This window comes from Camelus ferus, chromosome 19 (assembly GCF_009834535.1).
Source record: "Camelus ferus isolate YT-003-E chromosome 19, BCGSAC_Cfer_1.0, whole genome shotgun sequence".
Taxonomy (NCBI): Eukaryota; Metazoa; Chordata; class Mammalia; order Artiodactyla; family Camelidae; genus Camelus; species Camelus ferus.
In genome coordinates, this window is record NC_045714.1 from 34,026,728 (window position 1) to 34,157,538 (window position 130,811).

At 44.8% G+C, this 130,811-nt stretch overlaps 4 protein-coding genes, 2 long non-coding RNA genes, 1 other non-coding gene and 1 pseudogene across 14 annotated transcripts; 6 read left to right on the forward strand and 2 right to left on the reverse strand.

Annotated features, from left to right (window-relative positions):
* The first annotated feature begins 23,900 nt into the window (after positions 1 to 23,900).
* LOC102507315 lies at positions 23,901 to 29,034 on the forward strand. Of its 2 annotated transcripts, XM_032461173.1 has the most exons (3): positions 23,901 to 24,033; positions 25,058 to 25,378; positions 28,659 to 29,034. In XM_032461173.1, exons 2-3 carry the CDS (start codon positions 25,177 to 25,179, stop codon positions 28,997 to 28,999), a joined length of 543 nt encoding a protein of 180 aa, XP_032317064.1. In that variant the 5' UTR covers positions 23,901 to 24,033; positions 25,058 to 25,176; the 3' UTR covers positions 29,000 to 29,034. The 2 variants fall into 2 exon arrangements, with proteins under 2 accessions (XP_032317064.1, XP_032317065.1); XM_032461174.1 differs by lacking the exon at positions 23,901 to 24,033 and having other exon boundaries at positions 24,920 to 25,378.
* On the reverse strand, positions 24,856 to 24,927 carry TRNAT-AGU. Its single transcript has one exon. It is a non-coding gene; the product is annotated as a tRNA-Thr (tRNA).
* A 311-nt stretch (positions 29,035 to 29,345) lies between the features above and the next one.
* On the reverse strand, positions 29,346 to 58,388 carry LOC116657981. Its single transcript, XR_004313181.1, has 7 exons — positions 58,308 to 58,388; positions 52,143 to 52,305; positions 50,929 to 51,004; positions 44,718 to 44,776; positions 36,118 to 36,209; positions 32,621 to 33,058; positions 29,346 to 30,705 (listed from the first exon to the last, which is right to left on the reverse strand). It is a non-coding gene; the product is annotated as an uncharacterized LOC116657981 (long non-coding RNA).
* On the forward strand, positions 32,709 to 34,219 carry LOC116657985. The gene is made up of 3 exons (XR_004313187.1): positions 32,709 to 32,846; positions 32,958 to 33,067; positions 33,650 to 34,219. It is a non-coding gene; the product is annotated as an uncharacterized LOC116657985 (long non-coding RNA).
* On the forward strand, positions 35,649 to 76,440 carry LOC106730357 (signal-regulatory protein beta-1-like). Of its 6 annotated transcripts, none has more exons than XM_032461998.1 (6): positions 35,649 to 35,761; positions 38,466 to 38,819; positions 44,670 to 44,990; positions 45,568 to 45,894; positions 73,096 to 73,207; positions 73,865 to 76,397. In XM_032461998.1, exons 1-5 carry the CDS (start codon positions 35,692 to 35,694, stop codon positions 73,197 to 73,199), a joined length of 1,176 nt encoding a protein of 391 aa, XP_032317889.1. In that variant the 5' UTR covers positions 35,649 to 35,691; the 3' UTR covers positions 73,200 to 73,207; positions 73,865 to 76,397. The 6 variants fall into 6 exon arrangements, with proteins under 6 accessions (XP_032317889.1, XP_032317888.1, XP_032317886.1 ...); XM_032461997.1 differs by lacking the exons at positions 73,096 to 73,207; positions 73,865 to 76,397 and adding exons at positions 49,590 to 49,698; positions 50,343 to 50,481; XM_032461996.1 differs by lacking the exons at positions 35,649 to 35,761; positions 38,466 to 38,819; positions 44,670 to 44,990; positions 45,568 to 45,894 and adding exons at positions 57,796 to 57,951; positions 60,667 to 61,020; positions 66,865 to 67,185; positions 67,763 to 68,089 and having other exon boundaries at positions 73,865 to 76,440.
* Positions 76,441 to 78,573: 2,133 nt separating this feature from the next.
* Positions 78,574 to 87,669, forward strand: LOC102515393 (signal-regulatory protein beta-2). The gene is made up of 6 exons (XM_006192535.3): positions 78,574 to 78,647; positions 80,074 to 80,124; positions 80,831 to 80,967; positions 84,555 to 84,902; positions 86,809 to 87,159; positions 87,536 to 87,669. The coding sequence occupies exons 3-6, from the start codon at positions 80,895 to 80,897 to the stop codon at positions 87,619 to 87,621; spliced, it is 858 nt and encodes a 285-aa protein (XP_006192597.1). The 5' UTR covers positions 78,574 to 78,647; positions 80,074 to 80,124; positions 80,831 to 80,894; the 3' UTR covers positions 87,622 to 87,669.
* Positions 87,670 to 102,237: 14,568 nt separating this feature from the next.
* On the forward strand, positions 102,238 to 120,575 carry LOC102515639 (signal-regulatory protein beta-1). Of its 2 annotated transcripts, XM_014565887.2 has the most exons (7): positions 102,238 to 102,370; positions 105,369 to 105,722; positions 113,345 to 113,659; positions 116,372 to 116,683; positions 117,421 to 117,532; positions 117,953 to 118,082; positions 120,299 to 120,575. In XM_014565887.2, exons 1-6 carry the CDS (start codon positions 102,295 to 102,297, stop codon positions 118,029 to 118,031), a joined length of 1,248 nt encoding a protein of 415 aa, XP_014421373.2. In that variant the 5' UTR covers positions 102,238 to 102,294; the 3' UTR covers positions 118,032 to 118,082; positions 120,299 to 120,575. The 2 variants fall into 2 exon arrangements, with proteins under 2 accessions (XP_014421373.2, XP_032317892.1); XM_032462001.1 differs by lacking the exon at positions 117,953 to 118,082.
* Positions 120,576 to 121,099: 524 nt separating this feature from the next.
* On the forward strand, positions 121,100 to 121,969 carry LOC102515898 (annotated as a pseudogene).
* The last annotated feature ends 8,842 nt before the right edge of the window (positions 121,970 to 130,811 follow it).

A 130,811-nucleotide genomic window follows, 5' to 3' on the forward strand; every position in this document is an offset into this window, starting at 1 on the left:
TAGGGTGCATGCTTAACGTGCACAAGGTCCTGGGTTCAATCCCCAGTATGTCCTCCAAACATAAATAAATGAATAAACCTAATTACCTCCCCTACATAAAACAAAACAAAACAAAAGAATGTATAGGGAGTGGGAGTGGAGAGTGTAATGGAAAGGTTAGGGGCTGTTTAGCACAAAAGCAGTTGAGCAAGTGAAACAGAGATGGGGGTTTGTCACAGAAAAGAGAAAAACAAGTTGCAAGAATTTTAAGTCAGAATAAATCAGCAATCAGCTTTAGCACCAGGGAAGCCATGTTTTTAGTTTGCTATTCTTTCAGGATCAAAGAAGTGAGAGGACTAGCCTGGGGACACTCAGGGGATCGTCAGGGGAGTGGGAACTGGGCTAGGCTGTCTCCAGGAAGTCCTCTGCTGTGTGCTTCTTTGTTCATGTGACAACGCCTCACTGAGCACCTACTATGTGCCAGATGTTGTGTTCTAGATCATGGGGACACAGTGGTAAGCACGATGGACGAAGATGCCTCCCCACAGGCAGCGTACACTCTAGTGCAGGAGACAGACAATCACAAGAAGTAAAATACACAGCATGTCAGCTCTCATGCAGTGCTACAGAGAGAAATAAAGCGGGGGAGGAGATGGGGGTGGGTGGCAACCGTTAATATGGTGCCCAGGGACTGCCTCTCTGCCAGGTGACCCAAACAAGATGAGGGAGGGAGCTGTGGGGGAGGAGCACCCCAGGCAAAGGGGGCAGTGAATGCAAAGGCCCCGGGGAGGAGGGGGGAGGAGTATCTGGCAGCCATGGACCTTACCTCTGTGGAGCTCCTGAAACCTGCCTGGAGGCCACCAGGTAAAATGGTTTCAGATGCAAACATTTCATTTCTGCTTTGTCCCAACAGGACCGTAAGAAAAACAATCTTGGTCCCTGCTTTCTAGGAGTTTACAATCTAACCAGAGACAGGTTGCATGCTGAGAGTTCCTGCTACATCTGCTATAGACATGCCTCATGTCGTCCCCTGAACCCCAAGGGAAGCGCTATCACCCCATTTTAAAGAAGGAAAGAGGCTAGGGTAAATAACCCCTAAAAGTGGCATCTCTATATCTCCATCACTACAAGTGGAGAGTAATAATGTTAACTACATCTTTGGGTTGTGGTGAGAAGGAGTTTGTAAGCTGATCAATGAAACACATAGCACAGTATTTAATTAGTGCTCAAAAAGTGTTCATCACTGTTGCCACTACTTTAGGGGGGACAGTTTATCTGCACTAAGTTGGGGGCTTTAAAGACATACACATTCTCATTCGCTTCTTCACAAAATCCCCAGGACACAGGTTGTCTTTTCAGTCCCATTATACAGATGTGGAAATGGAGGCACAGAGAAGTTAGCTGACTTGTTGTAGGGTCCCTCAGCTAGTAGGGGATGGAGCCAAGATTCAGCACGGGTTTGTCTGGCTTCAGAACCATTGCTCTGAGTCACTGTGCCCCCTGGCAGGGCATCTAGGTATAAACGCCCACCCTTGGCCGCTTCTTCTGCAAAGCTGTGGGCAGGAGTCCCCCAGAAGGTACATTACTCTCCCAGACCCCAGCCCTCCAGCTGTCCCTGCCCTTCAAGGATGCTATCTGCTAAAGTGGGGACTGTATCCCTCACTGGCTCTGGTCCGCAAAGGAGGTTCCCATCCCTTATCCTATGTGGTCCTCAACACCTGGATGCGTTAGCAGATTAGGGATCATTTCTCCCATTTGACAGATGCAGAAACTGTGACTCAGTGAAAAGATGGAATCAGGATTTGAACCCTGGTCTGTTTGTCCCCTTCCCCTCCTCCATCCCCCTTGCAGGGCAAAACTGAATCCAAGGGGATGGGGAGCCACTGTAAGTTCTTGAACAGGGTAAAGTAAAGGCAAGAAGAACCTGGGGTCAGAACAGAGAACCTCAGAGCTGCAAGGTGCCTCATTTAATTGGGTCTGCAACCCTGATCATTGTGTAATAATTAGCCAATTCTGCAAAGTTTCCTAGGGGGTTCATTCTGGGTGTAAAGGAAATGGAATGACAAGAATTCCATTCACTCCATGAAGTTCTGTATGCCTGCCTGAACCTGGGGCTTGATGCAGGCTCCCCTCCCCATTGAAGGATTACAGGGAAGGAGTAACTGTCCCCTCTGGGCTCACATTTGCCTCTTCTAACACTCACACACCAAGAAGAGCCTTGCCCGTGCTTCAGGGTGATTACCAGTAAACAGTCCCTGGGCTTCACATGAGTGGGTTCCTCAGCACATCCCTGGAATCTGACAGACAAGGATCTGAATCTCTATCTTGCACCTACTCACTGTGTGACCTGCGGCAAGTCACTTAACCTCTCTGGGATTCCATTTCCTCATGTATGATCCTCTTTCTTTTCGTTACTGTGAGGATGGGGAAAGATCTGTTCATATCGTGCTTGGTACCATGCCTGGTATGTGGCAAATGCTGTCATTATTATTTTAGGCATGAAAATCCCATGGCCCCCACACAAAAATCTTCAGACACTTGCTATTGGCATAGGAACGATGAAAAGATTTAACTTTTAGAAACATAAAAATAAATTAAGAAGAAAACATTATTTTGGTGATAATGTGGAGGATGTATTAGGAGGAACAAGACTGAAAATGAAACATGCCCATTGGGAATGTGTTTGGTTGTCGGTAGCAAAAAATCCAATAGTGGAACAGATTTCTAGTGTTTCCTCAATATTCACTCTCCCTTTCTTCCTTAGTCAATAATATCCCTAATTTCAGCTGGGCACATGGCAGCCTGGAACGAAGACTACAGTTCCCAGCTTCCCTTTCATATTCTAGGTATGGCCACATGAGTTCCTGCCAATGAGAAATGTTTTATGTGACTTCTAGAGAATGTCTTAAAAGGGAGGGCATACACATTATTTCTCTCTTCCTCTTTGCTGGCTAGAATTTGAGATGCAATGACTGGATCTCAAGCAGCCATTTTGGACCATGTAGGAATTAAAGACAGTTACAGACTCTTTGACCCCCTTCCTTTGAGAAGAGTTTATTTCAAAGAGTCTGTTTCCTCTTCATTTGATTCTGGGCTGGCCTGTGACTTCTTGGACCAAAAGAGAATAGTGGAAATGATGAACTGACAGTTCTGGACCTTGCCCTTAAGAGGACTGCCAGCTTCTGCCATGGCCTCTTGGGTCCATGAGCTGCCATGAAGAAGGTCAAACCACTCTGCTGGAGAGACCACCTGAGGAGGCCCTGAGACTACACGGGAAGGGAGAGGGGCCCAGCTGAGGTAAGCATTGCCATCATCCCCACCAAAGCACCAGGAATCCCAGTAAAGCCATCTTGATCCTCCAGATGCACTCAACCATCAGCTGACTATGACCAAGTGACTAGCTGATGCCTATCGATCAGAAGGGTCACCCAGCTGAGCTCTGCCCAAATTTCTGACCCACAAAACTATAGAAGATAATAAAAGGTTTTTGTTTGGGGGTTTGTTTGTTATAGAGCCAGAAATAGCCAGAACAGACCAAGCTATTTGCTGAGAACGTGCACCAATTATACCATCTCTGGTCTGACCACCTCCAGATTTCTTGTTATACAAGAAAAGTAAATTCTATTTGTTTAAGCCTTGCTGATGCCTTGGATTATTGTTCAAGACCTCAGTTTCCCCACAATTGTTAAATGGAACATAAGCTCTGGCTCTGTTACCTCCCAAAGTGCCTGAGAGGAGATACAGTAAAAATTAACAGGAGACGGCCTTTTTCATGTAATATAAACAGTGCTTGTATGCAACAAGACCAACAGGTGATGTGCATAAGCTGCTATAATGTATCTAATGTGTTCATGATGGGTGTGAATTGGGAAATGAACCAATTACAAAGGATTCTGGAATCAGATGCATTAGGGTATGAGGTTCAGCTCTGCTACTTCTGAAGTATGCAAAGAGCTGGGGCCGTCACAGAGTCTCTCCACACCTAGTTTCCTCATCAGTAAAACACAGAGGATGCTACTTGCCTTGTAGAGTCTGTGTGAGGATTAAATGAGATTAATCCATCTATTTGATAAATACTGAATTTCTCCTATGTTCTAGGCCAGACCAATTTCTTCCAATATTGGCGGGGCCTGGGGCCTGCTCGCCCCCCCAAATCTAAATATTTAAATGTTATATGACAAGCTCATACATTGTTTTTAAAATGTTGTATCCTTCTTCTCAGTGAGCATAATTTCGTAACAACCTGGAAGGCCTCAATTTGGAAACCTCAGGCTCCTCAGACATCTGCACTGAGATGTAGAGTGGTGGTGGGCGGAGCCAGCCCCTCCCTTCTCATCCCCAGCTCCACGCCACACTCTGCACACCCACATGCACCCCAGGCTACCCATCCAAGCTCCCTCCACCCCACACTCCATGCTGCCCTTTGGCCACATCCTGGGCCTAGTGTTCTGCCTCCAAAAACAAAACTGGAACCAGCCTACACTGGCCCTGGAAGCAGGGAACTCGGGGATCCTGGGACCCCAGAGTATGTCTAGAAAGGGGGCAAAGTCTTGGTTGGCTATGTCTTCTTGGCCCTGTGGGGGCGTATGCAGCTGGAGGGGGCCAGAGAGAGGCCTTTTAAAGAATGAGAACCAGGTACCAAGGCAGAATTTTCCTTGCCTGAATCTAAGGCCGTGCTGGAGGGCATATATCAGTATATGAAACAAACACCATCCGTGCCCACACCTGCAGCCTGGGTGTCAGTCTCACCCCTACCCGTAAGATGAGGAGATAGCTGATCTGATACCTCCAGGTTTGTGTTGGAGACCAAGTGCCAGGGACTTGGTGACTGTCAACGTGAATCTCCTAGAGGCCAGGTGATCAGATGCCAGGGGGCGTGTTCAAGACCTGAGTGATCAACTTCCTTCTGCAACCCAAGCCTGGCAGAGCAGGAAGGGCCTCTACCAGCTGGTCCATTATCCGCACAAAACTTCAGCAGCTGTAACAGCAGTACCTGGACGTGGAATAAAATCCCAGCTCCTTGCCGAGAGCTGCAGACCCCTGCCCTCTGGCCGCCCATAGTCTCCTCACTTAGCATCACTCTTACCACTCTTGCTCACTGAGCTGCAGCCCCCTTGACCTTCCTTGTGTTTGGGAAATAGGAGTCCACTCCTCCCACTTCCAGGCCTCGGCCCTCACTGTCCTGTCTGCCTGGAGAGCCCAGCTACGACCCCATGACATAGAGACGCCCTGGGACACCCTTTTGGGAACAGCCCTCCTCTAGCCCAGCACTCTCTTTACAATGTTCCCATTTTCTACCCTTTTTAGCAGGGCCAGCAGAGGAAGATGGAGGCCTAAGAGGCCACACTTGGAGCAGGACTGAGTCCAAAGCTGGTCTCCAACTGGACCCCCTTGAGTAAATCGTTCAGCCCATTTCCCCATGAATATATTATTCAACTTCTCATTTTCCTTGAATAGTCAATTCAACTTCCACTTTGCTAACTGTGAAAGGGAGTGGTAATCAATCTATCTCAGAAGTCCGCTGTGAGATTAGAGAGGAAACGTACAGACTCACAGCATTTAGAACAGAAGCCTGCCACTGGCCGTATAGTTGTGTTTGTCCTTGTTTTAACACTTGTTAGTTGACATTATCTTGTCTATTTTATTTCTTTACTTCTTTATTGTCTCCCTTCTCTCTCTGAAAGGCAAACGGCCCCCACAGCAGCCTCCTTGTCGGTCCCCCAGTGTCTGGATAAACCGATGCCGGCACGGCGCGGGCCCCGGCGGGCCAAGCCCTTCCGCACATCTCCGCGCGCGCACGGGGAAGCCGAGGCAGGCATGCAGGGCGGGAGAGAGGGCCCGCAGGGACCAGCCCGCCGCGCTCCCGCAGGCCGGCCCAGACACGCTCCGAGCGCAGCGCCGGTTTCCGCGGCGCCGGCGTTTTGGTCCCCAGAGCGTTTGTCTTTCAAGCGACAGGAGCGATCGCGGAAAAGCGTTCCGTCCCCGCGTTCCGTCCCCTTGTTCCGGTGCACGAGCAAAGGCGTTTGCATGAGAACAGGAACTCTGCTGAGAAGGCCGGTTTGGGGGTGCATCGAGCCCTCCGGCGTCCCCGCAGACCCACCCCCACGCCGCGGGCCCGGGGACACGCTCCTGCCGGCCCTGCTGGGCTCTGTGCCGAGGCGCAGGAGCCGCGGGGCTGAGGTGCCGAAGGGGCGGCCCGGGTCTCGGTCCCCGCCGGCTCCTCCGCGGCCGCGCGGATCCTTTCCCTATCCGTCCGATGGGGCGCGAACAGATTCAAGGCTTGACTCCTGGGAGCCTCCCTGGTAGGTGCGCGCCTGGCACGCAGGAGGGGACCAAGTGCATGCGGGCTCCAGTGTCCCTTTCCAACTCTTCTTCTCAGTCACCTCTTTTGAAATCCCATCCCTCCCAGCCTCGGAGGCAGGATAAGTGGTAAGAGAAGGCGTTCAGGAGCCCTGGATACCTGGATTCAAATCCTATTCCGGCACTTGCCAGCTAGGTAGCCGAGAGCAAGTTACTCTGTCTCTTGTGGCCACAGCTTCCTCATCCGTAAAAGGGGATGAAACAGTCCATAGGGTGCTAAGTTCAGTCATTGTCACAAATTAAGTGCTTAATTCACTATTATGATCACCACTTCCAGTTGAAAGTTGCAGATGTGGAACAGGTTCAAGGTCACACAAGTGGATGGGGTCAATGGCAAACCCTTCAGATCTCCTGAGTATCAGAACTGTTAGTCTCCAGCAGCTTAACAAGCAAGTCCCCCACATAGTTTTATAGAGACGGGTAGAGGTGGGAGGCAAGGAGCTTCTGGTCATCTCTCTCCTCTTCCCCTAGCCACGCCCCGCCCCCCTACAAACCCCCAGAATATGCACAGAGTTCCACGGAAACGGGAAGGGCAATGGCTGGCTGATCCAGTGCCCGGAGAGAGGTTCTGGGATGTTTTTCTCCCAAGTTGAAACCGTTTATTTTTTTTCTATTCTATTTTTTAAAATTATTTTTATTTTTATTTAGTATGGAAAGAGAGAAAACTCGGTCTGTAGGAGCCAGCCTGGCTTTTCAGAGCAGTCCATAATCCCTCCAACAGCTCCCCGCCAGGCAGGAAGCCTAATGCTGCCCTCCAGTGGCCGGCAGAGTTGTGCGGACCCAATGAGGGTGACAAACAAGGGAACCAGAGAAACAAGCTTCACTTAGCGCATGGTGGAGGCAAGTCTGGAAGAGAGAGGGAGAAAATACAGCCTGGCTCCCCCATGGCTTATTTGTGGTTCTGGTGGATCTCTCTGGAATCTAGGGAAGAGAAAATAAAAGAATGAATTTGAAAGGCACAGGAGTTTTTTCATTTTGCTTTTACTTATTCCTGAATAGATGTCACATTTGCATGATTCAAAAGATAGGAAAGACAGTAGCGTGAAAAAGAAGTCTCCTTTCCACTCTTGTTCCCCTGCCACTCAGTTCCCCTTCTGAGAGGCAGCTGTTGTCATGTTTCTCGCATATACTCCAGCAGAAAGTCTATACAAATACAGATATTTTATAAGATCAGTAGCTTCTTCTATATACTCTTGCATCTCGCTGCTTCACTTAAAAATGTCTCCTGGGATTTGTTCCATATCGATTCAGAGGGCTGTCTCATTCCTTTGAACAGCTGCATAATATTCCATTGTATGAATCTTGTACTTATTCAATTAGTCTTCTATTGATGAAACTTTAACTTGCTCACAATCTTTTGTAATCGTAATGTTACAACAAATAATCTTGTACATATACGGTTGTGTGTCCAAACGAGTGCATCACTCGGCTAATGCTTATAACAAAGGACTTTCAACAAAAAGCTTTTGTTATTGCTCATATGGATGGCCCTGCTGATCTGGGTCAGGCGGGGCTCATTTTGTGTTGGTTCCTTGTGTCTGGGTCGGAGGGTGGGTCTTGCTGGGGGCTGGCTTGTCTAGGAAGAATGGGCTCAGTCACATATCTGGCAGTTGGCTGGTTAGCAGCTGGGGTGAGAAGGGTGCCTGGGCCATGTTGCTCATCCCAGCAACAAGCAAGGCCTCTGGAAACTCCACGATTGGCATCACATTTCATCACACTCTTTTGGTCAAAATAAGTCACAGGCTAGCCCAGATTCAAGAGGTGGGGAGATAGAAACCACCTCTCCAAGGGGGAGCAGCAAAGTCACATTGCAAAGGGCATGATGCAAACGATGTGAACTATTGTGGTCATTAAAAACCATGTTTAACTAATGTTTTTTTATTTTATAATGGTTAGATTTACAGGAAAGTTGCAAAGATAGTACAGAGAGTTTCTATATATCCCTGCACTTAACAATTGCACTTAACGATTGCATTTAACAATCGACCTTTAGTGATTCGTCAGAATTATTCCTTCACTGTGGTATATTTATACAATAGAATACCACTCAGCCATAAAAAAGAATAAAATAATGCCATTTGCAGCAACATGGATGGACCTGATCGTCATCGTAAGTGAGGTAAGCCAGAAAGAAAAAGAAAAATACCATATGATATCACTCATATGTGGAATTGAAAAAAAGAAAAAAAGAAGATGCAAATGAACTCATTTACAAAACAGAAACAGACTCACAGATATAGTAAACAATTTTATGGTTATCAGAGGGGAAAGGGGGTGGGAAGGGATAAATTGAGAGTTTGAGACTTGCAAATATTAATTACTATGTATAAAAATAGATACAACAGATTTCTTCAGTGTAGCACAGGGAACTATATTCAATATCTTGTAGTAACCTTTAATGACAAAGAATATGAAAATGAATATATGTATGTATACATGTGACTAAAACATGCTATACATCAGAAATTGACACATTGTAACTGACTATACTTCAATAAAAAAAAGTAAAAGGACAACAAAAAGGAATTATTCTTTCACTGTTCCCACTGATTTATGGTAAGCCTGTCTTGGGTGCCATGTCTCTTTAGACGCACCTGACTCCCCAGATTTGTGGGTGGCCATTTGCCCTTCAACCTCAGGTCTCTGACGGATTCAAGAAAAGGCATAGATTTCCAGCTTGCCTAATTCTTTCTTGTCATAAGGATAGGAGTAATGACTTTCAAGCTCTTTACGTGTTGAAGTTGAAACCACAAGTCCCTATTGTGGCCATTTTTTATATCAATCTACCACAGCAAGTAAGAAATATTAAGGGTCACAAAATCATAGGACTATAATCTTGGAATCATAACGACTTTGGCACACAGACTTAGGGTTTTGCAACTGGGGAAGCATAAATTGTAAGAATAAAAATTCCCCAGATTGAAAATCTCCATGGGCTCTCCACTGCTTAGAGGATGACATGAGATAAAACATTTTTCATTGCCTGGCCCATCCTACCTCTCCAGCCTCGTTTCTCATCACGCATCTCACCTCCCATCCAGATCCTGTTCCCGCTCCCGCTCCCCCCCAGAAAACAAACCTGGGATCATACTCAGGGTTCCAGGCGTGCGGAACATGAATTGAGATTCCCTGATGCACCTAGAAAATTGCCTGGAACATGGTAAACCCTCAATGATCATTTGTGAATCTAATTAAAATGAATAAAATTATACAGCTCTTAGTACAGCATGTAGCACACAGAAGTATGAACAGTAGCCAGTTTCTATCATGCACCTGATTTGTGCCTGATAGTCTTCTAAGCATTTCACATGTATTGATTTATTTTACATTTTCATAACCTTATATGGAAGGTTTTATTTCTATTTTAAAAATAAGGACACTGAGGTTCAGAGAGGTTAGCAACCTGCCCAGGGTTGCCCAGATGGTAAATGTCAGAGCTGGGATTCAAGCTCAGGGAAGCTTCATCAATAGGTTGTAACCAACATGAAGCTCCTACTGTTTGCCAGGTGCTGTGCTAATGTTAGATGCATCTCATACATGGTCTCTAATCTCACGACAACCTCCACTTAATCCATGAAGAAACAGAGGCCCAGAGAGTTTAAGTGACTTGCCCAGGGTCACACAGCTAGTAAAAGCTGCAATGAAATGTCAAATCAGATTTGCCTGCTCTAAATCCCTCACTCTTTCCTATTCTCAGCATGGCTTCTGGGCAGTCTCTTAAGAAAAGTGAGTGCCTTTGTCACCTTGTTCAACCATCAACTCCTATTCTTCCTTCAAGACATAACTCAAGGGTCCCTTGTGCTGTGACACTTTCCCCGACCTCTCCCTCACATCACCCCAGCTGCCCCAGTCAGTCCCTTCCTCCACGAGCCTTCTCACCCCACCCCCGCCCTTCACGCCATAGCCCAGTGGTTAAAGTACAGCTCTGCACACAGGTGGTCCTGGGTTCAAATTATGGCTCTGCTGGGGGCCTTGATAAACCTTTCATGTGACCGTTTGATCTTGATTTTTTCTTCTCATTTGCAAAACAGCGCTGAGAAAAGCGCCCCCCTCGTAGGAGTGGGTGAAATATGCACCAATTTTAGCCAAGTGCTTACTGAAACCCTTACCACGCTGTATTCTAAGTATCTGTTTAAATGTCTGTCTCCATCACTTGACTTGAGGGCAGAAACTTATTCTGATCTCTTTGTCCCTAGCACGAAGCATGGCTTTAGAAATGGCATTAAATAAATGTGAAGTAAATGGATAAAAAAGAAATATATGAATCTTAGACTCCTAGTCTCATAATTTCATACATAAAATCTAAGACCTGGCCTCACATAACTGCATAGTGGCAAGGATCTTAGAGATCAACTTTCCGAGGCTTTCAATCTTTTTGACGACCACCCACAGTAATACACTTTATACTGCCATGCAAGGTGTGCATGCTTGAACACACACACAAGCGCTCAAAGTTTCAAGAAAGAGTACTTTCCTTTACTATGTGGGATAAACCCAGGTATTTATTCCTTCTCCCCTCTCCTCCCTGCCTCTCCTCTCTTGTCGATTAAAAAAAAAAAATGCTGGATTAGGTCCACAACATTGATTTCATGACCCACAAAGGCATTGTGGTCTATGGTTTGAGAAACATGCCGCCAGTTGAGCTGCTCAGCCAGAATCTTCATCCCTGGCCTGAGTCCTATACTTGTGCATCCCTGGGAAGGGAAGTTCCCTCCTCAGAAGGAAAGAGGCTTCATTGTTGAACAGCATTATTGTTAGAAAGTCCTCCTTTCACTTAAGTGAAATGAGCCCCCGTCACTTCCTCTTTGGTTCCCTTTGGCTGGGCGGTCCCTGACTGCACGTTATCAAGCAGTCACCTCCCATCACTAGGTTTCACTTTCCTCCTGCTGGGCTCACATGGGTGCCCCACCTAAGTGCACAGAGCCTAAAAATCCATCACCAAAGCCACTTTGTGGGGAAAAGGCCTTGATCTTCACCCATCATCTCCCATTATTGTGTTTGTTTTCTTTCATGGGGCTGAAGGTCACTGAAGCCAATCCATCCATGGTGGCTGAAGTCTTCGGCTCCTGGAATAGAAAAGTTTGTTGGGACTTGTGGGATGTCAAAGAGTCTGGGTTAGAGGGGAGGATGATGCTAGTGATGCCAGGGGCCTGGATGCCACAGAGGGTCCTGCGATGGTCCTCTGTTGGTCCTGGCATGCTGCAACCCCAGGGGGCCTCCTCCCCCTGCATCATGCCTGCTACCTCTGCCTTAAGTTGGCCTCCCTTTACCCCGGAGGCCAAAGGCAGGTGGCAGCACAGGCCACATAATTAGCAGGAATGCAGGGCCCTGTGTACAAAAAGTATTAAGTGTTTCAAGATGGTGACAGCAGAGCAGTAAATCAAGTGTGAGCCCCGTGAGTGCAGGCCCTGTGCAGCTGCAGGGCTTGGACCCCCACGGTGCCAGCCCTGGCACTTTGCCTGGGAAGCAGGCTTAGCAGACATCGCGTGCATGAGGCCTGGGCTGGGACTCCGGAGTGCAGGAAATGAAACCAGGCCCATGAATATTCAAGGAACAAGATCCTTAGAGATCACCTGGCCCAGACCCCTCCATGTCCAGTTGTAGAACCTGAGCCCAGAGAGATGGTGCAAGGTCACCCTGCACATTGGTGGCAGAGCCAGGTCACAAGCTCAGCCCTGAGACCCTCCCCCTCTTTCCTCCCCACCTTTTCTGAAGTTGGTCTCATCCTATGCAGTGTCTTTACAGTTTTTCACATGCTTACAGCTTACATGTTTCTACCCGCTTTCCCCAGCATCCCTCCTCCTTCCCCAGGCTCCAGACTCCAGCGTCCAGCTATCCCCAGCTGTCGTAGCCTCTTGCTTCCTCTCCTCCCCTTGCCTCCCCCCTGACCCTCCTCCCACCCATCCCCACCACAGTCCCCAGAGTGAGTTTTGAATTTACAAAGTGGACCCCCACCACCTCTGCTCTCAGCCCACCGACGTGTTGCACACAGGCTGCAATCCCACCTCTTTACCCTGGTCTGCAAGGTCAGGCCTGTGGTTTCTCTCATGATTGTCCGCCCCTCCCTCTGCAAGTGACCTTGATGTTGATCAGAAGCCCCAGCTCACGCCTGCCCCACATGCTGCAGTCCTTCTCTTCCCCCAGATCCCCCCACGACCCTCTTCCCTTCGTCCAGGTTTCAGCTCACGCACCCCTCCCCCATCTCCCCACCCCCTCCCTCCGCTCCCACGGTCTGGTCTTCCTTTGCACCCATCTCAAACACAGGCCTCACTCTCTCCGCACTTTTTTACTTTCCTTCAGTGTTAACGCTCCTGAAATCACACTGCACATTCGCCCTTTAGTCTTCAGCCTCCCCTCTAGAAGGTAGCTTCCTTGATGGTGGAGACCTGTCTTGCTCACTGCTCAGTTGCTCAGCACATTGAATGGCACTTGGCACATAGGTGGCGCTCTACAGGAGCAGTAGGAATGAACATACTGCTAATGAGGTGAATTTATTCAGCAAACGTGTTCAGAGGCTACTGTGTGTCAGGTGCTGTGCTGAACACTAAGGACTCAGACGTGGAGCCAGTGGATGAGAAAGGGTCCCTGCCCTTAAAGAGTTAGGTGATCGTCCTGGGGAGAGATGGAACTTTGTTTGGAGGAGTGGCAGCGAAACACAAATGGTTGTCTAAGCTGAGACTGAGCCCCACTAAGAAGATGAGGTGAGGGTGAAAGATCGTGGGGCTTTGCAACAAGAGGTAGGATTTTAGGGACCCTGTGTGTCCCTTTCTGAAGAGCTAAGGCTCCTCTGTCCCTCTGGTCCCTCAGCCCATTAGGCCAAGGCTGGGGCTCACACTCATGATGTAGGCTCTTGGAGCCTCGGACCCCATCAGAGGCTGAGCTTCTGGACTGGGTGACACCCACGTCTGGTGGTGCTGGAATCAGGAAGAAGACTGGCTTGGCTCCACTCAGGAAACCGAGCCTCCTCCACTGGGCATGTGGCCCAGCCTGGGTGAGCCCTGTGGGTACTTTGGCACTTCTCCGTAAGCCTTCCAACCTCACAAGGCAGGCTGTCCGTGGCTTCCCCAGATCGTGCAGCCCAGCTCTGGTGTCACCTGCCTCCCTTTCCATGCAGATCGTGTGACTGAAGCGGAAAGGCAGATGCAGGGGCCTTTGAAGGCAGTTGCCTCCTCCAGGAAGCTGTCTGCTTTCTCTTTGGTAGTGCTTCCTCCTTTTCTTTACCCCTACAGCACATATTCCCTCTTTGTTTATTTATCCAAACCCCCATCCAACCAAGCAACATTCATCGAGCAGCTTCTATGCTCTCGGCACTTACTGTCATGAACAAGAACCTGGTCCCTGCCCTCGCTGTCTAATGAGGGAAATTATGCAACTGGTTGCCACTTAAAAATTAAATTACAAGGGTGTGGGAAGGGATAAACTTGGAAATTTGAGACTTGCAAATGTTAACCACTATATATAAAAATAAAAAAAACAACTTTCTTCTGTAGAGCAAAGGGAGTTATATTCAACACCTTGTAATAACCTTTAATGAAAAGAATATGAAAGTGAATAGATGCACATAAATGCATGACTGGGACAGTGTGCTGTACACCAGAAATTTTCACATTGTAACTGACTATACTTGAATGAAAAAAATCAAATTACAGCTATGATAGATGCTATGCAAGAGAAGTAACTGAACCCACAGGAGGTGTCAGGGAAGGCTTTCCTGAGGAAGGAACATGTCATCCAAGACCACAGTGTCCAATGTGGAAGCTGTGCGTGGACTGTGTCACAGAGAAACTGAGGTTTTAATTGTATTTGAATATTTTAAATTTAAAAACAGAAGCAGCATAATATAGATATTTTTTGTTAACCACAACTTTATTTTTTGGGTTGGACTACATTTCACTGTAACTGTTGAAAATTTCAAAGACTAAAGGAAAAAATAAGGTAAAAGACCATACTATTTTTTTTTCTGTTGTTTATATGTTGAAATGATACCCTTTCAGATGCTGGGTTAAATAAAATGTATTTGTTAAAATTCATTTTGCTTGTTTCTTTTTACTTTTTCAATGTGAATACTAGAACATCTAAAACGCAGTACGTGGCTCACACAGTGTTTCTGGGGACAGAGCTGAGCTGGGAGCGGGTAGACATGTGTCCAGGCGAACAACTGGGAAGCGAAAGAGAGTAGGAGGATGGTAGTGGCCATGGGGAGAAGCCAGAGCAATGCAATCTGCACTTAACATTCATCCTCCCTCTACTTGGAGCCTCGCAGACAATTCTGGGAGACAGGAGAAGCCCTGGCTGACATGGTGCAAGTCCAGTGAGGTGGTGGGCGGGGCTGGGTGTGCAAGTCTGTGCTCTGATTTATTTGGTTCTGTATGTCCAGCTCCTGGCACCAACCTTTCTTCCAGATGTGGTCCTTAGAGACGGACCACACAATCCACTCGGTGGTCCCAGAAGCCATCCCTGGGTCGGGGCTGTGCAGGTTCTCAATCATGTCTGCTCAGCAAGGAGGAAGCTCACCCCCTCGGAGAAAGGGTGGAGCCTGGCCCCTTCCTACTCTGGCTCAGGGGGCATCAGAGATGGTCAGTGCCCAGGCCAAAGGCAGCAGACGCCTTCCGTGCTAAAGAACCCCAGGTTTAGGGGTTGGAAGGAAACCTGGGCCATAGCAACCACTTCTCCTGCTGCAGCTCAAACCACTGCTCCAGGCCTGGGGGTGGGTAGGTGGCCAGGAATCGCGAGGCCTGCCCTCAGCTGTCAGGAGGTCAGGTGGTTGCTCCTGGGCTCCCATAGATCCTCATCCAGGGGTTGGAGCCAGCACATTCCAGGGAAACCGTGAGCCTCCGGCCATGACCACCACACCTGCGCAGCCGCTGGGCGCCCTCCTGCTCACCTGTCTGCTGGGACTCACAGGTGAGTCCTGAGTGCTGCCCACAGAGACCCTCAGAGTGGGCAGGGATTGCCAAACTGGGCTGCCTCATGCTATGACAGAGGAGACCTGAGAGCCTTGGGGCAGGGGTCCTGTTTGTCACATCTGTGTCCCCAGCACCCAACTTACATACTGGCTCAGGGGATGCAGTAAAAATTGGGAGAAGCCCCTGCTCTCAGATCTCTGCAGGCTGTCCTAACGGACAGGGAAGAGTCCAGCCCCTGCAGCTGTCAGGATGACTCTGGGAGACAGATCCTACGTTAGGAGCAGAGTACTGTCATAGTTTAAGCTTGTGAGGATGGATGAAGCTGCCTGTGGTGTAGAGAGCCCCCTGTCACTGGAGGTGAGAAAGCAGAGGTTGGAGGTTCACTGGGGTGTCGATGGGAAGGATCTGATGAGGAGGGCCAACCATGCCTGCCAGCAGAGGTTCTTGGCTTCTCACTTTTGTCCAAAATGGAAATCTTTGATTCCTCACCACATCTCCCCCATCCTAACTTGGTCCATTTAGCCCCACCTCAAAACCTAGAACCACCATCCATGCAGATGCTCAAGAGAAAAGCCTAGGAATCATTTACTCATAATTCATTCTGTCGCTCATCTTCCCTCCAGTCCATGACCAAGTCTTGATGGCTGTATCTTCCAAATGGGTCCCTCCCTTTCTCATTTCCCTGGTCCAGGCACCATGACCTCACACCTGGAGGTCTGAGCCAGCCTCCTCACTGGCCTCCCTCCTGCCCACCTCCTTTCCATCCTCCACAGAGCAGCCCCAATTATCTACTACAACATGCCAAGGAGACCAGCTTGCCCCTCTGTTCAAAAATCTCCAGTGGCTTCCCATCATAAAGTGGAATCAAAGGGTCCCCATGTCCTACAAGGCTCCTCTCCATCTGGACCTCTTTGGTCATGATGCTTAAGTCTTAAGACCTCTCAGTTTCTCAGGTCCACCAAGCCCTTCCTGCCTGAGGTGCTTCTCACTGGCTGTTCCCACTTTCTAGAATGTCCTTCTTCTGCCCCTTCCCATAGCTGGCTCCTATCCATTCCTCGTTTTTTTTTTTTTTCAACATTTTTTATTGATTTTTAATCATTTTACAATGTTGTGTCAAATTCCAGTGTTCAGAACAATTTTTCAGTTATACATGGACATATACACACTCATTGGCACATTTTTTTCTCTGTGAGTTATCATAACATTTTGTGTATATTTCCCTGTGCTATACACTGTAGTCTATTCTACAATTTTGAAATCCCAGTCTATCCCTTCCCACCCTCCACCCCCCTGGTAACCACAAGTCTGTATTCTCTGTCTGTGAGTCTATTTCTGTCCTTTATTTACGCTTTGTTTTTGTTTGTTTGTTTGTTTTTGTTTTTGTTTTTTAGATTCCACATATGAGTGATCTCATATGGCATTTTTCTTTCTCTTTCTGGCTTACTTCACTTAGAATGACATTCTCCAGGAGCATCCATGTTGCTGCAAATGGCATTATGTTGTCGGTTTTTATGGCTGAGTAGTATTCCATTGTATAAATATACCACTTCTTCTTTATCCAGTCACCTGTCGATGGACATTTAGGCTGTTTCCATGTTTTGGCTATTGTAAATAGTGCTGCTATGAACATTGGGGTGCAGGTGTCATCCTGAAGTAGATTTCCTTCTGGATACAAGCCCAGGAGTGGGATTCCTGGGTCATATGGTAAGTCTATTCCTAGTCTTTTGAGGAATCTCCACACTGTTTTCCATAGTGGCTGCACCAAACTGCATTCCCACCAGCAGTGTAGGAGGGTTCCCCTTTCCCCACAGCCTCTCCAGCATTTGTCATTTGTGGATTTTTGAATGACGGCCATTCTGACTGGTGTGAGGTGATACCTCATTGTAGTTTTGATTTGCATTTCTCTGATAATTAGTGATATTGAGCATTTTTTCATGTGCTTTTTGATCATTTGTATGTCTTCCTTGGAGAATTGCTTGTTTAGGTCTTCTGCCCATTTTTGGATTGGGTTGTTTATTTTTTTCTTATTGAGTCGTATGAGCTGCTTATATATTCTGGAGATCAAGCCTTTGTCGGTTTCACTTGCAAAAATTTTCTCCCATTCCGTAGGTTTTCTTCTTGTTTTATTTCTGGTTTCCTTTGCTGTGCAGAAGCTTGTAAGTTTCATTAGGTCCCATTTGTTTATTCTTGCTTTTATTTCTTCTAGGAGAAAATTTTTGAAAGTGAAAAGTGTATGTCAGATAATGTTTTGCCTCTGTTTTCCTCTAGGAGGTTTATTGTATCTTGTCTTATGTTTAAGTCTTTAATCCATTTTGAGTTGATTTTTGTATATGGTGTAAGGGAGTGTTCTAGCTTCATTGTTTTACATGCTGCTGTCCAGTTTTCCCAACACCATTTGCTGAAGAGACTGTCTTTATTCCAATGTATATTCTTGCCTCCTTTGTCAAAGGTGAGTTGACCAAAAGTTTGTGGGTTCATTTCTGGGCTCTCTATTCTGTTCCATTGGTCTATATGTCTGTTTTGGTACCAATACCATGCTGTCTTGATGACTGTAGCTCTATAGTATTGTCTGAAGTCTGGGAGAGTTATTCCTCCAGCCTCTTTCTTTCTCTTCAGTAATGCTTTGGCAATTCTAGGTCTTTGATGGTTCCATATGAATTTTATTATGATTTTTTCTAGTTCTGTGAAATATGTCCTGGGTAATTGGATAGGGATTGCATTAAATCTGTAGATTGCCTTGGGCAGTGTGACCATTTTAACAATATTGATTCTTCCAATCCAAGAGCATGGAATATCTTTCCATTTTTTAAAGTCTTCTTTAATTTCCTTCATCAATGGTTTATAGTTTTCTGTGAATAATTCTTTCACCTCCTTGGTTAGATTTATTCCCAGATATTTTATTACTTTGGGTGCTATTTTAAAGGGGATTGTTTCTTTACTTTCTTCTTCTGTTGATTTATTGTTAGTGTAAAGAAATACAACTGATTTTTGAACGTTAATTTTGTAACCTGCTACCTTGCTGAATTCTTCAATCAGCTCTAGTAGCTTTTGTGTGGACCTTTTAGGGTTTTCTATATATAGTAACATGTCATCAGCATATAATGACACTTTTACCTCTTCTTTTCCAATTTGGATCCCTTTTATTTCTTTCTCTTGCCTGACTGCTGTGGCTAGGACTTCCAGGACTATGTTGAATAGGAGTGGTGATAGTGGGCATCCTTGTCTTGTCCCAGATTTTAGTGGGAAGCTTTTGAGTTTTTCACCGTTGAGTACTATGCTGGCTGTAGGTTTGTCATATACAGCTTTTATTATGTTGAGATATGTTCCCTCTATACCCACTTTGGCAAGAGTTTTTATCATAAATGGGTGTTGAATTTTATCAAATGCTTTTTCTGCATCGATTGAGATGATCATGTAATTTTTGTCCTTTCTCTTGTTGATGTGATGTATTACACTGATTGATTTGCATATGTTGAACCAGCCTTGTGTCCCTGGGATGAACCCCACTTGGTCATGATGTATAATCTTTTTTATGTGTTGCTGGATTCTATTTGCTAAAATTTTGGTGAGGATTTTGGCGTCTATGTTCATCAGTGATACTGGCCTATAATTCTCTTTTTTTGTAGTGTCTTTGCCTGGTTTTGGTATCAGGGTGATGGTGGCTTCATAGAATGAGTTTGGGAGTATTCCCTCCTTTTCAATCGTCTGGAAGAGTTTGAGAAGGACTGGTATGAGTTCTTCTTTGTATGTTTGGTAGAATTCCCCGGTGAAGCCGTCCGGTCCTGGACTTTTATTTGTAGGGAGGTTTTTAATTGCTATTTCTATTTCCTTTCTAGTGATCGGATTGTTCAAGTGTTCAGATTCTTCTTGATTCAGTTTTGGTGGACAGTATGTTTCCAGAAACTTGTCCATCTCCTCTAGGTTATCCAGTTTGGTTCCATATAGTTTTTCATAATATTCTCGTATGATATTCTGTATTTCTATTTTGTTTGTTGTAATTTCTCCATTTTCCTTTCTTATTTTGCTAATTTGTGCTCTCTCTTTTTTCTTCTTTGTGAGTTTGGCCAGAGGTTTGTAGATTTTATTTACTTTTTCAAAAAACCAGCTTTTGGTTTGGTTGATTTTTTCTATGGTCTTGTTAATCTCTATCGTATTTAATTCCTGTCTGATCTTTATTATTTCCTTCCTTCTGCTGCTTTTTGGGGCTTTTTGTTCTTTTTCTAATTCATTCAGGTGGTGGGTTAAATTGTTTATTTGAGATTGTTCTTCTTTTTTGAGGAAGGCCTGTATCGCTATAAACTTCCCTCTTAGCACTGCCTTTGCTGTGTCCCATAGGTTTTGAGTGGTTGTGCTTTCATTCTCATTTGTCTCAAGGTATTTTTTAATTTCAGCTTTGATTTCCTCATTGATCCATTGTTTTTTCAATAACATATTGTTTAATCTCCATGCTTTCCTTTTTTTCTCCTTTGTTTCTCTGTTGTTGATTTCCAGTTTCACGGCATTGTGGTCAGTAAAGATGCTTGAGATAATTTCTATCTTCTTAAAATTGTTGAGGTTTCTTTTGTGTCCAAGTACATGATCGATCCTGGAAAATGTTCCATGTGCACTTGAAAAGAATGTATATCCTATTTTTGGGGGATGTAATGCTCTGAAAATATCCACCAAATCTAGTTTTTCTATTGTAGTATTTAATTTCTCTGTTGCCTTGTTTATTTTCTGTCTGGAAGATCTGTCTAGTGATGTTAATGCAGTGTTAAAATCTCCAACTATGATTGTATTCCCATCAATATCCCCCTTTATCTCTGTTAGTAATTCTTGTATGTACTTAGGTGCTCCTATATTGGGTGCATATATATTAACGAGTGTAATATCCTCATCTTGTATCACTCCTTTAATCATTATAAAATGTCCTTCTTTATCTTTCTTTATGGCCTTTGTTTTAAAGTCTATTTTGTCTGAAATCAGTACTGCAACACCTGCTTTTTTGGCTTTTCCATTTGCATGGAATATCCTTTTCCACCCTTTCACTCTCAATCTATATGTGTCCTTCTCCCTAAAGTGGGTCTCTTGTATGCAGCATATTGAAGGTTCTTGCTTTATTATCCAGTCTGCCACTCTGTGTCTTTTGACTGGAGCATTTAGTCCATTAACATTTACAGTAATTAATGATAGATGTGTGTTTATTGCCATTTTGAACTTATCTTTGCAGTTGAATTGGTATATCCTCTTTGTTCCTTTCTTCTTCCTTTTGTGGTTTGGTAATTTTCCTTTGTATTATCATGGATTTTATTTAATTTTTGTGACTCCTTTGTAAATTTTTGGCTTGTGGTTACCCTTTTTTGTAAATCTATCAACCCATTACTATAACTGTTCTTATTAAACTGATAGTAACATGATCTCAAACCCATCCTACTGTTAAAAAAAAATTTAAAAAAGAAAAAAATATTCTATATTTCCCTGCCTCCCTCTGCCACTCTCAGTGATTTGTATGTCTTCTTTTATAATTTCGTGTTTACTTTATTTGTAATTCATGAGTTATCACCTTTCCAGTTGTGTGTTTCTCATTTCTGTAGCATCCTGCTGCTTTTCTATTTAGAATAGCCCTTTCAATATTTCTTTTAGCATGGGTTTAGTGTTGCTAAACTCCTGCAGCTTATTTTTTGTCTGTGAAACTCTTTATTTCTCCTTCTATCCTCAAGGATAGCCTTGCTGGATAAAGGATCCTAGGCTGCATCTTTTTTTCATTCAGGGCTTTGAATATATCTTGCCACTCCCTTCTGGCCTGTAGTGTTTGTGTAGAGAAATCAGCTGAGAGCCTTATGGGGGTTCCCTTGTAACTTACTCTTTGCTTTTCTCTTGCTGCCTTTAGAATCATTTCTTTATCCTTGACTCTGGCCATCTTGATTATGATATGTCTTGGTGTGGGTCTATTTGGGTTCTTCCTGTTTGGGACCCTCTGAGCTTCCTGTACTTGGATATCTGATTCCTTCTTTAAGTTTGGGAAGTTTTCAGTCATGATTTCTTCAAAAACCTTTTCAATCCCCTTTGATCTTTCTTCTCCTTCTGGGACCCCTATTATGCGAAGATTGGGACGCTTTATATTATCCCATAGGTCCCTTATGCTATTTTCATTATTTTTTATTTGCTTCTCTTGTAGTTCTTCTGAATGGGTGCTTTCTATTGCCCTGTCTTCTAGATCACTAATTCGTTCCTCTGCATTATCTAGTCGGCTTTGCATAGCTATTAGATCATTCCTCATCTCTGTCAATGAGTTTACCCATTCTACTTGGCTCTTCTTTATAGCTTCAATTTCATTTTTGACATATTTTATATCTCTAAACACTATCTCTTTTAATTCCTTCAGCAATTCGATCACTCCTTTTTTGAAATCTTGATCTAGTAGGCTATCGATGTCTATTTTGTTGATCTTTCTTTCAGGGGATTTCTCTTGTTCTTTTAATTGGGAAAGGTTTTTCTGCTTCTTCATCTTGCTCATACCTCTTTGGCACTGTGGTTTATGGAGTATCAGTTGTTTATTTTGGTCCTTAAGGATTTTATCTATCTGATGTCTATTTAGGAATAGAACTTAGGAAAAAAAGAAAAAAAAAATAAGAGAGAGAGAGAAAGAATTTTAAAAGAAGGGAGAAAGAGGGTTTGAAAACAGTGTATAATGAATAATAGAAGAGTGAGTTGAAGCAGAGTATTAATCGAGTTGAGACGTCCTTTTGAAACCTTTACAAAAAAGGGGGGGAGGGAGATGAATAGATGTATTTGAAACCTGTGTCTAATCAATAGCAGGACATCAAAACCCAAGAGAAATAAAAATGAATTAAGAAGTAAAGATTAAGAGAGTAATAGAAAATAGAACAGGTAAAAACAGATTTAAAAAAAAGGGGGGGGGGTTTGTCGGTGTTCTCCTGAAGTCTGTGTGCTTTTAATGGGAAGTCTTTCTGTCTTCGTCCTGTTTTGGAAGCTCAGCTTGCTGTTTTCAGAGGCCCTCCGTTGGCGCCCTCTTCTGTGCTGCTCCCAGCACCTGTCGGCAAGCAGATCGCGCCTCCTCCTAACACTGGGTCAGGTGCAGCTCTCTGCTGTGGGCGGGCGGGTCGCTGCCCCTCCGGATGCCGCAGTCAGATGTTGCAGACTGGCCGGGTAGGAGGGCGGGTCGTGCCCCCTCCCAGCACCTCGGCCAGGGGCTGTGTTCCTGCCCGAAAGGCGGGGGGCCGCTCTGGCTCTACCTGCACCGCCGCCGGTAGCTCTGCTGCTCTGTGCAGCTGCGCACTCCGCCCTGGTCGGCGCTCCGCGGGTGGGCTCGGGGAAGACCGAGGGACAGCCCTGTCCCTGCTTCGAGCCAAAACCCAGCTCCTTGTTTGTCCTTGTGGAGCAAGTTCTCTGAGGGACCAGGATGGAAGGATCCTATCTGCCCCGGGCTGCAGGCCAGTCTCAGTCTGGCCTTTGAGGCTGCTAAGCCCTTCGGTGCGGATGCAGGTTTCGCCCCCGCCCCCGCCTGAGTGCTCAGCGCGGAGGATATGGCGGCTGTGCCTGAGCCCCGCCTCTCTTCCCCCGAAAACTTTCCGCGGGTTTTCAGAGATGGGGGTGTGCACCCTTCCCCCGAGAGCACATCAACCTTGCTGTTTTATGGAGGGCCCAGGTTGTTCTGCCCTGTGCACCCACAGCCACGGAGCGCAGACCCTTGCGTTCCCACGGGGCTGCCTCCATGCAGCCACTTCCGTCCTCCGCCCAGATTGTGCAGCCTGGCCCTGCCCGCCGCTGCCGGCCCGCGTCTCAGGCTGGGTGCTGGGGGGACGCTCTGTGCCCGTTTAACTTAGTTCTGTTAGTCAGAACAGATCTGTTCTGTTAGTTCTGTACAGATCCGAGCCTCGGAGGCTCCCCCTCCGTCCCGCTGGCCTCTCAGTTGGAGAGGGGAGACCCAGTGAGCGAGCGCCAGTCCTCCTTTGCCGCTCCCTCCCCGGGGGACCCGTCCCGCGCTGCTTTGCCTTTTGTTCTTTCTTTTTTCCTTTTCTCCTACCAGATTTTTGGCGTCTTTATCTTTTGAAGAGGGCGATGTTCTGTCGGAGTTCCACAGGTGCTCTGGTTGGCTGAGTGGGTCTGTAGTTGTGGGTCTTGGTGTATCTGTGGGAGAGGGTGACCTGTGAGCGTCCTTCTACTCCGCCATCTTCCGGAAATCCCCCATTCCTCGTTTAAGCTCAAGATATCACCTCCTCCAAGAACCCTTCTCCTACCACCTTTCTATAATTAAGTCCTCCAGGCATTTCCTACATCTGCGCTCTTTGGGTTTCCCTGAAGTCATGGAGGCCCAGTTGTAATTCTGTATTTGCCTGCTGACTTGTTAGCATCTGTCTTTAAGCTCCCCGAGGCTGGAACCAGACAGGGCGCATAGGAAGTCCGCAGGGCCTGCCGCGCCGCGGCGCTTCTTCCCGACTGCAGAGTGTGCAATGCGGCTCGCTCTCTTTCCCAGCTGCGCAGCCCTCCATCTCTCTGATGGGCCCCACTCAGAGGACAACCCCCGGGAATTTGGTGGCTTTCAACTGCACCGCTGGCCCCTTCGGCTCCTCCGATTTCTATGTCACCTGGATGAAAGACAGAGATGAGCATCCAGCCTCAGCTCAGCGCCTGGTGACTGAGGACAAAGCCAAGTACACAGTCACCAGTAAGGTGTGGGTGACCCTGGACCGCCAAGATGTCTCGTCGGAGATGACCTGTGAAGTCACCCACAGGCACCTGGCGGAGCCCCTGCGGAAGAGCATGAACCTCTCCCAAGTGCTCCGAGGTGCGTGAGCCAGGGAGGGTGGGGGCAGCGTTTTCTGATAGCATTGGCTTTTGGAGAATTTAGGGCTTTTGCGAAGTGGCATTTCACAGTTGGGAAATTGGAATCCCTCATGGCCGAGGCCATCCTGGTAGAGGCGTTAAAGGCACGGGCTCCTGAGGCCAACCACCTAGGCTTAGTCCCGACTGTGCCGCTTCACAAGCTGTGTGATCTTGGGTAAGTTACTTAACCTCTTTGTGCCTCCTTTTCCTCTGAGAATGAGAATAAAATTAAGACCTGCCTTGTAGGTTTCACGTGAGGATTAATGGAGCTATTTTTTACAAAGCACCTGGCACGGTGCTGGCCACACAGTAAGCTGTTTATGCAGGTTTTATTTTATCATTATGTAGATTTTATTTTATCATTATCTGACGAAGCTTCCATTCCAAACATCTTTGTTCTGTTAACCTCATTACTGTTTTTAATTTTAGATATTTAATATTTATTCAGCATAAATGAATTCATTCATCAATGAATATCTACTGTGTGGCAGGCACTGTTCTAGGTGCTAGGGTTACAGAGATGAATAAAATTTTGTCCCTGTTCTCATGGGAATCATATTTGATAATTCTTAAAATAATATTTCATGATATGAAACATTTCAAACAGGAACTAATACAGCAGACACCCATGTACCCTCTATGCACATTTAATGAATATTACTGCTTAGCTCTGTTTGCCTTACATTGAGCATACAAGAAAAATTCATTTCTGTTTTTTGTTTGTTTGGTGTTTTGGGGGGAGGTAATTAGCTTTATTTACTTGTGATTTTTTTTTTTAATTTAACGGAGGTACTGGGGATCGAACCCAGGACCCCATGCATACTAAGCATGCTCTCTACCACTAAGCTATACCCTCCCCCCTGATTTCCTTCTTTTTCATACAGGTAACTAATTTAAGAGTGAGAGATCTAGAGCTGGCTCCTGAGAGAGGAAGACAGAACAGGCAGGGGTAATTTCAACAGACATTCTTTTGTTTCCGTGCTTAGTTGTCCCCACCCTGAAGATCACCACCAAGCCCTCTGGGATGTAAATCCATGTGCATCAGAGAGTGAATCTCACGTGCCATGTGAGCCACTTCTATCCCTCCCACCAGCACCTCACCTGGATGGAGAACAGGCACAAGGTACAGACCGTGGAGTCCCCGCCAGTCACCAGAAACCCAGATGGGACCTACTCTCTGGAGCACACCTGGCAAGCAGAGGCCACGCTGAACAGGAGTGAGTTTGCCTGCTGGGTGGTCCAGGATGAGCAGCCCCCGGTCCAGGCCAACATCACCCTGCAGGCTCAGGCACCCAGCCTGGGGAAAGGTGGGTGCAGCCTCTCACCAGCCTCTCTGGGCAGCATAGCTGAGAAGGTCAGGGGTGAAAACACCTGCCCTCTGCCTGGAGTACGGACAGCAGTAGGTCAGGGACTCAGGGCAGCAAGGGATGAAGGTGAAGGAAGAGGGGATGCTGTGGGCTGATGATAATACTCTCAGGCACTCACCCCTAGATTCTATTCCTCCCTCTCCTACACCTTCCTCAAGAAGACGGAGTGGGACTTCCTTCCCCAATTCCATGTACTCGTTGAAAGTTCTCTGCGGGAAGATTACGGGCAGCTGGACACCAAAGTCCCTTCTAGGAAGACTTTAACTGTTTCAGCTGACAGTTTCTGGAAGAAAATTTAAACTTATTTATTTTTTTTATTCTTGAGTTATATTTGTGGGGGAGGAGGTAATATTTATTTAATCAACTTATTTCTTTCTTTGAGGGAGGTACTGGAGACCGAACCCATGACCTCATGCATGCTACACATGCGCTCTACCACTGACCTAATCCCCTGTCCCTCTGGAAGTCAATTTAAAGAGAGGCCAGTATTCTTGACTGTCTGAGCCAGGAAACAGGGAAGGTGCAGGTGCAAGATTCTCATTCTCTCTACTACTGGGTTTGCTCTCTCCCACTCCTTTCTCCTCCTCTTCTTTGTCTTTTCTTCCCTCTCAGGCCCCTCATTTTCCTTCTTTTTCTCCTTTCCCCTACCCTGATCAAATCTCTCTCCTATCTGCCTTTTGTGTCCTAGACGATGTTCTCCACTAGGGGGAGCTGCCCACCAGCAGTTCAGCCCCTGGAAACCGAGCTGCTTTCCTTGGTCCAACTGGAATCAGCTTTAGAGAATGAATGATTGGGCCAGAGGGGATGAGAGGTGGAGAGAAGGGAGGATTAGAATTGGCCGGGTCTAGCCCAGCCAAGGATGAGCCAGAGCGTGGACAGACAGCTCTCCAGAACCACAGGAAGCTGGTTAGGACAGCTCCCTACAGGCAGCGTGAGCGGCTGCGCTGGCAGCCGGTTATCACAGCCCAAGCCACCACCAGCGAAAGGGAAGACAGGATGCTGGGCTGCAGAACCACACGTCTTCATAGCAGGGGCACTGACCCTGCATTTCATCTCTCCCTGAAAGAACTGGCTTTTTCTGCCTGCTCTAAGAATTCTCGGGGGGAATGACCCCACTACCTTTTTTTTTTAAGCTGAAGTATAGTCAGTTTACAATGTGTCAGTTTCTAGTGTAGTAGCTTGTCCAGCAGAAATAAGAAAAACATCCACCCAGTGGGATATACAGATCTGAGTGAAAAACTCCAAACTAGTTTTTTCTGATCAGAAGCAGGTAACAGTATTTCTTTTTTGACTCACGCTGAGTTTTTTCTGCTCTAATTTTTCTCCTTCACCTGCATACATGTATCTGGCCCACAGCTGCAAGGTTAACCCCCGGGGAACATCACTTTAATTCTCCCACTTCCCTGTGCGGCTGTTTGACGTGCCCTGTGGTCTTCAGCAGGGAAGGGCAACTTCCTTTTTTTCACATCAGGTCCCCTTCTATTTGGTGTTAAATTGCCTTTGCAGCTACATCTCCCCTCTGGCCCCTAAAACCCTTCTTCAGCTCCCTGCCCCTTGCACACTCCCACCTCCGGGCCTCTGATCATGTTGGCTGCCCTCTGCACAGCATTTACTGTGTACCAGGCGTCCTCATATGTTATCTGACATAGGACAGCTGGGACAGGCAGCAGAGGGACCAGGTCTCAGGGGTCTCAAATAGCAGAGCTGGGGTTAGAAGGCAGGGCTGTCTGTTCACAGATTCAATGTGTTTTCTGTATTTTTTTCTTCCATCCTGCCTAAAAACAAAATCTTAGTGTTATCTTAAGTCTTTCTCACATCTCCCTCTTAATACTCTAATCCGAAATTTATTTCTTCCTGAATTATCATGTTTGCCCACATCATTCAGTTCCCACAATTGACACTGAAAATACTGGCCTCCTGCCAGTCCTGACCAGCGGCTTGATTGTTTACACCTCTGTCCTGAGACCTTCACAGCCTTGAAGCTGACACTGGCTCTTATGTTTGGAGGTGGCCACACTCTGGATTCAAGTGGATCAGTGTCACCTCTTAGGGCTGCCACAGGCCATCTGTGACCTTCGCAAAGCACTGCCCTCTTTGAGCTCAGTTTTCTCCTCTGTGCAGTGAGCACTGTTACTGCCAACTAGGTGCGGACGAAATGGGGACTCCTTTCCTTGACCCCCAGCTTGGCATCCAGACAATGGGGTGCACAGTGGTGCTCTCTGATGACTGTTGGCAGGCTCCATGGTGCCCAGCCCAGAGCTGGGTTGAAAGTAGGAAAATGCTGAAGTTCATGGATTATTATGGGGACGACTCTGGAGAAGTAGAGGCAGCTGTGATGTAACAGAAAGAGCCCCTGACTTGGAGTCTGAATCCTGGGATTGGAATGTGAGTTCTGTGTGCTGTGTGGCCCTTGGGCGAGTCACTAATCCTCTCTGAGCCTTTCATTCCCTAACATTAAGAAATACAATTAGTAACAGTTCTTTAGATGGTTGTTGTGAGTATGTGATGATGATAGTTACCATTTATAGAGAGATTACTATGTGCTTCGTAGTATTCTACACTAGTTGCTTTACTGGATTTATTAACTGAGAATTAAGAATCACCCCCATTTTACAGATGAGGAAACTGAGGCTTAGAGCATTGAGTAGCTCAGGCTCCCCCAGTGGAGGGGCTGGGAATGCAAATTTGGCCTGAGTGTGACCCCAAAGCCTATGCTCCTACCTCTTCTCTGTGTCACCTGCCTTCATATGACCTGTCCTGGGAGCAGTGAGACACCCTTTCCTGTGCAGGGACTGAGGACAGAGCTGAGCCTGGTCACTAGGTGCTGACCCTGGGCCCTGACTGCCTGGCTAACAGCCTGGGCTCTACTGACTAGCTGAGGAGCTTGGACAAGTTACCTAGGCTTTGGGCTTGGAGCTGACACTGGCTCCCACCTCCCAGGGTTCCAGCAAGAACTCAGTGGGTCAGTAAGCAGGGTCGTGAGATGCGGTATTGGCCGTGAGGTGTGGGTGGGAGTCTGGCCTCCTTATAAACCACTGTGGTCCCTGTAGTTTCATTGTCTGGTCTCTGGTATCAGCTTCAAAATCGAACTCCTATAAAATGTAATCTTCATACCCTATGGAAGAGGGGGCAATGGGGCTTCCAGATGGAGACACTGAGGATTTGCTCGCACTGGGCTTGGCTCCTCTGCGTCCTCTCACAGGCGGGGTCTCTCTTACAGGCAGGAGCGGCCACTCTTATGCTTTAAAAGGCCCCCTCCAGCGATCTGAGCAAGGCTCGAGCATCCAGCTGACGTTCACGCACCCCGGATTCCCCACAGGTCAGGTTACTGTGACCTGGCTTAAAAACAACCACAAACTGTTAAAGTCCCAGACCAGCATCCATTCTCTGGTGAACAGCTACAATGTGACCAGCAGTGTGCTCGTCCCGCTGCAAGCTGACGACATGCCCTCCCTCATCCTCTGCCACGTCAAGCACAGGTCTACACTGGTTTTCCAGAAAACCATCAGCCTGGACCAGTACCTCCGTGGTAAGGACTATCTCTCTGTTCAGACTGGTTAGTGCAGAATTGGGCTGTGATGTCTCTGGGCCTCAGTTTCCTCGACTGATAAATGGGACATCCCTTTTTTGGTTGTGGCAGGGACCCAGTGAAATGATACTGGGAAAGTAAGCAACACATCTCTTACTCATGTTAACACGGAGAAGCGGCATTTGTTATTCTTATTCATTTTTATCGCTATTCACATCACCTCTCAGAACTCAGTTTTTTCATTTGTAAAATTGAGACAAAACATCTCCTGGGAATTTAATTTATTATTATAATTATTTCTATATAAAGAGGATTTAAGGGCCTTTGTGAATCCTTAAATTTTAAATGCAATGATGCCTTTAGATCATTACTCTTATCTGGGTCAGGACCTAATTTTTCATCTGTTTTTTGGTGGTTTTGCTTTTCCTGGCCTGGATCAATGCTTGACAGGTCTATAAATCACATGGTAAAAATAATTCCTTTAGATCACACCTAGACGGAATCTTTGCGGCCATCTCATTGCCTACGACAACCCTAACGCCCAGAGGAGGGAAGTGAGTTGTCCCAGGTTGCACAGCAGTAAAATTAATTCCTGAAATATTTCTAGGCCTTTTAAAGTTTACAGTATATTTCCCTCATTTTTTTTTTTTTGCTATTATCGTGGGAGGAAGCACATCATTTTGCATGAATAAAATATTGATATTAATGACTGCAATGAGGACAGCACAGTCAGTATACACAATCATGTTCACTGGCTTATTTCTTGTGTACAACTGCCCTGTACTGTTTGTCCCATTCGTGGTTTATAGAAGGAAACTGAGGTTTTAAGAAGGGAAGGTTGCCCAAGGGTGTGAAGCTAGGGAGGGAGAGCCTTTGACGTGAATTCAGGATCTGGCTCTGCTGTTCACCAGCTGTGGGACCACCTGCTGATTACGCCAGGTCTCTCAGACTTGGCATCTTTGACTGTAAAATAGGAAAATGATAACGCAGGGAGTCCTCCCTATCTGAGAATTTTTATATAATTCCCTGGAGTTTGGACAATTGTGTAGAGATGCAAAAATCATAGATAATAAAAATATTCACAAATGAATTATTTACAAATTAGCCCCTACTCTAAACCCTCCCTGCTCAACACTGCCTGCATCTCAAGTTGGGTTTCCCATCATGGAAATATCTTTGTGGGGGTCTTTATTTAGGTTCCCCTGAAGGCAGAACCTGAAACTAGGTCCTGGGCGCAGGTGGTTGGGAGATGATCGAGAGAGGCTGGGGTAAGAGACGGGGAAAGTGAGACAGGGAATGGGGTGAATTATTGAACTGGGTGCCCCTGTGGACGACTGATGCTCAGTGTCCCTGGGGACCCTCAGAGGAACTGCGTAGACTCTGCCTCAGGATTGTCCCACGGAGGAGGTGTCTGCACCAGCTGGGTGCCGTTTCATGGTTACGGAGAAATCAAGGCAGAACATCGGGGAAGTGTTTCAGGAATCCCAGGTGAGATGTGGCATCGCCCCACATCACTGCCCTGAGATCAGGTGGCTGAGGGAGGAGCTGTGGAGCCTAGAATCCCTCTGCTCTAGCAGGTGGGTCTTGCCTTGATTGAAGTGTGGCAACATCAGACCGCACTGAGCGAACAGAATCCACATCCACTGCCAAGTGAAACCAGAGGTCTGGCAAAATGTACTTCAAGTAATTGATGTAAATGGTGCTGGGGAATTACTGGGATCCCAGGTGAATCTTCCAACTTTTAAAGACGAAAGAAAAAAAAAATCTGTGATCCTAATGGCTCTGTGGGCACTTCAAAAGAGGACACTTTAATTACACAAGGCCCCTTAAAATTCATAGAACAGTCAAATAATTTCACATCACTTTTCAAAATTTACCTTTTAATGATTGTGAAGTTTGAAATGAAGGATTTGATGGCACTTGGTATAAGTGTTTAGGAAAAAAATATGCCAACTTCCTTACGCTCCCAACACTCGTTCCTTCTAAGAATTAGTGCATAGTTGTCATTATATTCTATACTTAATTAAAATGTAAATTAAATAAAATTATTTTTATAATCGAAATAATTTTTAAGATGCAGTTTCAACCAATTCCTCTTTGACAATTTCATTGAACTGAGGCCTGCTTTTGTGTAGCATCCTTCTAAGTGGCTTTTTGTTGTTGTTCTTTTCTGATATCAAGTAGCTGTTTGCGTTTCCGTCGTTTGGTTTTGTGAGGATGAAATGATACACACACAGTAACTCAAACACAGCCAAGTGCATAGAAACTGCTATTATCAGTGGTGCCCAGGTCTCTGTTCTCCCGGCACTGCCCTGGACACCTTACAGTCCAGATAACTCACTGGTGGCTGGAATGGTCTATCTGAGACCCTCCATCCTTTTACTCATCCTTGTCACCCCCTGGAGCCCATGACACTTGCTTGGTGGTGCTTTGCCCTGGCCTGTTCTCCCCATCACCGCCTCATTTACCAGGACTTCACCAACACTTTCTCAGGGTCCTGCTCTTTGCTTGGTAAGGCTCCCTGGGAAAGACCAAACAGAGAGTGACCCCTGGGGATGGTGTCTTGCCTTGGCTGTCCCACCCATTACAGCATCATTGATAGAACTATATAGGCTGAGGTGGGCTGAATATAAAGAAACAACATTTAGGGGAACAAACATACCCTTAGTTCTTTCAAATTGTACTGCATAAGGAGTTACTCTCTCTACGAGACCAGGAGCTGAAGCCTTTCTTAACCAGGACCATGAGAGATGATCTCATCTTGGACAATTTTACAATAAGGGTCTTGGAAACTGAGGGAAGGTGACTTGCAAAAGGTCTCACATGTGGCTGTGGTGTCAGTGCAGGACCAGAACCCAGCTCTCCCATCCCTTGGTTTAGTGTGAGAACTGCACCATGCTGTGTGTTCATTTGAATTCTACTGAACCACTGAAAGTTTTTTAGTATTTTAAATCCCCTCAGTTTTCTTCAGTACGCATACGTTCTACGTCACAGCTGAAAATCTGAGTGAAAAAATTTTAGAATTGTTCAGATCATAATTCCAGAAGCCAGCAATCATGAATGCTTATAGCCTTATAATTTGAGTGTCAGAATAGCAAACGGGAAAACACACTGTCTCTGGTGAAACCCCAGCTTTGCTCCTTGTGACCTTGGGCAAAAACTTAACTTCTCCAAACCTAAGTTCCTTCCTATGTTAAATATTAGTATCTTGGAGTCATAAAGATTAGAGTCTGTGAATTTTCCTCAGTCATGGAGTCATGGAGTCAATGGGTTCATAGGTTCTCAAATAGAATTCAGGGTCACCTTCTCGTCTTTTATGACCATAACGAAAGAAAGAAAGTGAAGATAGGGTGGTTTCATGATTCCACGCTTCCATTCGGGCACGCATTCACTCATGCATTCCCACACTCATGCAATCATGTGATTACTCATTCACACACCTGTTAACCAATACCTAACTCCTCCTCTGGGCAGATGACCCATCTTCAAGGAGCCCCCCAGTGCCCAACATGAACTTCCTATAGTCATTGTCTGATTACCCTGGGCTGTGCCAGTTCCCCTGCAGTGACAGTGTGTCAGGCTTCACCCTCCTTGGACTTGGTGGCCGTTAACTGCCACGTGCAGAGATTCTACCCCCAGAGCGTGCGTCTCACCTGGATGGAGAACTGCCGTGTGTTCCAGGGAGCGAAGCAGCCCACGCCGAAGCAGAACAGTGATGGGACCTACACCCTGGAAAGCTTGCAGCTGGTGAACGCCTCGGTGCAGGGGTCCGAGCGTGTGCTCACCTGTAAGGTGCAGCACGAGGCACAGCCTCCCACCCAGGCCAGCCTCATACTGTCCGCAGCAGCCCACAGTACAGACAACCCCTTGGGAGGCCAGGTAAGCTCACCTCAAATCCTGTGAGCAACTGGGTCACTTCTGTCTCCAGGTGGAGTGAGGTATTAAATCCCAGAGCCCCATTTGATGTCATCTCTGCCTGTTGTCCCTTAGGTCCAGCGACGCCTGCCCTTATCTTTGTGGCTTTCCTCCTGGGTTTCAAAGTGCTGCTGGTGATCGGTTTCGTGGTCACTTACATCTGCAGGTGGCGGAACCTGTAACAGGTGAGTTGATGGCAGCCTTAGTCCTTAGGGAGGGAGATCAGGGCCCCTTTCCTGGGCTGGCAAGAGGAATCCAGAGTGAGCGCACAAAGTCACATCGATGATCCAGCCTCAAGGAAAGATTGTGAACAATCTTATTTTCTCCAAATGTGTCTTGGAATTCTCAGAGGGTTTCAACTCTCATGCATTATTTAGAGCCCTGAAATTTGAAGTTTTCCAATTCAGTTTTCTGGGACCCTGGAGGTTGGGTCCAAGGTGTGAAGGTGGGATAAAAATCAAAGTTTTGAGACCCAAACTCCAAAAAGCCTCTCCCTTATAAACTGTTGTATATTCAGTTATATCTTTGGAATGATTAAAGTCTTCCAAAAATCAACACATGGAGCCTCTCTGGGGGACTTGGATGGAGTGGCTAGTAACACAGATGAATGTGGGTATGGGGGAGGGTTCAGAACTCAGGAAGTGGGTGTAGTCGGTATGGGCTTCATTTCTGATGTGCGCCATGAACCCAGGCCAAGCAGAGTGCCTGCCACATTGAGTGTGTGCACAAACATTGTGGACTTAATGAATGAATGTTTTTCCCTACAGCTTCTGCATGCCCTGCGACACTGCCTCCTGCCCTGTCCAAGGGCCTCAAATGGAGAGAAGGTGTAAGGACCGGACCCAAGACCCCTCTCTCCTTCACTCTGCCACCCCCACCTCCACCACACACATGCTCTCTTCTACACAACCTCCTATATTCCTTCTCTCTGAGCTTTGGAGCTGAGTTAAGGATGGACTTTGGTCTTGGAGATCAGGGATGTCTGGACCCTGATGCACTGAACTTCAAACTGGCCCTGTCTCCACCCCAAAAAGAATCAAGTTGATCAAGAAAACAGGTTTCCATCCTGCTCCTGATCATGAACAACCCTTTATTTTCAGAGCACTTTTTACTTTGTATTAAAAATTCAGAGCTTTTGCAAGTGTGATTTCATCTGAATACATACAGATTTAAAATCACTAAGTTGAAAAAGCATTTTTCTATTCTGCAATTTATAAAGAATAATATAAAAATATCCATGGACCTACCTACCTACCACGCTATCTTTGCAAACTGTTAACATTTTGCAATAATGGTCTGTTGTTCCTTTTAAAATGACTGTCCTGTATTTGGTGTGTATTGTGATTTTATACTTCTGAAACATATGTATAAATCCTGAAGCAATGTATAATATTACTTGCATGTTTTAAATTTTATATAAATGCTACTATGCTGTATACAGCATTCTGGAACTTTTATTTTTTATACTTAACATAGTATGTGGGATTCATTCACGTTGATATATGTAGCTCCATTTCATTGATTTCCACTGCTCTATGGTTTCTACTGTAAAAACAAGCCAGTGTATTGATTTTTCTTGTGATGGATATTGGAGTTTTATCTAATGCCTTGGTAGGACAATTTTGCACAAATATTCATATCTTTGCTTCCTTGGCACATATAGGAGAGTCTCTCTTCCTCTGGTGTGTCCCACAAAGCAGACTGTTGGTATAATTTGGAGATTTTATTATTTAAAAAAAAGGTCTGCAATAATTGATCAAATTTTATTCTTCATTTATGCTTTGATCTCACTATAGTGTGTGTGTGTGTGTGAGAGAGAGAGAGAGAAAGGTGCCTGGGATCCTATTTCGAGAATATTATATCAGTGGAATTGGTATTTTGAGATTGGCTTTGTTCACTCAACATTATACCTTCAAGAAACTTAGAATTGTTGCACACATATATAACTCATTACTTTGTATTACTGAGTAGTATTTTCTGGAATGGATGCACCAAAGTTTGTTAAAGCATTCACTTATTATTAGACATTCTGACTTTTTCTAGTTATCTGCTTTATAAAGGAATCTGGCATAACATTCATGCACTGGGTTTGTGTGGACAAGTTTTCATTTCTCTGAGATAAACGCCTGTGAGAGTAATTTCAACTCACTTCCTCTCTTAAAACAAGAAAATGATCCCTTTGTTGGATGCAGGCCATACAAGTTCTGACGTCCACGTTGCACTTAAGTTTCACCAGTTACATCAATAAAGGGCTGGAATAGGGAGTAATTTCAGGAGCAGATCTGGTTCCATCCCAAAGCTGAGCAGCCCTGGTGAACGCTCTTCTTTCTTCAAGCTGAGTAGCTCTTGATTGACGCAGGGTGAGACTTCAAGCGAGACACATCCTCGGGTGGTGGGCTTGGGACTTTGGGCCACAGCTCACAACCACGGATCCTTCTTGGGATCTGTGAGTTTGTCTGGGGCTCCTAAGTTGGGGATCACCATGAATGCGGTGAGGGGCCCAGGGGAGACACCCGAGGTGGGGAGCAAGTTTACTTCTGCTAGGCCTGTCCAATCTCTCTGAAAACATAAGATGAATAACTCTTTTACTGTGGAGCCTCCTTCTCTGCCTGATTTCTATGTTACCATCTAGGATCAGGAACTGTTAGAATCTAGAAGCAGGTTATGGTCTCACAGTACATTTCACACCATCACAGGCACTTCCTCTTATATCGCGGGAGGTGGGGCTTCTCTGCTCTTCACAGAGCACTGAAGTCTGGGTTCTCCTCAGGGCACACATTGGACAGATCAGGCTCCTCAGACCTCCAAGATGCCCACCCCTGCCTCCTGGCCCCACCCTCCACCTTCCCTGCTGCTGGCACTACTACTGGGACTCACAGGTGAGCACTCCTTGGGGTAGAATCCCTTCACCCTGTCCCTAGACCTCCCCCTGCATGTTTAGCAACTCCAGCTAAACAGGGGTGTGCCACTTGGGGAAGCCACAGATGGCCAAGGGCTGGGCATTATCCGAGAGCATGAAATCAGGGATCTGAGCATTTCCTCTGTGGCTCCGCCACCTGCAGCTGGACACCAGGGGCTTCGAACGAGACGATGCTTCAAACACCAACAATGACAGCTTTTTGCATAATAACTCGTGTAACCCTCACAACATCCCTGTGTGAAGCTGTGACTATTACCCCAGATTTACAGAAAGGGAAACTGAGACAGAGAGAGTCAACTGCCCGATGTCACCTACCTAAGGCAGGAAACATTGGGTTCAAGTGCAGGCCAACCGGCTCCAGGTTCATTCCTTGAACCGTGTTGTGCTGCTCAGCTTCTTGGTGGAGCCTAATTGCAGAAAAATCAGACAATACACAGAAACAGTCAGAATCGTCATCACCCATCATCCCACTCAGAGATCACAGAGTTCAAACCCTGTCATGTGTCCTTCCCAAACTTTTGTCAGTGATGTGTTGGGTGGCTGCTACGTGCCAAAATTTTTACTGAGCTTTTAATATGTGTTATAATTTCACTTAATCCTCAAAAGAACCCATATAGTACAGCAGTAGGCTACACTTGTATATGCACTCATCAGCGTGTGCAGTCTGTGTGTGTTTGTGTGTGTGTACGAGGAGATGCGAGAAAGTAAAACAAACGCAGACACACGGGGTTTCAAAAAGGTTTCCCTCATGTTCTCGGCAAAGCGTTTTTCAGTCTACGTGAAATGACATCATCAGATGCTTAGTCTTTCCCGGTTTCTCAACACCCTCCGTCTTTCATACTTCCCCAAATTTATCCCGACCCTCTCCCAGTTTCTTAAGGCAAGCAAATGTATGTCTTAGTAAAATGAGTAGACTTTCACGTGGGGCTATCTCGGAGTCCCTTTCCCACGCTGGACAGGAGAGGATGAAAGGTAGAGACTCCTGCCTGTATGACCTATGTCTGAGGTTCTAGCCACACCCGTAGGCATATCCAAGGTCATGAAAGCCTCCATTAAAACCCCAGGAAATCTAATGAGTAAGAACTTCTCAATTTCTTGAACACTAACCTTGTTCCAGGTGCTGCAAATGCTCATGACTATTAACCTATGTGATCACTGTATCCAAGGTAGACACTGTCATACCAGGGCTTTACAGATGAGAGAATGTAAGCAGAGAGAGGTTCACCGTCCCTCAGCAGTGAAGGGAAGAGCTGTGACTGGAACTCGGGCTGTCTGGCTCTGGGGCTCACAGGTCTCACCACTGGTCTTCTCCCTACTGGGTGCTCGCTTTCACCTCATGAGTTTTCTGCAGCTTCAGCCAGTGAGTACAGGGAAGGGGGTGGTGTGGGGCAGAGGGCTTCTGCTCCTTGCACATGCACAGAGTACTTCTGTTTTTTGCCAAGTCATCTGCATGGGAAACGCAGTTTCTGATACAACTTCCACAGAGATTATGCCCTGAAAGTAGACTTCAGGGTCTCAGGGAGATGTCGCACTAGGCAATTCACACAGCATGCAAATACTTACTGCTTTCCTGCTGGGTACTAGGAACTGTTATAGGAACTTGGGGAGCACTGGTGAATAAAGAGACAAAATAGTTGTCCTTATGATCTTTAATGTCTGTAATCTGTTTCTGTTTTTTATATAGATTGATTTGTATTATATTTTTAGATTCCACACATAAGTGATACCATATAGTGTTTGTCCTTCTCTGTCTGACTTGTCACTAAGTACAATATTCTCTAGGTCCATCCACTTCACTGAAAATAGCAACTTTCATTCTTTTTTATGGCTCAGTAATACTCCATTGTGTTTCTGTGTGTGTGTGTGTATAGATATATGCCACACTTCTTTATCCAGTCATCTGTCGATGGACATTTAGGTTGCTCCCCTCTCTTGGCTATTGTAAATAGTGCTGCTATGAACACTGGGGTGCATGTATCTTTTTGCATTAGGGTCTTCTCTGATTTCCACTAAACTTTTGATAATTTATTACAACAACCTTAGCTAACTAATATAACCTGATTAAACATTGGGAAAAAATCCTATGGGGACTTGAAATGTTTTATTTCGCTTATAAACTATATGTCCATTGTGGGTCAGGAGCTCTCAACATCACTGTCACTGAAGTACCCAGGCTGATGGAGCCGACCCCATCATGAGTGTGCGCATGTCTGTGGAACAGGGAAGTTGATCCCTAAAGGTTCTTGCAGTTAAATGCATAACCACAAAATACATCCATCACTGCTGCTCACCAGTCCGTGGTCGAAAGAAGTCTCATAGCCCCTCCCAATGCAAAGGTCCAGAACTACAACCCACCACGAGGCCAGGAAGCAGACAGACGGAAACATCTGGTAAAGCAAGACATTTGCTGACAGGACTCAGGCACTCAGACCTGCTCTCTGCTGTGCCATTCACCCTCTCTGTGCCTCAGCTTTCTGGTTTGTGTTGGAGTCTCACATTACAGGCTCTTCATGAGAGTCACATATGATGGTAGCTGCACTAAGCAGAGTTCAGGGTGGGCTCACAGTGCTTTAGGTCAGTGAAAGCTGCTCTTGGTAAATACAGGAGAAAACCTACCTGATCACATGAGGAGGAATGAATAACTGCTCTGTGTTTCCCTCCAGGAGTGGCGGCTCAGGAGCTGCAGGTGATTCAGCCTGAGACGTCAGTGTCGGTCACAGCTGGAGAGACGGCCACTCTGCGCTGCACCGTGACCTCCCTGCTCCCCGTGGGGCCCATCAAGTGGTTCAGGGGCACAGGGCCAGGCCGGGAGTTCATCTATGATTTGAAGAAAAGCCCCTCCCCCCGAGTAACAAATGCTTCAGATGTCACAAGGAGAGACAACCTCGACTTTTCTATCCGCATCAGTAACATCACCCCGGCAGACGCCGGTGTCTACTACTGTGTGAAGTTCCAGAGAGGATTACCCGGTGACGTGGAGTATAAGTCTGGACCAGGCACTCGGCTCACTGTGAGTGGTGAGTACACGTGGGCCCCTCGTCCCCTGCTCTGTGACAACAAGTCAAGAAAATGCCCTCCTGTCTTTGAGCAAAAATAAGAATCAGGTGCAGCAGTGGGCGCTTTATGATGACTGGGTCACGATCTGATTTCCCACTTGTCTACAGATCAGGGAGGTTGAGGCCTGGAGAGGTCGTGCTATTTGCTCAAGGCCCCATGGCTGGTAATTGGTATGAAAAGTCTGGAAGCCCAGCCCTTTGGTTCCATGCTTGAAGGAGCTAAAGTCCGAGTGATTTGCCTGGTCACAGCCCAGACCTCACCTCCTGCCTCCAGAGAGTGCTACCCTCAGTGTGTCTCAGTCTTCACTTTATTAAGCACTTACTGAGCACCTACTGTGTGCCTGGCCCTGCTCCGGATGCCATGGAAGCAGCAGTGAAAAAGCAGACAAGGGCTCTTCTCCTATGAAGCTTGTGTTCTCTTCCCTTCCAATGTGGAAAGTCCATCACGGCCGGGGAATTGTCGAGAGTGGGGGGCAGGATGTAGAATGTGTTACATTATTTCTTAAGAAACATCACACTGAGAAGAAACTCCTAGAAGCAGATATTCAGTGTTAACTCTCACAGCTGGGTTTGGAAGAGATGCCCAGAGGTTGGGTGTTTCTTGGGAGGGTCTGTCATGAAACCCTCGTGTGATTCACGGATCAACTCACAGTCACTGAAGGCTCCAAGCAGAGCTGTTGCATCTCAGAATGTCCCCACCCAAGGAAGAGGTTCCACATGTCAGTGTCTTAGTTGCTGCCCCATAGAGGTAGCAAAGGTGCTCCTTTAGGGTTTTCTGCTTTAGTCCCAGGATCCTCATTCGAACTCCTGAATCCGGGACTGTCAGGGCAGGAAGGATTTTTACACACCAACTGCCCTGCCCCCACCTACACATGGGGAGCCTAAGGCCAAGAGGTGACAGGAACCTAGACCACACTCACAAGGCCAGTGAGTGATGGGATCCTTACAGAACCCAGCTGATTCAGTCCAGGCTCTTCCTGCACCACCATTGGACACTGGCTCCTTGGAAGAGCCTGGCTCATAGTAGGTGCTGAATAAAAAGCTCCTTGGGTCAAACCATTGAACAGGGAGACTTTTCTTCAGTTTCCCTAAGATTCAAATGCTCCTTGCATTCAGACCCTGGGTCCCCAGGTGACTGGCAACCTCTGTCTACTTTCAGCCACATGATACCAAGTCACTCATCCCATATCAGCACCCAGAGCTGCCCAGGGTCTCAGCAGCTGCAAAACAGCACACGGTATGGACAGAGCGTCTTTCCCTCTGCAGTCTTCTGCTGAAGGGTACCAACTTGTCCCCAACCTTGGGCTATTAAGACAGCACTTCAGTCGATACCGCTGTCCATGCCTCACTCTCGTCAGAGGAAATTCCCACTGGAAGTGTCATTGCTACATCAGAGAGTATGTGTATTTTAATTCGTGTGGATATAGCAAAATTTCACTCTCAGCCGTTGTAGCAAGCAAATATCCCCACAAGCCCTGGACGTAGGAGGGAAGGTTAATCCTGGCTTTGCGGGTATCACTAACGTTCCCAGGTGATGCCTCCCCTGCACAGCCAATCACAGGTGGGAACTGGCTCCAACCCCACTCAGTCCTGCTGCCTCCCAGGAGACCATCATCCTCTTCCCGAAGCATCTGCTCAGATGATTTCCTGGATGAGAAAGGAGGGAGGCAGGAGGGGGTGAGGGGGTAGCAGCCTGTCAGATGCTGAATCTTCCTCCTGGCATTTAGTGCCTATAGGCAGTGCTCTGAGGGAGGAGCCATCTGTGTCCCTGAGGCTCTGAGAGGGGACCTGGCGGGTGAGCAGGTAAGGGGGCCAAGGTAGAACCAAAAGCAGCCTGACTCACACCCAGCTCTCTGCACACCCCACTGTGCTTGTCAAAGTGGGGAGAAAGCTCCAACACTTTCCTTTTAAATTCGTGTGCTGTTCTGTTCTTCAGCAATAAGTATTAAAAAGAAAAATCCTGTGTGTCTGCAAGGCTAGCTTTATAACTTGGAACAGACAGATGCAGGGTCTCCTGTCGTCCTGAAGCTGCTCCTATGAGGCAGGACTCAGGGCACTCAGAAGCCCCAGGAGTCCTTTTCTCCCTGTTGCTGTGATGTCGCCCCTTCACTGAGCGGCCTGCGGGAGCAGCTCCGGGAAGGGGAGCGAGGACAGAGCAGAGGGGCCGCTGCATCCCAGCAGCACCGGGCACGCCCACTCCTGGCCCCGCAGACTGAGGAGGGGAAGGGGGAGGTAGTTCCTAGGGGATGCTGGGGGCCCCGCGTGGACAGAGTTCATGTTCTAGACTCAGGTGTCAGGAGCCCGTGTCTCCCCCTTGTTGCTACGGGGTCCCCAGGCCTGGGCCCCCGGAGGGCACTCCTCCCTGGTCTCGCTTGAAGTCAAGAATCTCAGAGGGAAAAGGGGAGGGTGGTGGTCAGTGTGGGGGCTCCTCAAAGTGGGCGCCTGCTCTGCTGTTGGACATGAAACCTCAGGGGTCAAGGGAATTCCTTCTGGGATATGGTTGTGGGGGTGAAGAGACTTTCATTTCTGTCAGCCTCAGTTTTATCATTTCTAAAATGGTGATAATCATGGACTCTTTCTAGCAGGATTAGAACGATTTCAGACTGTATGTCTAAATCACCAGCACAAAGTAGGCCCCCCCAAATTGAGGTGTTGTTTCAAGGCTGTGTCTCACTTCCCTTTGCAGGGCTTACTGGCCTGTAGAAGGACGACAATCACACCAATCTTTGCAGGATGTCCTCAGGGTACGATGAGCCTGCTGGCAGAGCAGCCTTTCAGTGAGCCATGGCGTTGTCCCCCCAGGCTGTGGTCTGCGCAAGTCTCAGTTCCCGCTAGTCCTCAGTTTCCCCACCTGTGATCTCGGCTGCCTTTCAGGGTCTGTGATGACAGGAGAGGTTCTAGAAAGCCCTAGATGGGGTAGGCTAGGGTGTCACTGAGCCTCAGCACACAGTGGGTTAGAGCCTGGGCCGAGCCCCGCTGCCTGGGCTCCCATCCCAGCTCAGCCAGATCCCGGCTCTGGGACCTCAGACGCGTCCCTCTCCACACTGGGGCTCAGGGGCCTGGTCCATCCCTGTCAGCACCGCCCTCCCAGAGCTGCTGCAGGGACTGAGTGAGGGATCCATGTACAGAGCTTAGAGCAGAGCCGGCACAGTGTACATGCTCCGCCACTGTTAGCTCTGATGTGCAGAAGCCGGAGGCCTCGGGCGGCTCACTCCCTCCAGGATTGAGTATAACTGGGGTTGGGGTGGAGCTGGGTGCTTTCCACCTTGGCTGCCCATCAGATTCACCTAGGTAACGCTGACACGATCCCCAGCCCCTGTCCCCACCCTAGAAACCCTGGTTTAATTGGAGACACGTGGGCCCGGGCACCTGACTGATTAACTCCTGCAGGGGATGCTACCCACAGCCTGGGCGGAGAAGCCCTGAGCTCCGTGTTCTCTGAGGTCACAGATGGAGCTGGGGTTTTGCCCAGACAGAGGTCACTCCTCCTTGGTGCTGGAGCTGCAAGAACAGTTTTTCAGGGACGTTGCAGAATACCCTATGACGGAGACAGTTCTTCAGAGGCCAAGAAAGGAAGCTTGAATCAAGGGGGAGGGACACCTCCTCCCATGGAGCTCACCTGGGGTGGAGAGCGGCCTCCTATGGACTCAGAGGACTCTGTTCAGCCCTGAGCTTTGTCGCTGGGGAAACCTTCCCATCTTTAAAGAGGGGCTGGAAGCCCCTCAAACACTCCCTGCTCAGCCCAGAGCCCTCCTGCCTCAACACACCAACATGACACTGATGGAATCTCTCCTCCCTCCTTTCAGAATGCTTCCAGCTTTCTGTAAAGAGCTGGTCTGCGGGGAAATGCCTGCGACATCACGTATTTTGAAAGCCAATTCCCCCAATTTGTTTCCTGAAGGGGTTATTATAAAAAAGAGGAAGAGAATCATACTGGGGTGGTTCTATTGCTGCTTTTTCATTAGGGTTTTTCATGCCAGCTGCACGGAGCAGGATTTGAGAGTTTTTGTTTGTTTGTTTTTTCCTGCTGTGCTTGTGTTCTGCCTTCTCACTGCCTGAAGAATAAACAGGCAGTTTCAGAACTAGGAACGACCAGACCTTGTGACAACAATCACAGGTCTTGCTGCTTAAGCACCCGCTGTGCACCAGGCTCTGTGTTTTAAGTACATCCCCCCTCATCTGACCAGGGTGGGGCTGTCACACACATTGCAGGGAAACAGAGACTGAGGCTCAGAGGTAAAGATCAGAGACACTAAATCAATCAGCCTTGTTGTGGTGGGATGAGCTCCAGCCTTTCCTTGCTGGGTGCCCTTGGCCAGTTGCGTCCACCCTGAGCCTCATCCCATAAATGTGACCCCATTCGGGCCCTCATTTCATGGCCTGTGAGGAGAAATGAAGAACTTAGGATCCTGGAGGGATCAGCCCATCGTTAGGCTCTGAAAAAACTCTCCATCAGTGGTAACCAATCACAGCTTCTCTTCCCTTTGGGGCATCCAGGATGCTGGTATTTTTATAAGTTGACATATTCAACTTACATCTCCTTATGATGTCCCCGAATATTTTATGAATTTTAGGAAGCAAGTTAAATATTTACAAGTGCAAATATTTGTAATGTCTACTGTCTGCCAACGTTTACAGGAGTTGAGTAATACTGAATAATTTGGAGAAACCCTATGACCTTCTACAGGGAGAAACCTCCTTGTCTTTTCATTTGCTGATTTGTGTATGTTTTCAGGACACAGGAGCTGCGTCTGCCTGCTTCATGGGCCTGTGTCTGTGTCTCTTCTGATTTAATAACAATTAAGAAATTAACCACCTCTGCTTTCTCAGCTCTCAGTGATCTTTGCTTTCAACTCAAAAGTGACCCAAGAGAAGAACCCAGATTCAGAAAAACATCCCTTCGCCCTTCTTCCTTTGAAATTCAGCGATTGGCACGTTAGTCCTACAGGAATATTTGTGGAGAGAATGACATCTATCTAGTAAATTATCGCATATATTTGAAGGGAGAGCTCTGGATATAAATACAGTCTGGGTTACAGAGAGATCTGTGTTTAGTTTTGTGAAGCATCTTGATTTTACTCAAAGCAAGGATGCTTCCAATGCCTGACTGAACCCTCACTGCAACCCTGGGAAGGATAAGGCCTGCAGTCCTGTTTCACAGATGAGGAGCTGGGAGGGGCCCCGGCCACATGTCTCATCTGCTGACCAGGCTGATTCAGCATCCATGGTGGACCCGCTCCACCCCTGCTTCCCCTGCACTTACTTCTGTAACTCTTTCCTTACTGTAGCTAAGTTCCCCAGGGGAGCCCAGCTAGGAAGAGTTAACAGGAGAGTGACAGCCATCAGTTTTTTTCGTTCCTGCACCCAGATCGGTGGGAATTCACCTGAGGGAAGAAAGAAAGTGGACTTTGAACTCAGGCCTGGAAACCATGCTGGTCCCACCCCGAGACTCAGAGCTCACCTCTGGGAACCTGTGTGTCTCCTCCTAAGATAAGGATAAAGACACTGCCCTCCGAGGCCTAATAGAAGGATTAAAAAATAATGGTAAATGATCTTCGGTGGGAGGGTATAGCTCAGTGGTAGAGCGCAATGCTTAACACACATGAGGTCCTGGGTTTAATCCTCAGTCCCTCCATTAGAAAAAAAAAACTTAAATAAGCCTAATTACCTCATCCTGCAACAAAACTGAGTTGAAGTAAAATTGAAAAAAATCTAAAACAAATATGTAAGCGTTGTTAACTGTGTCGCAAGCTTTTCATTAGTGATGATAAGGACAATCATATTCATTGTTTATAAAATGGTCTTTTGTAGCCAGACCCTCTCCTCCCGTGGTATCAGGCCCCGCCACAAGGGCCTCACCTGAGCAGACGGTGAGCTTCACCTGCAGATCCCACGGCTTCTCCCCCAGAACCATCTCCCTGAAATGGTTCAAAAATGGGAATGAGATCACAGCCTCCCAGACCAGCGTGGACCCAGAAGGAGACAGCGTTTCCTACAGCGTCTCCAGCACAGCCAAGGTGGTGCTGGCCCCGGGGGATGTTCGCTCCCAGGTCATCTGCGAGGTGGACCACGCCACCCTGCAGGGGGACCCTCCTCTCCGTGGGACTGCCTACTTGTCTGAGACCATCCGAGGTAGATGTCCCTCACACCAGCCCGAACCCACACCTGCCCCCAAGCCCCACCTGCTCCTCCCCCTGCTTTTGGCTTCAGGCCTTGAATTGCCTGGAACAGATTTCCTGACAGCCCTTCCCGACCACCAGGCACCTCCATGTGCTGGTCACTCACTACTGATTTAACGGCAGCTGCCAGGTGACACCTGCCACGTGCCAAGCACTGTGCTCAGCAGTTTCCTTTACTTACAACAGCACTTCCAACTACTGAGCACCTACTCTAAGCCAAGCCCTTAAGTGCCTAGGGATTTCATTTACTTGGCTGCAGTTATTATATTCCAACTGCATGCCAGTTGCTTACTGATTCCCCACATTATAACCCTAACAGGAGCAACCAGTCCTTGAGCACCTGCTGTGTGCCCTGCAGGGTGCTTAGGATCTCACTGATATGCAAATTGCACGCTGAGTTTTTGAGCACCTGCTGCATGCCTGGCTCTGTCCTCAGGCACCCCCTTGCTTGGCTGGAAGCTGCTCTCTAGCCCCTGCCCTGTGACCTCTCTGTTCCACAAGGTCAGAGCTCCTGCCCTGTGCTGTTTCAGTTCCGCCCACCTTGGAGGTCACCCAACAGCCCATGGCAGGGACCCAGGTGAACGTAACCTGCCAGGCGAAGCAGTTCTACCCCCTAGACCTCCAGCTGAGCTGGGTGGAGAATGGAAACGTGTCCCGGATAGAAACAGCATCGACCCTCACGAAGAACAAGGATGGGACCTTTAACAGGATTAGCTGGCTCCTGGTGAACTCGTCCGCCCACAGAGGGGAGGTGCTGTCCTGCCGGGTGGAGCACGACGGGCAGCCAATGGTCAGCGTCAACCTCACCCTGGAGGCCTCTGCTCCCCAGAAGGACCAGGACACACATGAACACCCTGGTGAGGCTTCCATTAACCTGACAGGGCTTTTAAATTTTTATCTTTTTAAATTGTTAAAGCAGTAATTCTTTCTTGTTATAGAATGATCTAGAAGTCTATAAATGTAAAGTAGAATTTTGAGGTGACTTCCCCCACTCAAATCCCATACTCCAAGAGTCACCACTGGTAAGAGTTTGGTACTTTTTTTTTACATCTTTTCACATCAATATACTTGAAAGAAAGAAAGGAAGAAGGGAGATGATTCTGTCCATAATGTTCTGTCTCTTCCTCTCTTCAAGAAGCAGTAACTCTGTTCATCCTTCCTTGTCCACTCGCCTCCCTCTTCCTTCTTTCTAACCTCTGCCTAGTCTCCCTTCCATCCTAGATGTTTCCATCCATCAGTAGCATCACCCCAAGAGATATCTCAACCACAACTTGTCTGAGATGATCCGGGGTAGATGCCCCTCACCCCCAGCCCAAGCCCACATCCATCCGCCTTCCTGGCCCCAGCCTGCTCCTCCTGGAAGAGGTCACAGTTGAACTGGGATTTGCAGTTAGTAAACATGCACTGAGTGACTGTGGTCATTGCTGGTCCACTGTCACAAATCAGGGGACAAAGAAAGCCCTATGAAATTCTGGAAAGGGAGCCCTGAGGTTGTGGAGTTTCAGTCTGGTCCAGGCACCCAGGTGACCGTGAGTAGTCACCGCATGGGCTTCCTTTATTCCCTGATCTGTGACAGTGGACCAGCAATGATCACCAGTGCTCAGTGCACATGTACTAAATGCAAATCTCGGTTCAGTCATGATCCCCTTTCCTGTTCTAGCCACCCGCTGGATTTCGAGTTTACCAAAGGGACTCAGATAGCACTGGTAGGATGCTGTTGAAGATGTCTTGCCAGGTAATTGGGCTAGACTGATGGGCGCAAACTGAGTCCCTGACGACAGAAACCACCAGCATGTACAACAGGTACGTGCTAAGTGGAGGCACGTTCCCCTCTAGCTGGACATTGTCCCGAGGACATACAGAGTCCCCCCTTTCTATGCACAATATGTGTCTTATTTCTCTCTCTTGTCACACCATGAGGTAGTCCATCAGATTTCCAGGAGATTTACTCCAGATGACCTTTCAAAAGCCCATGTTCCTTCCAATATGCCCTATGGTGTTGTCCTCATTAGCTAGCTCAATGCTCGGTCAACAAGAGTCCGTGTCCCTGCATGCTGGAAGAATAAAGATAAGAAGGAAAGGACAAACACCTTCCATCTAACAATAGATACAGAGAATTTGCATAGTTGTGTCCACTCATAGCTGAGTCTTGTGTGCACATCCAGGTGCCTATGGAGTCCACAGGTGTGTAGTCAGATGATTGAGAACATTGATTTTGCACAGAACCTATGCCATGACTCACAGAGAAACCAACCATAATTCCCCAATATCATCTAAACTGGAGTAGAAATTCAAATTTTCCAAAATTTCTTTTATGATTGGTTTTTGTGCACCACAGTTGTTTTTAACTCATCTGTAAATGCTTGCTAGAATTCTCCTGTGACACCATCTGGGCCACAACAATCTTTTTTTGTTTTTAATGAATTTGAATTGTCTAGGGCTATTCAGATTATTCATTTCCTATTGTGTGAACTGCAGTAGGTTGTCCTTTTTGAGGTATTTGGTCCATTGTCTCCAAGTTGTCAAATTTCTCTCTCTACCGCTGTTCACAGTTTTTCCTTCCTACCCTTCTGGTGTCTGTGGCGTCCGCAGTGATGTCCTGTTTCATTCCTGGTGTTGGAAAGGTGTCATTACTCCTTTTTTCTTTGTCATTGGTATTAGAAGTCTTTGTATTTTAATGATCTTTTAAAAGAAATTAATCCTTGTTTCAGTGATACTCTATTATTTTTCTGCTTCCAATTTCATTGATTTTTTTCTTTATTATTTCCTTCTTTGTGCTTCCTTTGGCTTTATTTTGCTCTTCCTATCTCATTTTTGAGGCAGGGATTTAGATTATTGATTTAGACTTTGTCTTTTTTTCTAGTATCAGGCCTGGGTCTCCTCCTGTGCCTGGCGACTTAGGAGAGGGACCTGGGAGCCTGGCCACGGTGTTCTTCCTCCTGTGCTCGGGTCTCTAGCCAGTTTGCTGCCTCTTCCACCCTAGATTCTGCCCATGTTTGTCCCTTGTGTCATTTCTAGGGTTCAACTTGTACTGAACAGGGAAAGCAGGAGAGATGAGTCCACACCATCTTGTCTGGAGGGTCTTGGATTTGCTTTTAAATCCTCCTTCCCCTGCTGGGGCTCCACCGGGGCTGTTACTCCTGCGTGCTGCAGTATTCCTGACCCAGCCTGCCTGCTAGCGTAGTAAGGCTGGAAGTGGCTTTCAGGTCAACCGTGTTAACAGGCTAAAGGGAAGTGTCAGATGCCTATGTGACACTGCTGCTCGGGACGCACAGCTTTCCCTGGGACATCTGAGGGCTCTGCCCACCACGGTCCTGAGTCCAGTGGGTCTGCTGTGAAAATGCCAGTCTTACTGTTTGTTTTTATGGTATTCGAGTGTCTTCACAATGTATCTAGCTTAAAGGACTTCTCTCTTAGGACACCAGAACCCAGTATGTTAATGGAATTTTTGGTTGGTTGCTTGGTTTTAATAGTAGGAGAAAGGTTCTGAATCCTCTAAGTGTTTGGTCCTTTTCTGCTTTTCAGGAACCTAAATCCCTTCCCCCCTACTTTTTTCTTTTTCCCTTCCCTACTCAATTGCCAAACATCACTTCTTTCTCTTTGCCTTTTCCCTACAGAAAGTAAGCATCTTAAATCACGCCTGTCTGCTCAGTCCCATCTGTCCTCCTTGAATTAGCTTCTTACTGCCACTGAGAAGTTACCACATTGACTGATTCAACACAAGAGAAATTTGTTGTCACACATTTGTAGAGGTCTGAAGCCTACTATGGGTGGCAGGGCGATGCTCCTTCTGAGGGCTCCTGAAGAAAACCCATTTCCTTGCCTTTTCCAGCTCCCAGAGATGCCCACACCCCTGAGCAAAGGGCCCCACATCACTCCGGCCCCAGCTTCTGACATCACATCTCCTGCTCTGACTCTCCTGCCTCCATCTTTCACTTACAAGAATCTTTATGATTAGATGAGCTCCTCTGGGAAATCCCGAATCATGTACTCATCTCAGGATTCTTAATCACTAGTGCGCATGCCTTTTGACCTATAAGGTAACCTTTACACAGACTCTGGGGATTCTCTGTCAACTCTTGAATCAGGCAGGCTTTGAAACCACTTCCTATGAGCTGTGCTCTGCTCTACAGGAGACTATTACCAATATCATCAAATTTAGGTTGGATTTAATATTGGTGGTGGGACTTTCAGGTTCCTTTCGTAGCTGCCCTTGTCTGTTTTGTCCTTTCCTGGCAGCTGGATGAGGGGGGGACGGCTGCCTAGTGAAGGCTTGTGCACTAGGATTTGACTTTTCCCTTGTCTTAGTTCTTTTCACTTCTGACATTTTCCCTTCAAGTATGAGGAGCTTTACAGCCTGAAGAGGGAGTGGGTGAGAACGAGGGACTCTATATACTGATTTCTTCCTCAAGATTAAGTGGAAGACAGAGGAGGCAGGTTAAACCTCACAGTGTTGATGGGCCCAGGTGGCCTTAGCTGGAGTAAGTAGGGGCCCCAGGGAATGGCTCCTGTGCGGCCCCTCTCATCAGACCTTCTGTCTCTGGATTTCCAGGCCCAGAGCTGACTTCTTCTATGCTGGTAGTTCTGCTCCTAGGCCACAAAGTGCTGCTGCTGCTCGGTGTCTCTGTCATCTTTGTCCACAGGAAGCATTGCGTCTGACGGTAAGTTGTGGGCAAGGGTGGGGAGGACACGTTCAGTCCCAGAAACAGCAAAGTCAGCAGTAGGCAAGTCCACAGGTCACACAGGGTCAGGGCCCACGTGGAGTTAATACAAGGAGACACACCTCCCTCAGTACCAGGAGATGGAGATGGGGTTTCCCTCTCAAAGATACCCAACTCCCAGGAGGTGTGTGGGGTCCTGTAGGAGGTGGGCTGGATCGGGGGTTTTCAAAGGGTGTCTCCTGGCAGTCATGTGGACAGAGGCTGCTGAATGAGGAGCAGCTGAGAGGGTGGTTCCCTTGGAGGCCATTTCTAGATCCTTGAACCCTGGGGCTCCGTGGGGGCAAAAGGAATCCCCGTTTTAGGGTAATGGGGAGAAACCCTGGATGTGCTGCTCTGAGGGCTGCTCCTGCTCTGACCCTCCATGTGACAGAGAAGGGCTGAGGAAGGGGGAAGGGGCATCAGGGCCTGGGGAGGAGGCTGAGGGGGCAGAGACCTCTCTCAGGGGCTGCTAGCCTCTCAGACAGGTATCCCACGAGGAGAACAGCCTGGGCACGTAAAAGGCATGCAGTCAACATTTCTTGAACGATGAGCAGATCATTAAATATGAACACAGTTGCCACAGTTCCTTCCTTCCTCCTTTGCAGGGTACCACCCTCAGTCTCTGCTGCCTGCTTCCCTCCCTGTGGGGCCCAGCCTAGGAGAAGACCCAGCTGGAAGCTTCCACGACTCTGCTCCAAATAGCTCTCCTCCACGGAGACCAGCCTGCCCCCACACTCCCAAGATCTTCTCACACTCCTCGAGGCTCCCAGAGCTGCATCTTCATACATCACTCTGAGCAGGAAGGACCTCCCCCAACCTGGACTCCCCACCATTTGAGATTCTCTTTCACCGCTTAAGTACAAATGATTCGCCATCATGGTTTTAAGAAGAACAGTTATTCTCTTTCCTCGTTGCCTAAATGTCCTACCCCTCTAACCCTGAAGGTACTGTTGCCTCCTGTCTCTGTGATGGAACCAGAACTTCCATCCTCCTGCGTCCTTCCCGACCCTTCTCTCACAGTAAATAGACTGTGTCCATAAGCCTCAGAGTCATCCTTGCTTTCTCCTTCTCTTATATCCCATATTGAGTTATTCCTTCAAAATGCTGATGTCCAGAGGTGAGATGAGAAATCTTTAACATTTGACTCTCCAGAAGGAAAAAGAAAATGAAAGCCTGATTTGTAGGACTTACCACTTTCTTGCTGTAAATACCCTCAATGTGGCCAATTTCAAGTTACCATCACTTCAACAAGCAGCTTGCAGGATTCCTGAAAAGGTAACAGTGGGTTCTCATGAGCCAGTCCAAGCCTTCTCCAGCACACCACTCAGTTGTATGCATAATCGGCATGTTCTCACCCTGACCACGACTCCCGGGTCCCAGCCACCATCTCCTCCTGCACTACTGCTGTGGTCTCTGACTGGCTTCCTTGTTTCAGGCTCAGTGATTCTTTGGGAAAGTCAGTCAAATCCTATCACTCCTCTGCTTCCTCTCCCAGCATACCTGCCTGCCTCACTCTCCTACTTCTTACCATTCATGTCACTTCATCAAAGGTACCTTCCATAGATGGCCCTGTATAAAATACCAATTCCTCTCTCACCCTGGCATTCCATGTCCTCTTAACCTGATTAATTTGCTTCTTGAGCACTTACTACCATCTGACATAACAGAACATAGGCAGTTCTCGCTTCGCACAGAAGAGGACTATAGAAATTACTGCATAAACTGCGTCATAAAAAGTGATCTCAGTCATCAGTGGTATAAATAATGATTCTGATGTGAGACACTTTTTCCAAAACTTTAGAATCTCCCCTCCTTTCACATTTAAATACATAGAGAAAAGGAAAAAACTAATCATATGTAGTTTGACACATTTGACACCTTGAGAATTAAAGCAATTTATTTCTTTATAGAAGCTTATCAGAAGTATTTTCAACTGTCTTCAATTTATTTTTATTTATCTCTATTCATAATTTTTAGATAATGAAAATATATCATATTAAAACCATTACTAAAAAAGAAAATTAGTAAACATACAAGCACAAAAAAAACTTATCCGAATGTTTGAACAGGGCTTGCCTTCTTCTTCTTGTCTAATCTACAGTATAAGAGCATCTTTTTTATGCCTTGGTGAATTATCAGATGCCTTGCTGTATTTGGATCAGTTTCCAACATTTTATGCTCTGTACGCTCAAAATTGTGGAATCTTTACAAAACTTCCTTTAATTTGAAGTATTTGCTGCTCTGACTTCCTCTGGGACATTTTCACCCGTTTCCTCACCACCATTTCCCTCATTTACGTGGTAGGTTTGCCTTCACTAAGTTCCCCTGGATGCGTATCTAGAGTCTTTCTAACAGTCTGCATGTACCATTCCCAGGGTCAGAGATTTCTTCTCTAATCCACTTACATTCAGTTGGAATGTCACTTCCAGCATCACCACTTTTTGCGTCTCCATTGCACTCTCGTCTTCGTCGTCAATTCCCTTTTACAATGAGTCATTTTTGTAAATTCATATGGATTCATCACTGGGAGACAGCGGGCAACATGCCCACATAGGTTGCCGTCTGGGCCTAAGCAGAGTAACAAGAGTCACAGTGATCAATTACTACAGGCTTTCAAAGTACGGACGTGATTGGTTACTGACCACGATGAGCATCTGTTAGTACACAGTGATCTGTGGGCTGACGCAGAGTCAGCAGCAAAGTTATACTTGATGCAATTGTGCAAAGTAACTTTCCTGTGGTAAGTGAATTCTGAACTGCGTGTTGGGGGATTCATGCTATTGATCTAAACTGAAATTCATGCACCACGCAAGACGAACCCTGATGTACGTGTTGCGTCTTCCTCAAATAGGCTGTCAGTTCCATGAGAAGGGACTCTGAATCCTCACTTGCCAGAACATGACCGCCACATACTAGGCCATTAATGGTTATTTTAAAAAATGAATGAATGAGTTTCCACTAGACGTTGGATTTCAAAAAAAATTATCTAATTCAATCACCTGGATCTTGTATTCTAAGGTTCTTTCATTAAAGGATAACTGCTTCTTTGTGTTTAGAAATCCTATCAAAAATTCAATAACCTGTAAAAAGTGAGAAAGGGAAACAGCAAAAGAAAATAAAACCAAAAACCAAAACCCAAAACCCAAAAACCAGTCATTGACTGGAGTTTATCAAAGGCGCTCAGGAACCAACAGTAAGAGGTCACAATGGACAAAGCTGGAACATTTGAAGCAACAAATATACAAAGTATTGGAGTATCTACATACTGAAAGGTTGTGCCCCCCACACTCACACCTTAGCCTGCTGATGGCCAGTGCACACTGCTGTCAGCGCAGCGGCCACAGGCCGGCTCTCCCACCCCTTGGCTGAGTGTAAGCACTGCACCAAGCTGTGCTTTCCTATGACTTATACTGAAATATTTAAGCTTTTATATTATTAACTTACATTATTTAATTATTTATATTATTTAATCCTCCTAATTTTCCTAGGAAGGAATACATTCTATCGCAGAATTGTGAAACTGGTTAGGGAAGAAATTCCAGAAGTTGTTAGATCATAATTTCAGAAGCCTTGAACATAAACGCTTACAGGCTTCCAGTTTGGGAGTCAGAATAGCACGGGGTAAACATACGATCCCTGATATAAGCCCAGTTTTGCCTCCTGTGTCCTTGTGCCAATACTTAACTTCTCCAAACCTACGTCCCTTCCTATGTCAAATATTAGTATCTTGGAATCATGAAGATTAGAGTCTAGGAATCTTCATCAAGTCATGGAGCTACTCAAGGGGTTCATAGGTTCTTACATGGAACTCAGGGTCACTTTCAGTCTTTAAGGACCATAGTAGAAAAGAAAGGGAAATTAGGATGACTTTCATGATTCCATGCTTCCATCCAGACACACATTCACTCATGCATTCCCACGTTCAATCACGCGATATTATTCACGCACCTGTTAACCAATACCTACCTCCTCCTCTGGGGCAGACCCTGGGCAGATGACCCATCCTCAAGGAGCAGCCCCCAACCATGGGGCCCACTGTAAACTTCCCACAGTCATTGTCTGATTACTCTGGGCTGTGCCAGTTCCCCTGCAGTGACAGTGTGTCAGGCTTCACCCTCCTTGGACTTGGTGGCCGTTAACTGCCACGTGCAGAGATTCTACCCCCAGAGCGTGCATCTCACCTGGATGGAGAACTACTGTGTGTTCCAGGGAGACAAGCAGCCCACGCCGAAGCAGAACAGTTATGAGACCTACACCCCGGAAAGCTTGCAGCTGGTGAACACCTCGGTGTAGGGCTCCGAGCATGTGGTCACCTGTAAGGTGCAGCACGAGGCACAGCCTCCCCCCCGGGCCAGCCTCATTCTGTCCACAGCAGCCCACAGCACAGACAACCCCCCCTTGGGAGCCCAGGTAAGCTCACATCTAATCCTGTGAGCAACTGGGTCACTTCTGTCTCCAGGTGGAGTGAGGAATTAACACCCAAGAGCCCCATTTGTTGTCTCCTCTGCCTGCTGTCCCTTAGGTCCAGCGACGCCTGCCCTTATCTTTGTGGCTTTCCTCCTGGGTTTCAAAGTGCTGTTGGTGATCGGTTTCATGCTCTTACATCTGCAGGTGGCGGAACCTATAACAGGTGAGTTGATGGCAGCCTTAGTCCTTAGCGAGGGAGATCAGGGCCCTTTTCCTGGGCTGGCAAGAGGAGTCCAGAGTGAGCACACAAAGTCACATCGATGATCCAGCCTCAAGGGAAGATTGTGAACAATCTCATTTTCTTCAAATGTGTCTTGGAATTCTCAGAGGCTTCCAACTGTCATGCATTGAGTAGCGTTCTGGAGTTTCAGAGCTTTCCTATTAAGTTTTCTGGGACCCTGAAGGTGAGCGTCCAAGGTGTAGAGGTGGGAGAAAGGTCAAAGTATTGAGATCAAGACCCAAAACACCACCCTCATAAACTACTATGGATTTCATTATCACGTGATCTATCCTTGGAATGAATGAGGAAAGTATTGCTATAATCAACTAATAGAACTTTCCTAAGGGACTTGGAGGTGCTGACAGGTGGCAAAGATGAATGTGGGTATGAGAGGAGTTCAGAACTCAGCAAGAGGTGCTGGGGTGTGATGAGTAGGGGCTTCATTTCTGATCTGCGCCATGAACCCAGGCCAAGCAGAGTGCCTGCCACACAGTAGGTGGTAGTAAATATTCGCGGAATTAATACATGAATGAATGAATGAATGAATGAATGATTCTTCCTACAGATCTGTCATGTTCTGCCATACACTGCCTCCTGCCCTGTCCAAAGGGCTCAAGTGGGGTGAAGAAGCTGTAAGGACCTCAGGTGACCCGAGACCCCTGCCCTTCCCTCTGCTGCACTCTCCTCCACCACGCACATGCCCCCTTCCGCACAACCTCCTGGTGTTCCTTCTCTCTGAGCTTTGGAGCTGAGTCAAGGACAAGACTTTGGTCATGGGAACTTGGGGATGGCTGGACCCTGATGAGCTTCAAACGGGCCCTGCCTCCACCCCATAGAGAATCAGGCAGATCATGAACAACCCTTCATTTTTAAAGCTGTTGCAAGTCTGATTTCATTTTGATGCAAATGTATTTTGAAATGACTAAGCTCACTAAGCATTTTCCTATTCTCAAATTTGTTAAGAGTAACATTAAAAACATCCAAAAACCTACCATCCTATATTCGTACAATGTTATAACATTTTGCTGCTATAGTCTGTTCTTCCTGCTTAAAATACTATCCTGAGTTTGGTGTTTATAATCTCAAGCATGATTTTATACCTTTCGAAAGTATGTATAAAACTTTAAGCAGAATGTAATATTATCTTGCATGTTTTAAATTTTATATAAATTCTACTGATAGTGTACATAGCACTTGGGAAGTTTTCATTTTTATGCTTTACATGGTAGGATAAATTCACTTTGGTATATGTAGCTCCATTTTATTAATTTCTGCTCTATAGTTTTATATTATAAGAATATGCCACAGTGTATCAAATCTTGTGACTAATATTTAAGCTTTATGCAATGTTTTGCTCATACAGCTTTGCAACAAACATTCTTATCTTTGTTTCCTTGGCATATATGGGAGAGTCCCTCTTCTTCCTCCACTTAGTCCACAAAGCAGCTGTGTAGGTATCATTGGGAGATTTTGTTATTTAAAAAACAAAAAGATTTGAAATTTTTGACCAAATTTAACTCTTTCCATTTATGCCTTTTTCTTGCTACAATATGTGCACATATATGTATACGTATAGTGTGTGTGTGTGTGCGCACGCACGCGCGCACATTATATAGATGGTAGGGATCTTATTTTTTTCTTTCACAATAAATTATCCAGCACCCACTGATCTGTATTGTCACCTGTGCCTTTATCAAGTTTCCATAAATTTGCGGTTCTCTTAAGAGGTCTTTGTTTCATTAAGGCTCTTGTCGACCTCTCCGTTAAAACAATACTGTCTTAGTTAGACTAGCTTTATAAGTTTTGACAGCTCTGTTGGGCATATCTTCTCACCCTTTCTGTTGTTTAAAACTATCATGGTTATTTGGCCCCAAAGCATTTTAGAATCACTGTCAATTCATGAAAAATACTTTCAGAATTATTATTATGTGATTGCATTGAATTTATATATTAACTTGGGCAAAGTGACATCTTTTCAAATATTGAATTTTCCTTATTATGGACATGCTATACCTCTATTTATTTAGGGTTCCTTTTATTACTTTTGTGTACAATTTTACAATATTCTCCACCTTGGTGTTATGTATCTCCGGTTATAGATATCTTTAATACTTCATCGTTTGTGGAATCTCTAAAAGTTGTTATTACTGTTTTCAGTGGGGTTTGATTACAGTATAAGGTTGTAGTTGAATCTGAACATCAATCTTATATCTAGAAAATTTACAAAACTCTTACTAGTGCAATTAGCACTAATAATTCTGATACCATTAATCTATCGATCTAAAATTAGTTTTTAGCTTTCATGGTTGAAGAGTCAAACAGCTCGACAAGTTGTATAGATTAAAACTGGAGTCTCCCTAACCTTCCAGCACTTTCCAACTCCCAGATGCAACCATTTTCCACTCTTTTAACTGATCATTTTAGCTTTTACTGCCAGATCTCATGCCCATATTGCGACTTCTTGACTTCTAACTCTTAGGGACTTTTTAATTGACTTCCTACTGTGGAAGTTGGTGATATCATGTTCTGTTCCTCGTGAACTCATTCCATGTGTTCTCACTTTCTTTTCCCCATCACTCTAACATAATTATAATTTTGGATAACTTAACAGTCAGTGTCTATGTTACAATGACTGTGAGATTGCTACTTACAGCTGAGGGTTGTAACATCCCCAGCTTTGACTTATGTTCATCGTCCTGTGTGTGTCTGTGTAACCACCACCATGATCAGGATGGACGACAAAGGTCTTCCTTGCACTACCCCTTTGCAGTGAAGTCCATCCCCACCAAACCAAACCTCTGGCAAATGCCAATCAGTTCTCTATATATAATTTCAAGAATGCTATAAGTGGAGTCTCAAACAAGTCGTTAGTCATCAACATAACGCCTTCAAGAAACTAATCACTGTTGCACACATAAATAACTCATCCTTTGTACTACATAGTAGTATTTCGTCATAAAGACATATCACAGTTTGTTACACCATTCACTTATTCAGGGGCATGTGGTTTTGCGCTATTACACAGAAATCAGCTGTAACATTATTGAACAGGTCTTGTGTAGACATGAATTTTCATTTCCTGGAGATAAATGCCCAGGACTGTAACTGTAGGTCATATAATACATTTCCTCTCCTGAAAGAAGAGGAAATGATTGTTTTGTTGGTGGTGAGGAAGCATTGTTTCTGCTAGGCCTGTCCAATCTCTCTGAAAACTAAGATGAGTAACTCCTCACAGTGGAGCCGCGTCCTCTGCCTGATTTCTGTTTCACAACCTGAAGCAGGAACTGCCTAGAATCTAGAAGCAGCTTACTATCTCACAGTACATTTCACCCCATCACAGGCACTTCCTCTTCTATTGGGTGAGATGGGGCTTCTCTTCTCTCCGCAAAAGAAGGAACTCTAGGTTCTCTGCGGGACACACACTTGGACAGAGCAGTCCCATCAGGCCTCCATGATGCCGAACCCTGCATCCTGGCCCCACCCTCCGCCTCCTTGCCTGCTGCTGGCGCTACTGTTGGGACTCACAGGTGAGCACTCCTTGGGGTAGAATCCCTTCACACTGTCCCTAGACCTCCCCCTGCATGTTTAGCAACTCCAGCTAAACAGGGGTGTGCCACTTGGGGAAGCCACAGATGGCCAAGGGCTGGGCATTATCCGAGAGCATGAAATCAGGGATCTGAGCATTTCCTCTGTGGCTCCGCCACCTGCAGCTGGACACCAGGGGCTTCGAAGGAGACGATGCTTCAAACACCAACAAAGACAGCTTTTTGCGTAATAACTCGTGTAATCCTCACAACATACCTGTGTGAAGCTGTGACTATTATCCCAGATTTACAGAAGGGGAAACTGAGACAGAGAGAGTACACTGCCCGATGTCACCTACCTAAGGCAGGAAACGTTGGGTTCAAGTGCAGGCCAACCAGTTCCAGGTTCATTCTTTGACCCATGTTGTACTGCTCAGCTTCTTGGTGGAGCCTAATTGCAGAAAAATCAGATAATACACAGAAACATTCAGAATCGTCATCACCCATCATCCCACTCAGAGATCACAGAGTTCAAACCCTGTCGTGTGTCCTCTCAAACTTTTGTCAGTGACGTGTTGGGTGGCTCCTACATGCCAAAATTTTTACTGAGCTTTTAATATGTGTTATAATTTCATTTAATACTCAAAAGAACCCGTATAGTACAGCAGTAGGCTACACTTGTATATGTACTCATCAACGTGTGCAGTCTGTGTGTTTGTGTGTGTGTACGAGGAGGTGCGAGGAAGTAAAATAAATGCAACACACGGGATTTCGAAAAGGTTTCCCTCATGTTCTCGGCAAAGCGTTTTTCAGTCTACGTGAAATGACATCATCAGATGCTTAGTCTTTCCCGGTTTCTCAATACCCTCTGCCTTTTATACTTCCCCAAATTTATCCTGACCCTCTCCCGGTTTCTTATGGTAAGCAAATTTATTTCTTAGTAAAATGAGTAGACTTTCAAGTAGGGCTATCTCGGAGACCCTTTCCCACGCTGGACAGGAGAGGATGAAAGATACAGACTCCTGCCTATGTGACCTATGTCTGAGGTTCTAGCCACACTCATATTTATATCCAAGGTCATGAAAGCCTCCGTTAAAATCCCAGGAAATCTAACGTGTAATAACTTCTCAATTTCTTGAACACTAACCTTGTTCCAGGTACTGCAAATGCCCATGACTATTAACTCATGCGTGCATGTATCCAAGGTAGACACTGTCGTACCAGGGCTTTACAGATGAGAGAATGTAAGCAGAGAGAGGTTCACCGTCCCTCAGCAGTGAAGGGAAGAGCTGTGACTGGAACTCGGGCTGTCTGGCTCTGGGGCTCACAGGTCTCACCACTGGTCTTCTCCCTACTGGGTCCTCGCTTTCACCTCATGAGTTTTCTGCAGCTTCTGCCAGTGAGTACAGGGAAGGGGGTGGTGTGGGGCAGAGGCTTGCGGTTTTCTTCTCCTCTGCTCTTCTGCTCCTTGCACATGCACAGAGTACTTCTGTTTTTTGCCAAGTCATCTGCATGGGAAACGCAGTTTCTGATACAACTTCCACAGAGATTACGCCCTGAAAGTAGATTTCAGGGTCTCAGGGAGATGTCGCACTAGGCAATTCACACAGCATGCAAATACTTACTGCTTTCCTGCTGGGTACTAGGAACTGTTATAGGAACTTGGGGAGCACTGGTGAATAAAGAGACAAAGTAGTTGCCCTCATGATCTTTTCTATGTCTGTAATCTGTTTCTGTTTTGTATATAGCTTCATTTGTATTTTTTTCAGATTCCAAACATAAGTAATATCATATAATATTTGTCCTTCTCTGTCTGACTTGTCACTAAGTACAATATTTTCTAAGTCCAACCCCTCAACTGAAAATAACATCATTTTATTCTTTTTTATGGATGAGTAGTACTCCATTGTGTGTGTGTGTGTGTGTGTGTGTGTGACACAACTTCTTTAACCAGTCATCTGTCGATGGACATTTAGGTTGCTTCCCTGTCTTCGCTATTGTAAATTGTGCTGCTATGAACACTGGGGTGCATGTATCTTTTTGCATTAGGTTCTTATTTGATTGCCACTAAATGGTGATAATTTATTACAGCAACCTTAGGTAATTAATATAACCTAATTGCACCATGGGAAAAAATCCCAGGGACTTGAAACAATGTTTTATTTCCCTTATAAACTACATGTCCATTGTGGGTCGGGAGCTCTCAACATCACTGTAACTCAAGTACCCAGGCTGATGGAGCTGACCCCATCATGAGTGTGTGGATCTCTGTGGAACAGGGAAGTTGATCCTTAAAGGTTCTTGCAGTTAAATGCACAACCACAAAATACATCCATCACTGCTGCTCACCTCGCCATGGTCGAAAGAAGTCTCATAGCCCCTCCCAATGCAAAGGTCCAGAAGTACAACACATGAGGCCAGAAAGTGGACAGATGGAAATATGTGGTAAAGCAAGACATTTGCAGACAGGACTCAGGCACTCAAACCCACTCTCTGCTGTGCCATTCACCCTCTCTGTGCCTCAGATTCCTCATTTGTATTGGGGTCTAAAATTACAAGCTCCTTGTGTGAGTTACATGTGATGATAGTTGCACTCGGCTGAGCTCAAGGCCAGCTCATGGTGCTCTCAGTCAGTGAAAGCTGCTGTTGGTAAACATGCGAGAAAACCTACCTGATCACATGAGGAGGAATGAATAACTGCTCTGTGTTTCCCTCCAGGAGTGGCGGCTCAGGAGCTGCAGGTGATTCAGCCTGAGACGTCAGGGTCGGTCACAGCTGGAGAGACGGCCACTCTGCGCTGCACCACGACCTTCCTACTCCCCGTGGGGCCCATCAAGTGGTTCAGGGGCACAGGGCCAGGCCGGGAGTTAATCTATGATTTCAAAGGAGGCCACTTCCCCAGAGTAACAAACGTTTCAGATGTCACAAGGAGAGACAACCAGGACTTTTCCATCCGCATCAGTAACATCACCCCGGCAGACGCCGGTGTCTACTACTGTGTGAAGTTCCAGAGAGGATTACCCGGTGACGTGGAGTATAAGTCTGGACTAGGCACTCGGCTCACTGTGAGTGGTGAGTACACGTGGGCCCCTCGTCCCCTGCTCTGTGACAACAAGTCAAGAAAATGCCCTCCTGTCTTTGAGCAAAAATAAGAATCAGGTGCGGCAGTGTGTGCTTTATGATGACTGGGTCACGATACGATTTCTCACTTGTCTACAGATCAGGGAAGTTGAGGCCTGGAGAGGTCATGCTGTTTGCTCAAGGCCCGATGTCTGGTAATTAGTATGGAAAGTCTGGAAGCCCAGGCTGCCTGGCTCCACAGCCCTTGTCTTTTAAATCACATCCAGCCATTTGATTATAAGCTCAAGGGAGGTAAAGCCTGAGTGACTCGCCCGTCACAGGCCAGACCTCACCTCTTGCCTCCAGAGAGTGCTCCCCTCAGTGTGGCCGAGTCTTCACTTTATTCAGCACTTACTGAGCACCTGCTGTGTGCCTGGCCCTGCTCCGGATGCCGTGGAAGCAGCAGTGAACACAGCAGACAAGGGCTCTTCTCCCATGAAGCTTGTGTTCTCTTCCCTTCCAATGTGGAGAGTCCATCCCGGCCAGGGAATTGTCGAGGGTTGGGGGCAGAATGTAGAATGTGTTACTTTACTTCTTCTTCAGACACATGACAGTGGGAAGAAACTCCTAGAGGCAGAGATTCAGTGTTAACTCTCACAGCCGGGTTTGGAGGAGATGCCCAGAGGTTGGGTGTTTCCTGGGAGGAACTGTCACAAAACCCTCTTGTGATTCAGGGATCAACGCACAGTCACTGAAGGCTCCAAGCAGAGCTTTCACATCTCAGAATGTCCCCACCCAGGGAAGAGGTTCCCCATATTGGTGTCTTAGTTTCTGCCCCGTCGAGGTAGCAAAGGTGCTCCTTTAGGGTTTTCTGCCAAAGGCCCAGGATCCTCATTCTAACTCCTGAATCCTGGACTGTCAGGGCAGGAAGGATTTTTAGACACCAAGTGCCCAGCCCCCCACCTACACATGGGGAGCCTGAGGCCAAGAGTTGACAGGGACCTAGACCACACTCACAAGGCCAGTGAGTGATGGGATCCTTACAGAACCCAGCTGATTCAGACCAGGCTCCTCCTGCAACACCATTGGACACTGGCTCCTTGGAAGAGCCTGGCTCATAGTAGGTGCTGAATAAAAAGCTCCTTGGGTCAAACCATTGAACAGGGAGCCTTTCCTTCAGTTTCCCTAAGATTCAAACACTCCTTGCATTCAGACCCTGAGTTCCCAGGTGACTGGCAACCTCTGCCTACTTTCAGCCACATGATCCCAAGTCACTCATCCCATATCGGCACCTAGAGCTGCCCAGGATCTCAGCAGCTGCAAAACAGCACACAGTATAGACAGAGCATCTTTCCTTCTGCAGTCTTTTGCTGAAGGGTACCAAGTTGTCCCCAACCTTGGGCTATTAAGACAGCACTTCAGTGGATACCCCTGTCCATGCTCACTCTACTGAAAGGGGAAATACCCTCTGGAAATGGCACTGCTACGTCACAGAGTATGTGTATTTTAATTTGTGTGGATGTTGCCAAATTTCCCTCCCCGCTGAGTCTGCAAGCAAATATCCCCACAAGCCCTGGACAGAGGAGGGAAGGTGTATCCTGGCTTTGCAGATATGACAAATGTTCCCAGGTGGTGCCTCCCCTGCACAGTCAATCACAGGTGGGAACTGGCTCCAACCCTACCCAGATTTGCTGCCTCGCAGCACACTGTCATCTACTTCCTGAAGCACCTGCTCAGATGATTCCCTGGATGAGAAAGGAGGGAAGCAGGACGTGGTGAGGGGCAGCAGCCAGTCAGAAGCTTAATCTTCCTCCTGGCATTTACTGCCTATAACCAGCGCTCTGAGGGAGGGGCCACCTGTGCCCTTTTACAGATGAGGACGCTGAATCTCTGAGAGGGGACCTGGCGGGTGAGCAGGTAAGGGGGCCAAGGTAGAACCACAAGCAGCCTGACTCACACCCAGCTCTCTGCACACCCCACTGTGCTTGTCAAAGTGGGGAGAAAGCTCTAACACTCTCCTTGTAAAATCGTGTGCTTTTCTGTTCCTCAGCAATAAGTATTAAAAACAAAAATCCTGTGTGGCTGCCAGGCTAGCTTTATAACTGGGAACAGACAGATGCAGTGTCTCCTGACGTCCTGAAGCTGCTCCTAGGAGGCAGGGCTCAGCGCATGCAGAAGCCCCAGGAGTCCTTTCTTCCCTGTTGCTGTGATGTCGCCCCTTCACTGAGCGGCCTGTGGGAGCAGCTCCGGGAAGGGGAGCGAGGACAGAGCAGAGGGGCCGCTGCATCCCAGCAGCACCGGGCACGCCCACTCCTGGCCCCGCAGACTGAGGAGGGGAAGGGGGAGGTAGTTCCTAGGGGATGCTGGGGGCCCCGCGTGGACAGAGTTCATGTTCTAGACTCAGGTGTCAGGAGCCCGTGTCTCCCCCTTGTTGCTACAGGGTCCCCAGGCCTGGGACCCCGGAGGACACCCCTCCCTGGTCTCGCTTGAAGTCAAGAATCTCAGAGGGAAAAGGGGAGGGTGGTGGTCAGCGTGGGGGCTCCTGAAGGTGGGCGCCTGCTCTGTTGTTGGACATGAAACTTTAGGGGTCAAGGGAATTCCTTCTGGGATATGGTTGTGGGGGTGAAGAGACTTTCATTTCTCTCAGCCTGTTTTATTATTTGTAAAATGGTGATAATCATGGACTCTTTCTAGCAGGGTTAGAAGGATTTCAGAGTGTATGTCTAAATCACCAGCACGGAGTAGGCATCACCCAATTTGAGGTGTTGTTTCAAGGCTGTGACCCAGTTCCCTTTGCAGGGCTTACTGGCCTGTAGAAGGATGACAATCACACCAACTTTGCAGGATGTCCTGAGGGTGCAATGAGCCTGGTGACAGAGCAGTCCCTGAGTGAACCATGGCGTTGTCCCCCCAGGCTGTGCTCTGGGCAAGTCTCAGTTCCCACTAGTTCTTAGTTTCCCCACCTGTGTGATGGTGGTAATCTTGGCTGCCTTTCAGGGTCTGTGATGACTGGGGAGGTTCTAGAAAGCCCTAGATGGGGTGGGCTAGGGTGTCACTGATCCTCAGCGCACAGTGGTTTAGAGCCTGGGCCGAGCCCCACTGCCTGGACTCCCATACCAGCTCTGCCAGATCTCGGCTCTGGGACCTCGGATGCGTCCCTCCCCACATTAGGGCTCGGGGCCTGGTCCGTCTGTGCCAGCACCGCCCTCCCAGAGCCGCTGCAGGGACTGAATGGGGGATCCATGTACAGAGCTTAGAGCAGAGCCCAGCACAGTGTACGTGTTCTGCCAGCGTTAGCTCCGATGTGTCGAAGCCGGAGGCCTCGGGCGGCTCACTCCCTCCAGGACTAAGCGTAACTGGGGTTGGGGTGGAGCTGGATGCTTTCCACCTTGGCTGCCCATCGGATTCACCTAGGCAAGGTTGACTAGATCCCCAGTCCCTGTTCCCACCCTAGAAACCCTGGTTTAATTGGAGACACATGGGCCCGGGCAGCTGACTGATTAACTCCTGCAGGGGATGCTGCCTACATCCGGGGCAGAGAAGCCCTGAGCTCCGTGTTCTCTGAGGTCACAGACGGAGCTGGGGTTTTGCCCAGACAGAGGTCACTCCTCCTTGGTGCTGGAGCTGCGAGAACAGCTCTTCGGTACTTTGCAGAATAGTCTATGATGGTGACAGTTCTTCAGAGAGCAAGAACAGAAGCTTGAACCAACAGGGAGGGACACCTCCTACCACGGAGCTCACGTGGGGTGAAGAGGGGCTTCCTATGGACTCAGGACTCTGTTCAGCCCTGAGCTTTGTCACTGAGGAAACCTTCCCATCTTTAAAGAGGGGCTGGAATCCCCTCAGACACTCCCTGCTCAGCCCAGAGCCCTCCTGCCTCAACACACCAACATGACAATGATGGAAATCTCTCCTCCCTCCTTTCAAAATGCTTCCAGCTTTCTGTAAAGAGCTGGTCTGTGGGGGGAATGCCTGCAACATCACGTATTTTGAAAGCCAATTCCCCCAATTTGTTTCCTGAAGGGATTATTATAAAAAGAGGAAGAGAATCATACTGGGGTGGTTCTATCGCTGCTTTTTCATTAGGGTTTTTCATGCCAGCTGCACGGAGCAGGATTTGAGACTTTTTGTTTGTTTGTTTTTTCCTGCTGTGCTTGTGTTCTGCCTTCTCACTGCCTGAAGAATAAACAAGTAGTTTCGGAACTAGGAACGACCAGACCTTGTGACAGCAGTCACAGGTCTTGTTGATGAAGCACCTGCTGTACACCAGGCTCTGTGTTTTATGTACATCCCCCCTCATCTGACCAGGGTGGGGCTGTCACACACATTGCATGGAAACAGACACTGAGGCTTAGAGGTTAAGATAGAGGCACTAAAAGCAGTAAATGTGTGCAGTGAGATGAGCTCCGACCTTTCCTCGCTGGGTGCCCTTGGCCAGCTCTGTCCTCCCTGAGCCTCATCCCATAAATGGGACCACACCCGGGCCCCCCTCACTGGGCTGGGGAGGAGATTAAAGAGCCGAAGATCATGCAGGGATAAGCCCAGTGTCAGGCTCCCAGGAAACTCTCTCTAAATGATGACTGATTACAGTATCTCATCCCTTTAGGGGCGTTCAGGATGCTGTGTTTTTATGACTTGACTTGTTCAAGTAACGCTTTCTTACTATGTCCTCAAAATGTTTGAAGACTTTTAGAAAGCAAGTTAAATATTTACAGATGCAAATGTTTGTAATATTCGCTGTCTGCCAACCTTTACAGGAGGTGCTGGGTAATAATGAACAATCTAGAGACACCCTATAACCTTCCAGAGGGAGAAACCGCCCTCCCTTTTGATTAGCTGATTTGTGTTTGTTTTCAAGACACAGGCGGTACATCTGCCTGCTTGAAAAGCCTGTGTCTGTGTCTCTTCTGATTTAATAACGATTAAGAAATTAACAGCCTCTGGTTTCTCAGCTCTCAGTGATCTTTGCTTTCAACTCAAAACTGACCCAAGAGAAGAACCCAGATTCAGAAAAACATCCCTTTGCCCCCTGCCTTTGAAATTCAGGAGCTGGTATACTAGTCCTACCGGAATATTTGTGGAAAGAATGAAAACTACGGAGTAAATTCATACAAACCTGAAGAGACAGCTCTGGATATAAATACAGTGTTTAGCATTGGGAGGCATCTTGTATTTTACTTAAAGCAAAGACGCTTCCCCTGCCTGATCGAACCCTCACTGCAGCCCCTGGAAGGACAAGGCCTGCTGTCCCTTTAGCAGATGAGGAGCTGGGAGGGGTGCCGGCCACACCCCTCATCTGCTGCCCAGCCTGGTTCAGCATCCGAGGTGCTCCTGCTCCACCACTGCTTCCCCCGCACTTACTTCTGTGAATGCTTCTCTGAAGGTAGTTAAGTTTTCCAGGGAAGCCCAGCAAGGAAGAGTTAATAGGAGAGTGGCAGCCATCAGGTCTTTTGTTCCTGCTCCCAGATTGGTGAGAAATCACCTGGTGGAGGAAAGAAAGTGGACTTTTGAACTCAAGCCAGGAAACCATGTCCGCCCCACCCCTGACTCAGAGCTCACCTCTCAGAAACAGTGTGTCTCCTTTTACGGTGAGGATGAAGACACAGCCCTCTGAGAACTAATCGCAGGATTAAAACATAATATATGGAAACATTCCTTAGTGGGGAGCTTATAGCGCAGTGGTAGAGCGCGTGCTTAGCATGCACGAGGTCCTGGGTTCAATCCTCACAACCTCCATTAAAACAAAAAGAAATTAATTAATCCTAATTATCTCCCCTGTTGTTAACTGTGTCGCAAGCTTATCATTAGTGATGATAATGACAATTATGTTCATTTTTGTAAATGCTCCTTTTGTAGCCAAACCCTCTCCTCCCGTGGTATCAGGCCCCGCCACGAGGGCCCCACCTGAGCAGACAGTGAGCTTCACCTGCAGATCCCATGGCTTCTCCCCTAAAAACATCTCCCTGAAATGGTTCAAAAACGGGAATGAGATTGCAGCCTCCCAGACCAGTGTGGACCCGGAGGGAGACAGCGTTTCCTACAGCGTCTCCAGCACAGCCAAGGTGGTGCTGGCCCGGGGGGATGTTCACTCCCAGGTCATCTGCGAGGTGGACCACGCCACCCTGCAGGGGGGCCCTCCTCTCCGTGGGACTGCCTACTTGTCTGAGACCATCCGAGGTAGATGCCCCTCACACCAGCCCGAGCCCACACCTGCCCCCAAGCCCCACCTGCTCCTCCCCCTGCTTTTGGCTCCAGGCCTTGAATTGCCTGGAATTGAATTCCTGACAGTCCTTCCTGACCACCAGGCACCTCCATGTGCTGGTCACTCACTACTGATTTAATGGCAGCTGCCAGGTGACACCTGCCACGTGCCAAGCACTGTGCTCAGCAGTTTCCTTTACTTACAACAGCATCTCCAACTACTGAGCACCTACTCTAAGCCAAGCCCCTAAGTGCCTAGGGATTTCATTAACTTGGCTGCAGTTATTATATTCCAACTGCATGCCAGTTGCTTACTGATTCCCCACATTATAACCCTAACAGGAGCAACCACTCCTTGAGCACCTACTGTGTGTCCTGCAGGGTGCTTAGGATCTCATTGATATGCAAAATGCACACTCAGTGTTTGAGCAACTGCTACATGCCTGGCTCTGTCCTCAGGCACCCCCTTGCTGGGCTGGGAGCTGGTCTCCAGCCCCTGCCCTGTGACCTCTCTGTTCCACAAGGTCAGAGCTCCTGCCCTGTGCTATTTCAGTTCCGCCCACCTTGGAGGTCACCCAACAGCCCATGGCACGGACCCAGGTGAACGTCACCTGCCAGGCGAAGCAGTTCTACCCCCGAGACCTCCAGCTAAGCTGGGTGGAGAATGGAAACGTGTCCCGGATAGAAAGGGCGTCGACCTTCACAGAGAACAAAGATGGGACCTTTAACAAGATGAGCTGGCTCCTGGTGAACTCCTCTGCCCACAGAGGGGAGGTGCTGTCCTGCCGGATGGAGCTCGACACGCAGCCGGCGGTCAGCGCCAACCTCACCCTGGAGGCCTCTGCTCCCCAGAAGGACCAGGACAAACATGAACACCCTGGTGAGGCTTCTATTAACCTGACAGGGTTTTTAAAATTTTATCTTTTTAAATTGTTAAAGTAGTAATTCTTCCTTGTTATAGAATAATCTAGAAGTCTATAAATATAAAGTAGAATTTTGAAGTGAGCTCCCCTCCCCAAATCCCATACTCCAAAAATCACCACTGGTAAAAGTTTGATATATTCTTACCAATCTTTGTCATAAATATAATTAAAGAAAGACAAGAAGGAGATCATTGTGTTCATAGCGTTCTGCCTCTTGCTTTCTTCAACTACCAGTAATTATGTTCATCCTTCCCTGTCCGCCCACCTCCCTCCTCCTTGCTTTTTCTAACCTCTACCTAGTGTCTCTCCATTCTGCAATTTCCACTCGCATTAGTAACATAAAGTAACCCAAGCAGTCTCCTACACATACTACTCTGTGAAATCCCGGAAAGGGAGCCCTGAAGTTGTGGAGTTTGAGTTTGGACCAGGCACCCAGGTGACCGTGAGTTGTCACTGCATGGGCTTCCTCTGTCCCCTGATCTGTGACAGTGGACCAGCAATGATCACAGTCACTCAGTGCACATTTACTAAATGCAAATCAGTGCGTGATCTCAGCTCTACGATCCCCTTTTCTGCTTCTACCACCCAGTGGATCTGGAGTTTACCAAAGGGACTCAGGAAACGACAGTGGGTGTTGTTGCAGATGTCTTGCCTTTAGTCCAGGTGATCTGGCTAATCAAGGTGAATCTGAGTTCCTGACCAGGGACCACATATAACAAATATGTGCTCATTAGAAACACGTTCTCCTTTAGCTGAGCATTGTCCCAAGGACATACAGAGTCCCCCTTCCTATGCATAATACATGTCTTATTTCTTTCTCATGTAACATCAGGAGGCAGTTGATCAGTTTCCCAGGCGTCTTTACTCCAGAAGACCTCTCAAAGGCCAACATTCCCTCCAACGTAGCCTACGGTGTTGTCCTTGTCTGCTGGGCTGGGGGTCAATGCTGGGTCAGCGAGTGTCCATGTCCCTCCTACTGGAAGAATAAAGATAGGAAGGAGAGGACAAACACCTTCCCTTAAACAACAGCTATACAGAATTTGCATGGTTGTGTCCACTAGTAACAGAGTCCTGTGTGCCCATCCAGTTGCCAGTGGAGTCCACAGGTGTGTGGTTACATGGTTAAGGACATTGATTTTCTGCCAAACCAATACCATTACACATTTAATAAAATCAACAGTAATTCCCTAATGTCATCTAAAATGGAGTATATATTTCAAATTCTCTAAAATTTCTTTTATACTGGTTTCCTGTGCACCAGAGTTGTTTTTTTATTCACCTGTAAATCCTGATAGAATTTTCCTGTGAAACCACCTGGGCCTCAAGAAATCTTTTTCGAATTTTAAAAACAACTTGCCTAGTTTAGGGCTATTCAATGTATTCACTTCATATTGCGTGAATTGCAGTAGGCTGTGCTTTTCGCGGAACACGTCCCAGTGTCTCTAAGTTGTCAATTTTCTGTCTGGACAGTTGTTCATAATATTCCCTTATTATCCTTCTGATGTCTGCAGTGTCTGCAGTGATGTCCTCTGTTTCGTTCCTGGTATTGCAAAGGTGTCATTTCTGCTTTTTTCTTAACAGTCGTACTAGAAGCTGTTCATTTCTATTGATCTTTTAAATGAACTCACCTTTGTTTTAGTGATTTTCTCTATTGTTTTCAGTTTTATTTCTTTTTTTTTTCCACTGTTTTTATTATTTCCTCCCTTTGGTTGCTTTGGGCTCATTTTGCTCCCCATCTCCCCATTTCTTGAGGCTGGAACTTAGGTTATTCATTTAGACTTTTTCTTTTTTCTAATGCCACACCAGGGTCTCCTCCTGTGCCTGGGGACTTAGGAGAGGGACCTGGGTGCCTGGACACTGTGTTCTTCCTCCAGTGCTCAGGTCTCTAACCAGTCTCCTACCTCTTCCACCTCAGAATCCTCCCATGTTTGTCCCTTGTGTCATTTCTAGGGTTCAGGGTGTACTGAACGGGGAGAGCAGGAGAGATGAGTCCACACCATCTTGTCTGGAGGGACTTGGACTTGCTTTTGAATCTTCTATCTACTGCTGGGGCTCCACCAGGACTGTTACTTCTGGGTGCGGCAGGCTGCCTGATCCAGCCTGCCTGCTAATGTAATAAGGCTGGAAATGTTTTCTGGGGCATCTAGGTTGTGGGGCTGGAGCAAAGCGTGAGATGTCCACGTGACCCTGCTGCCCGGTGCATCTGAGGGCTCTGGCCGCTGCTCCTGGGCCCAGCTGGTCCGGTGTGACGATGCACGTCTTATCGCCTGTTTTTTGTGATGGTATTGGGGTGTTTTACACTATTTGTAGCTTCATGGACCTTTCTTCTCATAGCACAGCATAATCCAATATGTCACTGGAGTTTTTAGTTTGTTGGCTGCTTTTGACACAGTGGGAAAAAAGCTCTGAATCCTCTAAGTCTTTGGTTGTCTTTTGTCTTTCAGGACCGTAAATTTCCCTACTTCTCTATTTCTTTCTTTTTCCCTTCATCACTCAACTGGCAAACAGCCCTTCTTTCATCTTTATTGTCTTTTCCCCACCAAGAAATTATGCACTTTAAATCGTACCTGTCCTTCTAGTCTCATCTGTCCTTTTTAAATGTTCCATCCTCCTTGGATTAGGTTCCTCTTGCCACTGTAACAAGTTAACACATGGTTAGTGACTTAAAACAAGACAAGTGTGTTACTTTACCATTCTAGAGGTCAGGAGTCTACGACGGATGGCAGGGCTGTGTTCCTTCTGGAGGCTCCAGAGGAGAATGCGATTTCTCGCCTTTTCCAGCTCCCAGAAGTGTCCACACTCCTGGGCAAAAGGCCCCACCTCTTTCTGACCTCTGTTTCCTGTCTCATATCTCCTCTGACTCTCCTACCCCCACCTTCACTCACATGAATCTTTGTGATGACATGGGCTCCACTCAGATAATCCAAGAGAATGTCCCATCTCAAGACCCTTAACTTCATCATGACCGCTCATCCCTTTTGACATGAAACGCAATATATGTTAGGATTCTGGGGATTCTGTGCCAACTCTTTCAACCAGGCCGACTTTGAAACCCCTTCCCAGATCTCTGCTCTGCAGGACGCTTTTCCAATATTTTCATAGTTAGGGTGAATTTAATCTTGGTTGTGATATTTTCAAACACTTCTTAGGCTCGTGTGCTGGCTGCCTTGTCTGTGATTCTTGCACTTCTCCTGGTGGCTGAGGGTCGGATGGCAGCCCAGAGAGGGAAAGTGCTCTAGGATTTGGTGATTTTGCGTTTTTGACTCACAGGTATTTTGCAGTTCTGGTATTTTCTCTTCAGGTAATAATGAGAGCCAAATTGGTATAGAATTCACATTCTCCTTTTTGATCGCTCTGGATTGGAAAGGCCATTTTTGGAGATAAGTTGTTGTTGTTCTCTATATTCCTAAAGTCCAGTGAAGGTTTTTTAGTGCTTTAACCCATATGTCCCCACCCCACAGCTCAAGATTCTCTTCTGGTAGAGTTGACCCTTTAAACTTCAGACTTCAACCCCCTCTGTAGCCCTGGTTACACCATCCCAGTTCACCACCACTAAAAGTTTTAACAATTGCATCACTAGGGTATCCAGGGCTGACTCCTGCTCCACCTCCTGCCACTGCTGGGATCCGCTTGGACAGTCGATGAGTGATCCAGCTCCGAGTTTGCAACTTAGAGTTTGCCTTTCAGCTCACACCCAGACAAACTCCCACAGATCAGTTTCTCTGGGAATCAGAGTCTGGACTGGAGAGAAGACTGAGGGCTGATGATTGTGAAGTGTTGCCGGGATCAACACGCATGAGCACGTGAAGGGAGCAGGACCGGCAAAGGGAGATGTCGGACTACAAAGCAGGGACAAGAGACTCAGACACTGCAACACAGAGCTGAGGCGCCAGGATGGTCTATCAGAGTCAGTTTAAAGTGAAAGGGTGGACCTGAGCCTCCATACTCCCGGTTCAGCCGGCTCTTTGTGAGGGCTGCCCTCTAGAAGGATGTGCAGACTTAAGGAACGCAGGTCCCTCCAGCTGAGAAAAAACCCCAAGGGCCACTCAGCTGAGAGTTGTCATCCTCTAGCACCTTCAAAAGCAAAAACTGGTGAGGTCTTCACTCCTGCTTTAAGGATTATTTTATTTACAAAAAATATTTTAACAGCTTTCTTTCTATGACTTTGAGAGCAAAAACAGCTCATTGTAAAAATGCAAAACATCCAAAAGTATGCTTACTCAGACCTGACTTTCGGCGTCAGCATAAAGACTTCAGGTTTCATGGGTACGAAGGTCAAGGTGGGCTGAATGGTATGAAGCCACTCCCACCATGAGACCCTATTTCTTTGAAGCACCAGGTTGTTATCCAGCCAGCAGTTCTCATGAGTTCAGGCCACCCTGGGGGTTCCCACAACTCCTGAAACATGGGGTCTCCAGCCCCACCCCTTGGCCAAGCAGGGCCGCTCTCACCATGAAACTCTTCCTCCTCAGTTGCATGCTGTGCTGACATTCCTTCCTGTGACCCCGAGAGGCTGGACCTGGTCCAAAAGACAAGATCTCGGGATCATCTTCTGGGACAAGAGGGATGGATTTCCCTAGGTTTGAATCCCACTAATCTTGCGATGCTCCCTAAACTCTCAGAGCCTCACTTTCCTCATCAGAAGGAGAATAATACCTACCTCGTAGAGGTGTGAGAACCAAATAAGCAAACCAGGTGCCACACCTAACACGTTACTGACTGCAAACACTCTCCGCCCCTTTCCTCAAGGAGGATATAACCCTAGGGGCCTGAGAGAGGACACAGAGAGAATGTGGAAACACTATCCTGATTTCTGCCTCCAGTTTGACCCAGGACAGGATGCAGGTTCAAAAGCTTCAGAGCATGGCTGGGCCCAGGTGGCTCCAGAATGAGTAAGTGGAGGTCCTTGGGAATGGCTTCTGTGGAGCCCCTCTAATCAGATCTCCTGTCTCTTGATTTCCAGACCAGCCTTCGTTGTCTCCTTCTCTCCTGGTAGTTTTCATCCTAGGCCCCAAAGTGCTGCTGGTGATCGGTGTCACTGTCATCTTTGTCCACAGGAAGCGTTAGGTCTGACTGTAAGTTGTGGTGGAGGGTACGGAGGACAAGGTCTGTCCCAGGAACAGCAAGGTCAGGGGTGGGGGAGGTCGGGAAGGTGGGGGTCAGCCCACAGGTCACACAGGGCCACGGGCCCCCGTGGAGTAAGAGGTGACACACCGCCTTCAATATCCTCAGGAGATGAGGTTTCCCTCAGTTGTGCCCAGCTCCCGGGAGGGGTGTGGGGTCCTGTAGGAGGTGGGCTGGATCGTGGGTTTTCAAAGGGTGTCTCCTGGCAGTCATGTGGACAGAGGCTGCTTAATGAGGAGCAGCTGAGAGGGTGGTTCCCTTGGAGACCATTTCTAGATCCTTGAACCCTGTGGCTCCGTGGGGGCAAAAGGAATCCCCGTTTTAGGGTAATGGGGAGAAACCCTGGATCTGCTGCACTGAGCGCTGCTCCTGCTCTGACCCTCCATGTGACAGAGAAGGGCTGAGGAAGCGGGAAGGGGCATCAGGGCCTGGGGAGGAGGCTAAGGGGGCAGAGACCTCTCTCAGAGGCTGCCCACCCTCTCAGACAGGCATCCCATGAGGAGAACAGCCTGGGCACACAGGAGGCATGCAGTCAACGTTTCTTGAATGATGATCAGATCATTAAATATGAACACGGTTCCCACAGTTCCTTCCTTCCTCCTTTTCAGGGTAACACCCTCAGTCTCTGCTGCCTGCTTCCCTCTCTGAGGGGCCCAGCCTAGGAGAAGACCCAGCTGGAAGCTTCCACGACTCTGCTCCAAATGCCTCCCTCCATGGAGACCTGCTTGCCCCCACACTCCTGAGACCCTCTCACAGTTGCCCTGAGGCCGTCAAAGCTGGGTCCTCAGCAGGGATTATGAGAAGTAGCTCTGGAGAGGGACTCACAACATCTCCCTGGAACGTGAGAAACAAGTCACATCAACACGTATCGGGATATCTCTCATCCATCACCTTGGACTTGGCTGTGAACTCCACACTCATGTCCTTGCTCAGAGGAGTTATTCTGTCTTTCGGATTCCTGCCTATCCTGGAAGCTCCACACTTTGAAGTTCTCTTTTACCTCTTGAGTACAGATGACCCCCTCTTCCTGGTTTTAAGAAGAAAATGTATATCCTTCCTCTGTGCCCAAATGTCCTACCCCTCAAACCCTGAAGGTAGTGTTCCGTCCTGTCTCTGTGATGGAACCAGGAGAACTTCCATCTTCCTGCATCCTTCCCAACTGTGCTGCTAATGGTAAACACTGTGTCTAGACGCCTCAGAGTCATCCTTGATTTCTCCTTCTTTTATATCCCATATTCAATTTTGCCTTCAAAATGCTGATGTCCAGAGGTGAGATGGTAAATATTTAATAATCCACTCTCCAAAAGAAAAAAAAAAAGCCTATTAGGTAGTACTGGCCAATTTCTAGCTGTCAATACTTCCAATGTGGCCAGCTTCAAGCTACCAACCATTTAATAACCAGCTTGCAGGAATTCTTGAAAAAGTAACAGCTGGGCTCTCTTGAAGCAGTTCGAGCTCTCCAGCACACCACTCAGTTGCATCCATAATGTGCACATTCTCACCCGCACCACCACTCCCGGGTCCCAGCCACCATCATCTCCTCCTGCACCATTGCTGTCGTCTCTGACTGGTTTCCCTGTCTCAGGCTCAGTGATTCTTTGGGAAAGTAAGTCAAATCCTATCACTTCTCTGCTCCCTCCCCTAGCATAACTGCCTGCCTCACTCTCAAATGCCACTTCATCAAAGGCACCTTCTATAGATGGCCCTGTATAAGATATCAATTCCTCTTTCACCCTGGCATTCCATGTCCTCTTAACCTGATTAATTTGTTTCCTGAGCATTTATAACCATCTATATACTGAATGTAAGTTATTCTCACTTTGCATGGTAGAGCAGGACCTTAAAATAACTTGGAAACTGAAAACTTGAAAAGTGACCTTAATAATCAACGGGAGAATAACTGTTTTGTGATCTTCAAAAAAAAAAATGGTTTTAAACATCAGAGACTCTTTTACTGTCAGTTTAAAATGTAGAAGGAAATGGAAAAATAGTAAAGTTAATATTTAGAGTATACTGTCATTTGACTCATTAGAAACATTGAGAATTAAAGAGTTTTTTTTATTTGCAAACCTATCGAGTTTAGTTTGAACAGTGTTTGCCTTCTTCTTCCTGCATAATTTACAATATAAAAGCCAGCACCTTTTGTATACTTTGGTGAATTATAGTACTCCTTTCTCAGTTTGGGTAAGACTCTAACATTTTATTCCCTGATACTCTCAACGTTGCGAAATCTTTACAAAACTTCCTTTAATTTGAGGTATTTGCTGTTGTCGCTTCCTCTGGGGCATTTTCACCCTTTCCCTCACAACCACCTTCCTCATTATATGATAAGTTTGTCCTCACAAAGTTCTTGTGGCTGCCTATCTTTCTAACAGTATCAGTGTACCATTCCCACGGTCAACTATTTCTTCTTTAATCTACTCACGTTCAATTTGAATGTCGCTTCCAACATTATCACCTTTTGTTTCTTCATTGCACTTTCTTCTTTGTATTCAATTCCCTTTTGCAGTTATTTATTTTTGTAAATGTCATGTGGATTCATCACTGGGAGTCACATGACAGCACAGCTACATGCTTTTCTGTCTGTGCTGAAATGAGTAACAGAGTCACAGTGATCAAATACTGCAGACTTTGAAATAAGGGACATGACTGGTTCCTGATCAGGATGGGCATCTATTACACAGTTATTTGTGGACTGAAGTAGAGATAGTGGCAAAGTTTGTACTTTATGCAATTGTTCACCATAAATTTACTGTGGTAACTGAAATCTCAACCATGTGTTGGGGGGACTGAGGTTTTTTAACTAAACTGTCTACCTGAAATTCATGCATATCAGGACCATGCAAAGTGAGGACTTCCTGTATGTGTCTCTTCCTCAGATAGGATGTCAGTTCTAACAGTGAAGGGACTATCTGAGTATTCGTTTCTATAGATACTGAATATCAAAATAAAATTTTTCTTCATCAACCACCTAGCTCTTGTATTCTAAAGCCCTTTCACTAAAGACTACTTTTTCTTCTTTGTATTTAAACAATCATTTCAAAAATTAAACATTTTTCATATCACAAGGAAATGGAAAAAAAAAACAAAAAAAAACTAGAAAACAGACGCTGACTGGAGTATGTCAAAGGGTGTGGGAACCAACTGAAAGAGCTCCAAGCCGACAAACCTGGAACAATTTGAGCAATAAATTAAAGTACTGGACTGTGCTATAATCTAAATGTTTGTGTCTTCCCAAAATTCACATGTTAGAATCCTAACACCCAAAGTGATGGTGTTAGGTGTGGCGTCTGAAAGGTGGTTAGGTCATGAGAGCTGCACCCTCATGAATGGATGGGATTAGCGCTCTTACAAAAGTGAACCCACACAGCTCCTGTCTCAACTGCACCTTGCATCTCTTACTTTCTGCCCTAAAGTTTCTCTGCTGCCTCTAGATTGCACATTTGTAAGAATGCACTCATTCTGATATATGCACAAAATCCAAATGTACAAGTGCGGAAATGCCAGCCAGGGCCACACTCAACCAATGAAGACAGGAGCCAGTAGGTAATTATCCTTCTCTGTGTCTCATGTGCACAATTCCAAAAGGAAAAAAAGAGAGATCCCCTCCTCCAACAGAGTTCCAAAAGCCCTTTCAGCTCTGTGAGAGTGCAAGGAGAAATCTGTGACCCAAAGAGGGCCCTTACAGAACCATGCTGCCTCCCCGATCTCCCAACTGCCAGCCTCCAGAACTGTGAGCGATAAATCTCCATTGTTTGTAAGCCACCCAGTCTGTGAGAATTTGTTATAGCAGCCCAAATAGACTAAGACAGACTATAACCAAAGATACAAAATAAATATCTACAAGTCCTTACTGATGTAAATAAATAATTGAATAAATTAATAAATGGAGGAGAAGGGAAAATCTCCTGTGCAGAAAAGTCCCAAATAATTTTTGTAGATATCTGCACCTTAAAGAAGCGGAAGCCTAACTCTCCAGTCCTGAGGTGTGGACTGCACATGGTGACTCCTTTCCAAAGAGGACAGAATGAAGGAAAGAAAAAGAGTAACTTCACAGTGGGGCAACCTGACCAGCACAATTCAGCCAGGTTATGAAGAGTTCATCAGTGGTCATAAATCACGTCGATTACATATACCCTTGATATAATGTGAAGAAAATTACACTTTTCTCCTGTGACTTCCTCCCCCAAACCCATAACTCCAGTCTAATTATGAGAAAAGCATCAGGCAGATTGTAATAGAGGGCCATTCTCCAGTGCATCTGACCAGTACTCCTCAAAACTGTCAAGGTCACCAACATCAAGGAAATCTGAGAGCTGTCACTACTGAGAGGAGCCTAAGGAGACATGAGAAGTAAATGTATGTGGTATCCCTGGGTGGGATCCTAGAACATTTGTTTAAAAACTAAGGAAGTCCATTATAGACTGAATGCTCACGTCACTCTAAAATTCATATGTTGAATTTTAATTCTGATGTGATAGCATTTGGAGGTACAGTCTTTAAGAGGGAATAAGGTGATGAGGCCCTCATAAGTAAGATTAGTGCCCTTATAAAAAGAGACCAGAGAGTCACCCCTTCCACCATGAAGGATTCAAGAAGTTGGCAGTCTTCACCCTGGATGAAGGCTCTCCCCAGAGTCTGACCAGGCTGGCAACCTGATCTCTATCTTCCAGACTCTGGAACAAATAAATATTTGTTGTTTATAAGCTATCCAATCCATAATCTTTTGTTATAGCTGCCTGAGCTAAGACAAAAACTATAGACTTCAGTTAACAATAATGCACCAATATCATAATTGTAACAAATGTATCACTCTAATGTAAGATGTTAATAACAGGAAACTGTGTGCAGAGGTATATGGGAACTCTGCATTATCATCTCAATTTTTCCATAAATCTAAAACGGTTTTTTAAAAGTCTGTTAAATAAAATTTAACATCTTGTCCTCTTGCATCCCCTTGGAGAACAATGTAAGGAAATGTGTGGTGGGGAGACGTCTGTGTTAATATACTCATGTTTTATCTCACCTTACAGGTTTGAGGTTTCCTCCTCTTCCGTCTTCTGTCCTAACCCAGGCACTCAGAGATTTCAGAAAAGCTGCTTCTCAGTCCTCCATGACATTCACCCTAAACTCTTCCAATTAGTAAAGCACAGATCAGACCAAATCGGGTTGGAGAACTTAGGGTTACCTGGGTGAGGTGAGGTAGCTTTGAAGACCTAATTGTGGGGAAGTTAATACATGTCCTGAGTCCAAGGATTCCCAGGTAGAAGATGTACCAAAGAGTGTGGAGGATGCTCTTCTGTACCAGGCTCCAGAAGATCACCCCTAGCCATCATCCCTCCTTGGAATTGCCTCAGCTAAGAAGACTCACCTCGCCCAAGGTCACATTTGGTAATAAGCCACATCTATTGGCTCAACAACATGGTTATATAAAAGCCCAGCACTTTCACCAGTTCAGGTCAACCCTGAAGGAACATCTTGGCACCAGAGCTCCATGGGAGGCCACCTGAGGTCCTCACTGGGACTTCACTGCCGCTCAACTTCTTCGATACAATCCTGTTCCTTTTCCTCCCTCTACAGATATTGATTCTAAAAGTACCCCTTGAAAAATAACATGCTGATCTTCACTTCCCAAGGAAACCAACCAGAGACAAAGAGGCTGTGCTGGATACCAGAAAAAAGTGGGGATCCCTTTGTCTCTAGGGGCCACAAGAGTCATGGAAGGATGAATTGTTTATATATTCTGCCATATACCAAACTGTCTTACTATATTGAGAGCAATGAGAATCCACAGAAATGTTTAGGTCACAGAAAGGTGTAATCAGATCTGTGTTCTAAAAGACCTGGCTGAAATAAGAGGAAGAGATTACAGGGCAGGGTGGAAAAAACTGGGGTAGCCTAATTAGGAGGTAATCATTTTTATTCAGGCAAGAGATGATGGTGGAGATGGAGAACTAGATTTAAGAGTCATTTAGGCGGTAAAACTAAGAGGGCCGAATAGGGAATAGACATGAGTGGATGAGTGGGAGGATGTAGAAGGTGGGTCTCTTCTTGGTTTAAGCAAAGAGACAGATGATATGCCACATACTGAACAGGGTGGGGTGGGCGAAAAGAATGTCTCAGTGTAGATCATGAACTCAGTTTTGAACGTTTGAGGTATAGAAATGAAGATTACAAGGTCAAAGGATATATAGGTCTGAATGATGGGTTCAGAATTACTCAGCTACTGGGAAGTGGAATTTGAACCTAGAGTGTATCTGGTTCCAAAACCAGTGTTTTTGACCATCATGCCACTCAAAATCTCACCCTCTGAAGACTTTACAGTCCAATACAACGTTTGAAAATGGCTGGAGGTGGGAGGAAATGTGGGATGGTGGAGACTAGAGAAAAGAGGTTGTCCATTTCTCAGCAGGGTCCATGGGTGGGCTTCCCAGTGTGGAATTCATCATTCCAGAACAATGGGTTAGAATGGTGACATCACAAGGCAGTGGGAGTCTTGCCATCTCATAGAGGATGTTTGGGCCCTGCTCTGCACTTTCCTCTTCTAACACCTCTCCTGGCCTTGACATCTAGTTGGTCCCTGAGGAAAAGGCAGGGATCAAAGGAAGCAATGGAGAAACAGCCATAGCAGTCAGTGCCTGACTATGGATGTTTGGACATTAAAGGGTTACCAGTTGACAGTGGGACAAGAGTCCCTGAATACAACTTTTGTGCTTGGACTCAGCCCATTCCAGAGATGAGAGAGAAAGAGGTGAACATGCTGGTTCCTCTCTGTTTCTAAGAGTGCTTCTTCTGCCTCTTTACTTCTTTACTACAGAGCTGGCCCCAGACCCAGTACAGACAGGAGAGGCAGCCCTCACTTTCCCAGGTATGTTTCTATGTGTTGTTTTTCCTCTTCGAGTGTGTTCCCTACAGCCTGGCATTCTCCATAGCCCCACCCTCAATCCTATAACACATAAATAATCACTATCTCCAAAACTTTAACCTCTTTCCCAGTCAAAAACAATTCCTCTGCAGGAAGGAGAAAAGAGGCAACTTCCTATATCGTATGCAGGGACCCAGGGCAGAGCCAAGAGCCCGCAGCAGACATTGCATTAGGGCTCATTTTATACCTTTGACACCTCTAGAATGGGGAGGAGGAGTCTCTTGTAAAGTTCAACTCTACTGCCAAGAGGCCAAGGCCAGAGAGATCTAGCCTCCTCCCTGCAGCTGTGCAGCTCAGTGAGGCCCAGATGTTGAGCTCATGCAAGAGCTGTAACACAACTGCCCATCACAAGTTTCCAGAAGCCTCTGGCCCAGCCTATGACTCTGAGGATGCTGGACAGGGAAAGGCTATGGGATTAGGGAGAATCTCCAAGATGGGATGAGATCCAGGAAGGAGCAAAAGCCTCGAGCGTTATACCCCCCAACTCTGGAAACTTACACATTTCCAGCAGCAACTTATCAGCTCATAGCAACCTTGTCTGTACAATTTATAATCCCAAAGGAAAAGAGTTACGGTTCCACAGCCTTTCCTTGCATCATGATCTCCTTCCTCTGACACTGTGGAAGCAGGACCTGTCCTCTCTCCTCAGAGCACACAGTGCCAGGCCCCTCCAGGACCACAGTCAGATGGAATAGGCTCCAGGGGCCGCCGTGATGCCTGTCCCTGTTCCCTCATTCTGCCGACTTCTGTCATCTCTGCTGCTGGCCCTGCTGCTGAAACTGACAGGTGCGTGGGACTTCAGGTGTGTGTGGTGGCGGCTTCCCTCTGCCTGTTTACTGTTTTCTCCCCACATGTCTCCCTAGAATTTCCTTTGGGAAGGATTTCTTTGTCCCATCGCAAAACAGGCAGAATTTAGAGATCTAGGCTGGAATGGTCCCCAGCTCACAAAATCTCACAGTAGCTGAGTCTGTTTCACACCCTTTAGTTCAGGTAATGGATTCACCCCCCAGGGTCAGAGGGCTGAGCACAGCAAACATCACAGCTTTCATCCCCCAGCCACTGGGAACAAAGGCTCTGTCTTTTAAATTTATTACTACCACACAAATGCTACCTCCTTAAAGGAGAAAGAAATGTTGGAAAACATGAAATTAAAAGCAAGAAGAGTTCACAAGGCCTCCACCAGGAGATAATCACTGTTAAAATTTTGCAGAGGTCTGAGTGCTCATAAAACATTGGCCAAAGGTGCACGCTAGAGGTCTCTTGGGTCAGTGATGGAAGCTGAGCCCTGCGTCTCCCCAGCATAGCTGTGTGGTTCTGCCTCTACTTGCTGAAAAGGCTAAATGAGCTTGTGGAGTCTCTTCCCAAGTTCATCAGTCCATGTTGACAGACGTCTTGAATCCTAATTGCCACAGCAGATAGCTTGAGGGGTTTAGACCAGATGAAAGAAGAAGCAAGATAATTATCTAAGTATGAGAAAAAAGGGGGAAGACTTGGATCTTGGGAGGATAAAATATATGAGGATATTTTAGAAAATACTGAGAAAAATTAACACCAATTTCATACAATCCCTTCAAGAAAACAGGAAAGAAGGCAATTCACTTTATGAGGAAATTATTACCTTGATAGCAAAAGTAGATAAAGACTGTACATAAAAAAGAAAACTACAGACCAACATCTGTCATGATCTTAGATGCAAAATTCCTCAACAAAACATTGGCAAATAGAATATAACATTATATGATGTTCTATACTGTGACTAAGTCAGGTTTATTTTAGGCATAAAAAAATGTTTAAACATTTGAAAATGAATCTCTGTAATGTATCACATCAACTGGTTAAAGAAGAAAAAAATTGCATGACTGTATCAATTGATGCAGAAAAAGCACTTGACAGATCCAGTACCTACTAATGATGAAAACTCTCAACAAACCAGAAATAGGGAGGAATTCCCTCAACTTGATAAAGAACGTTGACCAAAACCCTACAGCTATCACTATACTCAATGGTGCAAGACTTTTTCCTCCCTAAGATAACGAAAAAGACAAGGATATCTATTCTCACAACTCTTATTCAACATAGTGGAGAGAGAGAAAGGGAAAAATAAGGAAAGGAATATAGATTGGAAATGAAGAAATAAATCTGTTTGCAGATGGCATGATTTTCTACATAGAAAATCCCAAACAATCTACTAAAAAAGCCAAAACCAAACAATTAAAAAGTTAAGTGAGCTCAGCAAGGTGGCAGGATATAAGATCAACACACAAAATCAATTACACTTCTACACACTAAAACAAGCACGTGACCACTTACGTTAGCCCCACAAAATGAAATACTCAGGTATAAACCTACTATGTACAAGATCTGTATGAAGAAAGGTACAAAACTAATCAAAGACATCAGAGAAGAGCTAAATATGTACACTTATTTATATACATATTTATATATGTTTATGGATAGTAATATCAATATTGCCAAGATATTAGTCCTTCACAACTTGATCTATAGATTAAATGCAATCTCAGTTAAAAACCAGCAAGTTATTTTATGAATATTGACAAATTGATTCTAAAGTTTATATGAAGGGGCAAAAGACCCAAAATAGCCAACATATTATGGGAGAAGAACAAACTCACTTTTCACCAAAATTAACTCAAAATGGATCACAGACCTAAACGTATAAAGCACAAAATTATAAAACTCTGAAAGATAATGTAGAAGAAAACCTAGATGACCTTTGGTATGACAGTGATTTGTTGTTATAAATAGGCTTTATATTTCAATGCAGTTTTAGATTCACAGCAAAGTTGATCAGAAGTTACAGTAGTATTTCCCTATACTACTCCCTGCCCCCACACATCACTGCCTCTTCTGTTTTCAGCATTCTTCACCAGAGTAGTACATTTGTTACAATTAATGAACGAGCACTGACAAATTGTTAACACTCAAAGTCCACAGTTTGAATTGTGGGTCACTCTTGGTGGTGTACATTCTATGGGTTTGGATAAATGTATTATGATATGCAACCACCCACTTTATGGTACTACACAGAGTAATTTCACTGCCATAAAAGTTCTCTGTGCGCTGCCTATTTATCCCTCTTTCCACCCTAACCCCTGGCAACCACTGATATTTTTACTGTCTTCCTAGTTTTGCATGTCAGATAGTTTCCATGTCATATAATTGGAATCCTGCAGCATGTAGGCTCATGCTTTCAATTAGTAATAAGCATTTAAGGTTACTCCTTGTCTTTTCAGAGCTAATTGCCTCGTTTCTTTTCAGTGCTGAATAATATTCCACAGTCAGGGTTTGTCAAAATGTCTTTATCCATTTATCTACTGAAGATCATCTTGTGGCTTACAAGTTTGCACAATTATGAATAAAGCTGCTATAAACTATGAGGGAGAATCTGTTCCAGGCTTCTCTCCTAGCTTCTGGTAGCCTCAAACACGCCTTAAATTGTAGACGGCATTCTTTCCCATCTTCACAAAATTTTCTTCCTGTGCGTGTCAGCTAAGCTAAGTTGTGCCTAAATTTCAGATTCACATAAGCTGTGAAATAATAGGTATTTTTAAGCCACTAATTTTGTGGTAATTTGTTACTCCAAAATAGAAAATAAATATGCTAGGATTGAGAAATCATTCAGGAGAAAAATCTTCCATAGTTTTGTAGTATTTGTCTTGTATATATTCTGTGTATCTTCCGTGAATTCTATGTCAGTGCTCCTTGTGTGATATACAAGAACACACAGCAAGAGCAATTAACTACTAAGGAGTAAGAATTTGTTGGATTGGAATGAGCATCAACGAACATGAAACGTTGTAATAGCTGAGATGTTTTCATACTCTAGTAACCAATCTTCACTCAGGGAAAATATAAATTTCATGCATAATACAAGTCTCAACGTGGATTTGGGCACACGGGGTAAACGGGCTTCCACATGAAGAGAGGGAGATGTCTCTATATGAAAGTCACAGTCTGAATATAGTATGTTGGTTATCAGCACAATGCCCTGAGCTTGGGGACTTATCTCTAATTCTAAGACATAAAGAAAAATCTGACTCAAATCCTATTTTACATTTTTCATTTAATATAAATGTATTCATTGTTTCACTGAAAATATTTATTTGGTGCCTCCTATGCTCCAGGGTATCTCTATATCCTGATGCAGAAGGAAGGCGCCATCCTCCTTTCTGTACACTGGTCCCCTTCTCTTCATCCCATATGGCAGCCAAATTTGTAATTTTCATAGTTTGATGCTAATACCTGCTGCTGAAGAGTGTGCAGTCAGACTCCACCTTCAACTAGAGCCAGACCCTGAGAACATTTTGTGCTAAGGCAAGAAACATGAGAAGTGACACAAAGTTTCTTTCCAGGAATTTCAGGTGAAGAGTTCCAGGTGAACCAGCCTGAGAGTTTGCTGTCAGCCGAGGCTGGAGATGTCATAACCTTGGTCTGCAATATGCCTGCTCTGTCCCCGGCAGGGCCCGTCTTGTGGATCAAGGAGACTGGGCTAGAACGAAAATTAATCTACAGTTTCAACGGAAACCAATTTCCCCGAATATCCCAAGTGGTAAGCCCAAAGGCCAACCAAACAGACTATTCCATCCGCATCAGTAATGTGTCGCCTGAGGATACTGGTACCTATTACTGTGTGAAGTTAATCATAGCATTTCCTAACATGGAGTATGTATCTGGTCCAGGCACCTACGTGTCCGTGAATGGTGAGTACAGTGTGACAAACTCCAGCTTTCTGATTTTAAGATAAATTTTTTTTAAAAAATCTTTAAGATGTACAAAATCATTACTACATACTGGATGTTGTACCCCTTAATTCACAAACTACCCTGTAGGCTGGGATGCTGTAGATGGCCCTTCTGATCAGTCATTCAAGGTTCCTATGCCCAATATTAAATCAAGCCATGTTGACAGTCATGCCTTTCTCTAATGGCTGGCACCACCAGAAACTGAATACAGGGCAATGGACATTCCCAGCTGAAAACATACTGCATAGGTAAAATGTATTACATATGTGCATAGTAAGGTCCAAAAAGTTGGAAAACTCAGACTTGGAAGGTTGACTAGCTTTTCTGAGGCTTAGGGACAGACCTTGGCCCAGAAATGTGCATTGTTTCTACTATGCCCTATTTCCTGACCCTGAATATCAGAAATAGGTACTTGCAGCTACATCTTGGCTTCTGGATTCAGGATGAAATCTCAGCATGGGTGAAGTTAGCCCCAAATGCCCAATATCTCATGAGCCAAAACAAAGGGTTACTCAGGCAGGCAGGCTCTCTACCAGCCTGCACTATTCCATTCACCCATTTCCAACTGATGAGATTAAGACCTGGTGGCAGGTATCTGAGAGGTCATCACAATTCAGTCAGAGACCTTGTTTCTTACACAGGAAGTCAATGAGTAGGTGTATCTTCCTACTATGGTCGGGGGTAGCTTCTGGGGAATCATGAGATCAGAAGGGGTGTTGAGCGTCATCCACTCCCAGGTCTTGTTTGAAAAGCCCTCCTGGAGGGGTTGAGTCACCCTCCTGGCACTTGATCTTTCCCTGGTCTGCCCTGAGAGTTCTACTCCCAATTCTGCTTTTCTCTTATTCTCTGAAAACAACCAGTGTTTCCATCTCCTTGCCACTGTCTGAATTAATTTCAGGAAATATGGTGAGATTAAGGGTGTCCTTTTCTGCCAGGAAAACTGGTCTTCCCCACTGGTGTTTTCCTCAAGCTGAACCACATTCCATGGCATCCAACTGACCAGGGAAAATTCACATATTTCTTTCGAGCTGAAAAATATACATACAGGTGGCTTACCCACCATTCTCTCCTAGCCTCAACAGCCAAGAGTTCCTTCTTTACCCTAACCTGCATCTTAGGCCATCTGCGGTTCTGATGCTTCTACAACCTGAAAGGAAAGATCATTACCAGGACCGGACATCATGGGAGATAGTAATGCTGGGAGTACTGAGTTAGGGGTCACTGGTAGACCCTCCAAAACTGATGAGATCCCCTGAGGCTCTAGTGTTTTTGTTGAGAAAAATAAACTGTCCCCCTCCTCCCTCTTGAGGAGATAAGCAGAGGATCTTGGGGAACATATGCCCTCCTGATATTTAGGTTTCCGATCTCTTTATTTCCCCTTTCTCCACACCTCTCCGCACTGATGTCTCCACAGAATCAATGACTGATTACCCTTCAGAGGGGAGATGAAGGCCAATTCCAAACCCTCTGGATGTGTGGGACTGGCAGACGGGACCTGAATCCGTCTCCAAATACACTGAGTAACTGTTGGCATTCAGACGGGAAGAAGAACTCGTCTCTATGAATACTACCCATTCATAATTCCAACCCTCCCCCTCCATCCTCCTCTCACCTTGCTTAGGAGCTGAGAAATGAAATTGGGGAGGTGATGTATCTGGTCTTCTGACCTGACTTCCCTCTGTTAGCACCCAGGGAAGGAGCTGCCTCCAATTGCAGAGGCCTCTCTAAACTTAGCGTGTGGGTACTCACATATGTCACTAAAAGAATTAGTGAATGAGGACCAACCATGATTTGGATCCAGTTTCCTCAGTCCTGCCTAGGCCAGAGCAAGGGAAATGGGAGATGATTTTGAGTTTCTTTCCAGGAACCACAGATGAAATGTTCAAGGTGCAACAACCTGAGATGTCACAGACTGTATCAACTGGGGAAACACTCATCTTGAGTTGCAGTATACCAGATTCATTTCCGAAAGGACCCGTCTTATGGTTCAAGGGAACTGGACGAAAACGTAAATTAATCTACAATTTCAAAGGAGGTCTCTTTCCCAGAGTCAAAAAAATTGGAAACACGGCCAAAGCTGGCAACACAGACTTTTCCATCCGCATCAGTGAAATCTCTCTTGCAGATGCCGGCATCTACTTCTGTGTGAAGTTCAAGGAGGGAAAACCTGACATAGAGTACCAGTCAGGTCGGGGCACCCAGGTGTTTGTGACTGGTGAGTTTGACTCCTCCACCTTCTGTCATGTGTCACTTCTGTCTCAGTAATCATGTCCTCCAGTCACTCAGCAACTACATTGTGCTAAATATTACTGAAGGTACAACATACATTTGATTTCATCATTCTCTCAGCATCTTGTTAATTTAAGTGTTTTACAGGCACAGAAACTGAGAGTCAGAAAGGTCACTGAGCAATGAGAGATATTTTGCTTAACATTCCAACATTCAACCCACCCCCAATAGCTAGGCTAAACCAATTAAGGTAATTTTATGTCCCCTACCAGAGGCTGAATCAAATATGAAACTGACTTAAGCCAGTCTGTGTCCACAGAGAAATCTGGGAAACTAATGCCATTCTCTCTCCTGTTGACTAGGAACAAGCAATAATTCTGCCCCAGATACTCCAGACAGACATCTCTTGACAGTGAGGGGAACCAAGCTGAGGAAAAATCTGCTCTAGAGAAGTGCAAAAGTGTAAAGAATGTGGGTTGGCAACATTGAACAGCCATATTGTTCCCGGTTCCAACTGCACTTCTGGACCTCCAGTTATAAGACAGTAAACATCTTCTTTAAGCCTGTTGGCTAAAGTCAGCACTTTCTAATGGACGCCAGCTGATAAAGAGCATTCACAGAGCACTGTAGTACAATTTCAGATCAATTTTTTTCTGTTCCTGAAGCCCTTCTTTTTTATTTTGTTTTTCTATTTTGTTATGATCTCTGAACTCTGAGCAATACTCAGCCTGAGAAATGATTAAATTGGTGATACTATTATATTACTGTTTATTGGGCATCTATTATATTTCAAGCACTTTCCCCATATTATTGTATTTACTTGCATAGCAACCTGAGCTTAAGGATGCTTGGCCTCATTGTACAGACAAGGAAACAGATTCAATGAGATTCAGGAGTACAGATAATAAGTGAAAGAGGTGAGGTCTGGGATCTCTCCAGTATGCTTTATATTGGTGAAGAAACTTTTTTTACAAAGAGTAAGAACTCAACACATTAGTTTAAGCCAAAAAAAAAAAAAAAAGGTTGGGGAGTTAAGTGATCCTGTATCTGAGGATTCTAGCGTCTTCACAGCATCCAAGGTGGGAATCAAAAACTAAGTCTAGAGATGGGCTCACAGCCTCCCAAATTCTTATTCTCTGGAAGTTCTCTCATCTCTGTCTCTTCCTGGATTTGTCTCTCTTGCTTGCACGTAGGCCTCAGTCATATGATAAATAAAGAAAATGCTGACATTCATTTAGTCATCCTAGCAACCAGGAGAGAAAGAGAGCTTCTTTTTTCCAGACTCCACAAATGAGTCCAAGTGAATCACCTGAATTTGCCTTTCCTGCGCCTTTCACTTATTCATTGTTGCAAAGGAGAGGCAGTGTTAGGTAGGGAAATCATCAACCCAATGAAACAAGTGCTGAACACACTGAAAACAACAGGGGTCCACTGCAAGGTCAAAATCCTTCATTTAACATATGAGGAAGTTGAGACCCAGAGATTGGGCTTGCCTGCAGGTATACAGGCAGATCTCTCACTCCCATAATCCTTTAGGTTTATGGCTTTGCCGTCTTCCTAATAAGAAGACCCTGGTTAGAGTGGAGCTGTGGGTGTGCATGAAGATGATTTAGAGGGAAAAAACTATGAATGACTTCAATTTTCCTATTAAAATCCAAATAGTCAGATATGTAGTGAATTTATACCACTTCTACATAATAAATGAAAAGCACACAACTTTTAAATACTGAACTACATACACATATGTTTGCTGTGGTTGCTGTAACCAACTGTCACAAACTTCAGGGTTTTAAAACAGCAGGAATAGACTTCTGTGGATGGCATGACAGTGTGAGGAGCTCCACAAATCTACTTTCCAGTGAAACTGGTAAAAACTATTTTAAAAAATTATTTAGGGGAGTGACATCAACAAGATGACAGAGTAGCAAGCTCCCAAACTTTGTTCTTCACTCATAGGGGATTCCAGTGAACACTGTAGGAAACTCTACAATGTTTTTTACACTCATACCCTTCCTCCAACCTGTTATAGCAACACAACGGGGAGGAAACCTCCCATACCTGCTCCTCCCTCAGAAATACAGTGGACCATGCATCCAATATTCTGACTTGTCTGGGGGCTGCCTGAGGGATTCGTTTCTATCTCATCTGACTCAGAGCACTAATAGGAACAGCAGCACAGTTCAGAAGTGCTGAGAACAAAGGCCGTGGAAGGGGTTCACTAGAGCTGTAGAACTATGCAGTTCTACAGGAAGACATGGGAATGAGATTGTGAGCTCCTGAGAAGAAACAGGTAAGTTGTTTAGGGAATTTGAGATAGCTAAGTACACATATAAGCCTAGAGAAGACATATCCCCAGAAAAGGTTTGAAAGACCCCAGAATCTAGCCAGGAGGACTGAAGAAGATATTCCCCTGCACAAAGCCAGTCCATAAAGAGATGGTTATCTTAGTCCATTCGGGTGACTATAACAGAACACCATACACAGAGTAGTTTATAAATAATAGAAATTTATTTCTCACAGTTCTGGAGGCTGGAAATCCAAGATCATGGCAACAGCATAGCCAGGTGAGAGTTCTATTCTGGATCACAGAACTCTCATTGTATCTTCACATAGCAGAAGAGACAAGGGAGCTCTGTGTGGTCTGTTTTATAAGGCCATTAATAACATTAATGTATTATTAGTATCATTTATTGTGATTCTACTTTCATGACCTAAGCACCTCCTAAAGGCTCCACCTATGAATACTATCACATTTTGGGGATGGATTCCAACATATGAATTTGAGGGACACAAAAATGGTCTATTTAAATGCCCAAATCTCAACAAAGATCAGAAAGCATACAAAGAGTGGGAAAACACAGCCTAATCAAATGAAAAAATCAAAATGCCAGAAGCTGACCCTAAAGAAACTCAGATCATGTACTGGCCCACATGTATGAAGAGAAAATCTAGCTCAAGGGCAGAAACTGACATTGCCAGCAGGAGAAAAACCAGCTTAGTAATGAGATACAAACCCCTTGGACACTGACCCAGCCCCCAACCAAGGCATGCTCAGTGGGATAAAAGTGAGACCAACACAGAAGTATAAACTCTTCAGCCTCTCCCATGACACCAAGGCAGAGACTTCCGTAACAGAAGGGAGAAACCTAACTTCCTCAGAGCTTCTGCTCAAGTACTCTCAGACATGCCCCCTGCCCCAGTAGGTGATGACTGCCATTGAGCACAGCAGAAGCTTCAACTGCAGTTTGGCTCTGGCTCTAGTCCCTCCATCTCCAGCCCTAACTCTCATCAAGGTTGTGGCTGCCAGCAAATCCTGAGAGAAGTGACCCATGCTCATTTCAGATCCAGCTCGCCTATCAAAGCTACTACGCACACACAGACTGTATAGGGATGGTCCAACACAAGACCATCCCTTCAAGATTGCAGTAAGTGACTGTTTCACCTATTTATATACAGAGAAAGTTGAACAAAATGAGAAGATAGAGAAATATATTTCAAACCAAAGAACAAGAAAAAAACCCTGAAAAAACTAATAAAATGAGATTTTAAAATTGAACAGATAAAGAGTTCAAAGCAATAGTAATAAGAATGCTAACTGAACTTAAGAAAAGAATATATGAACACAGAATTTTAACAAAGAACCAGAAAGCATTTTTTTAAAAAGTCAGGGTCATGGCTGAAGAATACAATGTCTAAAGTGAAAATTATACTCAAAGCAATTAACAGCAAACTAAGTGATACAGGAGAACACGTAAGTGGTCAGAAAGGTAGAATGATGGAAATAACGTATTCAGAACAGAAAAAGAAAATTTTTTAAAAATGAGGATAGTTTAAGGGACTTCTGTTACAACATCTAGAATACTAACATTCAGAGTACAGGGATTCCAGAAAGAGAAGACAGAGTGGGGAAGAAAATGTATTTGATAAAATTATGGCTAAAAACCTCCCAAGCTGAAGAAGGAAACAGATTTCCAGGTACAGGAATCACAAAGAGACCCAAACAAGATTAACTCAAAGAGACCCACACCAAGACATATAAAATGCTAAAGTGAAAAATAAGAAAATAATTTTAAAGGCAGCAAGAGAAAAACAAAGAGTCACATAGAAGGGAACCTCTATACAGCTATAAATTGATTTTTCTGCAGAAACTTTGCAGGCCAGCAGGGATTGCCATGATACAAAGAGCTGAAAAGTAAAAACCAACAACCTACAGGGTAATCATTTAGAACTGAAGCAGAGATCAGAGCTTCCAAAACAAGCACAACTAAAAGAGATCATCAATACTAAACCAAACATAAGTAGTATTAAAGTGCCTTTTTAAGTGAAAAAGAACAGACTAACAAGAAGTAAGAATTTATAGGAAAAGGAAATCCCTACTACTAAAGGCAAATAAACTAGTACAAAGGTTAAAAGACAAAAATTGTAAAATCAACTATAACTACAATAAACAGTTAAGGTACAGGCATGAAGATATCAAATATGATACCAAAACAGAAACGTAGGAGATGGGGGAAGATGTGGATCTTTTAGAATATGTTTGAACTTAAATGAGCATTATTTAAAAATAAGTAGATATAGTTCTAAGTCAACATATATGAACTCAATGGTAACCACAAATCAAAAACCTACAATAGATACACACACAAAAAAGAAGGAACACAAGCATAACACTAAAGAAAATCATCAAGCCAAAAGGAAATAACTAACAGAAGAAAAAAACAGACAATCAAAAACAACCAGAAACCACTGTATTTTAATTTAAAAAAAAAAAAACAGAAACCAAGTAAGAATATGATGATACCCATCAACAATCTCTTGAAATGTCATTGGACTAAATGCTTGATTCAAAAGAAATAGGGTAACTGATTGGTTTAAAAATAAGATCCATATATTTTCTACCTACAAAAGACTCAATTCAGAGCTAAAGACACACACTGAAAGTGAGAGGATAGAAAAAGACATTGCATGCAAATGGAAAAAAAATAAGAAGCACTATATATAAGGAAACATAGACTTTAAAACAAAGTCTGTATGCCCAAAAAGGAATGTTGTATATGATAAAGGGATCAATAAAAGTAGGACATAACTCTCATGAACATATATGTACAACAGCACACTTGATCTCATCAGAGTATGAATCAAAGAATTTGAACACAGTTCATTTGAAATCATTGAGTCAGAAGAGCCAAAGGACAAAGGAAGAGAAGTGAGGAGAGTATAGGGGCCCATAAAACACCATTAAGCAGAACAATATACACATTATGGGTATTCCAAAAGACAGAAAGAAAGAGAGAACTTATCTGAAAAATCAATGGTCAAAAACTTTCCAAAATTCAGGGGAAAAAAACAGGTATACAAGTTGTACACAAATCTGAATAACTCCAATCAGAGTAAATCCAGAGACCCACACTGAGACACATTATAATGAAACTACTGGAAGTCAAAGACAGAAAAACTTCATAGCATCAAGAGATAAGCAATTCATTACATACAAGAAGCTTCTTTTAGTGACATATGTGAGAAGCTTCTATAAGATTACCAGTGGATTACTTGGCAGAATCCAAGCAGATCAGAACACTATGGGATGATATGTTCAAATGCTTAAAGAAAAAACCTGTCAACCAAGAATACTGTATCCAACAACACTGTCCTTCAAAAGCGGAAGAGAAATTAAGTGGAAATTTTCCAGTTAAACAAACGTAGAGGGAGTTCACTACCACTCGACCTGCCCTAAAAGAACACTAAATGGAACCTTTCAAATTGAAATTAAAGAATGCTGGACAGAAACATGAAGCCATACAAAAATATAAAGTTCTTCAGTAAAGAAAAATACATGAACAAATATAGTAACCTCTATTACTATACTTTTGGTGCATTAGTTCACTATTATTTTGTGTATATAATTTTAATGAAAATACATAAAAAATACAAATCTACGTTAATGAGTATATAATACATAAAGATGTAATATGTAACAACAGCATAAAGTTGGGGTGGAGCTGTAACTTGTGGTTCAAGGACACTGCGCCAAAACAACAATTAATCTGCAGTTTCAATGGAAGCCATTTTCCCAGAGTAATCCAAATGGAAAATAATGACATGGCCAACCAAACAGACTATTCCATCCACATCACTAATGTGTTACCTGAGGATGCTGGCACCTACAGTGTGCCAAGTTAAGAAAAGGGCATCCAGCCCATTATGGACCAGTCACCACTGCATATGTAAATGGTGAGTACAAACTGGCCCACTTCTGCATTTGTAAAGATAAACTTAAAAAAACCTGTAACATGTACCAAATCATTACTACACACTGGATATTACGCCTCCGCATACAAACAGCACTGTAGGCTAGAATTCTACAGATGGCCTTTCTGATAAGCCATTCTGGGGTCCTGTGGCCAATGTTGAATCAAGACATGTTACTATGCCTTTCCTTGGCAGTCAATACCAACAGAACCCAGTGACACAGGACAAGGGGACACTCCCATATAAAAAGATAGTGGGTAGGCAAAATGCAACTGCATGAGTGCACTGCATGCTTCTAAATGTGAGAAAACTGAGATTTAGAAGACTGTCTGACTTTTCTAAGACTTTAGGAACAATCCTGGAATGAGAACTATCCAATGTGTTTCTCCTACCCTGCACCTGAGACTGAATTTCCATTCACTGATCCTTATAGCCACATGTTAGCTTGTAGACTCATAATGAAGTCTCAGCACAGGTGAAGTTTGCACCCAAATGCCAAAATCTCCCAAGCCAAAAGAAACAGATGGTCAGGTAGACAGAATCACCACAAGCCTGCACAATTTCACTCACTAATTTCCAACTGGAATGTGATCAAGACCTGTTGGCAGGTACCTGAGAAGTCGCCAGAAGTCAATTACTGGGTATGTCCTCCTACCACAGCCAGGAGTAGCTTTCAGGGAATCATGAGACCAGGAGGAGAAGTCATGTGTGTCAACCACTCCTAGGTCTTCTTTGGAAAAGCCCTCCTAGAGTCACTCTCCTGGCACTTGACTTTTTCCTGGTCTGCCCTGAGAGTTCTACTCCCAATTCTGCTTTTCTCTTATTCTCTGAAAACAACCAGTGTTTCCATCTCCTTGCCACTGTCTGAATTAATTTCAGGAAATACAGTGAGATTAGGGTGTCCTTCTTTTCTTCCAGGAAAACTGGCCTGCCCTAATAATGTTTTCAAGTCTAGCCACATTTCACAGCATCCAATTGACCAAGGAAAATTCACATATTTCTTTCAAGCTGAAAAATGTACGTACAGGTGGCTTACCTGCCATTCTCTCCTGCATTGCAATTGCATAAAGTTCCATCTAATAGATCATCTTTATCAGGTTAAGTAACTCACTTCTATTTTCAAATATTTAAAGATGAACATTGATATTTTAACGTTTTCCTGCAACTATTGAGATGGCCACATGTTTTCTATTGCCTTTCTTTCAATGTGTAAGTGTGATGAATTATATGGTTTGATTTTGTAATATTAATTTCATTTTCCATTCCTGGAATAAAACCAACTTGGTGTTGGTGTGTTACTTGGTTTGCTAAAGTTTTACTTGGGATTTTTAAATCTGCTTTTAAGTGAGAATGATCTATGATTTTACTTCTTTATAATATCCTTGTTGGAGTTTTGTTATTGAAGTTACGCTAGCCTCAAAAAAATGAGATGGGAAGTGTACCCTTTTTCTATTCTCCAAGAATGCTTATGGAAGATTGAAAGTACATTACTTGAATGTTTGTCATAACTTGCCTTAATGTCATCTAGAGCTAAAGATACTCTTCTATTATTTTTCCTCTAATAGTTTCACCAACTTTTAGGTTTAAGAATGTAATCTGTTAGGAATTTTTTTGTGTTCAATGAGATTCATAAAACACTAATTATCCCCAACACAACATGTTGCCTGGCCCACTTTTTCACTGATCCCCAAATTCCCAACGTATGTGAGTTTTCTAATCCATTAGCCTTTTAGTAAACAGATTTAATTGCATTTCCTGTGTAGGTTTGTATTATATTTTTCTTCCTTCCAAATCATTATTTATTCATAACTTTTTCTTGCTTCATGTATTGGCCAGATTCTCTAGTAAATCACCAAATAGATGCAGTGGAGTGTATGGTATCCTGCTGTTGCTAATTCTAAAGAACATTCTTTTCTTTTCCCAGGATATTTTTAAACCTTTATTAACTTATAATATACATAAAGAAAAGTTCATAGATCATGAAGTATAGATCAATAATCACATAGTGAACACACTTTGGTATCTAATACCTAAAGCAAGAAATTAAATGTTATTAGCTATCCATAAAGGACACTCTTGTAAAATTCCACATTAAAGGTGACATGTTGTTTTAGGATTTTGGTAGATAAATATCAGGTTAAGAAAGTTCCCTTCTATTCTCAGTTGTCTAAAAGTTACTAATGAGAATGAATAGTAGGAGGAACTAACACCAAAAATGGTAAGGGTATAGGAATGTGGCTCCTGAACAGAGAAACAGTGTGTCTGAGGAAAGAACACAAACTATGTGACTGGAGAAACCCATATTTCAATTTTCCAGCTCTGCCTACTGCTAGTATGTCCCTTGCCTCTATGAGCCTCCATTTCCCTTTTTATAAAATAGACATAATCACAGAGTTGTCAGAATTAAAATCATATAAAGCACACCCAATGCTGCCTGGCTCACCAACATTAATGGTTTATTATCTTCTTTCTTGTAGCTCCACCTTCTCTGCCTGTGATAATAGGCCCCTTGGGGAGGGCCCTAATTGGGCAGGCTGTGAATTTCAGCTGCACGTCCTATGGCTTCTTTCCTGAAAACATCAGCCTAAAGGTGGTTCCGAAATAGGAAGAAAACCTCAGCTCTCCAGACCCAGGTGGTCAAGTTGAAAGACACCAATATCCACAAAATCCCCAGTACCACTGAGGTAGTCCTGACTCTACAGGGCTTCTACACTTACGTCACCTTCGACGCGAACCACCTAAGCTTATGTTATTCTCTTCAAGGGACTATTGATTTGTCTAAGACCATGCTAGGTAGGTGACAACACATGTGGCTTTGGGGAACAGTTTTCCCCAAATTTTCTGCAGGGAGTAGGCCTAAATAATAACAGAATCTTCCAGCTGCTGAGTACCTACTCTGTGCTAGGGACTGCCACATGCTATGTAGCTTCTAACTAAATGGCCGTCGAGTAATAGGTAAGATGGATCTGATTGTTTCTTGGAATCTGAACCTTTGTCCTAGGCTATTTCAGTTCCAACCACCATGTCTCTCTTTGAACACCCTATCCCAAAGAAGATAAATTTCACCCGCAAGGCAAAGAAGTTCTATCCCCAGGGCATACAGCTGACCTGGCTGAAGAATGGAAATATCTCTCAGATAGATAAAACCCTGACCCACACCAAGAGGAGAGATGGACTGTACACCGTGCAGAGCTCAATCCTAGTGGACAGCCAACCGTACAGAGGACACTGTGCTCACCCGCCAGGTAGAGCAAGATGGGCAGCAGGAAGTCACTTCAAAAATGACATTTTTGGTTTCTGCTCATCTGGACAAGTCTAAAAATTAGCCAATGCCAAATCCTCAACGACTTATTTAAGGAAGCACTGATATCTTTCTTTAAAACTTTCTTCTCAAAATTGTGTGATTTTAAATTATAAAAGCAAAGCTTGCTCTCTCTCTTTTTCTGTCTGTCTGTCTATCTGTCTGTCTGTCTCTCTCTCTCTCTCACACACACACACACACACACTCACGGACATATCCAAACAATCCAAATGACTCAAAGTGACATGAAGTGGATTAGACATTATGTAACTATTAGAAAACAGCACACCCAAATCCAACTCCCCAGAGAGATCGCCTGCTTACGATTTGCTCACATCCTTTTAGGTCTCATCTAGCCACAAAGCGGATCTCAGTTACCTGGTTGTGGGAGGACTAGATAAGGTCTGAGGCCCCTGCCAAACCAGGGAGGCAATGTTCCCTTGAATGACCTTAATGATTTCTTGCCAGGTTTTTTATTATTCCCTCAGTTCCTATTGAATTCAAGTCCTATGCTGAGCAGGGAAGCCTTGAAATTGTCCAAAGAGGAGTATGTTTATACTCCACCTACTACTAGAATAAACAAACAATCCTGTGACCTGTACCCTGATGTGTTGTCGTTCTCCTAGTCCCCCTCTGGATGTCTGGATATCCTGTACTTTCCAGATCTAGTGGGGCAGCAATAATGAGCATAGTGTTTCAGACATGGGTTTGACTCTCACCAGCTTGTGACCCTAGAGAGTTTCCTAAAATCTCTAAGCCCCAACTTTCTCACCAACATGAGGATAATAATGCCCATCTCATGGAACTATGTTGGGGAGCACACAATGTCATGCAAGATAATTAAATGACTGAGGCTGCCCCTCCTATTTTCTACATAAAGCCCAGCCCAGCAGTGTGAGATGTATGTGTGTTTGCCTTGGCCCCTGCCTCGGGTTTCTGTGCCAGACAGGACATACTGCAGCAGGAACAGTTGTCACCAATGATGGGAAAGCAAAGCCCCCAGAGTATGACTCCCATGTATTCTGTTGGCTCCTGTCCCCCACCCTTCCATTTGGGGCTCTCCTGGACCACAATGTGTTGCTAGTGATGGAGGTATCTACCTCTCCTCTGCATGAGGCAGAAGACCTGACAGTAGATTGAGAGGAGACTCAAGGGGGTAGGACAAAGTGGTGGCCACAGCCTGGCCCAGGAGCAGGCTAAGATTAAAATCAGTCCAAGAAGGGGCCACCAGCTCACACGGTGCTAAGGTGCACCTGGAAATATGAAAAGGACACACAGCTATTACTTCCCCCACGGATTCCTAGAATCTTGTAAGTAGCTGGAGTTTGATAATACAGGAATGGGGCTTGATCAAGGATTTGCAGAAGATGTCTAAGGGACAATAGAAGGATAGGATGCAAGGAAGGGGCAGCTTCTGATCTCATAGTGCTGAGTATCAACTCACCCGTAACTCCCCACACCTCTCCAGACTGAGCAGAGATGTCGACTTGAGTATACACTCAGGAAACCTGCACTGACTAACTGAGTAGACGCCTGGACATGTTTCCTCACAGCTATTTCCTTTTCTGCACTGTGGGAACTTCAGTCTCTATTACTGTCTTCTGTCCTGAGGAATTCACCCTGAGAGAAGGAAAGAGAAGAAGCCATCTAGGTCTTGGGAGCTTCACTATGGACCATCTGCCTGCCACACTCCTTTAAAAACCACGGAGCTCCCAGAAAGAGTCTCAGGACAAGACCTAGAGATGCTGAACAGGAGACCCTGGGGGGCTCATTTCACCTCCTGGGAAAGCAGAGCAAGGGATCCTGAATGCCACTCTCCTACCTAAGTGTTCATGAGTTCAACTCATCTCCCCCTGGGCCCAGGCTACAATGTCTCCAGCTTAAAAGGTTTGGTTTTGTAAAACATTGATGGGAAGAGACACTGTAGAGCGTCCCACATGATTCCCAACACTGCTTTTAAAGCTCTAGGATCTGTATTAGCTTTCTATTCCTGAATTTAAAAATTACCCCACAATTTAGTGGCTTAAATCAATAGATACTTTCTCACAGTGTATCTTAGTCAAAAATCTGAGTGTGCCTTAACTGGGTCCTCTGGTTCACAGTCTCATAAAGGCTTCAGTCAGGGTGTCAGTCAGGGATACCGTCAACTGAAGGCTTCAGTGGTGGGGGTTGGGGGGGATCTGCTTCCAAGCTCACTTCCCATGGCTGGTGACAGGACTAGATCCTTGCGGGCCAAGACACCAGACATCAGTTCCCTGCCTCATGGATCTTCCCCCAGGGCACGTCACGACATAGAAGCTGATCTCCCTTAGTGTAGCCAGGGAGTGAGAGGAAGAGCAAGACAGCAGTCGCAGACTTAAGACTACGTTATGGAAGTGACATCTCATCACTTTTACTATATTCTGTTCACTTAGAACTGAGTCACCAGGTGCAGCCCATATGCAAAGGAAAGAGGCTGCACAAGGATGTGAACTCCAGGAGGCAGGGATCATTGGGAGCCATCTCAAAGACTCTCAATGGCATATGCCTAAATCTTGGAATGATCCTTTGTCCTCTTTTGCCTCATACCCCACATCCAAGTTGTAGCGCACATCTTATCATCTCTACATTCAAAACAGACCCACAATCTGATCACTTCCAACCACCTCCAAGGCCACCACCCTGTTCTAAGTCATCGTTATTACTCACCTGGGCTACTGCCATAGTTCCCTAACTCTGGTCTCCCTGTGTCCACCCTTACACACCTCAGGCTACACTCCTTCAGAATAACCAGAAGGATCCCATCACTCTTCAAACCCAGTGCCATCCTATCTCAGAGTAAACCAGAAGTCCGTGACGGTCTACGAGCCCTTATTCCAGGTAACCCACCTCTCTGACTTCATCTCCTGCCACTTTCCCACTTACACACTGGGCTCTGGCCACAGTGGGACCTTAGCCTTCACTGTCTTCCCTCAGGAATTTGCCTTTGCTATCCTGTCTTCCTGCAACAATCCCCTCCCATTATCTGCACAGCTCACTGCTTCATTTCTTCCAAGTCTCTACTGAAATATCTTGTTATTTCTAAGAGACTGACTGCCCTGTATAAAGCAGTACCACCCAAGCCTAGCATCCCATCCCGGCTATGCTGCCATATGCTTCTCTTAGCAATCTCACCATCTGACATTCTATGTATTTACTTGGCTGTTATTATATGGCCCCACTCAAATGCATGTTAGCTCTTTGGGGACTGAGGGTTTGCCTTTTTTTCCCACTATTATACACCCTTATCTAGAACAGTGGCTGGAACCAACCAGATCCTTAATAAAGACTTCCTAAGTGAATGACTAGATACTCCATTCAGGACTTCGGTTGCTGTTTACAATATAAAGCAGTTGGAATTCAAAAACTTTTCTCCACTAGTCACCTGACTCTTGCATTAAAAGCCTTAGTTCTACAGTTTACTGCTTTGACTTTAGCTTAAAAGACCCACTCATGTTCTCTTTGTTCTCGGTTGTGCCCACCCCCACCCTTAGGGATCTCACCTGAGTCTTAAGGTCTAATTCTAAACTAGCGGAATGGTCTGTACATGCCATGCATGAAATTTTTTATGTCTTCTGTGTTAATATACCCAGACTTTATCCCATCCCACAAGCCTAAGGCTTCCCACCACCACCATTCCATTCTCCAGTACTTTCCAAAGCCTACCAATGAGCCAGGCACCTACAATTGAGACACCAAGAAGTCTGCCTCTTTGTCTCCTCGTAACATTCACCCAGGGGAGCTTCCACTATTAAAAGGAGAGCCCAGCCCAACTAAGTGAGGTCAAGATTGAGTAGCTGGGAGGCCACCTCTGTGGTTTAGTTTGATTGTCAGGCTCCCAGGGCTTCCAAGAATAGAGGAGCCCCAAGAAGGAAGAAAAGGAGAGGGAGTCTGTGGGATACCAGGAAAAGTAGGGATCCTGTGGCTCACTGCTTCTGGGGAAGACCAGACCAGTCACTGACACCTGGAGTCACTGCACACATACTTGCCATGAATCCACTATCCAGTCCCTCCTTGGTCCAAGACCACCTGTTGAGCACTCTCTGTGGGAAGCAGAGCAGACCCAACCTCTGTTCCCACTGAGGAACACACTCTAGTGGGGAAAGCAAACGTTGACCATAAATATATGATTACAAATTCTGATGAGGTACTTAAGAGTGCTTTTGGTTTATCAATAATATAGAGGAAAAAAGGAGCATCCCCAGTACAAGGAAGAAAAGGAGGACATGGGGAGTTTGAGTCACTGCCAAAAGGACAGTGTAGCTGAGCCCAAACAGGACAGAAAGGACTTCATAGCCGAGGCTGGCAAAGCTTTTGGGTCAATCATGATGAGTTGGGCACATGAGAAGAATCTAGTTTTACCTTCAGAGCAGAGCGAAGGCACTTAAAGAGAGTGACACAGATTTCTGTTTTTAAAGTAGCCCTCTGGCTACATTACGAGGAAAAATTTGAAATAGGGAAAAAGTGAGTGAGGCAAATGGATAGGCTGTCCCACCAGGGATGAATGTGGAGAGAGAGACACACCGGAGTATTTAAGATGTATTTAGATGAAGGGATGGGGGGAATGAGAGGGCTTAGCAAAAATGATACCCAAGTTTGCTAGCTTGACTAACTGGGTGGATGGGGACACAAAATGAAGAGCCTGATGGGGAGTTAAGATGTTGGAATCTGAAGTGGGGTCCTTGGACAAGGCTTTTTTCTTTTTTTCTGCTTCTCGCGGCCAAGGGTACTTGGGGAATTGTTTCCACTACAGCAAGACAAGGCTGCTGGTGCAAGAAGAAAACGGGAGGTGCGTTCTTGATGTGAGAGTTTCCCCTGCTCATCCTCCCCTCCTGCCCAGAGCTGGCTCCAGACCAGAGCCGACAGAAGAGGCACCCTTGCTCCTGCCAGCTGTGATCTGGTTGTGTTGCCCTCCCCACAGGATAAACATGCTAAGGCCTCTTCTACTGGCCTCCTCTATTCTCTAAAATAGTAGTCATCCTTACCCTCCAGGGACCTAACTCCTTGCTCACCCAAAGCCATGTCCCCTGCAGTGTAGTCTCAAAGCCAGCGGTGTCCATCAGACACTGCTCATTTTTACCACTGATACCTCTGGAGTGGGGAGAACATGGCTCCACTCCCTTGGGGCCCATTCCCAGGAGACCTCCTGGGAGCAGCCATGCAGTCACTGAGTCCACTTCTTGGACTGTCACACAAGACTGAATATATCCTCCATATGACAAAATTAGTCCCTGAGGCTCCTGGATGAGGAAGGTCCACCAGCACCCTTGAGATGGAGTGTGGGGGCCCTGGGGTCAGAAACTAGGCACTAAGACAGTCTCCCAGGGCCTTTCCAAGCATTTGGGACCCTCACAGCAGTAATTTCTTAACTTGTGTCTGATTCCTGTTTCATCATCTAGAAGCAGGAACTGTCAAAAACCTGACAGCCCTTTTCTCCCATCATAGTTACTTCCTCTTATATCAGGAGACAAGGCTTCACCTCTCACCACAGAGCACAGAGTTCCAGGCCTCTCCAGCACAACATTTCAGAGAAAGCAGGCCCCAGAGGCCACCATGAAACCCATCCCTGCCTCCCTGTGCTGCCTGCCCCTCCTCTCCATGCTGCTGCCTCTGCTACTGGGACCCACAGGTAAGCACCTAGCCCTCAGGTACCACTGCACCAGGATGCTCACTTGAGTTTGGCAGTGATATCATTTTCCCATTGGCAGTGAGGCAGATGGATCTCTGTTCCAGAACCTCTTTCTTTGCTGCCTCTTGCCCAAGACATTTCTCCAAATATTCTCTTCTACAAGGATCTCCCAAACAAAAACCCCAGAGTTCTTATTACTTACAGAGGTCCTTTCCTCTTCGTTGCAGGTCCAGGCAGGCTTTTCTCAGTGACAGGGGTTAACCAATCCCTCCTAACTTCCCACAACCCTGATACCCTGTGATGTCTCCTGGACCCCTTGGGGTGAACTGCAGGACCTGGTGCCATCCTAATGGACAAGGCGGAGATGTGGTATCTGACTCTTCTGACCTGTTGGAGACCATAGAACCTAGGAGTCAGGGCTGCCTAAATTAATGTGGATACAGTTTAGACAGACAAATAGGTATATGGCAAGTACTACATACAGAATGGGGAACTATTAAAAAGTTAGAAAAAATCAGTTCTTTGTAGACTATTAAGTCTCCCAGAATCTCAGCATCTCAGGATTATATTCTTGGTGTGAGAGTTAATCCTGCCTGTCCACTCCCTTCTCTCCACAGCTGACCCCAGAGCCAGGCAGAAAGGAGAGGCACCCCTCCCTTCCCAGTGGTGTTAACATCTCAGTTGAGAGGTGATTTTCTAGGAAAGTGGTTAAAGGCATAAATGTATTTTGAAAACAATGTGCCAGGGTTCAAAACCAAGTTTTATCACTTATACCATGTTTGACTTTGGAAAAGTTATGAAACATCTCTGTGCCTCTGTTTTCTTATCCAGGAATATGGGTAAGTAATAATGCCTTACTTAATAGGATTGTGGTGAAAATTAAATGAAAATTAAATTTTTAAGAGTTTAGAGTGACGTGTGGCAAACAGAAGCTTCTGTGTAAGTTTTGGCTGTTAATTGCACATATGAACATAAAGTGGTCCCGCTGATTCTGGCCATTATCGCATTCACTCTGTGTCCTTGACAAGCCTGTGCTTCATTTAAAACTCACAGCATGGTGAAAAAAATATGAAAATGAATATAAGTATATTCATGGATGACTGAAGAATTGTGCTGTACACCAGAAATTGATGCAACATTGTAAACTGACTATAACTCAATTAAAAAAAAAAAAAAACCTCACAGCAGACGCATTAAAGAGAAATGATCCATCATGCTTCATAGAAGAGGAAGCAGGAACAGAGGAAGGGAGTGGCCTTCGAGAATCACCAGGCTTGTCAGCTGGGCCTCGAGCCCACATCAGCCTGGTGGTGCTCAGGCCAGGGCCCTCCCACTGGGGAGGCCCCTCAGACATAGTCCTGAGTGTATCTCAGAGGTTTTCAGATTCAGTCTCACATAAAGTCACAAAAGAAGTCTTATTTTCCTACTAAATATGTTGCATAGAGAAGGAAATTGTGGCTCAGAGAGTAAGTAATTTTCTCAAGGCTAAACATCAAGCAACCACTTGAGGAGGCATTTGAACCCAGGTCAGTGGAAGCCCACAAGCCCTCGTCTTAATCTCTTCACTGTGCTGCTTTCATCTATGTTGAATTTTTAACAAAAATAGATTTGCACTATCTATGGTGTTCTGTTATCTTGCTCTTTTGCTTAATAATAAATCGGAGACCTCTCCCATGCTGATGTATGTGTCTATGTCATCATCAATACATCCCCAATATATACTTCCCCACTATTTTTAATAGCTAGATACTTTTCCATCGTGTGTGTGTACCTTCACTTATTTAATGAACTCCTTATTCTTGGGCAGGTACCTCACATCAAACTTTTCAAAATTGTAAATATACTGTGATTGCCATTCCTTTACAAAATGTCTTCACCCTTGTCTGACTGTTTCATTGAATAAGTCCCTAGAAGAGAACTTGCTAGGTCAAAAGGTATGCGTACATTTTGAAGGCTTTTGAAATATAGGATTTCCCAATAAAACATGGATGTCTCAATGTAAGTAAAACATTATTTCAATTCATTACAACACAGGAGAGCAGTGGATAGTGGACTTACTCAATATTTATGATCGGAACATATTTGGTTAAAGCCTTTCCCCTCTGCTTGTTAAACCACAGCTCAAGCAAGTGTACACATATCACAGGGTCACAACTATGATGCCATTAGTGGCACCTAGAAAGGTTCCATCATTCATATTCCCACCAGCAGGACGTGGCAGTGTCTGCCCAGCTGTACTCTTGGCAACACTGAAAACTGGAAACCTCTTTCATTTTTTTGCCAAGATAATATTCAAAAAACTGTGTCTGTTCATAACTTACAGAAGGGAAACATGCTTCATTTTATTTTACTTTCACAATACAAGCTCAACATGAAAAACCCAACCAGGGAGAGAATGCATAAGTAAAGAATGAATGTGTGTTCCCATCCCACTCCCTGGAGGCAGCCAGTTTTTAAGGGTTGTGTTTGTTTTCTTCCAGATAGTTTTCTGCACAGACAAAAATGTCACCTTCATCACGTGGTAATTCAGCATAGTACCTTGGTCCAATTCTAGGCTCTCTCTTCTGTTTCACTGACCTTCTATCTACTTTGGTAACTGGTCTCTATTATGTAGCCTAAAATTGTGCTCTAACATTGAATCTGCTCAAATCTGACTTCATTATTTTTTAACTTTCCCAAGTATTCTGCTGTGGACTTTAGCATTTGACTTATGATTAAGTGTACATTTCATCATTTACTAGGAATTGTTGATTGTCTGTTCATAGATTTGTTTCTTCTGCCATGTCTTTTCCGCATGTGGCTTTTGCGAGGTATGGCCGTCTACCTGTCTTGTCTCTATGACACTCTCAGCACCCAGGTCAGCAGTCTGTCCATCCCAGATACATGGGCTAAAAAGAAAGAATTAATGAAATTTCAACTGCAGTCTAGACCTAGGCACCTGCTCGGCCCCAGCTGGGCCAGGGCAGGGGACTTGCAGCTAACTTGCGTTTCCTTCCAGGAGTGGTGGGTCAGGAGCTGAAGGTGATTCAGCCTAAGAAGTCAGTGTTGGCTGCAGCGGGAGAGACGGCCACTCTGCCCTGTACCACGACCTCCCTGCTCCCTGTGGGGCCCATCAAGTGGTTCAGGGGCACAGGGCCAGGCCAGGAGTTAATCTACGACCACAAAGGAGGTCACTTCCCCAGAGTAACAAATGCTTCAGACACCACAAGGAGAGACAACCTGGACTTTTCCATCCGCATCAGTCACATCACCCCGGCAGACGCCGGTGTCTACTACTGTGTGAAGTTCCAGAGAGGAAGCCCTGGTGACGTGGAGTATAAGTCTGGACCAGGCACCTGGGTATTTGTGTCTGGTAAGTCCAGATCCCTGAAAATCCAGCCCTCTGTTCTAAGACACTCACAACCCCCAAGCCCTTAGCCCAAGACTCCCCTGCCACTAGCCATTGTGTCAAGCTTGAGGACAGAAGATGGCGATAGTGAGCAGTCGCAGAGGAGGAGCAGAGTAAAATGTAGAACTGTGCAGCTTCCAAAAGCACATAAATAGACTGGAAATCACAGTGAGTAAAATTACAGACTCCAGGGCCAAATGGCCTGGGTTCAACTTCTAACTCTGCTATTAACAAGCTCTGTGACTTTAGTGAGTTTCTTAAATTCTCTGTGTCTCATTGTCCCCTTCCATAGGATAGGGGTAAAAGTGGTGCTCACCTAGTGGATTTACTGTGAGAATTGTAAACGTAAATGAATTTATAAATGTGAAATACTTTCAAGAGCGCCTGTAACATAAGAATTATTATATTAGTGTATATTATCAGCTTTCAGAATATTAAAACCGATCAGACTTTAAAAAAATCTTCAAAGCAAGGAACAATACATTTACAAAGGATGATACAATTGTTTGGGGAGAAAATTATAAAATCACATTTTTTGATGTCGAATATGTAATCCTGATGCTTCCTAAATTTTGTCCTGGATTTCTGTAAGTCCTGTATATTCTTAGGTTTGGTCCTGGATGATATAATCATGGCTGAAAACAAAGCCTGCAAGACTCTAAACAGCATCCATTTAAAAAAAGACAGAGTATTGATGAATTAATAATTATAGTGTTTTACCTATAAAATAATGAAGTGACAATTTAGTCTTAAAGAACCACAGAAACATACATAACAGAATTTTTGAATCTTTTAAATGTTAGCACCGGAGGACCATGGAGAAACAGAGAATGGTGCGCAGTCTTTTGGGCAAAGAGAAGGTCATATGATTTTCAAGATTTGAAAGTAGAAAGCAAGTTGTATGTGAACCACTGGAATGAGATCAGCATGAGATGTCCAAGGTAACACTGAAGATTGAGTATAAGGACTACTGCTTTCAAAATTCTTAGGGAACCTGATTTCCAACCTAAAATTCTACACCCAGACAGTTTGTTGAGTTTGTAAGATCACCAAGAACTACCTTTCATGCACCCTTTTTGCTTTACCAAAACAAGGGTTAAACAAGACATAAGAATGGGAAGCACAAATAGGAGATTGGAGACCCCAAGATAACAGCTGTACAGGAGGGACAGGAATGGCTACTGGGTCATTACAGACCAGGAGGACTGAGCACTTTAAGAGGGACATCTCAAAAAGATAGAATTGCTAGAATATTAAATAGCTTACAAATCGCTCACACCCACCACTTCTAATATTATTTAACATCATGTTGAAGTATTAGTGTTTTTATGGGGGAGAAAGAAATAAAAAGCATAATAAATACAGAGGAAAATGATCTCCCCTTGTAGATGACATGGCATCTGGAACACTTAATAAAGCAACATTAAGCTTTACAAACAATGAGATAATTTAGCACCATAGCAAGTTAAAAAATGACCAAACAGATCAATAATCTTTATATATATATATCAAAAAAAAAGATATAATGGAAAAGACAAGCACAAATACAATAGCAAATTTAAGTCAATTATATACTTAAGTCAACTTATACCAAAACAGAGATAGGGATTGGATTTCCTCACTCACTAAAGATCTGGACAAACTATATGAAACAGTGGTTCACAAGACCCTGGAAGTCAGGCAACAAAGGACGGTGACCTCTAACAGATGGGAAACAAATGAGGTGAGACCCAAAACTGCCTCCAATTCACGGTCTCAGAAAGCTTCCCGGCCACCATGCAGGGAGAGAGAACTCAGAAGGAGCCTGGACAGCTCCCCGAGTTGATAAGAAGGAGTTAGAAGTCTAAGGAGGGCAAAGTGGTAGAGTTTTCAGAGTGCAGCACCAAAGAGGCGAGAGAACTCCAAATATCTTCAGCATTCCACTGAGTACTAAAAGTGTATGTACATGAGAATCTACATGTATATGAGTGCATTACATGGCCTCAGGGGAAAAAAACCTCTGGAACTTACGCAAGGCTGAGAGTAGTGCTTGTTTTCAACAACCTAAGGAAAAAAATCTCATAATTCATGTGGCAGCTGATAGCGTATACTGCCTCAGTAAAGGTTAAAAAAAAAACTCGCCGTAGGCTAAATGATGCTGTGGTCCTGCACCACAAATCTTAAATACAACACATGAGGAGATAAAATGTTCTTGAAGTCATTTGATCATGTCCCGAAAAAAGTCCAACAATCCCACTTTTAGAAATGTATACACTAACATAAATGCAAGATGACTTATTTTTAGGCTCTTGATTACACCACTATCTGCAAGAACAAAAGATGAGCTGGTAAATAAACCATGGTGCAGTCACACAATGGGGTACTATGCTACTATAAAAGGGCATGAGAAAAACCCAGCACACTGCTTCAGAGAGACCACAGGATATCATTAAACAAGAAAAGCAACGTGTAGAACAGAGTAGGGAGCACACCACTTTTTATGATAAGAGTAGGAAATACAAACATATACATATCTGCTTCTAAAAAATGAGTAATAGGGGAGGGTGTAGCTCAGTGGTAGAGTCCCTGCTTAGCATGCATGAGGTCCTGGGTTCAATCCTCAGTGCCTCCATTAAATAAATAAATAAACTTAATTACCTCCTCCCTAAAAATAATAAAAAAAGAGTAATAAATCAAAATATACTTTTATAATTTTACTATAGTGGATGGAGGGAACAAGAACCTGGAAGCAATGACAACCCAGTAGTAATGATGACTGCTATACACAGATATGGTCTCCAGGCCACACTTTCACTAAGAGAGAACCAGGGGTCCTCAGGGAAATGACTGATTTCAGACCTTGAACAGGGAAAGGTGTAAAATGAGCTTGGAATATTTTGTTGTACTAGAAGCAAGGAAGCTTCTCACGTCTCCTGAAGTTGTATAAAAAGACTCAGTAACTAACGTAAAGGAGGCTTTCAAAGATGTGACAATTTGAGCATTAAAAACGATAAAGATTACACTATACTGACATTCATCAAATATGTTAAAGAAATATCATTGGTCACTTTGGAGATTACTAAGGCACCAACTTGTTACCATGAAATCCCAAAGATAGTAAGCAAAGATGTTTATCCTGCCTTTCCTGTAAGAACTGTATGTCAGAGTAACCAAGAAGAGTTGAAAAAGCCAGTTCCAAAATAAAATGGTGTAGAATTGATTGTGGTGCTAGTTACATATCTCTGTGAATATAGAAATTGCTAAATTGTACACTTGAAGTGGGTGGATTACTTGGTACATATGTGAATTATATCTAAATAAAACTGCTTTTTAAAAAAGAAAAAAAAAGTTGATGAGAGAAAGAATAATTCCAACTAATAAAGGCAGAAGGAATGGTAGCATTAGACTATCACCAGTGTGCAATCCCTAAGGAAGTGATGGATCTAGATAATAATTGTCTACAGCTGTTAAAGACACTGGTCTAAGGGCTAGTGGAGAACTTTAGGTGGATTGAGATGACAGTGTCCAAAGCCACTAGTCAATCTAGTGGCACGAAAAGAAAGACAGTCAAACATCACATGCCTTCTCATGTAATGTAGTAAGAAGCTGTCAGAATCATAAAGAATTCTTACCAAAATTATGAACTTGATCCTAATCAACTAGACCCTCTAGTTCCATCTACAGTCAATACAGGGGAGATAGGATCATTTTAAATGATATGAGCTAAGGCATATGAGCTAAGATGTGGGAAATTCTGCAGATTTTTCCTGCAGACCAAGTTTTTTTTTAGCAAACAGTTGTTAAAAGTAAGAGGGAAGGGGAAATCCTTTAGATCAAAAGAGTACTAAAAAGAAATAACAACAAAATGTAACCAATGGATCTTTTTTGCATCCTGACTCAAACAAACCATTTAAAAAATGATATTTGGGAGACAAGCAGGAGATTTTAAATACTGACAAATATTAGATGATATTAAGGAATTATTCAATTTTAAGTGTGATAATGGCATTATGATTATGTTTAAAAAAAATTCTTAAATCTTAACTATACACCCTGAGGTAATTGTGATGATACTCTATATAGAAAACCCTAGAGTCTCCACCCCAAAACTATTAGAACTAATAAATGAGTTCACCAAGGCTGTAGGATGCAAGATTAATATACAGAAATCTATTGCATTTCTATACACTAATAATGAAATATACAGAAGAGAAAGTTTTTAAAATCTCTTTTAAAATTGCATTAAAAAATAAAACATAGACATAAACTTAACCAAGGAAGTGAAAGACCTATACTCTGGAAACTATAAAACATGGATGAAGGAAACTGAAGATGATTCAAAGAAATGGAAAGATATCCCATGCTCTTGGATTGGAAGAATCAATATTACTAAAATGGCCATACTACTCAAAGCAATCCATAGATTTAATGCAATCTATATCAAAATACCCAGGAAATTTTTCAAAAACTAAAACAATTAATCCTAAAATCTATATGGAACCACAAAAAAAAATTGCCAAAGCAATCCTGAGAAAAAAGAACAATGCTGGAGGTATAACCCTCCCAGACTTCAGATTATACTACAAAGCTACAGTAATCAAAACAGCATGGTGTTGGCACCAAAAAAGACACACAGATCAATGGAACAGAATAGAGAGCCCAGAAAGAAACCCATGCACTTATGGTCAATTAATCTATGACAAAAGAGGCAAGAATATACAGTGGAGAAAAGACAATTTCTTCAACAAGTCGTGCTGGGAAAGCTGGACAGCCACGTTTAAAAGATAAAATGAGAACATTCCCTCACACCATATACAAAAATAACTCAAAATGGTTTAAAGATCTAAATATAAGACCTGAAACCATAAAACTCCTAGAACTGAACATAGATGGAACACTCTTTGACATAAATTGCAGCAATATTTTCTTGGATATGTCTCCTAAGGCAAAAGAAATAAAAGCAAAAATAAGCAAATGGGATCTAATTAAGCTTAAAAGCATTTGTACAGAAAACAAAACCAGCAACAAAATGAAAAGACAACCTTTGCAGTGGGAAAAAAACATCTGCAAATGTTGTTAACAACAAGGGTTTAATAACCAAACTATACAGACAGCTCATACAACTCAATATCAAAAAATCAAATAATCCAATAAAAGAATGAGCAGAAGACATACAGATAGCTAAAAGACAAATGCAAAGATGAGCAACATCATTAATTATCAGAGAAATGCAAATCAAAACCACAGTGAGGTATTACCTCACACTGGTCAGAACAGCCATCATCAAAAAGTCTACAAATGACAAATGTTGGAGAAAATGTGGAGAAAAGAAAATCCTTCTACATTGTTGGTGGGAATGTAAATTGCTGCAGCCACTAAGGAAAACAGTATGGAGGTTCCTTAAAAAACTAAAAACAGAAATATCATATGATCCAGCAATTCCACTCCTGGATATATATCTGGAACAAACAAAAAAACTAACTCAAGAAGATATATGCACCCCAATGTTTAAAGATACAGAAACAACCAAGTACCCATCAACAGACGACTGGATTAAGAAGATATGGTGTGTATACACACACACACACACACACACACACATATACACACAATGGAATATTCCTCAGCCATAAAAAAGAATGAAATACTGCCATTTACAGCAATGCGGATGGACACAGAGAATATTATGCTTAGTGAAATAAGTCAGACAAAGAAAGACAAATACTATATGATATCACTTATATGTGGAATCTAAAAAATAATACAAATGAATGAACATACAAAACAGAAACAGACTCACAAATATAGAAAACAAACTTGTGGATCCCAAGGAGGAGAGACAAATTACAGGTATGGGATTAACAGATACAAATGACTATATGCAAAACAGAGAAGCAACAAGGATCTACTGTATATCACGGGGGATTATATCTCATATCTTGTAATAGCCTATAATGGAATATAATCTGCAAAAATCCTGAATCACTATGCTGTAAACCTGAAACTAACACTATATTATAAGTCAACTATGTCAATAAAAATTCAAATTAAATTAAAAATAAAAGACATAGCAACCTATGGATCTTGTTTGCATACTGAGACAAATAAACCACCTGTAAAGTGCTTTTGTGAGACAAGCAGGAAATTTAAATATTAACAAATATTAGAATATTAAGAAATTATTATTAAATTTTAAGTACAATACTGGCATTATTATTGTGTTTAAAAAAGAATTCTTAACTCTTAGATATATATGCTGAGGTAATTGTGAATAACATAATAGTGTGTCTGGCATTTCCTTTAAAATAACCTATGGAAGGTACAAGAATAAAGATAAAATAAGATTGGCCATTTGTTGATCATTGTTAAAGTCCCATGATAAGCACTTTCTATTTTTTTCTTCCAGTTTTACTTAGATATAATTGACATATGACACTGTAAGTTTAGGTGTGTAACATAATGATTTAATTCACATACATCACAAAATAATTACCACAATAAGTTTAGTGAACATCTATCACCTCATATAAACACAAAAATTTTTAAGAAAAGAAGTTTTTTTCCTTGAGAGGAAAACTCTTGAGATTGACTCTCTTAACAACTTTCATATATAAAATACAGCAGTATTAATTATATTAACAAGTCCCAGCATGATTACTTTGTCTTCATGTGTGTTTACAAATTACTATGATAGAAGTTTTTTTTAATATACGCCTTTATGCCCCCTAAAAAGTCTTTCTGCACTCTCAGTTATACGTGTATTCTAAGCCGCAGTCCACTACAAAACGAAGTTTCAAAAGTACTGGGAAGAGTTATACCTATCTGGCAGAAAGTCTGGGGATGAAGTTGTCATAGGTTCATAGAAAACTAAGCAAATAAAAAGAATGAGACCATTAAAAATTCCTGGAAAGCAAAAAGCTGCACAAGGAAGGAAATATAAGCATGATTTATTACATGGCCCAGCTGTGAACAATGCTCCTTTGGTCACAGTAATATAAATTCTGAATACTGATGAAATAAAAAGATTTGGAGGTGTCTACAATAGGAGGTTGTGAAGAACAGAAGTGTGAATGCAAGTGGAGGGAGATGTAGAGCTAAATTATCATCTTCCATAGTAGTAGGTCTACCAGTAATACATGACACTGAGAAATAATAGCTTAAGCACGTTATTTAGAAAAATAGAAATGTCCTAAGAATCAGCTGAAATACTTAAGAGTGGTTGGTCTGTAATTTTTGCAAGAAGAGGAGGAAGCTATGGGTCTGTTTTTTTTTTTTTATTACACACCTTATATGATTTTGTAAACAGTGTGCTTTGGAAAGGAAGAGAGGGAACAGGAGTGATATGGTCAGATCTGCATTTTAGCATGATCACCACGGTCTGGTGTCTAAGTGTGGGTGCAAAGGTGGAGAAGCAAAGTCAGTGAGGCCAGCTAGCAAGCTATTATGACATTAAGAGTCATAATAAAAATGAAAAAGTGGAGAAAACTAGAGATGAGAGATTGAGGTGACAAGTCTCGCTGGGTAAAGCAGAAAGGCAGATATTGTACTAGATAGTAACTTGCCATCTTCACTTCTCTCTCTTCTCCCTCCACCTTGCCTTGATCAAGCTAAGCCCTCTGTCCCAGAGGTTTCTGGCCCCACCAAACGGGCCAGCCCAGGTGAGGCAGTGAATCTCACCTGCAGATCAACTGGCTTCTTTCCCAAACACATACAACTGAAATGGTTTAAAAATGGCGTGGAGCTTCCAGCCCATCAGACTCTCATCTTCCTGCCTGGAGATGCTTCCTCCTACACCATTGTCAGCATCGCTCTGGTGACCCTTGACTTGTCCTCACTCCACTCCCAGGTCACCTGCCAAGTGACTCACAGTGAACTGCAAAGGCCCCTCAGTGGACGTGTGAACATCTCTAAATTCCTTCAAGGTAAGAGCCCCAGCACACAACCCCACGGCCAAACCTAGGTGACCTCCACCTGTTCCGTTTGGCACACCTCACCTGAGTCCCCCTATTCACTCTTCACCAAGACCCATGTGAGGTGGGTACGAGGTTCCCTATCGTATATGACCATCTTATTCCCTTGAATGCCATAATTGGGTCCTTCTCTTTCAGAGCTCCTTTCCCTCTAGTGTATTTGGGAGGTGGGAGTTCATTCATTCAACAAGGATTTACTGAGCATCTGCTGTGTAGTGCATTATTCTAGATGCTGGGAATTCCACGGTAAACAGAACAGACCTGGTTCTGCCTCACTGACTTCACAGTCATGTGAACCTCATCAGCCAAGATGCAAACAATTACATGGTATAACTTGTAACATTTGCTGTGAGGGGAAGACAGAGCACTGAAATAGATGAAAATAGGCAAAATCTAGCTTACTCGAAGAGTGCGTGAAAAAGGAAATGGGTGGAGAGAAATCACAGGGATCAGATCACACAGGGCTGGCTCCTGGGCCACAACAAGGAAGCTTCTCCCACTTGGACGCTCAGGTGGACTCCTAAAACATGGTCCAAACCACCACACCACCACTGCTTTGGTGCCCATCATTGCCTTTGAAACACACTTCCTGAACCCACTCTGGCATCAAGGGAGGGGACGATGCAGGCAATGCCACACTCCACCTTTCTTGCTCTGAGCTCATAAAGACAAACCTGCTACTTTGGTGTCAAATCAAGACTTCACATCAGACTTGCTCAACATTTGCTTAAATAGTCACTCAGAACATAACTCCTGGAATATTACAAATGTTCCATCACTCTGAAAATGTTCAATGGAAAAGTGACATCGTGGTGATTTGCTTCCCACCATCATCCATTTCAACAAACAAAACAAGGTTTTCTTTGACAACCAGAATCTATACATATATCCATCCATTTTATTCCTGAATTTATATTTCCATTCTAATTCTTGCAGAGAACTTTATCCTAGGATAGCATATTTTATATGTGGAAATCTTTTATGGGCCAAAAATTGCACATATAGAGAACTATGAGAACACAGAGAACTACAAATTTATGTATATAATGTGTATTTATATGTATATAAAATATGTATATAAATTAAATTTATTTGATTTTCTTCTTATGAACTAAGGATTTAAGTATTTAAAAGATTCTTTTGGATTGAACTGCATAATTGATCAAAACAATCTAGACATATGACAAATTTTGACAAATAATGATTAAAATAACAATTAAAATTATATCAGAAAGGCAGTTCAGTGAGATAGATGGAGGAGCTATTTGATAAATCAGGCTTTCTGGTCAACAATATTTTGAAGTGTCCTTTTGTTTTGTGTCCCAAAGTCTTTACACCAAGGACAGTGCACCATAGTTAGTTTCGAGATGTGTGAGAAAAAAGGGGTTTTTTCTTTTTGTAAAGCTGGAGAAGTAGAGTTAAGAAACAGTGAAGGATCTGGTCTTAGTTGCAATTTTAGAAAAGAGTCATACGAGGGCTCAGGATCTGGAAATCAACTATATTAAACTCTCAGTGTAGGTGCTCTTTAGGAAGTCGCAGGTGACCCCAGGGTACTTGTAGCAGCAGTTAAGTGCAGACAGTCTTCAAAGTGGCTATGACCCTGGCTTCATCTTGCTTACATTCCCCCTACTCACCCTGAGCACCCTTCTGTCACTGCAACATGCTAGGCATCCCCTCAGGGCCACTGCACGTGCCCTGCCCTCTGCCTGAGATGCACCTCCACACACGCAGCCGCTCCCAGGGCCCTCCCTCCTTTGTCTCACCCTCCACCAGCCCCTCTGCCTAATGTTCCAGTTACTAGGGCTGCATTATCCCAAACTTATCCTGATATTCTAAACCTACTCCAAATCCTCAAAATTATTATGCTCACATGTTCCGTACTTCAGGAAATTCAGACAGAACCCAGTAAGGATGGCTCGTTTCTGCTCTATTACATCTGGGACCTCAGCTGGACAGTTAGAGGCTGGAATCATATGAAGGCTCTATCACTAACATGTCGAGCCTCTGGTGCTGGCTGTTGGCTTGGGGCCTCAGTTCTTGACACAAGCTTCTCCTTATCATCTTTCCACATAGGCTAGTCTGGGCTTCCACAAACCTTTGTGGCTGTGTCTGAAAGGTGAGCGCCCCAAGATTCCCAGACAGAAGCCATATCGACTTTTATAACCCAGCCTTGGACGTCACACAGTGTCACCTCTGCAGCATTCTCTTCCTCATGTCGTGCATTGAAAAGTAGCCCCCCCCCAGGTTCCCAGGGAGCAGAAGTAGTCTCCCCCACTGATCGGAGGGGCGGGGTTCTGTATGACATTGTATGGCTTGCTGTGACCATTTTGGAAAACACAATCAGCCACGTGTAGTTCACTGCTATTCATCTTTCAAATTTCTGCTCAAAGGCCACTTCATCCATAAACTCTTCCCTACCTGCCCCACTTCCAGACCAGGTCAGGTGCCCCTAAAGGCTCTCATAACTTGTATGGGGGTCATGTGAATGCTTTTTCCTCCCTGTTCTCCTTACCAGACTGGGCCCTCCGTGAGACAGGGAGCATGTCTGTCTTTGCTCACTGCTGTATCCTAAGAACTGAGAGTAACTGGCTATAATGGCATGGATGCTCCTTAGGCATCTTTTGCATGAAGGAAGAAGTAACGAAGGGAGGCCTGTTGTTTCAGTTGTCCCCACAGTGAACATATCAGCTCACGGTGTCCCAAGCCTCCAGGTGACCATTCTCACCTGCCACGTGCAAAGGTTTTACCCAGAAGTCATACAAATCACCTGGCAGGAGAAGAACAGACGATTCAAGTCTTATGAGGCCTTCACCCCCACCAAGAACCCAGATGGCACATTCAGCCAAGACAGTCATATCCTGGTCAGCACCTCAGAGGACAAAAGGCTGTTCGCCTGCCAAGTGTGGCGTGAGGACCAGACACTGGTCCAGACCAGCGTGCAGCTGAGCGAGCTTACAGAAGAGCAAGCCAGTTTGGGTAAGTAAGGGTGGAATAACCAAGCAGTTAAAGAGTTAAACCTGGAGACACACAGGCCAGGCTTAAATGCCGGCTCAGCCATATTTGCCATGTGTGTGACCTTGGGAAGATCACTTCACCTTCCTGAAACTCAGGGTCTTCATCTATAAACTGGAACAGCAAATATAGCTACCTCTACACACTGTGAAGCCTTAGGTACCAAACAGCAGCAAGCACCACTTTATCACACAGCTGCATCCTAATGACACATCCCCTTTACCAGATATTCTTGGGTGGGGAGGATATAGCTCAGAGGTAGGGCACATGCTTAGCATGCATGAGGTCCTGGGTTCAATCCCCAGTACCTCCATATAAATAAATAAATAAACAAATAAAAACCTAATTATCTCCCCCTGAAAAAACAAAACAAACCAGCTATTCTTGTGAATAACTAAGTTAACATGAAATTTCTTTCCCCAATTCCCACCCATCTTCCCAAAAGCCATTCAGATTCAACAATTACTGAGCACCTATTAGGAATTTTGCTGGGTGCTCTCCTTTGATATACAAAAATGATCTAAGGTACATGTTATAATCCCCATTTTAAAGATTAGGAAACTATGGCTCAGAGAGGAAAGGTGACTTCCTCCAGGACCAAGGTGTGGTCTTGTTACCTGAGTCTGGGGTGGACTGAGCCTGGGGTGGCAGAGTGATGGAAGCAGGAAGCCATGTTCATCCTGATATCTTCCTGTCACCAGGTGCCACAGCATCCAGCTCCCTCTTTGGGACCCTCCTCCTGCTTGGCTGTAAGTTGTTTCTCCTGACTACAGTTTCCATCATCTATGTCCTCAGGAGGACCCTCCCTTCCAGGTAAACTGGAGACCCCAGAGAGGGCTTGGGCTCCCAGGGGTGGGACTCCAGGCCAACAGGGGGCACTGTGAGGAGAGGCCACAAGGTGCTTCCATTTCTCCTCTACCTTGAAGGCAAGTTGAATCCAGCAGGTCCCTGAGAACAGCACCCCAATTCCCTCAATCTTCCCTTCTGACTCGCACAGCTCCAGTCTGAGGATGCAGAAAGATGCAGGCTCCCTTGGTCTGGGCAGGGGTCGGGGAGAACTTAAGGAGGGACATAAAGGAGTTAGTATAGAGAGAACACTCGTGAGGTGGCCTCTGAGGAGAAGTTTGAGAAGAACAAAGGCTTTGCCCCAGCTCCCTGCTTCCTCTGTAGGCCAAGGCACTGTGAGGCCCCCCTCAGTGACATAGGACCCTTGTCTCCTCCTGTCTTATTCAGGAGAACTGATCCAGGAGGACCACTTCCCATGATGTCCATAGCCTCTACCCCATCTTTTCCTGCCGCACCAGCCTTCTGAGACCTGTCCAGCACTGGCTGCCCCTCCCTGTCTCCTGCAGCCCCAGAGGAGGTGAGAGCCTGGACCAGAAAGTCAGTAGTGAGAGGTGGCCTCTCATGTCCTACCTAGGAGTGAGGCTTCTGTGGACACCTGACCTAAGCAAGAAATCCAGCAGAGGCAGGATAGGCTTCTACCAGGAAGAAACATATGTGCGATCCTGAAGGCATCTTCCAGCCCCTCAAGGAAAGCCCCTTGTGGGCCCCCAAACTAGCATGAAACCTTTAAAACCCCTTCATTAGAATGATATTAAAGGAAATACTTATGGCCAGTAAACATATAAAGAGACACACAATCCCATTAGTGATCAGAAAAGGCCAAAGTAAGACCACACTGAAATGGCAATTCACCTTCTCTTACATTGCTGATGGCCACATAAATTGGCACAGATGCTTTGGATAACAGTCTGGAAATTTTTAAGTTGAACATTCACATGCCCCATAACCAGGCATCTCCACACCTTGGTTGTTCCCCCAAAGAAACTCTTGTACATGGACACCAGGAGATATGTACAAATATATACATGCTAGCATAGTTTAAAATTACCAAAACCTGAAAACAGTCCCAATGCTCATCTACAAGATGATGAACAAGTAGTTAAGTACAATTACAGAATGAAACATTCTACAGCAATAAAAATAAATAAATCAACAGCTATACAGATAATATGGACTAGCCTTAGCAAAAAAAAAAAAAAATTAGGTACGTAAGCCTCCAAAGATTTTATAAAACATGATATATGATAAAATCATATTTTTTTAAAAAGGAACAATATATACAAGATTTTAAATAGGAGTTGTCTGAAGTGGAAAAAGGCAGATGAATGGAAAAGGTGGATACGTACAGTTTTAAATTAATGTCAGGGTTCTAGATTCCAGGCTGGGTGCTGGCTTTACAAATAATTGCTCATCTCAAAGGAGGTTGTGCCTTCATTTATTCCACAAATATTACTGAGCTTATGCTATGCAACAGGCACTGTAATAGACACAAGGGAAACACTGGTACTGATGGTCCCCACCCTTGAGGAGTTTACAGTGTGATGAGGACAGACAGAAAAGAAAGAAGAGAGGGAAGAATGGGGAGGGAATGAAGGAGGGGAAACTTAGGAAGAAATAAACAAGAAGGTGATGAGAGATCTGAAGAAAATAAAAGGGTGCACAGAATGGGCATTTCAATGATAGAGCTCTCCACAGGGGTCGGGAATTAAGTGTCTGCTACCTAGAAAGAATGGTAGAGAAAGCCTTTCTGAGAAAGGAATCTCAAAAAGGCTTATCTAAAATTTGCAATAGCCTAGGGGAAATACTCTCTTGTTATTGGGAGCCCACAGTGCCAAGCCCTGAGGTACAGGGAACATGGAGTGTTCAAAGAGGAAGGGGGCCAGTGGAGCAGGAATCTGACAGTAATGGGATATGGAACAATGCTGAAGAAACAGGCAGGAGCCAATCACACACAGCTATCTGCCATGGTAGGGAATGTGGATTTTATTCAAAGAAGAACGGAAAGACATTAGAGTTTTAATTGACAGAGTAAACTGCAAGATCTGATTTAGAATTCTGGAAATCACCACGACACCTGTGCCCTAAATAGATTAGAGAGAAACAAGGAGTCAGAAATCAGATGTGTGGTTACCGCACCTAACCAGGGAGCAGTGAAGGTGACTTGAGCTATGGCAGTGCCAGCAGAGTTGGAGAGAAATTGACTAATGTGAGGTGTATTTAAAGACAAATGACCAGAAATGTTTGGGAACTGAATGTGAAAGGCAATGGACAGGGAGGAGTCGGGGGTGGCTTCCTGGCAAGATTGAGCAATGGATGAGATGGAGAAGACAGGAGGAAGAATAGGTTGGTGATGGGAACTACGGGTTCAGTGTTGAACATGTTAAACATAACGTTTGTTCATCGTCCTAGTGCAGATGTTGAGTAGGCAGATGGGCATATATGTTTCTAGCTCAAGAGAGGGGTCAGAGCTGGAGAGATATTTTTAGTCATTAGGTCTGTAAAACTGGTTGCCAGGGCAGCCAAGCAGCAGAGCTAAAATAATCATTTTCCTTTTCCATCCTTCTTCCTTCCCCAAAGCCCTTGGATACAATGCGTCTCCAGGCTCCTGTACAAAAGGGGTGCTTATGTATGTGTGGGTTGGAGGGGGAAGCAGAGAGACAAAATGTTTCCATTTGTCATGATGACATGATGGTACATATATTTTCCTTCTGCATTGTCATGTGACCTCTGCAGGGATTGAGAATGTCCTCCTTGTCCCCTGTCACACTGGGCTACACTGGTGATACTCAGCAGTCTCACTGGACACTGTGGGAAGGACTGCTAACAGAGTGACATGTAAGGAGAACATTCACAAGTGGGCAATGGAACAGCTGAGAGAATCAGAGACTTTAGCATCATGGTCAATCTGAGCTGGAAAACTTCTTGATACCATCTAGTCCAATTTCTCCTCTCCAAACCAGAATGTGTTTTGGAGACATTAGGCGACAAGACGAAGGTCAAATAAAGCAACTCCAAGCTACCATTCCAATGTGTGCAAAAATTTTTTTTAAATTTTTTCCATGATTTAACATAATTTCTATTTTAAGATCCTTTTCCATGGACTTACTCTTGGTCAAATCAGGATCTCCTCCATCAAATCTGCATCTTCCCTCACCCCCTAACCACCCCCTCACCCCGCCATCCTCTCCATTCCCTGCCATGTTAAGTTGCCTTTGTGATACTGGTCCATGCAGGACTTTGCTAAGATGTCCATTACCCTGTGCTGCCCTTGACTACATACAGATCCTCACAGGTGCCCCTAGCATTAACGTCTTCCTGGTCTCACAGCTTCCCGATAGCCCCTCGATTGCAGCTCTGCTCACAATCCTCTCGAGCGCAGTGGACGGTCAATATGGCGGCGCCCAGCACAGTTAGGTGCGGGAGACTCAGCCTTTAGCAGCAATGGCGACGCGAGGCCCAAAGAGCAGACCCCCAGGAGTCCACCAGTCAGGACGCAGCGCTACCTTAGCGTGACCACCCCTTACCCCAACACATTCTTACCTTCTTCGCAAACAGCCCGTGGCGGAACAAGGCTCCGGAGGCTGTCGCCCTCCCCTGGTGCTGCCCTCAGGCTCCCAGCGTTGCTCTTCCGGGGCAGCGGCTCCTCCGCAGGGGGCTTGGGCAACGCCCCGCCCCCACGACACCTCTAAGGCCTGCCGCAGAGGGCCATCACGGCGGGCTCTGCAGTGCCACACCCCGCTCCAGAACCCATGAGTTAGGAGAGGTGCCAGCGGCTGCGGGAGGCCGTGTGGGCCGCCCTCCGGGCCAGAGGGAGGAGGTGGAGCAGATGAAGAGCTGCCTCCGAGTGCTGTCCCAGCCTATGTCCCCTCGGCTGGCGGCGCTGAGCTGGCCGCTGACCAGCAGGAGCGCGAGGGGGCCCTCAAGCTGCTGGCCGACCTGTGCGAGCAGCTGCACAAGGCCACAGACTTCTGCCTGTCAGGCATGCACGTCCTGGTGCGCGGGTACCTGGAGGCGGGGCCTGCGGGGCGCGGGACGCAGGCGCAGCTCGGCCGCACGTGCGTCCGGAACGTGGGCGCCATCCCAGAGCAGGTGCCGGGCCTCGGCGCGCTGCCGCGCCTGCTGGATCCAGACGCCTGTGACTCCGCGCTTGTCGAGGCCCTCTTCATCATCTACTGTGAGTGTCCTGTGGGCTGCTGGGCTGGGGCTCGGGTCCCCAAGGGCCGGCACCAGCCGATGGATCTGCTTGGAGGCAGAGGGAGAGGGGTCTCGTTGATTCATTTCTTCCCATTACTTGTTGGGACCCTTCTGGGTGCTGGGGACAGAACTGTGAGCTTCGCACAGACCCCATCGGTCAGAGAGCCAGATCCTAACCACACAGGACGAGGCTCAGCTCGAGTACTTTAGGCCTGACAGGGCTTCTCGGCCTCGGCGCTGTTGACATCTGGGACCCAATTGCTCTTTGTCGTGGGGAGGGGGACAGCTCTCGACGAGGTTGCATGAGTGTCCTGGCAACATGGCAGGTGGCTTCTCCCAAAGAGTGCAATCCAGGATGCCAGGCAGGAGCAACAGGAACTACAATGACCTTTATCTTTTGTTTTTTGTACCTCTTAAAACGCACCCCTATCTTGTTCCTCCCCCATTCCCTCTACCCTCTGGTAGCCCCTACGTATGTGACTCTGTTTCCTTTTTTGTTGTATTCAATAGTTGTGTTTTTTAGATTCCGCATATAAGTGATAACAGTATTTGTCTTTCTCTGAATCATATGCTTTAAAAAGATAAATTGTACAGACTGTGGAATTATATCATAATTAAAAATATTTAAACGTAAAAAAAAAAAAAAAGCACAGTGGAAAATCTGGCTACTAATGGGACCCCAGGAATCTCTGCAAGGCGGTCTCAGATCCATTCTCGCAGGCAGAGCACACACCCAGTGCTGCCCTTCTGTTGCCAGGCCAGGCTGGAGGCAGGAATTCTACAAACCATGTCACCAGGAAGGAAAGCACATGTTCTCCTGATTCTCCCATCCCTCTCGTATCCAAACTGGACCTGGGGTCTGAGAAGCAAGTTGCAGGACCCTTCTCAGATCCCCCCCACCCAGGGCTGTTTCCCTCCAGTTCCTCTCCTCTCTGCCACAAGTCGTACAATGTCGTTTAGTCTCAGGAGGTAACTGGAGTGTGGGGGAAGGTGAGCAGGGAGTGGCTGCCTCTACCAGAGCCTGTTATTTTTCCAAACTTTTGCATCTTTCATCTGGATAACAGCTTCTGAAACTCAAAGGTGCATTTATCCTCTATTTCTGTAAAACAGTCTCCCTTGAGACAGATGCATTACATTTATCTGCTGCCTAATTTTGTCAAAATAAAACAATCCACACTGAGATGAAGGCATCAGTGAAAACTCTGCCTCAGTGAGAGCTCTTCAGTGACACCAACAGGCACACTTTATAACTACATGTCAGAAGTCTATACACTCAAGGCTGATGTATCTCAACTCTGAATATACTCAAAACCATTGAATTGTACACTTTATATGGCTGAATTTTATGTTAGTTTAATTATATCTCAATAAATCTATAATAGAAAGTGATATAGTTACAACAATGACCCTTATTCCTTACAAATTCCAATACTCCTCTATTATTAAAAAGAAACTACAAACCAATATCCCTGATGAATATTGATGTGAAAATCCTCAGCAAATTCTAGCAAATAAAATTCAACACCACATTAAAAGGACTATACACCATGACCAAGTAGGATTTATACATGAAATGCAAGAATGATTCAACATAGGAAAACTAATCAATGTAATACACAAATAACAATGACAAAATGAAGGACAAAACCCACATGATCATCTCAATTGAGGCAGAAAAATCATCTTACAACACTCGGCACCTTTTTATGGTAAACACACTCAGCAAACTAGAAGGAATAGAGGGAGACTACCTCAACATGATGAAAGCTGTACATGAAAAGCTGACCGCTAACATCATACTCAATGGTGAAAGACTGAAATCTGTTCCTCTAAGATCAGAAACAAGGATAACAACTTTCGCCAGTACTATTCAACATACTACTGCGAGACCGGTTAGACAAGAAACAGAAATAAAAGGCATCCAAATTGGAGAGAAGTAAAGTTATCTCTCTTTTCAGATGAAATCATATGCAGAAAGCCCTAAAGACTACATACACACACACACACACACACACACACACACACACACACACAAACAAACACACACACTTTACAACTAACAAATGAGTTCAGCAAAGTTGCAGGATACAAAACCAACACATGATAATCAGTTGTACTTCTATAAATTAACAATGACCAATCCAAAAAGGATATTAAGAAAATAATCCCATTTACTACAGCAAGAAAAAGAATAAAATGCTTAAGTATAAACATAACCAAGGAGGTGAAAGATTCATACAGTGGAAACTACAACACATTGTTAAAAGTAGTCAAAGTCAATATAAATAAGTGAAAAGATATTCCATGCTCATGATTGAGAGTCTTAATATTGTTAAAATCAAAAGTCATATGCACTTCATATTTACTGCAGCATTATTTACAAAAGCTAAGATAATGGAAACAACCTAAGTGTCCATCAGCAGATGAATGGATAAAAAAGATATGGTATATATGTGTCAGAATATTATTCAGCTATAAAAAAGGATGAAATCTTGCCATTTGTGACAATATGGGTGGACCTTGAGGGTATTATGCTGAATGAGATGAGTTGGACAGTGAAGGACAAATACTGTGTGATCTCAGTTACAATGTGTAATCTAAAAAAAAAAACAAAAGCTCATAGATACAAAGAATAGATTGATAGTTGCCAGAAGCTGGGAGGCAGGGGGCAAAATGGGTGAAGGAGGTCAAAATGCCCAAACTTCTTGTTATAAAATAAGTAAGTCATGTGGATGTAATGTACAGCCTGGTGACCATAGTTAATAATACTGTACTGTGTATTTGAAACTTGTAAAGAGAGTAAATCTTAAAAGTCCTCATCACAAGAAAAATATTTTTGTAACTCTGTATGGTAACAGATGTTAACTAGATTTATCATGGTGATGATTTTGGTGATATACACAAATGTCAAATAATTATGTCATACATCTGAAACTAATGTAATATATGTCAACTGTAGCTCAATTTTAAAGTTAAGTTAAAATTTAAAACCACAGTGAAGTATCATCTCACACATTAGGATGGCCACCATTAAAAGAACAGGAAATAACAAGTGCTGACAAGGATGTGGAGAAATGAGAACCCTTGTGCCCTATGGGTAGGAATGGAAAATGGAAACTAGTGTGGAGGTTTCTCAAAAAATTAAAAATAGTACTATTGTATCATCCAGCAATCCCACCTCTAGGTATATATCCAAAAGAATTTAAAGCAGGACCTTGAGGAGATATTTGCACTCATGTTCATCACAGCATTATTCACAAACACCAAGAGATGAAAGCAACCCAAATGTCCATTGACAGAGGAATGGGTAAAGAAAATGTGGTATGTCCATACAATGGAATATTATTCGGCCATAAAAAGAAGTAAATTCCATCACATGCTACAACTCAGATGAACCTAGAGGACATTATGCTAAGCAAAATAAGCCAGCCACAAAAGGACAGATACTGTATGATTCCACTCATATTAAGTACCTAAAGTAGTCAAATCATAGAAACAAAGTGGAAAGGCAGTTGCCAAAGACAAGGGGGTTAGTAGAAGGGGAATTAGTGTTTAGTGGGTATAGTTTCAGCTTTGCAAGATGAAAAAGTTCTGGTATCTGTGGCACAACAATGTAAATATACTTAACACTGCTGATCTGTACATTTTAAAAGGGTTAAGATGGTAAATTTAATGTTATGAGTTTTTTAACCACAACAAAGAAACCCCCCCCCAACACACACACACAAAAACTTTAAGATAAGTGAAAGAAGCCAGACACCAGTCACTGTATGACTCCATTTATGTGAAATTGAAGAATCAGCAAAACCAATTTATGGTGATAGAAATCAGATTGGTGGTTGCCTATGGGGCCAGAGATTGAATAGAAAGGAACAAGAAAAAAAGCTTCTATGTCTTAGGGTGGTGATTACATGGGTGTAGAGAGATATAAAAAGTCTAAAATTTCAGTAAGCTACATATTCATGGACTTACGTGCACTACTCTGTAAGTCATACTTCAACAAAAATTGAAACAACACCAAAAAGCGTGTCATGGGATTTGACATAACACACCAAAAGGGGAACAAGAAAGGCAAAACAAAGCACAGGACAGGACATGTTGCAAACAGCAGAGGGTCAAGTTCAAGGATCTAGAGGTTTCAAATGCTTCTTCTAAATAGAGAGAATGGCTAAAATGATGCTAGAGGACTTCAAAGTCAGGTCAAAAAAAGCCATGCACTCCTGCTTTGTTCTCATGGGAACTGGGGGTTTATTGCATACAAGCACTGCACAGCCTCACCGCTCCCTAGTTCACTGCTAGCTCTTGGAAAATCAAGAAGCTGCAAGATTCACAGGAACCCACTACCAGTGGTCACAGCTGCCTGTGATTTACAGAAGAGAGGGCGGAGGGCACTGCAAAACCTCACATTTGCCATCTTCTGATGTCCTTGCAGCTTCCCCTCTCCATTTCTAGAGGAGCAATCATGTCTCTCCTTCTCTTCCCCCTTCCATATCTACTGCAAGCACCTCTTGCATAGAACCTAATCCAGAGCAAACCTGACAAGGAGTTCTGGAAAATGTCGTCCCCAGGGGTCAGCCCCTCTGATAAAGAGGAGAACAGAGAAAGGAATGGAGATAAATGTTGATTGCAAAAACGCCAGTGTTGGTATTTTTTAAATTGGTATTTTTTTTAATTGCTGCTGAGGTTGAATGTTTTCCCTAGACTTTCTTACTGGGCTTGCCATTTTGTGGTATACAATGAAGAAGCTGTTGTTTTACGAAGTTCCATTTTTGCAGGGAGAAAAAAAGCCAGTGTAAGGGTAGACTTGTGTTTTATGTCTACCTCAGGTGACCCTGCTGAGAACGATTGAGACCTAAGTCCTCAAGCTAGTAATAGACACCACTATGCCTGCAGCAACCGAATACCAAGTCCCCTAACCAGGAGGAGAATCACTGCTCCCAGCTACTGAGCAATTACCGAGAGCCAGCACCGCACTGGCTCATCCCATGGCATCCATTTTACAGTGAAGAGACAGGTTTAATTTTTTTTTTAATTTCCTTGTGCATTTTTCCTCTTCACAGTAATCCAGTTCTTCCCTGTGCAGCATTGTCCCTTGTCAAAGCTGGAGCCTAAGACTTGTTGCCTCGAGGAGGGGGCTGGAAGGATTCCAGCTAGAACAGAGAAGACCATCTGCTCGGAAGAGGGCTGAGCTTAGGAAAGTCCCTACAGAAAGAAAGAAGGGGACGCCTTCCCTATGACTTGAAATGAAGTGGAGGAAGGGCAGGAGTCAGGATGCTAGGGTCCTGACACCCCCACACTCTAGGGTCAAAACCCTGGAGTGGGATGAGGATGGTGTATACAAATTCCAAATACGTTTAAAGATCCAAGAGCAGGAGGGATTTGGCCTGGCTGCTAAGGGTGCCACAGGCCACCATGGGCCATGGTCAATCTGATACCTGAGCAATAGATCAAAAATAGTGAAGAAATTGAATTATCTCCAGAAACTGATGTGTATGGTTAACCCTAGGGAAGGTAATATTGGGGAGCCCTATGAAGGAGGCTTTGAATTCTGTGCATTATGAACCCCACGTGAGACAGGAAAGAAGGGGGCAGGGCATAGCTATTAATGGAATGACACAGCAGTGAGCACCAAGTTGGTGGAAAATCCAACTCTAAGTAGACCTTGAGCCCCCAGATGGCCAGAGACTTGACTTCAGTAGAACTTGAGCTTCATTGTATGCTCACTGTAATATATTAGCATGGTAAATGACACACACACAGGCATATGATATTTCCAAGGTTAACCATAAAAGGTCCAAAAGTGGGCAGTACCCAGTTCCCGGGAATCCCAGCCCCTTCCCCAAAGTAGTTGGAATAATCCTCCCACTTTTTAACATATGAAGTTACTGAGCACATAAAAACTAACAACCCCACACCTCATGGCTGCTCTCCCTTCTGAGTGTGTATGGAGTGTGTACCTACTTTTACTTTAAGCTAAACACCCACCCCCATGTCTCGTGGCCTCTCTGGCCTTCTGAGATGGCCTATACTCAGTCTATGGAGTGTGTATCTCTCTGAATAAATCTAATTTTACTGTACTACGTTTTGCTTTTGAATTCTTTCCTGCACAAACTCAAGGAGCCTCACTTGATGGGGTGAGTCCCAGGGACTCGTCCAAGACCTGGGACGTGGCCATCCTCTCGTGCCCCATTTTCTTGTATCACATGGATGCCTGTGGTAAATTGCAAAAATATTCACAATTTTTTACCCCCTCCCTGCATGCACACCCTCTGCAATCTGACTTTGCTGCTCCTCCTATCAAGAAGTGAAGTCTATTTTCCATCCCTTGAATCTGCTCTGGTCTTGTGACATGCTTTGGCCAAAAAGCAATGTGGAAGAAGTAACACTGTACCTTGTAACTTCTGCTCCCTCTCAGAACTGCCCCCTCAACTGAACAAGCCCGGACTAGCCTCCTGGAGGGTGAGCAACCACATGGAAGAGAACTGAGGTGGCCCAGGTGACAGTCAGCCAACCCCAGTAGCAAAGCCACCTAGCCAACCTGACACTGATCTCAAGTGCATGGCAATCCCAGTCAAAAATCAGCTGATGATGGACATTTGGGTTGTTTCCGTATCTTGGCTATTATAAATAGTGACTGCTATGAACATTTGGTTCCATGTGTCTTTTTGAATTATATTTTTCTTCAGCTATATGCCCAGGAGTGGGATTGCTGGATCAGATGGTAAGCCTATTTTTAGTTTTTTAAGGAACCTCCATGCTGTCCTTCATAGTGACTGCACCAGTTTACATTCTCACCAAAATTCATCAAATTGTGCATCTGAAATATGTGTAGTTTACTGTACAGGAACCCCACCACAATAAAGGTGTTATCAATCAATCAATCATAATCACCAATGAGGAAAAAAAATCGGCTGAGATGTGTGGAACCACGGAGCCAAGCCCAGACAGAAGTATCAACCCACAGAATCACCAACTAAATAAATGGTTTTATTGTTTCAAGCTATCACACTTTTGGGGTGGTTTCTTACACAGCAATACAATGCCTTACTTAGTAAAATAAAATTAGTTTTAAGTAAAACTGGAGAAAAAAAGAAATAGCTGAGAAAGGACTTCACATAGTTGAGGGGCTGATTCAAAAGTTCCTTGTGAGGATGACATGGAGGTCCTGAGGGTCTGGTGGAATTTTCTAGGCCTGTGGTCTGTTCAAAGAGGCTGTAATACACAGGTCTCCTCAACAGGAGAACAAGTAGAGGAAGCAATGGGATTTAGCAGTGGTGCCAATGCAAGGTCCCAAAGGGCCACACAGTACCAGCCGCACCTCAACAGACCCAGTGCAAAGTGCTCAGGAAGCGGGCCAGACCACCCTCCTAGACGGTACTCACACCCAGACCCCCAGACAGTGTTGCCAAGTCCAAACTCATTCTGCTCGCCACACGACAGGCCAATAAATCGGGAGATGCGGTGTTGGGGCAAGGAATAGCGACTTTATTCGGAAAGCCGGCAGGCCGAGAGAATGGCAGGCTAATGTCTTGGAGAACCATCCTGCTCTAGTCAGAATACAGGCTCCTTTTATACAAAAAATAAGGGAGGGAGAGGGAAAATAAGGGAGGGGGTGTGGTTGATTTTTGTAATCTTCTTGCTGCAGGCATTCTTTGTTCTTGCAGCCATCCCCAGTGGGCTAGGTCGTGGTGTCCCTGTAAACCTCCAACAAAACAAAGGTTATTCTCTACTACAACAGTGCTCAGACCCAAGTCCCAGCATCCCGCCCCAGGAAGAAACTTCAGCTTCCTCTGCACCCAGGACCCTGTGGAGTAAGAAGGAAGGAGGGAAGCACTGAAAGCTCGAGCTTTTTTTTTTTTTTCCTGGAAGAGATCCAGTTAACCTAAAAGAGAATGATGGCGGTATATATCGTCCTAACTCCACCCCATACATGCAACCATATTTCTATTTTTATTTTACAGAGCAGGAAACTGAGGCACAAAGTGCTTAAATGATCACTAAGGTCACACAGGCAGATCTGGGTAAAGCCAAGATTTGAACCCAGACAGTGCAGCTAAAGGGGCTGTCAGAGCCTAGAAGGGCCTGGGATTGCTTTAATTGGCAAACAAGCCTTTTCTTCCTAACAGCCAGTGTGATGGGTGTTAACCAAGGAAGTTTAGATCAGTTGCAGAAAATTAAGATGCCCCGAACATAAATTTTTGCACAATCTGATTGTGTTACATTTGGACCCCAGGTAAAGGAGGTTTAGGGAGTTGCCCATGATTATACAATTAGAAATGGGGTCTGTGCCCACCCTGCACTGCCAAAAGGAGGCCTCCAGGAGGCCTGTTTTTTAATAAATCCTCTTTCTTAAGTAAATGTTACCCCCTTTATTTCCTACATATCATCAGTAAGGATGGCTATTATATTTAGCCTTTACATTGTGCTGAGCCCTCCGGCACATATCTCAAATAATTCCTGCAATACCATTCTTAGGAAGAGATCATTTTACAGATGAGGTAACAAAGGCTCAGAGATGACAAGTGACTTCGTTTTGTTTTTTTTTTAACATTTGTTTATTGAGTAATAGTCACTTTACAATGTTGTGTCAAATTCCAGTGTAGAGCACAATTTTTCAGTTATACATGAACATACATATATTCATTGTCACATTTTTTTTCGCTGTGAGCGACCACAAGATCTTGTATATATTTTCCTGTGCTATACAGTATAATCTTGTTTATCTATTCTACATTTTGAAATCCCAGTCTGTCCCTTCCCAACCCCCGCCCCCTTGGCAATCACAAGTTTGTATTCTATGTCTATAAGTATGTTTCTGTTTTGTATTTATGTTTTCTTTTGTTTTGTTTTGTTTTTAGATTCCACATATGAGTGATCTCATGTGGTATTTTTCTTTCTCTTTCTGGCTTACTTCACTTAGAATGACATTCTCCGGGAGCATCCATGTTACTGCAAATGGCGTTATGTTGTCGGTTTTTATGGCTGAATAGTACTCCATTGTATAAATATACCACTTCTTCTTTATCCAGTCATCTGTTGATGGACATTTAGG

What these genes read in the sequence shown, in the direction of transcription:
- LOC102515393 (XM_006192535.3), top strand. Translation starts at nt 80,895, where the DNA reads ATGCCTGTCCCTGTTCCCTCATTCTGCCGACTTCTGTCATCTCTGCTG. An exon ending in CACCTACGTGTCCGTGAATG is followed by an intron (nt 84,903 to 86,808) that starts GTGAGTACAGTG and finishes GTTTCTTTCCAG; the next exon opens with GAACCACAGATGAAATGTTC. An exon ending in CACCCAGGTGTTTGTGACTG is followed by an intron (nt 87,160 to 87,535) that starts GTGAGTTTGACT and finishes CCTGTTGACTAG; the next exon opens with GAACAAGCAATAATTCTGCC.
- LOC102507315 (XM_032461173.1), top strand. Translation starts at nt 25,177, where the DNA reads ATGGAGAACAGGCACAAGGTACAGACCGTGGAGTCCCCGCCAGTCACC. An exon ending in GGCACCCAGCCTGGGGAAAG is followed by an intron (nt 25,379 to 28,658) that starts GTGGGTGCAGCC and finishes TCTCTCTTACAG; the next exon opens with GCAGGAGCGGCCACTCTTAT.
- LOC102515639 (XM_014565887.2), top strand. Translation starts at nt 102,295, where the DNA reads ATGAAACCCATCCCTGCCTCCCTGTGCTGCCTGCCCCTCCTCTCCATG. An exon ending in TCTGCTACTGGGACCCACAG is followed by an intron (nt 102,371 to 105,368) that starts GTAAGCACCTAG and finishes GTTTCCTTCCAG; the next exon opens with GAGTGGTGGGTCAGGAGCTG. An exon ending in AGGAGGACCCTCCCTTCCAG is followed by an intron (nt 117,533 to 117,952) that starts GTAAACTGGAGA and finishes TGTCTTATTCAG; the next exon opens with GAGAACTGATCCAGGAGGAC.
- LOC106730357 (XM_032461995.1), top strand. Translation starts at nt 35,692, where the DNA reads ATGCCCACCCCTGCCTCCTGGCCCCACCCTCCACCTTCCCTGCTGCTG. An exon ending in CACTCGGCTCACTGTGAGTG is followed by an intron (nt 38,820 to 44,669) that starts GTGAGTACACGT and finishes GGTCTTTTGTAG; the next exon opens with CCAGACCCTCTCCTCCCGTG. An exon ending in CTTGTCTGAGACCATCCGAG is followed by an intron (nt 44,991 to 45,567) that starts GTAGATGTCCCT and finishes GTGCTGTTTCAG; the next exon opens with TTCCGCCCACCTTGGAGGTC.